This window comes from Melopsittacus undulatus, chromosome Z, assembly GCF_012275295.1.
Source record: "Melopsittacus undulatus isolate bMelUnd1 chromosome Z, bMelUnd1.mat.Z, whole genome shotgun sequence".
Classification (NCBI taxonomy): domain Eukaryota; kingdom Metazoa; phylum Chordata; class Aves; order Psittaciformes; family Psittaculidae; genus Melopsittacus; species Melopsittacus undulatus.
In genome coordinates, this window is record NC_047557.1 from 29,502,407 (window position 1) to 29,635,522 (window position 133,116).

Consider the following 133,116-nt stretch of genomic DNA (forward strand, 5'->3'; position numbering starts at 1 on the left):
AAGTGACAGTTTTAATCTCTGATTTAGTCTTTTTTTTTAATCAGTTGTTAAGCATTTTAATATTTGTGATTTATTGTCTAAGTCTTCAAACTAGAATAATCTTAAATAAATGGCACTCCTGCAAGGAATACAGAACTATATTCCTGTTCTGGATTTTAGCCAAGTGCTATGTAGAGGTAAAATTATTTCCACTGTTGATGACTAAGTCCCTTGATGTGTATATATACATTTTTATTTATAAAGTAAATGGGAAAAACTAGATATGCATAATGTTACACATATGTATGTATGTGTAAAGAAGGCGTATATATATATATATAAGTTGTGCTTATAAGATATGTTTACTACTGAATTATAATGAACATTTGTATTGAATGAATTCTCACTAAACCATTGTAATAGCTATTACTTTTCAAGACATACTCAGTTGTTCCCTAAGTGTGGCCTGCATTTTTCTTGGGTATCTAACTCTGCATTTGTATTGTTAAAATATTTCTTTGAAAAGAATATTTTATTTGAAAGGGCAGTCATTTTATCTGATTGTTGCTCTTCCAGAGCTTCTTAGTACTAGATCAGCATTGGCATGCTGGAATGTGTCCAGTGAAAGACTCGCAAAGGTGAATAGGAGTGGGGTAGTATATAAGGCTCTGAGAGAGCTGTATTTGCATTTGGAGGAGCATGAGGAAACATCTGTCTGTTGTCTTCAGCTACCTGGTTATATGCTGTAAAGAACACGGAGCTGGACTTTTTTCTGAAGGTACATGGTGTTTGGATGAGCGACAACAGACACAAGTGAGAGCATGAGAAATTTTTGTTAGTTATGCAGGAAAATTTTTCAGCAGGAGGGCAGTTAAACACTGGAACAAGCTGTTCAGAGAGGTTGTGAAATATCCATCTTTGAAGATGGTGAAAACTTCACTAAACAGGCTTTGAGCCTGGCATAATTTAACTCTGCTTTGAGCAGGGGCGTTGGTCCAAATGACATCCCTTCCAATTATATTAGCCTATGATTTCTCTTTCCTAATAAGAATTTATATCAGCCTTTGTCACTTTCACATGTAATAGTTAGGACTTCTGTTTTTGTTGCTGTATGAAAACAGTGTATTTTTTCACACCACAAATGATGTTTGCATGAATTGCACCTGTCTATGAATAATCATAACCCCAGAGTAAATAACCCTGCTCAATTTTGATTCTACGTTGATCATTATTTCAAGACTCATAATTAGTATGTATAACAACCTCTCTAAATTGTATTTCTCATTTGTTTCTTGAAGTGGAAAGTAATGGGATACTAAGTTGAAGTTGTTGCAGAAACCTGCTCAACCTGTAGGGCTGTTTTTGGTTAATTAAAGTGCCTTGCTGTGAAAAAAGTATACTCATGGCCTTTTTCCTGTATGAAATCTTTCATTTTGAGGTTTTCTTTGCATCTCTTTCTAAGGGAAAGTAAGTTTCCAGCCAGGAGCCAGCTTTTTATTAACCCTGCTTTTTTTTTGTTGTTTTTTTTTTTTTTTTTTTTAAATTAACCTTGGGTTTGCTGTTGATTTGGAGAAATTTCAGTCTTGTTTTGTTTTGTTTTGTTTTCATGGTGCATTCACTGAGGATACAGTTCCTTCTCAGTGTATGTCAAGTGCTAGACTGGGCTACCTTCCCATACTCTTCTCTGCACCTGTGCTAGCAATCCAGTGTCTGTGGAGTGAAAAAATACAGAGACCTAATCCTACTGAAAAGTTTAAAATAGTCCCAACTGAAATTGGTTTACTGAATGTTGTCACAAGTGCTGACATAAGGGAGCAAGGTGAAAGTGAGAGTGGGGCTTCAGCATTCCAGATTTTCACAGCTTTAAGCTAGTGTGAAACCACTCTTCTCCTAGGAGAAATTAGATTATTTTTTAAAGTATATTTGGGACTAGAATTAATTAAATGTCAAATAATTAGAGGGATCTTAAGTTTTGTCATAACAAAATAAGAGTGTGTCTTGTTTTGTAGGCATTCAAAAATAGTTGAGCTTCTTCTTCAACTAAAAACATATCTGTCTCTTGGAAGTATGTTTGTAAGTAAATACACTTGGTTCACTGGGGTTTTGTTTCTATGGCATGTTTATACAATAGGTATCTTTCAAAGAAGTGTGTAACTTAAACCCTTCAAACTGGGATAAAAGCTGGCTAATATGGGTCTTTCTGTCATATGTAATTTTGTTTGTGTCAGTTGTGGTTAATACCAATTCTTGGCTGCTGCGGTTTTAGATAGTTCTGTAATTTGAGATGTAAATCATGGATATCCAAAGCCAACATACACATTTCTCTTAGTGATAAAGTCCTTATGTTTAAGTATACTTGCTTCTATTTATTTAAAAGCTTTTCTGCTTTTTCATGGGGTTTAAATAATTAAATGCATCTGTTTATGTACTCAAAAGGTAGCGTGTAACAGAGTAAATCAGGATCACGTCCTGAAAGGTAAAGAATATAAGGTAAGGTTCCTTTGGACTTCATAAATTACATGCTGATCCCCCATACATTCAAAAGCTATAATTTGAAGTTGCAATAATGGCAACACTCGTCTCTCCTGTGTCTATGGATTTGCCAGCAGCTGACGATTTTAAAAACCACTTTTATGTAAGAACTTTTTCAGAACTCCAACTCTGCAGCTCCATCTGCATTTTTTGTATATGGTAGCAAGATGCATGGCATTTGTATATGAGAATTGGATCAATGTATTTGTGTGAGTTCAGTTTTCTTGTGGTCTGTAAATTCATACTTAGCACATACGCCTACCTAATATCCTTGTCTTACATGTTTAAGTGCTGCCCCTACTGCTGTTCTAGGTAGTCTGTGTTGACTAGTACCTTATTTGAGATGCACTCTTTCAAGTTCATGCAGCTCTCTCTGTTGGTCAGCCAGTCAATCACATAGTCAGATGTGCCTTGACAGAAGTACAATCAGGATTTTTCCTTTAGTGTATGCTTATCTTTTCCTATTTGAGGATAAGGAGGTGTCATTGGAGAAGATCAGTTGCCTTCCTCTTCAAGTCTCAATCTCTGAATACTTAAATTGTATAATTCTGCCTCACCCTGTATTGTATTCCATTGTGAGTCATCGTCCTTGCCAAATGAATTTGCAGTTCTGCCTAATCTTGTTGCTGTGATTTGTATCTTCTCTTGAGAGGGTAGTGGCCTGCTTGCTTTCTTTTCCTTTCTTGCCCTGTTTATCCATTTATTTCAGTGTGGAATTTTAAAAGTTTTACAAGGGCCTGCTTGTATTACATGGTGCAAGGACTGCTCATGGTAGAAATCTTTTTCATGTCTAAAAATGCCTGTCAGATTTGCTTTCATGAGTCTGATTTCATTACTTGGAATTACTTGACTTGTTGAGTGGCTGGTAATGATTCTGTGTTCTCTAAGCTAGATAAATTACTATAATTCTTTTTCTTGTTTGGATCACTGAAAAAGCAGATTGCCTAGTCATTAGGATGGGAGTTAAAAAAAAATGTAAAAGTGACAAGAAAAGATGGAGAGTGGAAAAATTGGACAAGAAAGGGGACATACTGTGGAAGTTAGGAATTATGTGGGATCTTAAAGTTAATCATTTGAGGGGTGGGAGGGAGTATCCAACTGTGCTAGAACTGTTAAGGTATTCCAGTGTGATGATTTTCATGTCTGAAGGCCAGAGGGATTTTGAGAGCTCTCAGAAATGCCTAACACCCATCAAAATCAGTATTTTTAGTGAATTTTATATTTTAATTCACCTAGGTTTGGCCTTGTAAACCTCTGAAAACATGACAGAAGATGACAAGATCATTAAGCAGCCCAAATCTGTGCCATACAATTGGCAAGACAGCCTAGTTTCCACCTGGAATATTGATCTAGTCAATAACATTGCTTGTCTGCATATTCCTACAAAACATGTTACTGAGATTTTTTGTTGTTGTTCTCACCAGCCTACCCCAGTGATGATTTCAGTACAAAGTCATCTTTATCCTGATTCTAATGCTAGTTTTGGGTGAGAAAGGAGCACTGAATTAATGTGGTGGTGGTAGCAGAGGCCTGGAGTCTTCAAAGTACAAAAATCCTTATGAATACTGTATTTTTCTCCTTTAGCCTAATACCACATATGATTTCTAAGAATCTGTTACCTTTAAAATTTCATTATTACTATAAAGGCAGATGATCAAAATCAGTTCAGTCCCATTCCATGTACCTCATTGTTCATGTTTTGTATATTTTGGTTTACTTTTATTTGAGTTACAAGTTTAGTTTGCCAAATGCTGTAATTTTTTTATATCCATAGGAAATTTTCTGTCCATAGGAAAATGGATTTTAAAAGTTGAATCTGCTTTGCAAATTACAAGTGTCCCAGTAGGAGTGTGTTAGCTCTTACTTTTCCCTTTTTCACTCTTCCTAAGCAGGAAAACGGATACATTTTGGAAACTTAGTAGTGCTCAGATTTGTATTACTGGTTTCAAAAGGCCAGTAATCATCTGCCTCAGAAACTGGAACTGAATGTTCTATGCAATTGAAATTTTTTTTTGTTTCAACAAAGAAGTTGAAACTTTTTTTCCTTTTCATGAAAAAAGGAAAAAAAGAGCATGGCTGGTAGGAAATTGAAATATTGTCAAAGTGTTGTGGAACTAAATTGCATATGGCAGTTCATACATGTTTGGAACAAAAATAAGTGTTTGTCAAATGTTCAGATATGTTCAGTTCGTATTGGTGTTTTATCACTTAGCAGAATTTTTGTAAACACAAATAATTGAGAAAGGATTGATTTATTTGTGCTTCATCCAGAGATCTGGTATAACACACTAACCTAAGACTTAATAGATATACTTACCTAGGAAAAAACAGTTAACTCTCAAGATACTGCCCTTAAGCAGTTTTATCTGGCCTACAAGACTTCCCTGAGCCTCAATAGGCTGCTTCAACTGTACAGTATTTCCCTCATAGTGTATTTTTCTAAGTACAGTTAGTGTTTGTTCAGCTTCTCAGAACCTCTAAACTTGGCTGAGGACTGCTACATAGGTGGTACACAAATGCAGAATAGGAAAATTGGCATAGATGCTACACACAAGACTGTATGCAGGTGAGGGGGAAGGGCAAGGGGCCAGTAATGGTCAAGTTGGCAGGCAGTGCTTCAACATCTTTTTAGGGTTTTGTCATTTACTTTTTTTTTTTTTAGGTAGCTGTGAGCATCTTAAGAGGAAAACAGTGCAAATGCATCATTGCTGTGGTGGATGCTTTATGGAGAGCACCTCTTGGCAAGAGAAGTAGTATGGAAGAAGTTTATTTTGAACAACAGTGGGACAGGGAGAATGGATTTCTGCATCAGTGTGGTGGGGTGGGAAATGAACAAGAAACAGATGGTGTGAAGATGGAAGAGCAGAATGAGGAAAGAATGAGCAAGGTCAGAAAATGGGGTGGAATTACTGGAAATACAGAGATAAAAGAATGGATCAGACAGATGTGGCAATTTGTGATGTCATTAAGTAGAAGAAATGTAGTGTAAGACAAAAAAAAAAGCATGAGAAGCATACAAAGGTAAGACCACTTAGCAGTTTGTTTGCCCTGAGAAGAAATCAGGACAGGAAGAAGCAGAGGCAGGAGAATGGAGTCTGAAGTGCAAGCCGAGAAGCATGGGATGCAGTTAAGGTCCTTCTGGTAAAATCACAGTGTTAGAGAAGACTCATATGTGCTGGAAGTTCAGGCTGATCAGTTGCAGAGTGGTCCTCAGCTTGAGTGGAAACAGAATCTTGAAGATACTGAAGTGAGGTGAGAGAAAGATAAGAGAGCAGGTATGAGGATGGGAAGAATGGAGGGGGGAGAAATAAAGGTATAAGCAGAAAGATGCGTTAAATATGTGAGTAGACTGAGAAAAGAACAGAAGGGAATCAAATGAGAAGTGGCCAGTGCTGATGGAAAGAAATTGTAGATTGGGTGGCAGGTAGAATTGTGGGGCTGAAGACTGTAACAAAGAGATGCGTTATCAGAGAGCGAAATGTTGTTTGATGGAGGACCTTTGGCGGACTGTGAGAATTAATACTTTCTTTGGTTCAGTGGGAGATCAGGCAAAAACACGAATGCAACAAAAGCTAGCCAGGGATCAAAGGTTAAAGTTTTCTGGGGTGTGAGGAAAGCTAGAGGCACCTGTTTGTTTAGGGATTGAGGATATTAGGATAAGGAATTGAGTGGAGGAGGAGGGATGTATATTATCATAGGTGCTAAGAGAAGGGCATTCTACAGAAGCATAAGGATCTCTTCTGTCAACAGGAGTGAGTCCAACAGAATATTAATTTGGTTTATTTATATTAACAGTTAGAAATTATGATATTAACAGTTTTGTGTAAATATTGAAATTGGAAACATTTAGCTAGTCACTGTAGTTGTGGTGTGATTAGCGACACAAAGTAATGTAAGCCATTGCCTGACATTGAGAAATGCACCAACTTTCTTGACTGTTTCAAAAATGCAATGCAGGCGTTTTTCTTAATTTAAAAGATTTTTGCATGTTATAACAGGATGATGTGTAATAATGCCAACCTGTCTCTTTTCACTCAGAAAATGAAATGCAGTGGTGGCTTTCTTCACCTTGTGCGCTACACCAACTTTTTTTTCTATTCAATTTTTTTAATTTACCAGCTGCCAGTATCTTCCTTCTGCCAAGCAGTTTCTCACAATTTAACCTCCAGTGGCAACTAAGCACCACGCAGCCACTCACTCCCCCCACAATGGGATGGAGGAGAGAATCAGAAAAGTAAAAGTGAAAAACTCTTAGTTGAGATAAAGACGGTTTAATAAGTAAAGGGAAACTCTACACATATAAGCGAAGCAAAGCAAGGAATTAACTGAGTATTGCTCATTGGCAGATGTGTTCAGCCATCTTCAGGAAAGCAGGACTTTATCACATGTAATGGTTACTTGGGAAGACAAACATCATCACTCCGAATGCCCTCCCCTTTCTTCTTCTTCCCCCTGCTCACCATGCTGAGAATGGCACTGCATGGTCTGGAATATCCAGTGGGTCAGCTGGGATCTACTGTCCCACCAGTGTCCCCTCTTAACTTCCCATGCACCCCCTACTTGAGGGTGGGGTAGTGTGAGAGGCAGAAGAGGCCCTTACATTGCGTAAGCACTGCTCAGCCCTAAATGGAATATGACTGTTTCCAGCACAAATCCAAACCAAAGCCCCTTACCTAGTTACTATGAAGAAAATTAACTTCATGCCAGCCAAGACCAGGATGCGGTTAAAGCTCTCTCCTTTTAGCATGTTGCTGGTCTTCCTCAGTGCTCAAAACACTCCTGTAGGCTTTTGGCAGTGGCATGGGAATGATGCTGTTGACAAGAGGATTAAAGATACAAGGTAATGTAGTGTTAAAGTAAGATAGATGGGAAGAGAATAACAAGTGAAACCCTCAAATAAAGCACTCTTGATATAGAAAGTTTGACTAGTCTAAAATCAGGAAAGAAGGAAAGGAATAGAAAGAATGAAAGCAATCCCTGCAAAGTATTAAATACCATTCTGTCTTAAATCACAGGTTAAAGTTTTTTGGGAAGATACAGGAATGGCAGAAGCATTTCTGGCTTGTGTTTTCATGAGAAGCATGAGCCAAACTGCCCCAAACTAGGGACAGCTTGGATGGGGCAACCTGGTGTAGTAGAAGGTGTCCGTGCCCATGGCAGTGGGGTTTGAACTGGATGATTTATAAGGTCCCTTCCAACCCAAACCATTCTGTGGTTCTGTGCATACAAGAAAGTCTTGAATGTGGTATTAACAAGGACTGCAATACTTGCACTATAAAGAGCCTGATCAACAAGCAAGTGCCTTAGTTGCTGTAGATAAATTCTCTAGAGATATTTCAAAACAGAGGTTGTATTTACAGGTGTAAGAATGGTTGTTACATAGCAGTTTGAGGAAAAGGAGAAATGAATGCTTCATCATAGCTGAAAGAAATGGAAATGATAAGCTAATGAAAAACTGTTTTATAGCTGGTGAGTGTGAAGAATTCAGCCTTTCTTTCACTGTTCATTAGATATCACAGAATATAGGTATTCCAGACATACATACTGTTACTCTTTCATTGTAGGAGTAAAAGTAGCACCTTGGACTATGAGGATCAAGAGACATTAAAGACCAGAAAATGGGGCTTATTTGGAAGGCAGCAAATATTTAGAAGTTCAACTTTTGAATCATAAGATTTTGAAATATACCTATTCTGAGTGTTCAATGAAAAGGAGTGTAAGGACTGCAGTTACGTTGTGGCTATAGTGCAGAATGCATGCAATTAGATGATTTTTAGATAAAGTGTTTGTCAAAAAAATATGGCCCATGTTTGTTACATTTATTATAGTAAATTCACATACTTGAAAATTACATGGCTTTAAGCACTAATTAATTTCTCTTATATTGTCTATGCTAGTGGAGAATATCAGTCTATTGGAGACTTTTGTCAAAAGGTGTTGTATTGTCTGGTATATGAACAGTGGCCACAGGGTTTCAAGAGACCACTGTGAGCAACATCCAGAGAAGTAATAATTAATTAGGAACTTACTAAGTATCATTCTATCAGTTTCTTTCCCTGTACAGTAGACAGCTGAATCTGGGCAGTAGTCCAGATTCACATCACAGAAATTCATATCATGTACTGGTGATGGAAGGGAAATTAAATTTTTCAAGCTTTTGTTTGAATTTGGTAGTCTAGGGAAGCCCAATAATCACAAAATCATTTGCGATGGGCTGTCTCCTGCTGTGATACCTACTGGTAGTAAAACTGATACTTGTCATTAAAAACTGCATATTATTAATTAAAAACCCTACACTAGTCTTGCAATTCAAGCAAGTGCTTGAAGTAAAAAAAAAAAAAACAAACCCAAAACATTATAATTTAATTTGAATTTTTCTCAAAGGCTGAAAAAAAACCCAAAACCCTACTTGAAAGGCAGATACCTATCTCTAATTTTCCATAAATCCATCACTTTTGATAATGGTATGTTAAGCAGCTGAGGGAAGATGTACAAGTGCATTTTAACTTTTGACAGCTGCTTGCGTGAACAGACAAAACATACACCATCCATTGTGGGAGGGGTTTTGTGTGTTTGGTATCATAAAAGACTTCTCAAAACTAAATGAATAGGGTGACTGAGGATTTGGACAGTAGAAAGAACAATGTTAACTTAGCATCAGCCAGGTAAGGATCAGCTAATTGTTTGCCCTTGCTTTTAGTACTCCTGAATTTCCAGGTTTCATTCCCCTCAGTCTGTGCTTGAATCTCCAGCCAATTTGTATGGTTGCAAAGCCTTCAGACTCATATTACAAAAACAAGGTGAGTTGTGGGGAGGAACTGTGGCAAAAAAAAACCCCAGGAAACGACAGGCTGCTTCGAAAGCTGTCTGGGAGCTGATTGTCCATCAAGACCATAGTACTGATTGCATGTCTGTTTGGCTAGAGAAGAAGCTGACTCACACTGATGTATTTTACACACCTTTTCAAAGATCTGTGCAGAATCAGTGACATAGTTGGCATACATTGCTGAAGGCTGTTTGTATTCAGGCAGGGTGTTTTGAAAGCTCTAGATATTCTTTTATGTCCATGAAGAAGCAAAACTGATTTGAGTGGAGGTTTGCATAGACTGGCCAAGAAAAAAACGAACAGCTGTGAAATCCACATATACAAGCTGGTGGACTGTGCAGAACTGTTTCTGCATTTCTGTTTTGTATGCACGTGGGAGACAGCCAGATGCTTATAATCCTTTGTAGTTTGTCTCTTTGTATGTCCCAGATGGTAAGAAAATAACACAGCTGCTTGCCTATCTCTCTGCTGCTTGAGGGTGGCAGATCAGAGGGTACCTGGTTGATGACAAGGATTAGAGCTGCTTTGTTCTTTTGGAGGAGCATTTTGCAACAAGTGTTGATTCTTCTGGTTTCTTTCAGTAGGACTAGCTGGCTCTGTAACAGGCAGTGTTTGTCAGTAGTTAGCAGACTATTCTGTCATTTGGAATGTGAGTAGCATGCCCTCTTGTGCCAGCCAGCTCAAGTTTGTTGAAGAATAAGTTAGTTTTACTGTTGTTTTTACACAATGCACAAAAAAATTAGAAAGGTCAAAAGATGATTTGGACATCTGTGTATGGCCAGGTTGGTTTTGCTCAAGTGTTCTACTGAGTGACTCCTTAAGTCTCCTTTTCTCTTTCTCCCCAGAATCAGCCCTGATGGTAGTCTTTTCCTCAGAAAGATCTGTTCTCCCACTTTCTCTTTTTTCTTCTCTGTTTAACATAACGATTTTATAGGTTTCATTTGCCTTCATCAGAAAAAAAGGTCTGCAGATGTCAGGATCAGGAGGGTGGCACTCTAATTTCGGTGCTCAAAGGCATTAGCTGCCCTTGTATTGCTCAAAGTCATTAGGTGTCTTTGAGATTTGTTTCTCCGTGTTTAAAGAGGAAGAAATTACTGAAATCCTAATCACCACCTTGAGGCTTGGCAATATGATCAAATCTTCCTCCATCAACTTTTTCCAGCATTCTAAGGGAGTAAGTTGATGTTGCTTGGAGAGTGATTAAGAACCAAAGAATCGTGAGGAAAATGAAGATAATATCTCACTCCCTGCAAAAAGGAGGGGGGAATGGAACCCAACCAACCATCTATGGTATATTTTTAGCAGCAGCTATTCATGCTTTGTATTTCTGCTTACATGTAGCTATGATTTGGACACCATAGGAATGAAAAAAATTAATGAATTTGTTATCCTGTAGTGTGGAATGTGATCCCTGCTATATGCTATACAGTATCTGATTTTGTAGCCTGGGGATGCTGGGCAGACTCACAGAACCTGTGGGAACTGTGAGAGTCTTTGATGGGGAGTCACATAAAATTGTTTACTTCTGTGAGTTTGGGACCTGATTTGGAGAGACCACATCTGCCAGAGATGGGAGGGGAAATGAAAAAAATAGTCTTGTGTACTTTTTCTTACAAGACAAGAATCTAGATGTGTAAGAGATGAACTAGAGCAGTATGTTGTCTGGATCTTCCCTTTGAAGTGAGGCTCCTGCTTTTACATCATTCCTTTCCCATCATGGAGTATCTCATGTTTCTGCTGTCTGCCACTGCCTTCCAGCAAATAAAGCTGTGAAAAGGAATTCTCAGGAGTACTTCAAACTTCTTCCCAAATTTTCATTTGTATTCAATTACATTTCCAGAGGTTAAAACAAAACAGAATGCTTTGGCAGGATGCCTTCATCTGCTTCCTCTTTTTGGATTTTTCTAGGAATCAAATGGAGTCCAGATTTCTGGTCATGTTTAGTAGTTACTATATATTTTCCTATACCTACTGATATCAAGCAGGTTAAAACATGCTAGTCTTTTTTTCGTTTGCCTATGCACAATCATCTCTTTCATCTTGCCTGTATTAAGGTTATGCCTGCCTAACAGTCCACAGACTTCTAATTAGTTTTAAGCAATCTTAATTAGTCTTTAGTTTTAAGTAAGGTGGAGAAAGTGCTAAGTGACTGAGGTTATTTCGGTTAAAATTTGAACCTGATTCTGTTCCCAGCTGTGGCTGGGAGGTGAGAGCATGATGGGCAGTAGGAATGGGAATAAGGAAAAAAGGAAAGCAACTGTCTTTTGAGACATTTGGGCTCATGCTTGGCATACTAATCTGTGCTTTTGACCTAATAATGCATTCTAAATTTGAGGACTGTTCAAGTCCTCTGTACTCTTGTACATCTAGGCTGTACAGTAAGGGATTCTCAAATTTTCTACAAGACGATCTTCCTACAAAGATCTCACATTCTGTTGTAACTAAGTCTCTGATGTCTGTCGTCCTGACTTGTTTTCTCTTCCCCCCTCAATGGTTTGCACTTTATGTCCTGTTGCCCACTTTATTTCTTATTTCTGGCAGAGACTGTGTGTAACACGTAAAAAGAGCTGAAGTCTTCAGATGTGACTCAGTTGCTGTGCATATGTTGCTTTGTCAGCTCATATATTGCTTGACAGGACATAGTCTGAGAGAATAATAATTTGGCTTCAGGATGTTTCCACATCATGTGAGGTGGAATCCTTCACCAGAGGGTTAATCCTCCCATTACCCAGTCTTGCTGTCAACAAGAGCATGTGACTGGTAAAAGGAAGTGCAAGGGAAGACTTATGCTCTGCCACTTAACATTTTAGTTTTAGGGGTGTCTAACATCCTTGATCGAGTATGAGAGTCATCTCAAACTACCTTAATTATTCTCAAGAAGAAACTTCTTTCTTGCAGTTTCCACTTCTTGCAGTTCTGTGTCTGTCAGAAGTGACTCACAGGATCTGTCCCAGCTTATACTATACTCACATGTGGTCATGGTGATGTATGCTGCTTATGCCAGTAGGTAGATGAGGCCAAGTGTTAAATGGTGATACTGTCTATGAACAGTTTTACAAGGGAATGGGAGGGGAAGCATCTGCTACATGAGATAAACTTCTCTTAGAACCCATCAGTCTTGAATGAGGACAGAAAAATAACAAGAGCTCATGTCTATGACCTTGTTTTATTTACTGCTTGGAATAGTGCAAAGACATTAAGTCTGCTTTATAATGGTATTTAGACTTGATCAATACCATAGAGCCACAAAGAGTCCTTGTTTCTTTTGAAGGCATGAGGGATATTTTGATCACCTATGAGGTGCACAATACACCCACTGTTTTTGGTAGAGATGTTCACAGTAGTGTCATATCTATTACATAATTCTCTTTTTACCGAGCTCTAAAGAGTAATTGAGAATGGAAATCTTAAACAGTTTTCAGAATCATTATATTGTGTTACTTTAAGACGTTAAATATATTGCAGTTATGGCTTTCACTATTAATGCCTTTCCCCTTCTGCTTCCTCTTCTCCTTCCCCTTCCCTTCCCCTTTTGTTTTTTTTTCTGTTTTGTTTTCCCCCTTGGTATGGTTTGTTTTTTTCCTTATACATGCCCTTTGTTTTGAACTTCTTGTGTTCAGGAGAGTTTCTTTTTCTTTCCCCTGCCTGGGGTTTCCTCTATATACTAGAACTGAGAAATGAAACTGAAACACTACTGTGCATGGAGAGAGTTATGGTAGGGGTTGAACTTTAAAATTGATTTTATTTTTCAGTGTTTGAGCAGTTTGGAGATTTCAACAGCACTTCCTTTATGGTGCTGCTTAATTTTTCAACTTCTTGCTGTTGTTGAAAGGAATTGTGTCATTCTTTACTGTTACATTTGTTTTGTTAATTATTTTGTGAAACAAAGAATTGTCTTTATATTAGATTTTCCAGTGGCTCACAGTGTGAACTTGGGCAGACACTTTAGATCTTTGTATTTGTCTTACATCTGGAAAGTAAGAAAGGTGACAAAGTTTTGTGTAAAGCACCCTGGTACTGAAGTGCAACATAAACGGAATGGAGATTACTGTGCATAGTTAAAGAGTTGTCTGTAATAGTGGAAGTAATCTGATGACACTGAGGCCAAGTTCTTTGCTGACAGAAGTATGCTCTGCCTTCTACAGCAAAGCTGTATTTTTTGGCTTAGTTTTTAAATGTGTTTGATAGCAAAGATTGTTATCAGTGGCCTAAAAAAAAAAAATAAGGCCAGAGTCTGGCTTCTCCTGATATTTGGGTGAGGATTTTTTTTTTACATTTTCTTTTTGTCTGTGTGCCTGTCAGAGGGATGTAATTGTACTGTGACCTTATTTGCTTTATCAAAATGAAAATTCAGTTATTATTTGATGAATTGGCAGACAAATACTGTGGTGTTTAGTTTGGATTTAGGTGTGGGTGGACTGTTCAGATATTAGTGGTCAAAGTCCTTATTATGGACCAATAAAAAAATAAAATCTATTTAAAAAAACATTTACTGGTAGATGAGCAGTGAGATGTGATGAATGCTTTAAGGGCAGCAGGTGGTAGAGGGTATCTATTTATAGATACTGAATGCCTGGTCAGAAGCGGTCCATTCAGACATTTTTAATTCCTACTTAGGATTTTTAATTGAATTTAGTTTGCTAATTGGAATATACATTTAACAAATCCAGTAACTAGTAGTATTTATAGTAATTTGTTAGGGTATATTTTCAGGAGCTCTAAGCACGCATAACAGAAGAGACCGGGGTTGGTTTTAAACTTACTTTGGTAGGTCTCAGCAATTTGTCTTATATGAAAATGTATGTGCAAAACCTCTTAGGGTGACTAGTTCAGCTGGAGATGTTTGATGTAGCTTGCAAGCTAAAAAAAAAAAAAAATTGCCTGTAATGCACTCCATTTCCCTTGTATTCTAGACTTAGCTCCAGCTTACCTAATTCAATGAAATACAAAGTGTCAGAGAGTCTTAACAGGCCTTTTCTGGGGACCTGGCTGGGTTTTTCATTGCATCATTGTCTTAGCTTGTTTTTTGTCATCTCTTCATTAGCAACATACTAAGTAGTGTGGAATACTTGGTCTTTTTGTGGTTTGCCTTGGGGAGTGGTTCTCAAGGTCCACAAAAGTCTACTCCTGTGTTGCAGCTTGATCCAAACCCTGGCAGAGAGGCTTGAGTTTCTTAGTTTGGCTGAGGTGAAGCTGCAAATAAGGATGTATATTATGCTGAACAGTTCTGTAGAAAACTTAAGTGGTTTGTGAGTTTGAGATTGATCGAGCAAAAAGCCTGTCTTATTGTTTAGAGAGCAGAGTATCCTAAATTTTTAACAGATCATCTTGGGTAGGTTTGAGTTTTCCATTGAAAAGTGGGTAGGAAAATACCATCTTTAGGCAGCATAGAAAGAACTGGCTGGATGGTCGCATTCAAAGAGTTGCGGTCGATGGTTCAATGGCCGGCTGGAGATCAGTAATGAGTGGTGTCCCTCAGGGATCGGTGTTGGGACCGGTCTTGTTCAACATCTTTGTCAGCAACATGGACAGTGGGATTGAGTGTGCCCTCAGCAAGTTTGCCGATGACACCAAGCTGTGTGGTTCTGTTGATACGCTAGAGGGAAGGAATGCCATCCAGAGGGACCTTGACACACTTTTGTGAGGTGGGCTGATGCCAACCTCATGAAGTTTAACCATAACAAGTGCAAGGTCCTACACCTGGGTTGGAGCAATCCCAGGCACAGCTACAGGTTGGGCAAAAAGGAAATTCATGGCAGTCCTGCAGAGAAGGACTTGGGGGTGTTGGTCAATGAGAAAATGAACATGAGCCAGCTGCAGTGTGCTCTCGCAGCCCAGAAAGCCAACCATATGCTGGGCTGCATCAAAAGGAGCATGACCAGCAGGTCGAAGGAGGTGATCCTGCCCCTCTACTCTGCTCTTGTGAGACCTCACTTGGAGCATTGTGTGCAGTTCTGGTGCCCTCAACATAAAAAGGACATGGAACTGTTAGAACAAGTCCAGAGGAGGGCCACGAGGATGATCAGGGGACTGGAGCACCTCCTGTATGAAGACAGGCTGAGAAAGTTGGGGCTGTTCAGCCTGGAGAAGAGAAAGCTGCATGGAGACCTCATAGCAGCCTTCCAGTATCTGAAGGGGGCCTACAGGGATGCTGGGGAGGGGCTATTCATTAGGGACTGTAGTGATAGGACAGCGGGTAACAGGTTGAAACTTAAACAGCAGAGGTTTAGACTGGATATAAGGACGAAATTCTTTACTGTTAGGGTGGTGAGGCACTGGAATGGGTTGCCCAGGGAGGTAGTGAATGCTCCATCCCTGGCAGTGTTCAGGACCAGGTTGGATGAAGCCTGGGGTGATATGGTTTAGTGTGAGGTGTCCCTGCCCATGGCATGGGGGTTGGAACTAGATGATCTTGAGGTCCTTTCTAGCCCTAGCTATCCTATGATTCTATAGAAACAGAAAGATTTCTGACCAGGAGTGGCATCTGGCAGGATGAACTGATGAGTCTTGGTTTGCATTACTGAGTAGATGCTTCTGCAGAACTTCCTGTGGAGTAGTGGGAACTCATCCCAAGGTTGACATGTAGATGAAAGCACCAGACTCAGGGGCTCAGCAGCAGAGTTTGTATTGGAATTGTCTTAATGTGCTGAGAGCCTTGAATGTTTTAATTTTTTTCTAGTTTTCTGTCATCAGATAAACTTTAAAGAATAGTTGAATACTTGTTCAGTGGGAAATTTGTAATGCAGCTTTCCTATAAACAACTTATTGGTTTAAAAATGCATCATTCTATAAATGTTTAATCTTTACTTTTTAATGCTTCCTCATGAGGGAACCAATAATAATACAGCCTATAGCAGCACATTTTGAAATCCAAAAAGGAACACTGTATCTTCTTGCTTGGTCTTCTTCTTATCACAGACCAGTTAGATTTCTTCTCATTCACCACCAAATTCAATAACACAGGTTTACCTCAAATGTATTTTGCATCAGTGCATCTAAAAAATCAAGAAATACACAACCTACTGCTTTCTTGACTCTTTGTTCTAGCAGTTGTTTCTGAAAGAGAAAGAAAATGCTGCACTTCAAATAGGTATTTATTCTACAGCCATTATATCTGCTATTATTTGCTTTTCTATTATGCTTTTTTTCTTAAATCCACCATCTGCTGGAGGTTTTTGATCTGTTGGGTCACAATTCATGTGCTCTTGCTTTCTGCAGTTTCCTTATGCTTTTTCAGGATATAATACCAAGAATTATGAAAAAGAAAGCTTTGTGTCATTCTTATTTCAACACTTAGGGAAATATGCAATATGAATACAGGGAGATCTTTGTAAGTGTATCATAATTGGGAGTATTTTCTTTATCTTTAAAATAAAGCAAACAATTGAATTGCATAAGCATACTAAAACCAGAGTTCTCTAAGTACTGGACACATAATGATAATTTGACTCTTTTCCAGTGGGGTAGAAGCATCAATCTCTCTCTCATTTTCTCTCTCAAAAAAACAAAAAAAAAAACAGACAAAAAAGGACAAAAATGTACAAGAGAAAGCAATTGGAAATGTTGCCTTGTGAATAGATGTGTGTCTTCTTAATGAAACTTGTTTTTTTCCCTGTCATTATCATTAGAGTTCTGCAGAATCTCTGCCAATGGTACTTTTTATGACAAACCTTTGTTTACTTTCAGAGCCCTGGGTTTTTTTTGCTTTCATTTTTTTTTTTTCTGACAATCTGTGTTTATAGAGATAACGTGATCTTGGCAAAGCATGTAGTGCTGTATCTTTGCAAAAAGATGGCTGGTATTTCAGATAGGGAGCAAGTGGAGAGCTCTCAGGCCATAGATGATTAAGGAAGCATTAAGTAACTATCAAGTAAGTACATTTTTATGAATTCTAAAGTGTCAGCATTGCTGTCATAAATTATTCAACAATAATTTCTTCAACCCTTCTATCAAAGAATAACAGAAACTGCAATATCTGTATAGTAACTGAACTTCAGATCATTTTTGGTAGACTTGTGAATACATTCCTGTAGTTTTGAGTTTAGAGTCTTAGTATTTAAATTCATTTACAGACATAACTTGATTTCAAGTATTTCTTTGGCACTGTCTCACAAGATTGTTGCTTGGATATCTCAGAGGGTCTTATTCATGTTTTGTTGTTTTGCATTATATAACTAGGCCCTGATTCTCTAAGGATTTATAAATATGATTTAGTTCATGCACAATGCCCATTAGTAGCTTTGTTGAATCTGCAGAAGATCTAAGCTGGAGGCATGGAGGGATGTGTTGTGCTTTTGGTTTTTGCAGCTGTTGTTGGTTGGTTGTTTGGTTTTGGGTTTGTTTAGGTTTTGGCCTGTTTGGGGTTTTTTGTATTTGTTTTGGTTTCTAAGGCAGGTTTATTATTACCTGTTTTAGAGCTTCAGGGTGTAATCTTGCCTAGATCTTTAGCTGCTTCTGCAATACTAAAGAAAACTTGAATGAAAATGCAAGATATCTTACATACATTGCATTGCATGGATTTACATTTTCTACAAAGAGGTAATGCAAAGTTAAGCACTTCCAAATAATATTAGTATTCCAGGTTTCTTTAACTGATGTGTCGTTGTAAAGAGCTAGCTTTGTTTCCTCTGCATAACTGTACGCTTTTCCAAGGGGAGGTGTGTGCCTCTGTTTGTGTGTGCACGTGTGTGTAAACAACATCAAAATCCCTTAGAAAATCCTGCACCTTGAGGAGGGGATTTCTAAATGAGATTTACATCAGGTCTGGCCTACTGATAAGACAATTCTTAAACTAAAGCTGAGAAAGCAGCAGAGGCTGAAGATGAAGGGGATCTTTCCGGAGTGTCCAGAACAGACACTGGCATCTTTTGCTCTTGCCTGTTTGGTAGAGATTGCTGATTCACTCTGACTTAAATGTTATCCTGTTTACATGATGTCAATTTTTTCTGTAAAGGGCTAGTTTGTTGAAGCACATGTGTTCAGATTCTGTTCAGATAGTGTAGAAGCTGGGATATGTGTAAAGGGATAGCTTAGTTGATCCAGATGTTTTAATGTTTTTGATGACTGGTAAATCTGAGGGAGAGTCTTTCCCTCCCCCATGTTTTTCACTGAAAAATGTTAGAGGAAACAAGGTAATGCATGTTTTATCATGCAGCATATTACACAATTTTATTGTCCAGGACCACTTTACGCTTTGCTTTTGTCAGGTGGTAAAAACTGGGAGAGGAAAGAAACCAAGGAGCCCACAAATGCTGGAGCAGGGGACACATCTTATAGGGAAGAACATAGTGTGTATCTTTATTTTCTATTTTGTAGGCAGAAAGTGTGGATGGGGTTATGATTATATTTTACGTGGCACTTTGTCATGTATGGTAAAGTATGAAGGTGTACTTCGAATCTCTAAAGGTAGAGATTTAGAATTTGACAGAGAAGAGTAGTCTCAGTCCTGTTACTCTGGTTATTGAAACTGGAGACGTCTTTTAATCTATAGCAATATAGCAAACAGGCATAGCGGTACTCATATGCGGGTCATTATTTCTCACTGTACATAAAGTGACTGCAAATTTTCACAATTGGTCTTTGAGGTTTGAGTCAGTTTCTTCTTGTGCTATTCTGATACTTGGCCAGTAATCAGGGTCTTTTTATACTTCATTTCCCCCCCCCCCCCCTTTATTTTTCTTTTGATGCTATGAAATTAAAGCTCTGTTGGAAGAGAATAAAACATCAAATAAGTGGCTTACCTCATGGAGGGGAAAGAAGGTTTTTAAACATTGTTTTGACACTTTTTGCATTTACTTTGGCTCTTCCTCTTTCTGCATACCTCCTACTTGCTTGCAGGAGACTGCTGGTGTCACTGCCCTTCCCCCAGCCACATAATCTTCTGGTTTTGGTTCACAGGAAGAAAATTCTAGCTCTTCAGCCCTCAAGACTTTCTGAAAAATGTAAACATATATGACAGTTACTGTAGAGGCTTTACTAACCTCTGAGGAGGGAAGTTGCCAGACTGGGGAACTGAGATAAGAGCGCAAGAAAAGGGAGATGATGGTCCAAAAGGCTTTAACTTGTTAAAATCCAGGTCTTGAGAAAGGCTTCCTGAACAGCTCTAAGCTGGGCAATTTATCCTAATAGCCAATGGCAACTGGAAAGAGTTATGTCTGGTTTTCCTCACAGAAATGTTTGCTGTGGGAAACCCTTTGTTTTCTGTGAAGGAAAAGAACCTTGTATTTTCTACCAGGATATAGCTCCATTTGATGAAAGTGTTTCATTTTTATTTGCCTAGAAGATACCTTTTTTTGTAAAGACTCAGAGCTCCAGAGCACTCCCATGGTTGGAGAGGACAACTTTGTCAGAGGTCTGATGTCCTTCAAAAGTACCAAATTGCAGCAAATGGTGGGTCTTTGCTATTCTTTTTCTTACACAGTGCAGCTGTTGAGAGCAGATATTTACACGAGAAATCCATGCCTGCCACAGAAAAAAAGGACAGGTCTTTGGTGGCTGAGAGAAGAATAGCAGTTTTGAAACGTTTACCATTGTGATATGGCTGGTGTCTGCTGCTGTTCTGCACTCTGCCTGCAACATGAAATGGCAAGCTTAGTGCAGCCTGCTTGGTTCTTGACAGCATCTGCTAAACTGGCATCTCTTTTGCAGCTGTTGATGCTATTCTTTGTCTGCACAGTACTGTAGCAATAGCTTGGTTTGTATTTTGATAAATCCTTCAGTTATGAAGAGGAAAGCTTGCTTTCTTCAAAAGTGTGTTCTAGCATCACTGCCCTGCTCTCTCACTCTTACAGTGTTTAAAAAAGCCAAGCAATCTGACAAACTACTTTGCTGCTACTGCTGTACTTTTTGCTTTTGTTTCTACTTTCAATATTTGACTTGTGATTTTAGCTGTAACTGTCATATGTGTTCTCTAGCATTGAAGTGTTTTTCCCCTAGCCAGTGTTTTCAATAAAAATGCCTTATAATAGAAAAATACTTTTTTCTGTTTCAGTGGTGAGTCAGAATATTTTTTCCACTTTGAAATGAGATTTTTTTTCTAAATCTTTCTTTATTGTTTCCTAATTTCTTGGTAATTCACTGGTAGTTTTTTTTACATTAAATATTCAAAGCACTGGCATTGGTGTATGACATTGTATTTCTTTTGTAACCAAAAGCCACTAAGCAGAATGAGACTAGTAGCGAGCAATCCTCAAAGACACTTTTTACCCTGAGTTAATTTGCATCATACACACAGGAGCACTGACAATTCCTTTTTTTCTGTCTTTTTGAAAGAAATCAATTAAGGAAGACCTATGCTGTACTAATTAACCCTTATTTCATGGTCTGAGCTATTAAACAGAATTCAGTTTTTAGTATAGCTCACAAAAAAGTGTAGGATCTTGTGGCATACTTGTGAAAGTATCAGTTAGTCCTAATTTTGCTGTCATCATCATTTATTGCATCACTTAAGAAGAATTTTAGATATGTATAAGAGAATCATGGGAAATCGGAGACATTTTGCACATCCTTCATACAGAAGGTCTTTCTGACCTACTGTGGTTACTTTTCCTATGTGCATATAAAGCTGTGCAGGTAATGGTGGCACTGAGTGGACTAAGGATCCTCAAATGTCACAGTCTTGGGAGGTAATCTTTGCCAAAACAATTAGGCAACCATTTGAATTGCTTGGAAATTTACTGATGAAATAGCCTTTTGCTGAAATTTATCATCATGGTGAAACTGAAATATTTTGCAGATATAGACTTCTGCCAAAGTTCTTATGAAAACCAAGTAGAGCTGTTACTTGTGGGCAGTTCTTTGATTTGGTTGGTTTTCTGGTAACTCACCTACTTGTCTGGTTACTGTGATGCTGGGGTATTGTTTTGTTTCTTCTAGGGTGTATTGTTCATTTTGCTTTTCTTACAGCACCCAATTTAGCTTTCTTTGTGAGTTAAGCTAGGGTGAGGACTTCATTCTGTTGTAAAGAACTGAGAAATCATGATTATTTGTCTTAATTCCTAACCAGAATGAAAATATTAAAATCTTCATACTAACAGCTTCTGTCCACTTGGTCCCTGTGTGTCATGCAGGCAGGTCAAGCCAGTATCATTACTCTTTCCTTGTGCAAAAGTTCATGGACTCTTGCTGAATTGCTGATGCATGCACTGGTTTGCCAAGTAAAAACTGTAAGCAAATGTTATCGCTGCTTCTCTGCTTTTCTTAGCATAAGTTTTGTCATTGGTATGTTAGGTTGTCTGTCATCTTCCTTCTTTTTCTGTTTGCTACCATGTGCATTCAAAGCCTGTAACATTAAAAATCCTTGTGTGGTATTAACGTACAGCTGATAAAACAGGAAAATTAATTTGGAATCACTTTGTACAGTTGTTTCTTTTATGAGCAGTTGTTCTGTTGTTCTGGACTACATCATAAGCGGGATGAGGTCAAAGGAAGTGATTCTACCCCCCTCCTCTGCTTTCATGAGACCCTACTTGAAATACTGCATACAGTTCTTGTGTCCTCAACATAAGAAGGACATGGAGCTGTTGGAGCAAGTCCAGAGGACGGCCAGAATGATAAAGGGCCTGGAACACTTCCCATATGAAGATAGGAGAAGCATCCTTTTAGCAGTCTTCCATTATCTGAAGGGGCCTACAAGGATGCCAGGGAGGGACTCTTCATCAAGGACTGTAGTAATAGGACAAAGGGTAACAGGTTTAAACTGAAACAGGGAAGGTTCAGGTTGGATATAAGGAAGAAGTTCTTCAGTATGAGAGTGGTGAGGCATTGGAACAGGCTGCTGAGGGAAGTTGTGAATGCTCCATCCTTGGCAGTGTTCAAGGGCTTGAGCAACTTGATCTAGTGGTAGGTGTCTGTGCCTGTGGCAGGGTGGTTGGAACGAGATGATCCTAAGGTCCTTTCCCATCGTAACCATTCTGTGATTGTGTCAGTGGCTTTACCTCATGGCAGGGCAACTTTTAGATCCCCCAATAGGCAAAGCATGTTGGAAAAAGGTCATGAGATCTGGAGATGTACTTTTTTTTTTATTACAAAACATCGTGAAATATACTTTAAGACAGTATCTAATATTTTTGTGAAAGCTATTTTTAAAGTCAGAATAAATATTACCTAGGAAAAGACAAAGAATTTTCTTAGTGCAGAAGATGATGCATTTAAATCACAGATTAACTTTGTGTATAAACTTGGCATCTGTTGTCTAAGCTTAGAAAAGGTTACCAGATTTTCCAGATTGTCTAGTATTTTTAAAGTGGTTGTTGAATACTTTGATAAAGTTAATCAGAAGAATGTTTTCTCATAAATATGTGGTAGGAAGATGTGAACCTGTTGCTGTAAATTTTTTGTGAAATACTGCCTGATGTAGAATGTTCTGATTGAACAAAGACTTCAGAATTTCTTGTTGGTTCCGTTAAGGAGCAGTGGCATTTCTGCACATGCTGATTTTTTTAAAATACAGTACTTTACTGGCTGTCAGAGCAGCATGTGCATTTGGTTCCTTGAATTTAGTATATTTCTTGGTTTAAAAAAACCCAAAACCTACCAAAACAAACTACATATATACAGGAAATCACCAGACCAGATACGCGAGGAATACTGCTTGTTACATGCAGAATAAAAACACTGTTGTTACCTTTTTAAGATTTTAAACTTTTCAAAGCATAACAGGTCTGCTGGGTGTACATTATGAGAAAATTTAGTTGTGGTCCATTTGTCTCTATTCAAACTGAACCAGGAAGACTATAATTAAATAGTAAGTGTACTGCTGAGTGATGCACTTTGACATCCTTGAGGGACCGGATGCCATCCAGAGGGACTTGGACAGTCTCAAGAGGTGGGCCCATGTAAACCTCATGAAATTCAACAAGGCCAAGTGCAGGGTACTGTACCTGAGTCAGGGCAGCCTCTGGTATCAGTACAGGCTGAGGGATGAAGGGATGGAGTGTACTCCTGAGGAGAAGGACTTGAGGGTACTAGTGGGTGAAGAACTGTCGTGATCCAGCGGTGTGCACTTGCAGCCCAGAAGGCCAGTTGTATCCTGGGCTGCATCCAAAGGAGAATGGCAAGCAAGTCAAGGTGGGTGATTCTGCCCCTCTGCTGTGCTCTGGTGAGACCACTCCTCGAGTGCTGCGTTCAGCTTTGGAGTCCTCAGCGTAGCAAAGACATGGACCTGCTGGAGAGGGTCCCAGAGAAGGGCCACAGAAATGACCAGAGGCCTGGAGCACCTCTTCTATGAGGAAAGGCTGAGAGAGTTGGGGTTGTTCAGCCTGGAGATGGAAAGGGTCAGGGGAGAGAGACCTTAGAGCATCTTTTAGTACTTACAAGGGGCCTATAAGAAAGATGGGGAGAGACTTTTTAGCAGGGCCTGCTGTGACAGGACAAGGGGTGATGGTTTTGAACTGAAAGGGGAGATTCAGGCTAGACATGAGGAAGAAATTGTTTACAATGAGAGTGGTAAATCACTGGCACAGGTTGCCCAGAGAGGTGGTGGATGCACCATCCCTGGAGACATTTAAGACCAGGCTGGATGGTTCTGGGCAACCTGATCTAGTTCAAGATGTCCTTGTTCATTGCAGGGGTGTTTTGTTAGATGAGTTTTGAAGGTCCCTTCCAGCCAAACTATTTTATGATTCTATGTTTCTATATTAGGTGCAAACCAGCCAAACTAACAAAAACAATTACAATTGGGAAGCTGACTGACTTTTCTTCTTAGTATAATCTTGGTCTAGAAGTGAAAAATTCATTTTGGCTGAGTTTCATTAGACTCTAGTTCATTTTGGAGTTGGGCATCCGAGTATGTTCCAGGTAACATTCTTTGCAACTCTGCTTTTAGAAGACCAAGTTGTGTGAGATAAGACTTAGTCTGAAAATATATAAACTGAATAGTTTTATAAGGTCTTGGTGTGGATCCTATAAATAGGTATGTCTGTAGAAAAAGAATATCAGAGGTATATCAGGAGAAAAAGTGGTTGACTGAAAAAATAAGAAATATGTTAGGATAACCACAGTGAGCTTGTGTGGCTTGAATTTTTAGTCTCCAAGTTTCTATGCTTTTAGACCAGACCTATACACTGCTCTTTCATAAGCAAGTGGCCATTTTTCATGTTTGTGATGTGAAGAAGAATAGACTTGGTATTATGCTGCTCTGTCCAATTTTTGTGTTTGAAAATGCAAGCTGCAGTGTCACTAAGCTTATTCAAAATGCTAGGCAGAGAGTAGAAGTGCCTTGAGTTCTTAACCTGGTTTGTTCCATCAGTTCATCAGTGTCTGTCTCATGCAGCCAGTGATGCTTTGCAGCTGATCTGGAGTTTTTGGAAAACTGCATAGTTAAATACAGTGAGGTAAATCTTCATGCAGCTTCACTCAGAGTCAAGAACCTGTTTGGGAATGATGAGTGTAAGGCAGTTCTGAACATGCAACAGTACTTCAAAAGTGGAAAATACTTTGCAGTACACAGCAATACCTCTTGATCTAAAACCTGCATGAGCAGATGGTGGCTCTTGTGTTTTGTTTGATCTCAAGCTCTCAGATCAGTGTGTATTAAGTGTGTGCTCAGTAGGTCAGTAACACCGCTCTGCTGCAGACAGTCCCCTCTTTCTCCCTCTGGCACTTTTAATACAGGGCTGGAAAATTTGCATTGATTGTACTGGACTTTGGATCAGATCTTAATTGCCTGGCTAGACAGCATTTGAAGGAGAATCCCTGGAGGTGTATACAAAATACACAGCTGCCCAAACATGGCAAAACTGCTTATCTCCAGAGCCAGCATTGCAAGGGAGAAAAGCTGATCGTTGCCATAACAGCGTAACTTCTGAGAGAAGCTGAATTTACTGCTTGTTGAGTTAGGTTCCTTTTTCTTAGAGCATTGATGATAGACTCAGTAGACACAGCATGGTGCTGGGGAAATTGTGTTGATTTCCTTCTCTTGTGTCCTGTCCAGGGAGATTTCTGTTTGAAGGGTCATCAGATACAAAACTTTCAGTTCTCCCAGTTGGAATTCTGCCCCCTTTGAACTTTAACTGTAATTTCCCCCCCCTTTATTTAGTTTTAAAATGCATTTTTGTTTCTCTGTCAGGCCCTCTTTTACACTGGGAGGGTCCCAACAGGGAGTGTATAATTTTTTTCACTGGTGCAGGAAGTTGCTGTTATGCTTAAGTGCTTTCAAGTGGTGTTTCTTGAAACCACGGAAATGTTGTGCAAGGAGAGCAAGGGGGGGCATGCCCTGCCCCTCCTGCTACAAGACAGTTGGTGTTAACTTCCACATGAATTGAAATGAGTGGTTTTCAACTAGAATGAATTGTTCTGGCTAAAGGGAGTGCTACTACAGAAACTGAACACACCATGTCTCCTTTTGTAATTACTTTTCCATTTCTCTTCATGTAATGCCATCAACAGTTTTCTTAAATGGATGCTGTATTCACAGAAAACATGTTGACTGAAGAAAAATGAATTGGTAACTGAATTTCAGGTTGGATTTCATACACTCATTTCTTGCTAGAACTGAGGAGCAGTCTCAGTACCAAAAATGCATTTAAAAAAAAGTAGGGTTTGGGTTTTTTTAAACCTTGTATTTAAAAAAACCCTAGATTTAAAAAATTCTTGGCAAAGAAGATGGGAATTTGGGCAAATGAGATAGGAGTGAATCACTCTGTACCTTAACACAGATTTAAATTCCTAAACAACAGTGCATTGTGTATTCTTCATAGCCATTAACTTTTCTAATATTAAATATGTGTTTTTACTGCAGAGACATTATGTTCCACCACTGCTCGTGCGCCTGCTTTGTCTGACCTCCTGTGGATACCAGCAGTGAGTGAGTGACTTATTAAACATTTATTTAAAGAGCTTCATCACTCTCAAGTTTCATTCAGAGATTTCTCAAGTGATAAAAGGTAATTAACAGTTGGGGATTTATCTGTGGTGCGAGATTGCTCTAATATTTGAACCTCCCAAACTAATTTTAAAAATTAGTTGTTTAATGTAAAATACAGGTGTTTGAAGTGGTATAGTTTAAGATCCCAGCCCTGCAGGTTTCTCTAGAAACTCACAAAAAAAACCCCCAAAAATGTAAGCTGCAGGGGGGGAATTAGTTGCATGAAAGAGTTTAGATTTTGCAAAACTGTAGACCCCATAGTTCAAATAAAGAAATAAAAAATACTGTTCTGAATGGGTCCATGAATGCTCTATATTATTACATCATAAAGACTATGTATGTCCTCGTGATAATTAGGATATTGTCCTCATTGTAATGAATTTCTTGCATAAATACTGGATTTCAGTCTCATTAATCAATTTCTTTCTGATACTGTAGAAAATAACTGTATGAATTAGTGCAGTCTGCTGTGGCTGGTAAAATTAATCCTCAGATGCACAAGAGGTACAGGCAGCAACAGAGGGCTGCCTGTAAACACGCTGCATTGTGGATACTGGTGATGGCAGTTAGAGCAAGACAGGGAAGGATTAATCTCATCCTTTAGAAGCTGTGACTTGAAATATTACCCAGAATAGGAACATTAAAATAATCCTATTAGATCAAATCCTCTGTTCATCAGTACCAGAGTCAGATCTTTTATAGTTAGTAGACTTGATCTCCAAATCAAGATATTTATGTTCCACCCAGATTGTTACACATTGTTGGTACATGGATAAATAGACATGCCATTTTTGTCTTCCACTGAGTCTTATGTCAGATACCACTTTCAGATACATGTGGACACAGCTCATTTTTGGCAAATAGATAAATCTGTGGCAATGTACCTTACCTGAAAAAGTCTCATTCTGGGTGCATTGAAATAGAGGAGTATTTTGCATGTTGTATTTTCTTTGTGTATTTACTTTTTTTTACAGTATTTTATTGTTATTTCACATATTAAGGTATGATCAAGCGAAATTCCCTTCTTGATTATGGAGATTTTTATATAGAAACAAGGAGGGAATGGTGAGGGTTTGTTGTTTTGTTGTTTTATTTTATAATGAATGGCAGATGTGTTTCTAAGTGCACAAACTGTATGAAGGAGGGCTCCGCACAAACGTCTGTTTAGTTCACTTTGGAAATTGGCCAAGTTTTCAGCTCTATAAACAGTATTTCTATTCAGTGCTGGGTAGACATAAGACCACATGATCTAAATTAAAAGAATCTGTCAGTTCAGGTGAAGGTTTATATTCAACAGAGTTATTATTGGGGTGTTTTAGAAAAATTTATGTGCTAATTAAATAAGCCTTCCTCTGGAGATAAAAGCTGTGAATGTTTTGTATAAGCAAATGGTAGAGCGCAAACTTTACATCTTACATACTGTTGACTTACATACGTAAGAAATGTGAATTTCCTGATGGGTTAACATAAAAGCATTTTTTTTCTTAATTGAACACTTTCTTGTTACCTGTGTGCTGCCTTTACAGCTGAAAGCACAAGTCTCTTACATTGAAAGGTTGCTGGCTGTGTGAATGAGGGTTCAGGCTACACATGGGGAAGAAATTCTTTGCAGTTAGGGTGGTAAAATACTGGTTCAGGTTGCCCAGAGAGGTCAGGGATGTGTCATCCCTGGAGACGTTCAAGACAAACCTGAATGGTTCTGGGCAACCTGATCTAGTTCAAGATGTCCTTGCTCATTGCAGGGGGCTTGGACTAGATGACGGTCCCTTCCAACACAAACTAGACTGTGTTTCTATATGCCCACTTTAGATCTGGGTCCAAGGAATATAGTGAATGACACTTGCACACAGAAATGCAGATTTAATATATCTGTGATACAGTGGCTCTTTATGTTGCTTTGTTTGGGAAATAAAATTGCGCACTTTTCTCTTGAGGATGGTGTCTTTTTTTTTCTGCTATGTTTTGTTGTTTTTTATTTTTCCCCTAGAATTACCATCATAATAGAATAATTTTGTCCTCCTGATTGTGTAATTTAATATTTTTTTCTGTCACATACTGCATGAAGTGAATGTTTTCCTCCTTAGAAGTTTTCAGTTTGGTGTTTCTGCTGATTTACCTATTGCAGTCCATTTCTGTAGCACAAATCATCTTTCACCCACATAAATATATATTTGTACACTCATCCTTCCCTCAGTAATTATAGTTGGGAGCAGAAAATTTTAAAAAAATCATGTTCCAAACAGTTCTTTTATGGTACAGCAATATAATCCAATATAAACAAAAGATGATGAAAATTGCGCATTTAAGAATGTAGCACCTGTCTAACTATCCAAAACATTAAACATATTTTAAGTGAAACAGTAACATTTTAATGTTGAATATCTTTATTAACTGTTCAGTATTTTCATTAGCAATATACAGTGAGATTGAGTGCACCCTCAGTAAGTACGGGGGTGACACCAAGCTGAGTAGTTCAGCTAGCTGATGGGCTTGAGGGAAGGGATGCTATCCAGAGATACCTGGTCAGGCTTGAGAAGTGGGCCCAAGTGAGCCTCATGAGGTTCAGCAAGACCAAGTGCAAGGTCTTCTTGAACATGGTTTGGAGTAATCCCCAGTATCAGACTGAGGTACAGATGGGTTGAGAGCAGCCCTACGGATTGGGACTTAGCGGTACTGGTAGACTTAAAATGAGACATGAGCTGGCAATGGGCACCTGTAGCCCAGAAAGCCATTTGTATTATATAAACAAAAAAAGCAGATTAAGGGATGAGATTCTCCTCCTCTGCTCTCGTCTTGTGAGGTCTTACTTGGAATCCTATGTCCAGCTGTGGGAAGACATGAAAGCAAATTAGAGCAAATCTAGAGGAGGGCCACAAAAATGATCGGAGGGCTAGAACACCTCTCTCATTAAGAAAGCCGGAGAGAGTTGAGGTTGTTCAGCCTGGAGAAGAGAAAGCCCCAGGGAGACTTTGTAGTGGGTCAGAACATTCAGTGATTATAAAAAAAACCCAAATCCCTATAACTGATGTCTTGCTTAGACCTATTCTGCATTTTGAAAATACGAAATGCTGAATTCCAGGTGATAGCTGCTTAGTATCAATTTTAATAAAAACAAGCCTTACAGACTCTGGTGAAAGCTTTACTCATGAACATGGATTAGACTGATTAAAATTATGATTTAGTCACAGAATCATTGAATGGTTTGGGTTTAGAGAGACCCTAAAGATCATCTTGTTCCAACCCTGTGCAATGGGCTGGGACACCTTCCACTAGACTAGATTGCTCAAAGCCCCATCCAAACTGGCCTTGAACACTTCAAGGGATGGAACAGCCACTTCTTTGAGCAACATGTGCCAGTGTCTCACCACCCTCACAGTAAAGAACTTTTTAATCTGAATTTCTCCTCTTCCAGTTTACAGCCATTCCCCCTTGTCCTGTCACTACAGGCCCTTGTAAGAAGTCCCTTTCCAGCTTTCCTGTAGGCCCCCTTTAAGTATTGAAAGCTGGTCCAAGGTCTCCCTGGAGCCTTCTCCAGGCTGAACAAGCCCAGCTCTCTCAGCCTGTCTCCATAGCAGAGGTGCCCCTGCCCTCTGATCATCTTTATGGCCTCCTCTAGACTCACTTGAGCAGGTCCATGTACCTCTTGCTTTGGGGGATCCAGAGAGGGACACAAAACTGCATGTGGGGTCTCACAAGAGCAGAGCAGAGGGACAGGATCACCTCCCTCAACCTGTTGGTCATGCTCCTCTTGATACAGCCCAGCACACAGTTACAGTTGGTTCCTGGGCTTTGAGCGCACACTGCTGGGTCACATTGAGCTTCCCATCAACCAACACCACCAAATCCTTCTCCTCAGGGCTGCTCTCAATCCAGTCTCTGCCCAGCCCATAGTTGTGCCTGGGATTGCCCTGACCCTAGTGCAGGACCTTGCACTTGGCCTTGTTGAACTTCATGAGGTTTGCACTGTCCCACCTCTGCAGCCTATCCAAGTCCCTCTGGATGACATTCCTTCCCTCCAGTGTATCGACCACACCACACAACTTGGTGTCTTTGGCAAACTTGCTGATGGTGCATCAATCCCACTGTCCATGTTGCTGGCAGGTGTTGAACAGTGCCGGTCCCAACACTGAGACCTAAAGAGCTGAAGAAGAGCAAAGACATTCTTCATCTGGCTTTCAAAATATGCAGTCACTCACTTTAAAAAAAACCCACAAACAATTATTATATATAGTTATATATGTGGTTGTATATCGAGTTATTAGTCTCTTATTTTCTTTGACTATATTTATCAAAGAAGACTTTAACTTGAATTACTTACAAATGAACTTCAGATCATTAGCCTGAAAGAAGGCCATGTTGGGAGTCCTCCAATTTGTATATGCAAACCAAGTCTTCTGACTTAGAGTCTCACCTCACTTAGTATATGTTTTCTTTTAGTTGTCTATTTAACATTAAAACTCAGCCAAAAGGTGCTGTTACTGCCCTTCTCTTCAACAGTGCCAGCTAATAACCTAGCTAATTGTTTCATATGTTACCAATGCAGTCTTTGTATTTAAACAGGAAATATAACGTGTTGTACATATGTCATTATAGGGATTACTTTAGCTTTCAGATTTAATTAGCATGTTTCAACTGGATAGGTAAGCATACAGTGTCTAAAATCCAGTGAGAGGTAATAAATCCTCTAGTGGGACTCCTAGTTAATATCTTTGGTTTTCCTGTTGTAGTGTCCTTTGGTTTTCACATTAGAGATACCTAGTAAATCAAAGAGAAACTTAATGTGCAGTAAACCTTCTAAGTCATTCTTGTATCCTCAGCTGTTAATGTTCTTCCCGTGTCAGAATGGTAATGTCATGAAATGGGAGTATTATAGGCAAAACCAAATACAGTTAGTCAAGAACTACACGTTACATTTCTTTTAGGCAAATGTTCTGAACAGAACGAAACCGAACAATGGCTTGTCTTACAATGACAAATATGGAAGGTACAGAAACTTCTACTGTCCATCAGAATGGTGACATCCATGGGAATAGCAATGCACCCAGGCAGACAGAACCATTGCTTCAAGTATACCTTTATCATTCTCCGGGGAAGACAGGAGGAGATTACCTTCAATTTCCAGCTGGAGAATATGTTGCAGAAGAGATCTGTGCTGTTGCCTGTAAAGCCTGTGGTAAGTACATACATAACAGTTTTCCTAATGAGGGAGTGAAATTCAGTTTAATGCAAGAAAATTTTTAATAATCCAGAGCCTCTCAAAGTGGTGGCATTTTAACTGAAATGCTAACCTCTTCGTTCTTTCAGAAGTAATTAGCACCAGACTGCAAAACTGTTCCTGTTGGAGAGCTTGTGAAACTGGGATTATAATAGGGTAACTGCTGTCTTTAAAATAATTCGAGGGTATACTGTCCTTTACCTTGAAGTCTTCTTTCACTGAACTGACATATAGTTTGGATAGTTAAATCACAGCAGAAGCTGAAAATATCTTGAATTGCTTTCTGATTCAACCCTACAAAACTGATTGGCCCTGGAAGTTACACATATATTGGATGTTATACATGTTTAACCACTTTGCAGATGGAAACTGTTCTATTAGAGATGACTACTTGTGTGTAATATTATGAAAATAAAGTGAGTAAATGACAGGAGAATATATTTGAAATAATCATGTTTATATATAAGAATGCCTTCGAATTGTTACATATACTCAGAGTTTAACACGAACATGTGCTGAGACCTGGAGCAAAAATACTTCAAGCATGCATTTTGTGCATGCATCTTTCTTGATTTTGAATTTGTGAATAAAAAAAAATAATGCCAGTAAACTTTTGATATTAAAGTGACTTTTTGCTTCTCATGCAAATGTGAACGCATAAATGTACATGCACCTTTGTATCTTCTTTTGGGCTGTCAGTGGTACAAGACTAGACATGTCTTAACTTTCCAAGTGCCACATTTCAGGTGCAAATAAATTTGAAAGAAAGGCTTGTAGTTCCAAATCTTTCTTTTATACTGGGTTACAAATACAAAGCTGCTAAGCCTGTATGTTTTGTTCTCTTGAAACACCTTACACTTTTCTGATTCCGGGGGTTTTTTTGCTATGCTGTTTTTAAATATGCTTTAAATTACTGCTTTTGGGAGGGATCTCTCAGCTTTTTCTGTGCTGTTGAACGTTTTGTACTGACTGAGTTTCATGCTGTGAGTAGGTAGTTTGACAAAGATTCTCCTGGGTTGCAGCCCCATTGTTCTTTGGGGATCTTCAGCCCTGGCAGAGTCAGGCCAAGAGCTGAGATTGTAAAGTTTCTGTGCATGTAACAGATAAGCAAAACAGTGAATTCAGTAGAAGCGCTGCCCAGAATTCCTTCTGAGAGATCATGAGGAAATAGTGTGGTATTCAGAAGTTTTAGCTTTGTGAGAATTCACTATTCTTGACTCAGACCTGAGTTTTACAGCTTGACCTAGAGTGTTCTTCAAGTTAAGGTATCTTTTTGATGGTGATTCAAATTAAGATCTTTCCGATACCTACCACTATATTCCCAAGGTTCTATAGTCTCTTTCCTCCAGTTGAAGACAAAGGGCCTGAGCCATGTATGATATTCTTCTCACCCACATCACAAACATGCAAAACCCAATTCCTGCTAATCCACAAATCCAATTAGTCTTGTTTCCCAGGAGATCGTCTGGATACTTCATACCATATTGCTTGTCTTATAGGACCTCACAAGTGCTTCTCAAGACATCTAGCTTTGTAGGGTACCAATTACTGTTTTGCTGGTATAGCTAGTACAAATGTTAAAAATAATTTGTGTGAATAGTGTAAGTTGGTTTTCTATTTTTCTATTGTTTCATCATTCTTCATCAGAGTTTCTAAAGTATATCACTAGTGTTTTATACTTGCTTGTATATATGAAATGTTTTATCATGTGAGGCCTTTGTCTTTATAGAGCTGAGGCAGACAGAGTCCTCTGAAGAGTGATTTCTGCCCAGCAGCTAGTATGGCAGTATTACGCAACCTTTTCCTCAATGGAATTTGTAGCTATATTTCTTTCTAGATTGGTGGAAAAGACTGAAAAGGCTGCAGGTTTAAATTTATGCCTTGCTCTTGAAAATCTTAATAAATTAGTATCAAAGTTTGCAGAGCTAGTGACTTTAAATTTAACATTTAAATAGCAAGCTGCAAAACGTTTTGACAAAATTAAGGGAGCATAGTTTTGATTAGCATATTGCATTTCTGCCATGGCCTGTTCTGCTGGTGTATAGGAACCCTGAAATTCTGTAGGGTATATCTGAATTTATTTGTTCTGATTTCCCCTTCTGTTAGGATCATTAAACCCCTGAGATATTAACTTATAAGGAACTAGAATCCCAAGAGGGAACCAGTTTAATAATCCTGACTGGGTTGCTAAATTACAGGCAGCTGACAGTTAAGAAAACCTTGAATTTCTAGATTTCTGTGTTTGGTTTTGTTTATTTTGTTTTATTTTGGTTTTAATGTTGATATCCTGAAATTCCACCTAGGAAGCTTTTAATTCTCCCCATCCAAGTTGCAACTAGATTGGAAGTTCCATGGTACTTCCTTGAAAACTGCTGGTGCCTCCTGGAACCCCTTAAGATAGCAGAGAATATTTGATCATGCCAAAGTAAAAATACTGTTGGAGAACATTTAATATGAATAAACACTGGCAGTGTCTGCATTCAGTTAAACTCAAGGAAGTGACTGTTACATAATGTGATGGTATGCAGTACTTTTTGCTTTTATGGCTCAGTACCTGAGATTGCTTGTTAGCTACAGAATTTTAAGCATATTTATCCTTAACATGATGAATTTCGCTAGTTCAGATATCTCAGAGTTCCCTGTGATTACAACTGCCCGTTGTGGGTTTTGGGGTCTTTTGGTTTTGGGATTTGAGGGGTGGGGTTGTTCTGTTTTTTCTGAAGTGATAGCCTTTACTGAAAATCTTCAATCACATGACACACCAGCTGCACCCTCTTGCACTCCAGCCTCCAAAGGTGAGGAATGAATTAGTCAGGACTCTGAGTCAGGAAAGGAAACTCTGTTCTGCCAAGAAACAAAACCTGGCCTTCAAGTTCAGAAAAGATTTTTCTGACATGATAGAGACAGTGAATGTGGTGCCAGAGTTTGGTAAGCCTCCAGTTTGCATGACAGATGGGGGCAAGATACTATTTTTATATAAGAAAGGCTAAGCAATTTTCCATCTGCTATGGACAAGACTTTCTAAGTCTTAGATAATTTACTGGAGAGTTGTGTGAGAACTGACTGATGTTTGTATTGGACTTTGAAAATAGGAGATTTTTTTAGAATTAGCTTTACTCATTAATTCCATGTAGCTAATTGCTTTCATCTGTATCTGTCTAGTGACTTACTATATGCTTGAATTGACAGTTTCATAAGAAGTATTTCTACTGTAGACTGCACATGCCTTCCACATTTCGTAGTGATGTCATGGCTTTTGTGATTCACAGTTTCTGGGTTTTAATTTTTCTTTACAGAAATACAATGCCTAATGAAAACGTACCGTGTGGGTGAAAGGGTACATAATGCCAACAAAGGAGAAAATACAGAAAAACTTTATTTCACTAGCTACTTACCCTAGTAAATGAAGTAGTGTGACTTGTATGAATGTGGAGATCTAAAATCATAATGAGGAAAGGAAGAAACTACTGTGCAAATAATTCTGGTTTTAGGCTTAAAGGAGAAGTTTGAGGAATAAAATTCTTCTGTGGTGCACCTGCATGATGTTACTTGACGGACTGTATAGTATCATGGGGCTCCTACACCTTGTATACAAAATAAAGTACTTGCCAAGAGATAGTCAATGTTTATATCTTTTCAATAGTCCAGAAAATTTATTTAATAGCCCTTGCTGGAGAAGTAAAGTGGAGAACAATTCTGCTTTATTATGTCACAGTCTTCTCTCCTAATTAATCACTGATTGATTTGATAGGATGGCTAATGTTGAAAATACATTTCTCAGAACTTTTCACTATGGTTGACATGTCTGGACTTCATCAGAAGACTTTGATTCCCCACCTCCACCGCCAGTCTTTTGGTTTTCATTGCTTCTGGGAAAAATGTTTGAATACTGAGATGACCATTTGCTTGAAAAGTCCCTGTAATTAATAATACTGATGAGATTTACATGAAATAAGAATTTGTAGTCCCTCTGCTTTTGTCAGATGTTTGTGGATCACTTTCAAGACTCTAGTAAGGGGGTTTGCTTTACTTGTATAATCTTTGAACTTTTTTCAAGTGCAGCAATATTCTGGCACAAATGCACAATTCTTAAGGGGAGAAAAAGAGAAGAATAAAAATATACTACTTTTCTTGAAAAACGTGTAACCTATACATCACTGAGCACTGGCAATGAAAAGTACAAGTCACCATTCAGAATAGTAGACTTTAAAGTGCGAGGGATGGATGAGTGCACAGGTTACTCTTCACACATAAGAAGATAGTGAAGCAAATTTTTTGGACTTTTTTCTTTTTTTAATGCCAAAATTTCTGATTTGTGGGGGAGTTCCAAAGTCAAGCTGTTCACTTAGTTGAAGTTTCAGAATGACAATGATATGATCTGAATTGAAAAATACGTGGGTTTCTTTCGTTTTGCTCAGGTTTTTTTTTAGAGGTTGGGCGGCTGTGTCTGTAATGTATTTTGTGAAATATGTCAGCTTAACATTTGAATTTAAGAACATGACTTGGAAATTTTTTCTTCAGTATGCTTATGTGGGATTGTTAATAGTTAGGGGAAATGAGTTAATAAGACTAGGAAAATATTTAGCATTCTCTCAAGTGGTGTTTAGTATCTGGCTAGAATCCTGAAATAGGCTGGTAATTTACATGCATCACTCTGTAATTGATCTGAAATTATTTGGGATGCAGAAACCATACAGCCTTAAGTCTGCAAAGTCAGTTGTCACTGCTTTATAGACAACTGATCTTTAATGTAATCTAGTTGATCTAGATACGATCACACATCAAATGAAAACCAGGATTGGTTGTATGGTATAGGTTTCTTTTTAACTCCCTAAAATTGAGTTAATTTAGTATGTGTCCAAACTCTGATGGATCAAATATGCTCTATTGCACCATAAATTTGCAACATCTACATTTACAGCTTCAATTACATAATCCCCCTCAGGGTTATTCCTTTGGGGGTTTTGTTTAGTTTTGGTTTCTCTTTGGTTGTTTTAATCTTTTCCATTTCTGTAGTTTCCTGTAGTCTGACTCCTTTTCATAGAAAGTCATGTGTTAGGACCTGTAGTTCTGGAATATTTTGTCAATCTTTAGCTTAAACAAGTGTCAGATGATTAGTTTGTAGATTTCAGCAGTTTAACCTGACATCTGCACAATACACCTCTTGCTCTTAGCCCTCTTAATGGCTCCCTACAGAGATAAGCCCCTTTTTGTAAAGAATTTAAGCTAATTGTTATTCAGGACTGGGTTACTTTCTGTTCCACAAGCTTATGCAGTTTTGTATGTGGAATTGATTAGTTGTTTCTAACTGACTGTCTTACATGCACTTCAGATGTGATGAAGGAAATTTGCGTCTGCCCCTTTTGGTAGGTGCTTAGAACAGAAATAAAGAAATAAGGCTGGGTTTCTTTTTTTTTTCCCTTCCTGGTTTCTTGTGTGAATTTCTGTGATTTCATTCTGAGTCTTTGGGCAGGGTCATGGGTACTTTGCATTTTCCCAGGATTGTTTTAGGATCATAAAATCACAGAATAGTTAGGGTTGGAAAGGACCATAAGATCATCTAGCTCCAACCCCCCTGCCATGGGCAGGGACACCCATGTCTCTTAATGTCTTTTAAGTTACTTTTGTTGTCTTTATCTGGGTTGGGTTTTTTTTTCAGTATTTTTTGTCTGCTTTCCCCAAAGTGTCGTGCTCCAATGTAAGCATGGTTATCTTTCATTTTGACCTACTGTGACTTTCACACTTCAATTTTCATCCTACTCTGTGACCTCTAGACCTGTATATCTTCATGTCTTCAAAATGTTTGTCAGTGGTTGAAGTCATCCTTTTGTGCTGTGAATTTTCAGGTATTTAAATGGTTTTCCAAATCATAGCAAAAACATTGCATAGTACAGTGCTGCAGCATTTGCCTTACATTGGACTATAGTTTCAGCTGGGAGCCAAAAAAGCCAAAACACAATTCTGGTGCTGCTGAAGAGTCGATTCTTAACTGATTTCCATTAGTTCGTGATTAAATAAGATCCTCATTAAAACAATCCTGAATTGTTGAGACAGAAAAAAAGATAATTTACAATTTTGTTTAATTAACAATATATATTTGGTTTTGGTCTCCTGAACTACTAAAATACAAATGGAAAGTGGTTGTCGCAGTCACAGTGACTGTCTTTGTATTGTCTTATTTCTAATTTTTCATCAGTCTAAAATCTTAAAATCAGTGCCTAGATCAGGTTTAGCAAAAAAGTAATGTGCTGCTCTTAGCTGACTAATATGTGAGGCAAGGAAGGCATTGTATTAGATGCCATACAGAGAAAATCTTGTAACCTAACAGGCATAGGATAACAGGTTAATACAGTCCGCAGTCAGAGAACATAAAGGAATAATGAGAAAATAAACCAGCAAAACCAGTCTGCAGGTAATTGGGTGATGATTACAATGCTATTGACAATGACGAAGTAGTGTACTGAGTAGCTGGAGAACATGTGCCAATCTGTATGTATGTATGTATACATATATGTGGGTTGTTGTTTTTGTTTAGTTGTTTTTTTTTTAATAAAGTTGATTCTTTTTGAAGAGAGTTTCTTATGTTTGCTTCTCTGTTTAGGTATCATGCCAGTGTATCATAACATGTTTGCACTCATGTGTGAAACAGAGAGAATGTGGTATCCTCCAAATCACATCTTCCATGTAGATGAAGCAACCAGACTCACCCTAATTTACCGTATAAGGTAATCGAAATCAAATTTTGATCAACTCGTAATTGATTTACCACTTTTCATGGTAAAACAAGACTGTGTGAGAAAACACAGCCAATAAGATATTTAGTTGAACCATAATTTCTCCAAGATGTTACACACAGATTGTTGGTGATAATGTGGATAAGAGATAAATAAAAGACTCAAAATTGTCAGAGTAGGTTTGAATAACATATTTAATTATATATATACCATATGTTTGCCATGTCAGATTGAAAAAAAATAAAAAAAGCAGAAGTAAAAATACTATTTTTCTTAATGTTACATTTCATCTCCTCTATGCTTGTCTGTTAGAAATTCTGCAATACAGAGCAATTACCCTGTGTAATCAGGGAGATGGTCTGCAATCGAATAATTTTTCTCTAACTTCTCTCTGACAACTGAAGCTACATATGCAGTTGTCCTTATGTAAAAGATTTTGTTTACTTGACGTAGCATAACATGGCCTTCAGTGTTTCTTTAGGAGCTGTCTCAGAGGAAATTAGGAGACAGTAACACAAAATTCTCTATGTTCAGATTGGTGACGATAGCTTTGGAGAGCTCCTTGTTCTTACCAGTACAGCTTATCACCCTACTTAAATGCTGTGGTACTCTAAGACACCAAGAATTGGATCCAAAGCCTTCCATTGACTAGCTTGGGTTTCATATTTGTCCTCCAAACCTGCCAGCACTAATTACATTTCTATGAAAGCGATAGTGTCTGATGGTGGTAAAGAGAAGTATCTGCTTACTGATGTTTGCGTAAATATTTCATAACAGGTTTTATTTTCCCCACTGGTATTGCAATGGCAGCAGCAGAGCATATCGATATGGCATTCTTCGAGGTGCAGAAAGCCCTGTTCTTGATGATCTTGTCATGTCTTACCTATTTGCACAGGTATGATTTGCTTGATTATTTTTTTAATGCAGGATGACTAATGATTTTAGTATTTATTCTCTTTCATGTATTCTGGTAGTAAATGTGTAGGCTGTTTTTTGACAGCTTGAAGCCCTCTCAAAATGAAAAATTCCTCGTCATGTTGAATATTTGAAGAGATGTTCAAATGGCAGTTGTGGGGAGAGCTGTGAGAGTGTATAGCTCCTTTCTTGTGCCACAGTCAAATTTTTCAGTGTGATTTCTGATTTCATTTTAGAATGACACAGTGTAGAAAAGCATCATCTCCACATTGACCTTCTCGACACTTGAAAAGATTTTGAAAAGTGTTTTTAAGCATGGTAGTAGATGGTATCCATTATGAACATGGGCAGCTTCTTGTAGATGAAGGGATTTATTGAGGAGAGTGCAGTATTAAAAAGAAACAAATCTAAACAAACTCTCCAAAACACCAAACAAACAAACAAACAAAAACCCCACAAGCAAAACAGAACTACACTCTTAAGTCCTTTTATTGATGAGCACCAGTGCTACAGTTTTAACTCGCATTCTTGCATTTGTCTTACTCAGTGGCGAGCTGATTTTTTGGACGGATGGGTACAGATGCCTGTGACTCATGAAACACAAGAAGAATGCCTTGGAATGGCTGTTCTGGATATGATGAGAGTGGCCAAAGAAAAGGACCAAACTCCTCTGGCTATTTACAATTCAGTCAGGTGACTCCATACTTCATAATTGTGTTACACACCTATCTGATATCTAAAACCAAAGTTTTTGCACATTAGCATCTGTGAGATGTTCAGTTCTTGGCAATTGCTCTATTCTAGCATACTGATTCCATAAACTTAGCTGTAGTGTAAACTAGAAATGATTATAAAGATTGTATCACAGTGGCCATTTGTGGTTTTGGGTACATGAATTTTGCTCTCTTAATGAGAGGTAAGGCAGCAGCTGCTTACGTGGGAAAGGGTGTAAGTAGAAATTTTTGTTGGGAGAGACCTATGGTCCAGATCCAGCCCCTGTTCAGATCAGGACCAACTTCAAAGTTAGGTGAAGTTAACTCCTGATGTTGTCCAGTCTAGTTCTGAAAATGTCCATGGATGGAGATTCCACCATGTCTTTGTGTAACTTTGTCCCGTGTACCAACCCTCACTGAGGAGGATTTTCTCCGTATCTAATCAGTCTTCTCTGTGATACCAGTTACCCTCTGTTGCCTCATGTCCTTTCACTGTGCATGTCTGAGAAGTCTAATTCAGGCCATTCCATATCCATCTGTTAGTTGAAGACTGTTAGTCGAATACTTTACTTGAGCCTTCTTTTCTCCATGATGGATGAACCAAGCTCTCTTATGCCTCTTCTGTCATGTCATACCCTGCAGGCTTTTAAGCATCTTGGGCTGATCTCTGCTAAGCTTGCATGAGTTTATCAGTTCCTATTGATTTATCAACCTAATTGGTTTCTACTCAGCTGAGTTAATTCTGTCCTTGCATAGTAACTAATGCTTAATGTTTGTCTTTTAATGAAACCTAGCAGAAGGAGTAAAAAAGAGAATGAGACAACAAATTATCCAGCTTAGTGCAGGTGATAAATTACACTTTTGCCCCTTGATAAAGAATATGAACTAAGATATAGGCACTTCAGTGAGAACCAACCACAGTGTTATATTTTACCACTTACAGTTTCAGCCAGAAAGTTGTTCTATATTAATGCAGTTGCCTCTGTCTGTGAAATATCCTCTTTCCAACCAAACAAAGCCTTAGCTCAAAACTTCAGTGATGACTAGAACAGTCAGGATTTCTGGAAAATGCACTAGGTAACGTACGTTGAACTGAGTGAGGGGGGAAATACGGAAAATTGAAGAAGAGACAGGGCTGTATTTGAGATAACATACTAGAGATTGAAGAAAAGGTCCTTGTTATCCTACAGTGTAAAAAATAAGGTTATTTAGAGGGTTAAGGTTATACATTTAGAGAAAAAATTATTTTCATGACGAGTTGTTTAGCACAGAACTAATCGTCTTTGCTTTAATGGATTTAATGGATAAAATGAGTAGATTTCTTGCTGGTTATTTATTCACAGCTACAAAATGTTTTTGCCTAAATGTGTGCGAGCAAAAATCCAAGACTACCACATTTTGACGCGGAAAAGAATAAGGTACAGGTTCCGCAAATTTATACAACAGTTTGGCCAATGCAAAGCTACTGCCAGAAACTTGAAACTTAAGTATCTTATAAATCTGGAAACCCTTCAGACTGCCTTCTATTCAGAGGTTTTTGAAGTAAAGGAACCTGGTGGAGATCCTTCTGGAGAGGAAAGTTTTGCAACCATTGTAATAACTGGAAATGGTGGAATTCAGTGCTCAAGAGGAAAACTTAAAGACTGTGAGACACTGGCAGAGCAGGTAATTTCTGTTATTATTTTAATAATTGTGCAGTTTATCATGTAACAGTAACTAGCTTATGTTAGAAGTTCTGATTTACCCCAGGTAAATTTGCTAGGTAAATTTTACTTCACAGTGTTCATATAATTTCTGTATAGCTGAGGCTCACAGAAGTGTATTGACTTAAACAGTTCAGAATTCTTAAATTACGTTTTTGTTGAAGTATTAGAAGAAAGCCAGCACTTGAACATGTAATACCTCTGTGTTTGAGAAATGAGAAATTCTGTGTTAGACCTTCATTACTGTAAAAAAATCAGTGTGGAAAAGTAATGATCCTGCTCGCAGTTGTAGGTAAAATGTACAAATTCCGCAGATTCCCTTTGCAGTCCTTTAAGGACTCCAAAAACCAGGTAGATTTTGCTATACTCAGACTCCTATCATTGTTGAAGCTAGCAAATTTAAAGTGACATTTCTGTGACTGCAGAGTCATGTACTCTTTGTTTGGGAATTAGACACAAAATGGTTCCAATAAGTGCTAGTAACCATGTGCTGTTGCATTTTTATTTATCAGTATTATTTCTCCTCTATGTGATTTCCCAGCATAACTCTTAGTTTTGTCAGATTTACCAGAATCTGATACAAACTTATAGCAGTATACACTGAGAATGTGGGATTTTCCAGAAGTTGAATTAAAGGTGAAGTGGAGCACGTCAGTTTTACAAAATAATTGCATTCATTAAGTTGTTACGTAGCATTCAAGACCAAACTACAAAAGGTTGTATTTTTACAGTGTGCTATAATGATTTGTAAAACTCTTTTTTTTAATACAAAAAAAAGAAAATGTGGTTCCATGCCCTGATTTTAAATGTGTTCTTAGAATATTTGTAGATTTACTTTAGATGTAGTTACCTCATTCATAATTGTCACATGTCAGCCCTCTGCCTTTCCTAGTCTGCATGCCAGTTTCTCTGGCAGGAGCTAACATAAAAAGATGTTGCAATTTCTGGGTTAGGTGTACAAAATTTGTGCACACTGTGCTTTTTGAGCCTTGCATTCAAGCCTATAGTAGTGCTTAAACTGATCATATTTCCTATAAAGATTGCCAAATTGTATTTTCATAGTAATATTATCCTACTTACTGACAGAGACATAGTGTAGGCTGCATATATTTTCACTGCTACAGAAATGGTTTATAAAATTGGTTATAAAAACTTAATAAATGTCTGTTAATGTAATCATTACTCTTGTTTCAGCAAACTCTACTGATGAATCTATATTAAGATACTGAATTGAAACAAAATTTTTTGGGGTTTTTTTTGAGGGCTGGAATTACATATGTGGGGTTAGACTATAAAGATACTTGTTTTGCCAGTTGACATTTCCAGCCACCAGATGAAAAAACAGTGCTTCAGGGACTTCAGTGCATTTCAGCTGATTTATTTTAGCTGATACCCACTTAGTCTTAAAGCCTTGATTATTACACCTGTTTATTAGGATATACATGCAGCCATATAAATGGGGTATGCTGACTTGAATAGAATATATGTGCTTTGGAAAATAGTTTTAAATAGATAAATCTACCTTTATTTAAGAATGTTACCTATCATCTGAAGTACTACTGAAAGCAAAACAAAGTATGGTTTATATGACATTGTATTTTCACTTGTGAAAGACTGAAGGAAGTAGTACAGAATAGTAGAGTATAAAACGCTATCTGAACTTGCTTGTCAATCAGAGAAAAGTATGTCTTGGATTTCACGTATAAGTAGGATCAGTGCTTCAAGTTACCTAGTCAGGAATGATCATGGCTGTATGCTTTCTTCATTCATACTACATCCATCTCTTTGGTAGCAGATTTTGCAGCTTTTATTGCTCTGAACAAAGCCATGTTTTGGATTGTTAATAGACTTTCTAAACCTTTTTAATAAGGATGCTAATAAAGTGTTCTCAATTTTAGTTGGTAACACTCACAAAATACTACAGAACAAATAGAAATATGTATAATTAAAATAACCCAAACAAAACAAACCACAAACAAGCAAAACCAACCAAACAAAAAACCCAACACCCAAACAAAACAAACCCACCCATATATGCATATTTCCATTCACAGTTCCTGGATCTTTGTGCATTTTTTAACTGATACTCCTAGTTACGGTCTTGGGAACAAAAAACTACTTTATTTATCTGTAACAGCATATTTAAGGACTTATCATTCTTTGTTGGAAGCTTACAAGTTCAGAGATGTAGGAATTTGCTGAAAATAGGTGGGATTTTTTGTTGCTATTCATGTTATGACTGACATATAACGAATATTTATTGCAGGATTTGCAAACATACTGTGATTTTCCTGATATTATTGATGTCAGCATTAAACAAGCAAGCCAAGAAGGCTCCAGTGAGAGAAGAATTGTCACTATTCACAAACAAGACAGCAAGAATCTGGTCAGTTTGCTTTTGCTTGCTGTTTTTTCAAATAGATGTTGCTTTGAGTAGGCTGTATGGTTGCTGTGATATTCATCATCATAGACCCATAAAATGTTTTGGGCTGGAAGGAACCTTTAAATATCCTCTAGGTCCAGCCCTCCTGTCACCAACAGGGATACTTTCCACTAGTCCCAGTTTCTCAAAGCCCCATCCAACCTGGCCTTGAACACTGCCAGGGATGGGGCAGCCAAAGCTTTTCTGAGCAACCTGCTTCTGTGCCTCATCACCCTAACAGCACCCTTACATCACCCTTCTTCCTAATACTAATCTAAATCTACCCTATTTCAGTTTAAAGCCATTCAACCTTGTCCTATTTCTATATGCCCTTATAAAAAGGTCCTCTTCAAATTTCTTGTAGGTACTGGTGTTTATCGTACTGTATAGTCAATTACCATGATGTAAAACTGAATGGATTTCAGCAGCATAAGAGGTTTATCAGAAGACCAGAGGTCATTTGCTTTCAAAGCTCTTTTGAATGATACAGAAGTAGATTTTTTTAGGTGTGGGTAATTTATGATACATAGATCGGTTCTTTATTGAAGTCTTAAGCCTAAGTCTTGGGTTTTGTATCAGATAAGCTGCTTCCATTCTGTCAGGGTAAGCTGTGTGCTGATGGCCCACATATTGAAAAAGGCTTTGAAGTGGTCTCAAGGAGTGATGATACACAGACAATGAGCACTGAAACCAAATAAATGACATTTTTACTGTTTAAATTCTTTAAAGAATCATGGAATCACAGATTGTCGGAAGGCACCACCGTACATCATCTAGTCTAACCTCCCAGCTGAGGCAGAGTCACCTGGAGCACATTGCACAAGGTTGTGTCCAGATGGCTCTTGAGTATCTCCAGGGAAGGAGACTCCACAACCTCTCTGGGCAATGTATTCCAATGCTCAGACACCCTCACAGTAAAGAAGTTCTTCCTCATGTTCAAAGGAGAACTTCCTGTGCTTTAGTTTACGTTTGTTGCTTCTTGTCCTATTGTCTGGCACCACAGAGAAGAGTCTGGACTCATCCTCTTGACACCCTCCCTTCAGGCACTTATATAAATTGACCAGACTCCCCCTGAGCCTTTTCTTCTTTGGGCTGAACAGGCCTATCAGCCTTTCCTCATATGAGAGGTGCTCCAGACCCTTAATCATTCTAGTATCCCTTTGCTGGACTTGCTCTAGGAGCTCTATGTCTCTCTTGTACCGCGGAACTCAAAACTGGACACAGTTCTCCAGGTGAGGCCTCGCCAGAGCTGAGCAGAGAGGGAGGGTTGCCTCCCTTGAGCTGCTGGCAATGCTCTTCATGATGCAGCCCAGGATACCATTGGCCTTCTTGGCCACAAGGAGACATTGCATGCTCATGGAGAACTAGTTGTCCACCAGGACCCCCAGCTACTTCCCAGCAGGTCGGCCCCCAGCCTGTACTGGCGCATGGGGTTTATTCCTGCCCAGGTGCAGGAGCCTGCACTTGCATGTGTTGAATTTCCAAAGGTTTCTCCCTGCTCATCTCTCCAGCCTGTCCAGATCCTTCTGAATGACAGTGCAGCACTCTGGGGTGTGAGCCTCTCTTCCCAGATTTGTATTGCCTTTCTAGGGATGGAGGTGAGGCTGACTGGCTCGTGGTTCAAAGGGTCCTCCTTGCCCATTTGAAATCTGGGGTGACATTTGTTTTCTTAAGTCCTCAGGCACCTCTCTTGATTGCAGTGAGTTTTCAAAGATGATCAAGAGTAGCCTAGCAGGAATATCTGTCAGCTCCCTCACTGTTCATGGAAGCATCCTGTGAGGGCCTGTGGACTTCTGATGTCAAATTTGTCTCATTAATCTCTAGTCCAGTCTTCTTCAACCAAGGGAAATAATTCCTTTCTTCAGACCTTCTCCCTGATCTCATGGACAAGGATTCTTGAGGGCTGACCTTAGATTTAAGCATTTAATTAATTTAGATTGAAGCAAAGAAAGCATTGAATATCCCTGCCTCCTCTGTGACCCTCACAAGCAAAACAGATTCAGGCAAACCAGAGTAGGTTGCAGAATTAAACCCAAATCTTCAAGACATTTTCCTCCACCTCTCCCTTCTTCCCAGGCTCAGCTTCACTCCTGAGTTTCTCTGCCTCCTCTCCCTGAGCAGCACAGTGGAACAAGGAATGCAGGCTGACATCAGTTCATCACACATTGTCTCTGATGTTCTTTCTCCTCACATTTTCACCGTGCTCCTGCATGGGATCTTTTCCAAGGGGCACAGTCATCCACAAACTTCTACAGTGCGGGTTGTTCCCATAGGCTGCAGTTCTTCACAAACCTGCTCCAGTGTAGACTCTCCACAGGGTCAGTCTCCTTCAGGCATCCTCCTGCGTCAGTGTGGGATCATCCCCAGACTGCAGGTGGAATCGGCTCCACCGTGGGTCTGCATGGGCTGCAGGGGCACAGCTGCCTCACCACTGGCTGCACCATAGGCTGCAGAGTAATCTCTGCTCCTATGCCTGGAGCACCTCCTGCCCTCCTTCACTGACCTAGGTGTACATAGAGTTGTTACTCTCAAATATTCTTACTCCATTCTTTGGCTTCTGTTGCACAGCAGTTTTTCCCCTGCTTCTTAAATGGTTATCACAGAGGTGGTACTACCATCCTTGATGAGTTCAGCCTTGGCAGCAGTGGGTCTTGTTTTGGAGCTGGCTGGCATTGGCTGTGTTGGACACAAGAAAGGTTCTATCAGCTTCTGACAGAAGCCACAGCTGGACCTCCTCTGCACTAAAACCTTGGCATTCAAACCCAGTACAAGCTGTTTCTTCCCTTATGTCTGTGACTGATATGTGGGTTTTCAGGGCTCCCTATCTTTGCATCTATGTTACTAGAGAGTTTCCTTCTCTCTTGAGTTTGTGAAAAAGCTTTGTACAACTTATGTCCTACTTCTCTGTAAAGACGTATTTTTAAAATTCAAAAAATATTTCAGTAAGAATTAACTAGTTTTATTGTCTCTCTGGTGTTGCTTTTATAAAGAAAAGAATACAGTTTGCTTTCATTTATAGTAGAATTATGATTCACATTCATTTCCTGGATTAATGGCACAGAATTAGCATGTTAAGAATTTGAAAAATTGCAAGGCTTTTTGTTGAAACAGAAGAGTAGCTGAAATATCTGTGCTTCTGAGAGCTTAATAGCTTTCCACATTGGTGGAAGAGGCTCCCTTAATCTTGAGCCATTAGATTTTTCTTTAAAAATTCTCAATAGTGGTAATTGACTACATATGCTTGTGAGGGTAAAAGTGACTAAGAGCTTGTCTAAAAAGGCTCGTGAAGAGGAAGGCAGAGCAGCAAAAGTGGAGTAGCTGCTCTTTTGGTAATGCTTTTTGTGAGGACACTTTACATACCAAAACTAGCTGATGTAAATTAAAATTTGTGAATTTAGTTTAACCTGTTACAAGGCTAATAGAATTCATTACAGAGGTTTAGAATGCATGGATTCATTAAAATGACTGGATTTCTAGGGTGTTGTTTGTCTGGATTTTCTGATTGTAGTATAAAAAAATGGAAGGATAGTTGTTTCCAAGCCCTCTTTTAATAAAACAATTCTTGGCATATGATCATGAGCCTTAGCTTTTTTATTGCTGTCTAGCAAAGAACTCGCCAAGGGATTGTGTTCAGCTACTAAGTGTGTCTCCAGCAACTTGTGCAGCAACTTGTACTAAAGCCTGTTCTGTTGGGCTATGCTGCTGAATGAAATCCAGCGTGGCTCTGTAGATGGTAGGGTAACACTTCTCTGTTGAAGTAGAGACAGCCTTTAATGCTCTCATACAACTGTCAGTATATTAAGATAACATAGATAGTTGCATAGACTCTATTTTCCCTTATTGGCAGTAATAAATATATTGTTACAGATGGATTTAATTTTGCCCTGCTCTTACCAGTTCATTGTCTTCTGCGTAAACCTTTTCCACACCCTGTTTTTCTTTAACCAGATTATTCTTCCTCTGGCTTCCATCCATTGTACCTCTCTTCATAGTAGTAAACAGTTAGCTTCTATTGTGATCTAGTTCAGGAATCCAGTTTCTGCTTACTAGCAGTTAAATTTTCAGGCAGGTACTTTTCTAGAGATTTTAATTTGCTACTTGAAGGCACCCCCATTGATAAGAAGAGCCTTTCCTTTAGGGAAAAAAAAAACCAACACCATTTTGCCAGTGTGGTAGGTGTCTGCCATGCTGAGTTGTATCTATTCAGTTTTTCCCTTTCAAATATTCCCTCTTGTAACCATTCCTCTGCTGTTTCATATGTAGAGCAAGGGTTTTGTTATGGCAGATTTTTTCGGGTTTTATTTTGAACACTGAAGATTGCTAACAAGCTTTGGGTGGCACTGGGAAAGTACAACTGTATGAACAGTAGTTAAAAACTACTTCTATATCTTTAATGCGTCTTTAAACCATTACTGTATCCAGTAATTTCGTGTTGCCTATTTAAAATTGAATGTCTCTTTCCCTCTCTTTCTCCCCCTCTCCCCCGCTCTCCGTCTTGATCTCTCTCTCTCTCATTCTCTCTACCCTTAATTCTCCCCTGGCAACTTAACAGGAGGCTGAATTCCAGTCATTGAGAGAAGCTCTCTCCTTTGTATCATTAATTGATGGATATTACAGATTAACTGCAGATGCCCACCATTATCTCTGTAAAGAAGTAGCACCACCATCAGTTCTTGAAAATATCCAAAGCAACTGCCATGGACCAATTTTGTAAGCAATTTTTAGCAATGAAACAAGGTTATATTGTTTTTGAAAGGTTAACTTCAGTTGACTGTGAACTGTGATGGACATCTTGAAATGTGTACTTATTAAACTTATGTAACATAAATGCTTTAAATTTTTTCCTCTTAGTTTTCACTTTGAAAAATACAAAACCTTCTTCATGTATTAAACGTAAATGGAAAGATTCTGGTTTTAATTTTTTTCCATTAGAATTCATTTTATCTTCAAGTGATACAGTCAGGAAAGTCATGATGCTGATTTTACAGAATTATAGTTACTACCCTGGCAGTGAGAGACAGTGTCATAGGCAGAGGATCTCATGTTTTCACTGCAGCCTCTTGCAGTTTTATTATCTGAGTTACCAAGGGAAAAAGGCAAATTCAGATAACATTTTCCTCAATATTTGAGCAAGTTAATAGTTCATATAGTATTGTTGTTTACATAAACACACATGGGAGCTTAGAAATGTTTTGTTATGCAGAATAAAGTGGGTATTTGCTTTAGCTACAGAAAGCTTTAAACTGATATATGCAGGATATGTTTACATGAAACTAGCACTGTCTACTCATCTAATACAGAATAGTTCTGTGAATTTCTCAGTGGCAGAAAGAGGGTAGATGCTGTAACCTTCAGAAGAGATGGAGGAGAGGCATAGAGACCTATACAGTTCTAACCACCTTTCTTGCAGCAGTGACTACTGCTATGTATTTATTTAGGGTGTTTATAAGGATGTGCAATGATTCTAGATCTTTCCAAGCCATTTTATTTATCATGAGATGGATAGAAATAGTCAGTTAGCAAGCCTAAAGGGGAATTATTCTTGTAGTAATAAATTGTTTTATTTCAGCTCCTCTTTGATGTTAGTCCTTTCCAGGTTAAACCCACCTTTTTCACCCATGCAAGTATTTTGCTATTTATTAGCCAGCTTTATTACAACTTCTTCCATAATGGATGTTGAAAGTCATATCATAAGACATGGGATATATATTTTTTAGACTGTAAGATTTCTCATCAAAGAAATAATTGCAATGTTTTCAGTGTAAAAAAAAATAATATACTGCTCTCTAAATATATATATATGTCTCTGAATATTGGAAAGCAGAGGGACAAAAAGATTAACTTGAAGCTGTAAAAAATAAAGACCTTGAATTGCTGTTGTATTAGGTATCTGATAGTAGTGCTTATTGGCCAGTCTCTGATGTTCCTCCATTTTGAAATTATGCAATATTAAACTTTTTTTTTTTTTACTGTAGCATGGACTTTGCTATCAGTAAACTGAAGAAAGCAGGTAATCAGACTGGCTTCTACGTTCTTCGTTGCAGTCCTAAAGATTTTAAAAAATACTTCCTCACCTTTGCTATAGAGGTTTGTATTCTGCCTTGCATAGTACCTGTATCATCTTTTTTGTGTTATAATAATGAGCTGAGGATGTTAAGTGAATGATACTGAATTTTCTCTTCAGAATGTGTATATTCTATAGCTACTTTGGTCAGATTGGCCAGGTTTCAGGGTCTTGTGAGAAACATCAAAATACATGTATGGTAAATAATTGCTAATGACACATACCATGTGCCTAGGAGAGTAAGACAGGTGGAGGGGAGAGCTTGAGAGTCCTGGAGATGGTGACATAGCTCTTGGAAATGTAGTACTTGTTTAGGTGGTAGAGCAGTTTGTTGGTTTTTGTTTTATTTTTTAAAGTTTGGGCTTTTTAGTGGATTTTTTTCACTAGGATTTCCACTGGCCTTTCTTTTTTTTTTCCTCTTTTGAATAGGGCTTAGATAGACTTGAGTATACAGCCTGTGGTGATGTGAGAGTCTCTCTCCTTCACAGGTTCTTCTGGGTTTGGGTCCTATCCCTGTCCTCAGTGCTGGGCCAGCTGGATTATTTTGCAGCTTTTATGTAAACACAGATCTCCTGCTGGGTATCTTGTGTTAGCTAGAGTGGCAGCCACCCTTGAGATGCCTGCAATTTTCATGCAGCTGAAGAACCAGAAGTACCTCTTCTCTGAGATTGCACTTAGCAATAATACAGTACCTTAATATTACTGTTACATAATTGCATTATCTTGTTTGAAGGATGTGCTTGTCTTTAATTAAAGTAATAGAGCTAAAGTAATAGAGGTAATACATGAGCTTTTCTTCTGATTTATAGCAAGCTAGCAAGGTCACTAAATACTGTCAGAGGTATGTACATCTCTGAAAATGATAAAACAATCTTGATGTGTGGATGCAGAAGTAAACAGCCATTTTAAGATCAGTGTCACAAAATCTTTATGTCCAGTCAGTGAAGTGTGTTTGGTAGTGAATTTTTTAGGCTAAGAGGTCAGTCCCTGAACAGACTTCAGGAGTCTTGCATGTCAAGCTTCTGAGTTAAGCCTGCCATTAAATGACCTAGCCATGTTGGTTTGGTTTATTTTTTTCCCGTTCTGAGTCGCTCTCTGCAAGCCCTTAGCAGGCTTCTGATATTCAGAATTTGTTGGAAGCACTGTTAAGGGCTCCTCTTGTTTAAAAATGTTTAGTGGTATCTTTCAAGGCTCATTGTAAAAATAACTCAGTGCATATTGAAAATATGTGCTGAAAACAAATTGCTTAAAAGTGTACTGTAGATGACAGAAAACAAGAAATACATCTGAGGTCTAGAAATGCTTGCCAGAAGGACATAGAGTACGAATATCTGGGATGTTATTTCCAACAAAATCTTGTTTTGGTATTACCTCATGTAAGGGTGAAGAAGCTGTCATTGCTCGCTCTAAAGGATTTTTCCTAGGATTTGTTATCTGTTTTCTCAGCCCCATCTTTGCACATTTTGTAACATTTGTTTTTTTTAACATCAGTATACTAATTCCGGTGATGGGAGTAGAATCATGTTTTCTCAGAATCAGTATTATGGAGTGAGAACAAAATAACAAATTATAGTAATATTTTGCGGAAGCATTCTTTCTTTAGTTAGCAGAGTACTATACATTTAAATAAGCTTTCAAATACTGAATATTGATTGATTTTCATGGAAATAATCTCTGCAGCGAGAGAATACCACTGATTATAAGCACTGCTTAATTACGAAGAATGAGAATGGAGAGTATAATCTTAGTGGAACCAAGAGAAGTTTCAGTAATCTTAAAGATCTGTTGACCTGTTACCAGACAGAAACTGTCCGTTCAGACAGTATAATTTTCCAGTTTGTCAAATGCTGTCCTCCAAAACCAAAAGGTAAGAGATCATTTGTAGCCATTTTCGAAAATTTAAAAATAAATTAAAACTAAATGATTCTCAGGTGGGTAGATAGATAGGTTTGTATGGGTTTTTTAAGATTTTGCTGATCTATTTGTTCATCACAGTTTTCATTTCTATTGTCTGCTAGATTTTACTTTGTTATAAGATGGTATTCCATCAGAATCAGAGCAGCCAGTTCCATTAATTACAAGGAAAACTGGTGTCTTGACTGCAGTGGATTGTGTATAGCAGCATTTCTTCTTTAGTAATGTGTTTTCATGCCTTGAGAAGGAAAGACCTACTTAATATATAATTTCTTTCTGAGGACAGTTTGTAAGCAATGGAACCAGCAATGCCAGTGATTTTCTTGATGATAGCTGAATTACACAAAGGCTGCACTGTGATTTCAACTTCTTTTAACACTGAAAATTATGTATGGGCTAGAGCTCCTGTTTTAGTAGTGGATTTTTCTTTAATGTAAATAAAAGGGTTTTGACTAGCTTTGATTTTCATAGCGTTTTTATTTACGAATTCTGGTAATATCTGCCCTTTTTGCTTATTAGTAATAGTACCATTTACGTTAATATAGTCTTTGTTTCTATCCAAGTTCTTATTAATGAAAAACGTGAGAGAACAGACTATTTGATACCACTCTACTCTCTCTCACATTTGATTGAAATTAGCCAGTAGATTAAAAAGCTTAGAAAAGATTTGACAAGTAAATACATACGCACATTACAGAGGATAATAGTGTAACCATATTTCCATCAATACCAAAAGTGTATATGCATCATAATTTTAAATTATTGCATAAATATGATTGCATGTGCGTGCATGCATCTACCCACAAATATGTGTCTGTTGGCTAGTTATACTAACAGACCTGCTTTACTTCATGGAGAGTCTTTTTTTCAAGATCACTCAAAGAATAATTACTCTGGCAGGCATAAGGCAATGAGAACCAATAAAGTACTCCCAGGGCAAAAATATGTAAAAGTTTTAAAGAGGCATCAGAAAAATAGGCACATCCAAAACTTTGTAATATGAAAGAAGGTGACTTACCTCCCCTTTTTCTGTCCCATATTGTTATTACAAATACAGCAGAGGTTAAAATATGAAAGGCAGGAATGATTTCAGAATGTTTGTCAAAAGTAGGAGTATTTAGGAAACTTAAAATAGCTTCATAAACCTATATGCTTTTGCTGACTAGAAAAAAACAGATCTTAAATTTGTTTATAAAATACGGTGTGGCTTTTTGAATAAACTGATTTCAATGTGATATCTTTTTTGTTGCATTAACAGCTTCTCATTAATAAACCCTCTGAAATAATATTGGTTTAGTTTTACGTTTCATAAATTTACTTTGGTTTCCTTCTCCCCATCCTCTTCTCCCAGATAAATCAAATCTCCTAGTCTTCAGAAGCAATAGTGTTGCTGATGTACCTTCATCACCTACACTACAGAGACACAATAATGTCAACCAGATGGTCTTTCACAAAATCCGGAATGAGGACTTGATATTTGTAAGTCCATTAGTTACTTCTTCCACTGGTAGGTTTAATGCACACTAAGTTTTAAAAAACTCAGTGTAAGTTTAAAAGAGCCTTATCTGAGCTAGATTTACTGAGCTAGGAGATTTTGCTGTAATCTTCCCTTAGTTAAAATTGTGAGAGAAAAGGTTTTTTTTTCCCCCCTCCCTTTAATTTTCCATTAGTTTTCTTTACTTCTAGGGATGTCTAAATACATCTTTTACAGAACTTCTTCCTCTCTGATTCTTGCAGTAAGTTATTTCCTGGGATCATTGTTGTCAGTAAAAAATAAGCGAAGATTTAAGCCGTTTCTCATGTAGTTGCTTCCTTGTCCTCTCAGTTTGAACCTAGAGATGTGCTAGCTGTAAAAATTTGCGTATACATTATTTAGGGTGTTTGGTTAAGAGGTCTTCTGCAAAACAGGCAGAGATTTCTGATTTTTTTTTCCCATCTGGTTTCTACCCTTCTTTTAGGAGGAGAGTCTTGGACAGGGAACTTTTACAAAGATTTTCAAAGGTGTAAGGAAAGAAGTGGGAGACTATGGCCAGCTCCATCAAACTGAAGTTCTTTTAAAGGTTCTGGATAAAGTGCATAGAAACTACTCTGAGGTTGGTGTGGTTGTTGGCTGCTGTGTAATGTGTGTGCATGCGATGCTAAGCATTACTGCAGTTACAATAAGTGAGTGTTTTCTATATAGTAGAGGGTTGTATGTTGAACCAAGCAGTGTAGGCATACACTCTGGACAGTTGAAAACAATAAATAAACTACAACGCATTTTAATTTTAATAAGATGGGTAATACATTCTAAAGGTAAGTGAAAACTAGCTGTTAAAGAGGGCAGGAGTGCAGAAATGCAAATATACTTCCTGAAGGAAAATGTGCTAATTTTAATCTTGTTTTGTTGGGTGAATAATCAGTACACAAGCAAACGCAGTTGGAGATGGCGCTAACGAGAGTTTAAAAAATGGCTAAAGAAGTAAAAGCATCAAAACCTTTCTGACAGGGGTAGGCAAGGTCTGGTAGTAGATTAATGGTAGAATACTTCTTGTCTTTTAACTTAATAGTGTGCAATGAAGAAATAAATTTGAAACTACATAGTGCATTATGAAAGTATGAATTGGAAACTGAATAGTGTGTCATGAATTTGTCTACAGTTCTGCCTGCAGAAAAAGAGATTGCTAACCTCTCTGAAACGTGGATTATCAGTTATTTAAAAAAAAAACAACAAAAAACAAAAATAAACCAGACAACCCTAAACCAACCGCAAATATAAAATATATTACGCAGGGTCTTTGCAGTGAGATGGAAGATAAAATGTTTGAAAAAATGCACATGGCTTTAATAAACTACTAGAAATTATCTAATTTTGGGTGGGGGTGTTTTCAGTGATGTTTATTCTCTCTAAATCTCTCCCCTTCCTCAAAGTCCTTTTTTGAGGCAGCAAGTATGATGAGCCAGCTTTCTTACAAACATTTGGTGTTAAACTATGGAGTCTGCGTGTGTGGAGAAGAGAGTAAGTAAAAATTAATTCTCTTTTGTATTAATTTTATACAGCTGTCATCAGACTTTGCCATTGGTTCGGGGTAAAAGCAGGGGAAAAGAAACAAAAGAACTTGTCACACCAGCTGGTTACCCAGTACATGTTCACATTGCATTATTAGTCTTGGTGTCAGAACTAATTAGTACAGTGATAAAGAAAACCAATAAATTGTGTAAATACAATCTGTGTGAATAGTAACCTCTGTACATTACCCACAATCATATCTGTTCCATCTGAAAATTTCACTTCTGGAAAGTTTTAGCCAAGAACTTACTTCACCAGTTTCTTTGCAAAAATGCCCATGAGTGTTTTCTCTAGTTTATTTATTGTACCATGCACAGGAACTGTATGTGAAATTTCAGGTAGATAAGTATATAATTAAAAAATATATTTAAAGATGTATATGGCTACTTATTTCTCCCTGTATTACAGCTGACCTCCATAGACAGTTCTGTTTGTGAAGGCAAGAGAATTGTTAGTTTGGCAAGACACAGTTACTAAGAAATAGGAAGAGAGGCTTAGTGTTATTTTTTCTGTGGCTTACACACTTCATGTACAGATTTGATAAAAATTGCTTCACATAATTATAAATAAAAGTTTGCACTCTATAAAATGAATGTTTGTGGCCATTCTCAGATGTCATGTAGCTTCTAATTTATAATTAGTTCACCAATGAGGCATCAAAGAAAAAGGTAATACTAGAGTAATGAATCTATCCTGAAATTCCTTTATTTATTCTTGATTTTAATTGTTACTCTTTTTACTATTTTAAATCAGACATCCTTGTACAAGAATATGTCAAGTTTGGATCTTTGGACACTTACTTGAAAAAGAACAAAAATGTTATCAATATCTTATGGAAGCTGGAAGTAGCCAAACAGTTGGCATTAGCCATGCATTTTCTGGTAAGTAGTTTATTCTTCAGTTTTGTTAATGGCTGAATTCAAGCATTTCAGGCTAATAAATACAGAATAGCTGAGCTATTGCCCTACTTCTTGAAACTCCGGAGGGTGTTTTAAAACAGGCTGGCTGTATACTATATAGCCAAGGACAGATCTTTGTTATCTTGTACAGAGTGTGATTGAATTTCCCATTAATTTTTAATGGTTTAGCATGAAATAAAAACATGCTTCCAGTAAAATTCTTTTTCTTTTTTCCAGGAATCAGTCCTTCCTGCTTTTCCCACCTCAGCTCACAATGTTGAACCATAACTGTTTCCTGGTAGTGTTAGTAGTTAACCACTGGGTGGGGAAAACATTGTGCTGTTCAGACTGCTAGTACATCTTTTTGTGCATTAGGTCCCAAACTTACAGCCTGTTTAGTTCAACAAAAAGGCCATTATTCAAGACAGAATATGTGATTAGATGAATCTTCCCTTTAATAAAGTTTAAATATTAAGTTAGAATCATAGAATAGTTAGGGTTGGAAAGGACCATCTAGTTCCAACTCCCCTGCCGTGGCCAGGGACACCTCACACTAAACTCTGTCACCCAAGGCTCACTCCAGCCTGGCCTTGAACACTGCCAGGGATGGAGCATTCACAGGTTCCTTGGCAACCCATTCCAGTGCCTCACCACCCTTACAGTAAAGAACTTCCTCCTTAAATTCAATCTAAACTTCCTCTGTTTAAGTTTTAACCCGCTACTCCTTGTCCTATCGCTACAGTCCCTAATGAAGAGTCCCTCCCCAGCATCTTTATAGGCTCCCTTCAGATACTGGAAGGCTGCTATGAGGTCTCCATGTTTTCTTCTCCACGCGGAATAGCCCCAGTTTAGATTTATTAGTTCTTAGATTTATTTTAAATTAATCAGGCTGATGGATCAGTATCCTTCTGAGTTACTGTACATCAAATAATTTTAAACCAGAAACTGCAGGTAGATAATTAAAATGAATGAAAATTAACTAGAAACTGTAACTGAGAGAAACTGATGAAATGGCTGAGATTTGATCAGCTTAATCTATGGTCATTGTTTTGTTTCTTGATGTTTCCCTCATGCTGTAAAGTACTGGTTCAAATACCTCTTCAACCATAAGATTTTTCTAAGTGTAAAAGATGTTTTTCTGTTTGTAGGAGGATAAAGGCCTTGTTCATGGGAATGTCTGTGCAAAAAACATCTTGCTTATCAGAGAAGAAGACAGAAAGTCTGGAAATCTTCCATTTATAAAACTAAGTGATCCTGGCATCAGTATTACAGTCTTGCCAAGAGATAGTAAGTCTTCGTGTCAGCTTTCTTTTTTAATGCTTTTGACTTGAAAAATAAGTTTGGGGTGAGTTTATTTTTTTGACCACTGTCTGAGGTACTTCTGTTACAAAAAGTTCCTTCATCCATATGTTATTTTGAAGTAATCTCTGCAGTCTTAGTGAGCAGTTTTGAGTGTATCTTCTGTATCAGCAAATAGGTACAGGAAATAAAGCCACAGTTCTCCATTGTGAGGTTTCTTCCTTACTATTTTCATTTTCAACTTTTTTTTTTCCACTGTTAGTACTATCAGGATGCTGTAAGATACCATGAATAAGTCTTTTGCGTCTGCAGGTAGCTGCTGGAGTTAGTATCCTGTTACTGATCAAGATTAAATTGTTGTATTTTATAGCTTGGTGAATGTCATGGTTTAAGCCCAGCCAGTAACCACGCAGCCCACTTCACTTCTCCCCTTCTCCCCACCCATTTCTGGAGGGATGGGGAGGAGAATCGAAAGAATGTAGACCCCACAGGCTGAGATAAGAACATTCCAGTAACTAAGGTAGAACACAAACCACTGCTGCTACCAACAATAATAATAATGATAAGGGAAGTAACAAGGCGAGAGAGTATAAAACTAAAAAGGGAAAAGGAAAATAAAACAATAAACACAAGTAATACACAGTACAACCATTCACCACCCACTGACTGATACCCAGCAGTACCTGAGCAGCGATCTGGGCCTTTGAGATAATTCCACCAGTTTCTGTACTGGCATGATGTGTTGTGGAATGGAATATGCCTTTGGCTAGTTTGGGTCAGGTGTCCTGTCTCTGCTTCCTTCTGGCTTCCCATGCTCCTCCTCACAGGCAGAGCATGAGACTGAAAAGTCCTTGATCGGAGTAAGCATTTCTTAGCAACAACTGAAAACATTGGTGTTACCAATGTTGTTCTCAGAGTAGAGTATAAAACACAGCACTGCACCAGCTACTAAGGAGTAAAATGGCTGCTACTGCTGAACCCAGAACAATGAAGCTTTCAGAGCTGAAACTAAAGAGAAAAAAATTCCTTGTTATGGAGTCTTTGCTGTGCCATAATGTGCCAACCTCTAGCAAAGTACTTTTTACTCTTTGCCATCTAGTTTCTTTGCAGTAGCTAGTAGGTCTCAGTAATACTGGGGGAAATGCAGAAGTTGTATCAAAAATAATGGAAATGCTGTCCAAAAAAAGCAGTTTTATAACATTATTACAATAAAACTGTCCAAAAAAGCAATTTTATAACCAAATGCTGTCCAAAAAAGCAGTTTTATAACATTATTACAATAAAACTAATGGTCTTCCACTCTCATTCATAAATATTTTTTTTGTAGGTATTCTGTAGTTTGAGGTTATTTTAGGCAGAAACAAAAACTTGTAAAGTTGTTAGAAGCACATTACAGAATGATATACCTAAGTATTCTAATGCAATTTTAAAGAAATCAAATGTGTTAAGAGAATTTTCTGGTTGTATTATTCATCTTAACATGATGTTTCCTTTGCATGATTACACAGTTCTTCTTGAGAGGATACCATGGGTGCCACCTGAATGCATTGAGAATCCCAAACAATTAAGCCTGGCCACAGACAAATGGAGCTTTGGTACTACTTTGTGGGAAATCTGTAGTGGAGGAGACAAACCTTTGAGTGCATTGGATTCTTCAAGAGTAAGCATTACTGATTTGCAGCCATAACAGTTCTTTGAACACTTCTAATTTAAAACATCTGCTGTTGTAACTATGTCAGCTTGTAAAGTGTTTTACCACAGTAGGAGAGGAGCACTCTTACTGGTAGTTAATCATCAGAAGTGATGATTGAGGTTTGTTTTTATGCTGTTTGTTTTTATTTTCATGGGAACAGCAGTGCAGTGTTGCCTTGTTCATGTTTCTGTTGCTTTGTTACAGCAGCATATGACTTCAGACAAAAAGTATTCCTAACAATGTACATGGATTTTAATTAATATTGTTTTAGTAATAAAACATCTTGGAGTATTTAAGACTGTGTGTGTTGCAGAAAATTCTGCTGCTTTAGCTAAACCAGAAATGTTAACTTTATTTCAGATAGGGGCAGGGCATGGAAGGGAAACACATTCCATAAACATATTCTTTCTTATGTATTTGCTTCCTCAATTGAAAGCAAAAATATTATTGCCTTTACTACACTACAAAAAGATTTTGTAGTATTATATTTAAAATGGCTGTTACCTTCTCACAAAGCCTGTTCTGATTTCTCAGGTGTTGTAATCAGCTCTTACAATAAGCTCCAATGTCTACCTAAATCTAGTTTATAGATATCTAGGTATTTCAAAAGTTGCCCTCCTCTCCTCTACTAATACACATTCTTTAATAATACTCAGAAAGCCTTTTACAGCTGGAGGAACTCAGCAAGCTCACAGGTGGATAGAATTTTCTAACGGATCTATCCCATTGAGGTTTTATGGAATCACCAGTAAAGGAGACACCATCTTTCTCAGTATAATTCTCTGTTTTCTTATCTTCCACCAGTAACTGACTTGGAATTTCTGAGCTAATTACTCTAAATTATGCCAGCATTGCTGTTTTGTCATCCTTGGCTTTTCGCGTAAATTGGTCAAATGTACATTTAATGAGATATAACAAGTCTAGGTTGAGAGCTGTATCTTTTGCCTTTTACCTTTTTCATTCCAGAAACTACAGTTTTATGAAGATAGACACCAGCTTCCTGCTCCCAACTGGACGGAACTAGCAAACCTTATAAACAACTGTATGGATTATGAGCCAGATTTCAGGCCTTCATTTAGAGCAATTATACGTGACTTGAATAGTTTGTTCACTCCAGGTGAGTCTGTGCTACAAGAAGAATACACTAGACGAAAAAAACCCCAATTCCCACTGGTTCATTTTTGTGTGGTGCCTTGCTTTTTGGTATGTTGACCCACAACCACTCTCCAGAGCATTCCCAGAAATCTACATTTGTAAGGACAGTGTGTGACTGTTTTAAACACTATGTTTAGACACTATGAACTTTTTTATTTTCTTCTAAAGGTGAACACATTAAAAGTCAGCATTATCATTCAAAGCAGTTTTCTGTTTTGGTTATTGCCTGTCCCAAGCATTTTAGTCTCTGAACCAAGTTTATTATGCTTCTGTCTTTTTTCTCTTAATAAAATACTTTTTTTTTTTTCCAAATGGAAGATGCATGTTATTACAAGCTCATTTCTGCCCTCTGCAGCAGTGGAATTGTTGCATAATAGTTGCTAAATTTGAAATGCAATAGGCCTGCAAAAAGAGAAAATTGGGAAATTAAAGCAAGACTTGATGTGAGTTAGGACAAGTCATTTGGCTTTTTTGTAATTCATCTTTGACTCCAAATTACTACATAGACATTTGTTATTAATTCTCTACTGAGCTTGGGGTATGCCAGGCAAAGGTATAACATGCAAAGATTAAAACGTTTCTCCACCTCTATTAACTTCTCTGTCCCTCCTGTTCCCTTTCTCTCTTCCTTTCTTCCTTCTATCACTCAGATTATGAGCTTTTAACAGAAAGTGATATGTTGCCAAATATGAGAATTGGAGCACTTGGATTTTCTGGTGCTTTTGAAGATCGTGACCCCACACAATTTGAAGAGAGACATCTTAAGTTTTTACAGCAGCTTGGCAAGGTAGGATATTTTGAAACTCTCTAATTGCTTAGCAAAGAACTGTCTTTTTACCATGACCCCATATATATTATTTACATTGAAACTTTTGCTACAGAAATCAATAATTTCAGTTACATCTGACCATAATGTGCAGTTTCTGAAAGGAGGTTGTAGTGAAGTGGGGGTCAATCTCTTCTCCCAAGTAACAAGTGACAGGACAAGAGGTAATGGCCTTAAGCTGCACCAGGGAAGATTTAGATAGGATATTAGGAAAAATTTCTTCACAGAGAGGTTAATCAGGCATCGGAACAGGCTGCCCAGGAAAGTGGTGGAATCACCGTCCCTGGAAGTGTTCAAAAACCATGTATATGTGGTGATATGGTTTAATGTTGGTCTTGGCAGTCCTGGGGTAATGGTTGGTCTTGATGATATTGAAGGTCTTAAAAGTCTTCCAGCCCAGCTGATTTTATGATTCCTTTTAGATCTTTTTCATTTTCACAGTATCAGTAGCTAGAATAAAGGATTGGTGGTATCCACAATGAATCAAGTCATACTGAAACGCTAAAATTTTTTTCAGTAGTGCAGAGCTGCATGTGACGGATTTTTTATTTCTTTTTTAAATACATGGTATTCATTTTAAAAGGTTCCAGAACAGTCTTGCGTAGAACTGGTAGAGTTCAGGGGGTTTTATGCACCCGTATTCAGGGAAGTCTGAATACACAGCCCCTAAATTCAGTAATGTTTCTGAGATATATGTAGGCCTTGAATATTTTAGGTGTTAGAAATCTGCATTTGGTTACTACTTTTGCAAGTCACTGCAGCCTGTCTGTGTGATGCCTAGAGAGATGATCAGGTGCAGGTGGTAGGTCTTCACCAAGTAGTATTTTCTCAGAGTCACTCCTTGCTGTTTTATGGTTTTTATTGGCGTGATAGCTATATATTCCTTTGACTCCAGCTACTAGCAAAAGCAAGCATGAAGGTGAAATGGCAGAACTACTTGCGTTTGCAGATGGTTTGGTTTTAACTGTAAATGGTAGTGTAGCATAGGGAAAGGAACAGAGTGGTAGGTGATGACTGCACAAAGGAAGATGGAAAAAAACACAGAATCATCATAGAATAGTTTGGGTTGGAAGAGACCTTGTGATCATCTAGTTCCAACCCCCATGCTGCAGGCAGAGACAGCTTCCATTGGACTAGGTTGCTCAAAGACTCATACAGCCTGGCCTCAAACACTTCCAGGCATGAAGCAGCCACAGCTGCTCTGCGCAACTTGTTCCAGTGTTGCACCATGCTTATAGTGAAGAACTTCTTCCTAACGCCTAATCTAAATCTTTCTTCTTTCAGCTTAAAGCCATTCCCCCTTGTCCTGTCACTACAGGCCCTTGTAAACACAAGTCCCTCTCCAGCTTTCTTGTAGGCACCCTTTAGGTACTGGAAGACTATCAACCTATCTTCATAGCAGAGGTGCTCCAGCCCATGATCATCTTTCTGGCGTCCTGTAAAACTCACTTGAATAGGTCCACATCCTTCTTGTGCTAGCCACACTCCTTTTTAAACTCCAACCAGCATATGGTTGGCTTTCTGGGCTGCAGGTGCACACTAAGCTTCCCATCAACAAATACCCCCAAGTCCTTCTCAGGGCTGCTCTCAGTCCAGTCTCTGCCCAGCCTATAGTTGTGCCTGGGATTGCTCTGACCCTGGTGCAGGACCTTGCACGTGGTCTTGTTGAACTTCATGATGCTGGCACTGGCTGCCTCTCCAGCCTGTCAAGGTCCTTCTGGATGACATCCTTTCCCTCCAGCATGCTGACTGCAGCACGCACCTTGGTATCATCAGCAAATTTGCTGAGGGTTCATCGGTCCCCCTGTCCGTGTTGCCAGCAAAGATGTTGAGCAGCACCAGTCCCAGAACTGACCCTGGAGGAGCACCACTTTTTGCAAGTCTCCACTCACACTCTTTGAGTGCTACCATCTAGCCAGTTCCTTATCCAGCAAGTCAGTCTATCAGATCCATGCCTCTCCAATTTAGAGACAAGGATGTTGTGAGGGACATCAAATGCGTAAGTCCAGGTAGATGATGTCAGTCATTCTTATCTACTAATGCCATGGCCTCAACATAGAAGGCCACCAAATTTGTCAGGCATGATTTGCCATTAGTGAAGCATGTTGGCTGTCACCAATCACCCCCTTATTGACATAAACAAAGAAAAGGGAAAAGGTAGAACTTTGAAACAAATGAGGGAAGAACCACCAAGAACTGGGGAAGAGTTAAGAGCTGAAAGGAACCTAAATGAAGGGATTTTTGCAGGTGCAGCAGAAGTAGTGTGCCAGCTAACAATTGGGAAGTGCAAATGGAAACCTTTGAAGAAGGAGGGGAAAATAAATGGACCTCAGCCCCTTGTTTCCTTCCATGCTGTTCGCTTCCTTTCATTGAACATGTTTCTTAACAGGAATGTTACCTGTGATCTGTATTCCTTTGTCTCAGGGAGGTTTTATGACATTTCACATAATTAATTGTGGTCACCTGAATGCTCATCCAGTGAGGACTGAGGCAGCATGCACAAAGACTAAGAAAGACTAAGAAAGTGGGCTTGTTTTTAATTCAAGTATCTCCATTTGTGATCTAGGGAAATTTCGGCAGTGTTGAGATGTGCCGGTACGACCCACTGCAGGATAATACTGGGGAGGTGGTGGCTGTAAAGAAGCTTCAGCATAGCACAGAAGAGCACCTTAGGGACTTTGAAAGAGAAATTGAAATTCTTAAATCTCTGCAGCATGATAACATTGTTAAATACAAAGGAGTATGCTACAGTGCAGGTATGTACTATATTAAATACACCTTCAGGTCTACACTTAAGTATCGATACTTAGAAGTTCAGAGAGGCAAGTGTTTATGAAAGTCACTAAGTTGTTACAACTTTACCAAGACTTACAGAATACAAATTAAAGTAATAACTCTTGTGTACTACTACTCAGTACAAGATGGATATTTTATTCAGTCAGCTCATTGCATAATTTGATTGATTTAGAGAAAGTAGCATTTTGACTAATTACACCATTGCTTTATCTTAGGGTGAAACTTGTCCTAGAAAATAATATAAGGTTAAGTGCAGAAAATGCAGCCATTTTGTAACTGTTCTTGTTTTTTACACCATGTAATGTCCTGGAGTGGATTCTCCTACCAATTCTCCTACAGCCTATATGGTAAAAGACTAGACAGAAAGTTTTAGAAGCGGATGTGTTTGAGTAAATTGTTGATGCTCTTGAAGTTGATGAATGAAGGCATGGGTTCTGCCCTGGCTCTTAATGTAAATATTAAAATCTTGGGTTAAGAATCAGACTGTTTTTAAAGATGGTATAATTGCTGACCAGTTGATGTCAGTTGCCATTCTGAGTTTCATCTCAGCAATGAGGAGGAATTACATAAACACAGATACACACGTGGCACTTCTGCTTTGCTTTGGCAGTAGTAGCTAAAGTACTGATGAAACGATCTTGATTAGTGACGTGGTGTATATCAAGCATATCCCAATTACTGTGTTTAAGTAACTGTCACTTCCTCAACAAATACAGTTAACTAATACATGAAAGATTGCATCATAATGTACATATAATTATTTTTTGGTATTAAGACTATTTTCTATTTTATTCATAGACATTTATAAGTACATTTCAAAACTTGTAATTGGAAAATGACAGGAAAATAAAGTGTATTTTTTGTTGTTGCTATAAAAGGTCGTAGGAATCTAAGATTAATTATGGAATATTTACCATATGGAAGTTTACGAGATTATCTGCAGAAACACAAGGAGAGGCTGGACCATAAGAAGCTTTTGCTGTATGCATCTCAGATATGCAAGGTAGGAGATTTCAGATGACTGACATTTTTTAACAAATTTTTGTCTTTTTGGTCTTGTCTCATTTGTCTCAAAACAACCTTGGTGTATCTTTTGTGTCACTGTTGGGCTACTGGTACCACATAACCCTAAAAAAAGTAGCAGTATACATTCCTGTACTCAAAAACTGGACAAACTTCCGAGTATCTTTAATACAGGATGCCAGGACTGGCCTATCTGCTGACTAAGGAAGAATATACTTCCTTTATTTCTGTTTATTTCGTCATTTGTTTAGCTTATATTTTGCCCAGAAGAATTAAAGCCTATTTTCTCCCTAGCGAGAGCTGAAATAAAGTTTTGCAGGAGTTAATATGGTCATCCAGGCAAACTCTTCATGACATAGTATAACTGATATTGAAGTGCTCAGAACTGTAATAAATTATTTGCTAGTATCTTTGGTTGGTACTGAAGATCCTTAAAATTGTGAAAAGGTAGGCAAACATCTGGTCTTTACTGTGATATCTCATTTCCTCAGAAAGAGGACTTAATGACCATCCTAGTATTACTCTGTTATTTTTCTTTAGATACAAGAAACTACAGACACTTTAGATTTCATTCCATGGTCAGTTGTTTGAGGAAAGAAAAACAGAAAGTGGGGAAGCAGGGAAAAGAGAGAAAAGGCAGCAGTGGAAAGACATTCACACCTTCAAGACATGTACCAGAAATATTTTTAAATTCCTTTCCCCAGTCCCCACATCAAAGACATGGAAACAGTAGCTGACTTAAAGAGTATTCTTCAGTGTGTGCAGCCCATAGATATTCTGATGGCTGGTAATTCTGCTATGCGACATTCAGAGCAGAAGCTTTCCTTCTGCAGATCTGCAGAAAAGGCCTGACAAGAATCAGGCAGCAGTGTCTTTGCCAGAGCTAAGATCTTCTCCAGGAATTCAGACTTCCTTTGAAGTGAATAGAGTTTGATAGTTCCCTGCTTGAAACTGGACTGATTCAGTAAACATTTTGGCTACTGAACCTGGAGCATGTACAGAAGGATGCCACAGGCAACTTCAGCCGCTGATCTCACCTATTTATGTGTTTTACTGAAGCAAGGCTGTCGAAGCTCAGAGTAGACTTGCTTGCTTTCTAAAGTGATGGAGCCTAGGTGTGGCTGGGTCTAGTCTTAGTTGCAGACAAGGTTACAAGTGAATTAATTCACCACAGATGGCTTTTACCTAACACCAATCTGAAGTTTTAAGGTGGATCTTAACATTTACAAAGTGGGTAAATATAATTTACTACACTTGCTATGTCAGTTTATATACACATGCATGCACTTCCAGTCACAAAGATGTGTAAGGATGCTGGTTAAAAACTGCCCTAGAATTCAGTTAAATATTCATATCAAATGTCTTGACATTCCTCAGCAGGTGAGGATTGAGCCTCAAGGAGTGGGGTGACTTCAGCCCAGATGTCTTTGTCAGCTTTTGATGACAGGTTCTGATTATTGCAGAAGTGGAGAGTCCATGAGCTCTGAGAGGTGTCCCATCCAGAAGGAGATGCTGGTTGCAGCCTGCTGCAGTCTGGAAGAGCTCAGGGGCACTCACTTACACCACTGTTCATAGGGTTGGAAGATGATTCGCTTTGAGCATTAGTAAATTTCAGACCTAGACACAGCCTGGGTCAGTAACTTCAGTAACAATGCTACCATTCCACTCAAGCTATGATCAAAGGAAGGAGTGTTCCAAGGATGTCAGAAGGATGACTAATTATCCCCAGTCTCTCACCTTAGCCAGGGAACAGGAGTCCCTGGCACAATCAGTGCCTCCTTTCTTAGCCATTCAAGAGTTCCTGTTACAGTCAAGAGGTGCTTCACTGCCCAACTCATTACACAAAAGCTAAGGTCTGATGAGAATTCTTGAGGTTGTAGAGCAGCCCAGAGGGTGAGCAGGGAGATGCACCAGCACATGAGGTTGGGGAACAGAAAATGTTAACAAGTCTTCGACAAGTGTTAGTCTTTAAACAGAGAGGAAGGATTGCACATGAGTGTGCCCTCAGCAAGTTTGCCGATGACACCAAGCTGTATGGTTTGGTTGATGCACTGGAGGGAAGGAATGCCATCCAGAGGGATCTTGACACACTTGTGAGGTGGGCTGATGCCAACCTCATGAAGTTTAACCATAACAAGTGCAAGGTCCTACACCTGGGTCAGAGCAATCCCAGGCACAGCTACAGGTTGGGCAAAAAGGAAATTCAGTGCAGCCCTGCAGAGAAGGACTTGGGGGTGTTTGTCAATGAGAAACTGAACATGAGCCAGCTTCAGTGTGTGCTTGCAGCCCAGAAAGCCAACCGTATCCTGGGCTGCATCGAAAGGAGCGTGACCAGCAGGTCGAAGGAGGTGATCCTGCCCCTCTACTCTGCTCTTGTGCGACCCCACTTGGAGCATTGTGTGCAGTTCTGGTGTCCTCAATATAAAAGGGACATGGAACTGTTGGCACAAGTCCAGAGGAGGGCCACGAGGATGATCAGGGGACTGGAGCACCTCCCATATGAAGACAGGCTGAGAAAGTTGGGGCTGTTCAGCCTGAAGAAGAGAAGGCTGCAAGGAGACCTCATAGCAGCCTTCCAGTATCTGAAGGGAGCCTATAGGGATGCTGGGGAGGGACTATTCATTAGGGACTGTAGTGACAGAACAAGGGGTAACAGGTTGAAACTTAAGCAGCAGAGGTTTAGATTGGATATAAGGAAGAAATTCTTTACTGTTAGGGTGGTGAGGTACTGGAATGGGTTGCCCGGGGAGGTAGTGAATGCTCCATCCCTGGCAGTGTTCAAGGCCAGGTTGGATGAAGCCTGGGGTGATATGGTTTAGTGTGAGGTGTCCCTGCCCATGGCAGAGGGGTTGGAAGTAGATGATCTTAAGGTCCTTTCCAAACCTAGCTATTCTATGATTCTATGTGACCATCTCCTCAGAGGATTAAAAAGTCCCCTAACGTGTGTCTCAAAGTCATTCTCCAGTAACAGACGTAAGAAATTCTCAGTACTACTTCAGCAACAAAACAGCTGTTACTATCAGTGCTGATAAGTCACTGAAAACAGCTTTCCTTCAAGCAAACAGCACCAGCCAGGATAACAGTGAGAGTGCATCAATCTATTGTAGAATAAAGATGCAACGGTGGTTTTTTAGCACACAAATTCAGCCACTTACCTGTTTCATTCTGTGATCTTCTTAGCCTGTGATAGGAGGGCTGGATTTTCACTTTTGCAGCAGTGCAAGGATAACAGGACACTATGGGAAAGGACCTGAATGCAAAGGGTACAAAGAAAAAGATTTTAATGTATGTGTGCACCTACACACATATAAAAGAAGCATCCAAATATTACTAGACTTAAGGATGATAATGAAAAATCAAAATAGCAGTTGAGACGACTGTTTCCTAAGTACCACGCACCAACCAAGAGAGAGATAGAATACACCATCTGCAGATACATAAATGTGAAGACACTCTGCTTAGTGCATAGTGTGGAAATGTGGGAAGTTCGTAATGGACTTGATCTTAAAGAAGTATCTTCACTTCTAATGGAAGCAGTCTAAGAATTAGTGTTTGTGTCCTGCTTTTGATTATTGTTGCTGTACAACCTGCAAAGCAATACATAGTATTCTGTTACTTCAGAACAATTTAATTAAAAACATGAATACCTAATATTACGAAAATGAGATATGAATGTTTTTCCTTCTTCTTTTAGCTGATCATATTTCTCGCTTTCCTTTAGCTGTTTTTGCTTCTACCGCAATGTTTGCTCTTTCAGCATCTCATATTTCTTCCTGCTGTGCATTTCTGTCACTCTGTTATTTTTGGTTATTAAATCAAAAATCTTTCTCCTTCTGCCTTGCAGCTTTTCTCTCAAACGTATGAGAGAAAATACCTGAGGGTTAAGATGTGTTTGCTTGCTTGCTCTGTTTTGGTTCCTTGCTACTATACTAGGAAACAGTTCTTGACCTAAAGGTGTAATTTTTTTTGTGCATATCTTGTAGTGTGAAAAGCAGCATTTTCAAAAACAGTGTTTGCTAGTGGTGATGTTTCTGTAGGTGTAAATCTGTGTAGCTGTGACCTGGTGCAGCTTGTGCCACTAGTACAAGCTTGTCTGGTGGCAAGCAATTGGACTCTGTCTTTAACTTCAAAGAATCTTGACAATAGAATGGTAAGTTACTTCTCTGTGCATCTGGCAGTTAACTGCCTTTCAAAACTTCAGTAACAATGCTGCTGTTCCACTCAGGCTGTGCTCAAGGGAAGGAGTGTTCCAAGGCTTTCAGGGGGATGACTCATTATCCTCACTCTAGCTTCTCACCTCAGCCATGGAACAGGAGTCCCTGGTACGATCAGTGCCTCTCTCCTTAGCCATGCAAGAGTTCCTGTTACAGTCAAGAGGCACTTCACTGCCAAACCTGTTACGCCTTCAATAGGCAGTTAACTTCTCTGTGCACCTAGATTTTGGGATATTCTTTTTTTATCTTTTGATCCTGCATTTTGTTCGTGCTGGCTGATAGGAGAAGATAGGAATTAAGAAAGAAACCTGTAATCAAGAAGAAAAAAAGACACTTTTTCATCTCTTAGTGCTTAAACTGCTTCATGTGTTCTTGCTGCAGAGTCCAACTTTAATCACAATTAAACTGAATTCCATGGAATTATGATCTCCACTTACAATTTGCATGTTTTCATAAATATCTCTCTTAGAACAGGTATTTTCAGGCTAACAGAAAGATTACTGTCATTGAAGGAACTTTAGGACTGTTTGTTTTCAGTACAGCATGTAGTAGCAAGAAAAAGTTGCAGCATTTACATAGACCGGTTATATCAGAAACCCAGGAGTCTCACTTTGAAAAAGCTATGTGTGGTGTTTTTTAGGATAGCAGTGGATAAGCAGGTAATGAAAAATCAGTGTCATTTTTGAACGGGTTTGGAATGGGATGTGAGTAGTCAGCGATGCCACCTAGCGGGGCCACGAGGTAGCGAGAGTCTGAGGGGAAGGTCAGGCTTTGGAGTCAACGATTTCTGAGGCTTCTCACTTTAAAGGAAAGAGAGAGAAAAATCTTTAAGTATTAATAGTATAACGTTAATGTTCGTAAATTTCAGTTCAACAATACTCTTATTTTATTTTATTACTTTTCAGTTGTATTGTCACAGTGAGATACTTTCTTCTGAAACTGACAGCTTGCTTTTTATTTCCTCTCTCATATGATTTGAGTGTCTCAACATTGTGCAGGGTCTACTTCTGTGCACCATTTATTGCTGTGTAAGCAAGACGTTATGATTTGTAGTAATACCACTACACACACTGGCTTCTTCCACGTTTAGTTGTTATCAAAAAGGATTGCATACGTTGGTAAAAAGGGATCAGCAGCAGCAAGAGAACACATGCCTTCAGACTAATGCTTTGTTACAGCAACCCATGGAAATACAACAATAAGCATAACTTTGTTGGTAAATAATGGCCCACATGGAAGAGAAACAGGTGGGAATTCTGTCAGAGAATAGTTTCCAAATTTGGGAAATCATAATGTAAAATTTCAGAAAGCAGAACTACAGACTGAAGAAAAGATTAAATAAAATGGGTAAATAGGACAGTCTTCTCATCTGCCCTGGATTGTGTAGTTTAGCCCAAATTTTGGTTTTCCTTCTGTCACCAGCAAACTGCATTTGGCTACAGAAAGGAGCTGTAACAGCTGTCCAGCTATGTAATGAAAAAGCACTTGCCTCTGGCAGGTGTTTAGTCTATCTTCCTTCAGGTAAGAGAAATCCCTGCACTTGGAAAAAGTAACTCCTCAGAGAAAACTACTGTTCAAGCATGCCAATTTTGGTAACAGTTGTTACCAAATGACTTTGAGTTTTATTCACCCCTTAAAGGAAAGTGCAACTACGTAATGGTAAAAGTAACTCTTTTCCTGTTGTGTTTGTGAACTTTCTGTTAGGGCATGGAGTATCTGGGTACAAAAAGATACGTTCACCGGGATTTAGCAACAAGGAATATCTTAGTGGAGAATGAGAACAGAGTTAAAATTGGAGATTTTGGATTGACAAAAGTCTTGCCACAAGACAAAGAATACTACAAAGTAAAGGAACCTGGTGAAAGCCCTATATTTTGGTAAGTCTTGTTTTGGTGTATGAAATTGTGACATGTTTTCAGTTTTTACTATTGCAGCCAATTGTTTTGCATATTGTGGAATTTTTAAGTACAAACTCAGGCCAGTTGCCCAGCGTTGTAAAAGTCACTTGCATGGGGCTTTTCAACATACTTAAACAAACAAGCCAACAAAAAAAATACCCAAATGTTGAAAGGAAATAGATGCAACATGAAAGGTAGTCAAAGATAAAAGAAATCTTAAAGGGCATGTTTCCCAGGATGCTTTAAAATTATGGACCTTTTGGTTCCCTGAACACTATCCATTGATATTCTCTAGCTGAGATCTGTTGGATAGGCCCTCTGTTGACCAAGTGGAGTTAAATCCCTGTTGTGGCTTATACTCAGCCAGTAACTCAGCAAGATGCAGTCACTCAGTTGCTCTTCCCCAGGGCAGAATGGGGAGGAGAATCAGAAGACTATAAACCCCCACAGGTTGAGATAAGAAGAGTCCAATACCTGAAATAAAGTAAAATATAGTGATAATAGAAGGAGTACCAATAATAATAGGAAACAGCAAGAGAAGAAGTGAAAGCTCAGAAAACACAAGTGAAGTGACTGATACCCAGCCTGACCTGAGCAGTGATCTAGCCCTTCCAGGTAACTCCCCCCAGTTTATATACTGGGCATAACATAGAATCTCAGAATCATAGAATAGTTAGGGTTGGAAAGGACCTTAAGATCATCTACTTCCAACCCTTCTGCCATGGGCAGAGACACCTCACACTAAACCATATCACCCAAGGCTTCATCCAGCCTGGCCTTGAACACTGCCAGGGATGGAGCTTTCACAACCTCCCTGGGCAACCCATTCCAGTACCTCACCACCCGAACAGTGAAGAATTTCTTCCTTATATCCAATCTCAACCTCTGTTGCTTAAGTTTCAACCCATTACCCCTTGTCCTATCATTACAGTCCCTAATGAATAGTCCCTTACCAGCAACCCTGTAGGCCCCCTTTAAATACTGGAAGGCTGCTATGGTATGGAATACTTCTTTGGCTAGTCTGGATCAGGTGTCCTGTCTCTGCTTTCTCCTGGCTTCTTGTGCCGTTCCTTACTGGCAGAGCACAAGAAACTGAAAAGTCCTTGATCAGGGTAAGTGCTACTGAGCACAACTGAAACATTGGTGTTTTATCAGCATTATTCTCTGACTAAATCTAAAACACAGGATAGCACCAGCTATTAGGCAGAAAAATAACTGCTACAGGTGAACTCAGGACAATTCCTGTAATTAGCAAGGACAAGATGCTGGGTTGAATATTCAGGTAGATGTCTGTATTTGAGCATGAAGCTTCCAGAGAAGGCCTGAGTTACTCCAAAATGCAGTAATGCTCCAATGAGCTCTGCTGTGCTTGGAAAAGAACATTCTGCGTAGCTTCTGAAAATTATGAAAGGATGTTTACAGTCTGTGATTGACTTTCTTTCCAGGCCTTATCACATCAAAATCTTGTTTACATGCACTACGGATAAAAAAAAATATCTGCAGCTTTGTTGGAAGAAAAGCGAATTTGGATACAGTTATCACTAACTGTGTGTGTTTAAGGTGGTTTATGTTTTCAATGCCAGTTAACTATTACTAAAAGAACAGTTACTTATGAACGTAGTGGAATAAAATGAGAATGTGCTAATGTCTGTGAACAAAGAACAGTTTTTCATGAAAAAAAAGAAATACCTTCAAAACCGAGAAGAAACATGTTGTATAGAACAGTCAATATTTCCATGTGTTGTAGGTATGCTCCAGAATCTCTGACAGAAAGCAAATTTTCTGTGGCCTCAGATGTGTGGAGTTTTGGTGTCGTATTGTATGAACTCTTCACATACATTGACAAGAGCAAGAGCCCACCAGCTGTAAGTACTTAGTTAATGGTTCTCAGAAGTTTTTTGTCTGTTTATTTTTAAAAAAATATATAGATTGTTCCTATACCTAAATAGGTTGATATTTACTGATCATTTTCTGGAGATACCTTAATGTTTATGAAGCATCATCCAACCAGAAGCAACAACATGCTAAAATGTATTAGTATCAAGCCATAAGAGGGAAAGGAGATTGAAAATTATTCGATTATCTATGCAGAACTTATCCATCCTGTAAATGCTGACTATTTGGAAAAAAAAATCTTTATAGACTTCTCTTATTTTTTGTGGAGAGTAGTCCCAGATGCAACTGTTTCATTGCAACATGACATGTATTCCTAATGCTACTCCAAACCTAAGGCTAAGCCAAACAAATATGTAAACATTATGGTGATTTAAATAAGATAACTTAAAGTTGTTTTGTTTTGTTACCAGAACCCAAAGTTAGCAAGTTATTGAAGTTCAAGAAAGAGAGTGGCTTTTTGCAATCTGTTGGCAGGCACCTTTAAAGACAAATTTGCAGTTGATGGAGAAAAATGCTAGTTGTACACCAAACAACAGTTCTCCAAATTGAAAACCAGATTCACAATTTTATATCTAGCAGACACAACAGAGGATATTGAGGCTTATATACATGCCTGAGCTGTCCTTACCCTTGGCCAGTGTCTCAGTCCTGGCAGGTGTAGTTTTAAGAGCTGAAGAGTGACGACAGGCAAAAATACATTTGGAAGATCTCTTAATTGATCTCACTGGACCTCGCAATAATTCAGTTCAATAACTAAGCTATCAAGAAGAATTCCCAAGGTAGGGGCAGCTCCTCCTGCATAATAATGTAAACACTGCAGATACCTGAAGTGGTAAAATGAAAAAAAAAAAACAAAAAACCAAATGGTAGAGTAAGTCACGGGCTTGGGTGAAATATACTTTGAATAAATCAATTCTGCATGTGCATCCACCACTTCATCAGGTTGGTTATCTTGCTGGTATGTATCAAGAAAAATTAATTCTGCCGATTAGCAGTGACACTCTCTTAGCTTTTGTAGTCTTCATAATTATACATCGTTTCCCTAACTTTAGCCATTTGCACATTCTAACCACATCCGTTTCACATTTTCATGCAAAGGATCGTTAAAGACATTTATTTAGCATTGGAGGAAAAATAATTCCTGTGTGTCCTGCTTAGAAATTATTTTCAGTTAATAGTACTTCTAATGTCTGGCAATCTGAGATTTTAATCTACTTTTTGGGTTATGTTGATTTTTGGATAGCAAAATTTTATCTCTGTTTTAATTATGTTATTGTTTCTGGCCTCTAGTTACTGGTTAATCTTTTTTAATATATCAGTATGGTATGACTTGTTTTCTGTTTCACTGTGATTTTTCCAAGGATCAAGATCTTGGTTTAATACTTCAGGAAGCTCTTCAGGATTAGCTGTGAGGTTTATCCTGTTAAAACTGGTTAATCATCAGGTGATGATCAACATTTTTTAAAATTTTTTACTTACAGGTTCATACTGTATATGTATCATCCTATTTTTATCCACATGCACACAAAATACATTCTCTGGACTTGAAATCCAAAATTTTGTCATTGTTATATACGACTCCACTATTAGAAACTCTTCTTATAAAGAATTTTTGCTCAGTAAGAGTATAGCAGCATCTTTTTTTTTCCTTAAAAATTATTTATTTTTAAAACCTTGTGTTTCAGGAATTCATGCGCATGATTGGCAATGATAAACAAGGGCAGATGATTGTATTTCATTTGATAGAGCTTTTGAAGAATAATGGACGACTACCAAGACCAGATGGATGCCCTGATGAGGTGAAGTATTATTGTATTAATATGTTACAGTAGCCTGAAATGTGTTCACTCAGGGTGAGTACCCCAAAAGTGCAAACTCTATTGTGAGTTCTGCTTAGATTACTGAAGTATTTATGCAAGCAGAATGACTGTGCTATTACTTTATCAGTTGCACGATTACTATAATTACATTTTTCTCCTGATCCTTCAGATTGCATTCCTTCAGGAGCCTAGAATGTAATCTTTCTAAATATATGAAGTAGGACTATTATGACTGCTGTACTGAAGCACTTGGGCTTTTATTTTATAAATACAAATTTATTGTGGCAATGAGATTTGTGTACAGAACTTGTTTCGTTAAGTTCTTGCTCAAAGCTGTGAACTATGGATTCTGCAGAAGTCTGTAACATTTACCAGAATTGTCTTAATATCTACATAAGTTTCTCCATATCTAATTCCAACATTTAAATAACTCCCTATCTTGATTATTTTTGTCATCTTGCTCTTCCTTCCTCAAGCACAGGAATACCCATGTTTATCATGTGTCTTAGACACTGGCAAGCATTCTCAGCCAAGAGCAATTTTCTGTGTTCAGGACCTTCAGATCTGTATTCATGTTCATCACAGATACAGAACTGTATATGTATGCAAAGCCATCCTCGGAGCACACAAATTAATTAAGTGTTCTTTTGGTTTTGCTATCACTCCAAATGTTCTAAAAAACACTTTTCATGCTACTTCTAAGTCAGAACAGGTGCACTTCAGATGGACTTAAACCTTTTAGGGCTGGGCAGGTGAATCAGTACAGAAAGAATGTAATTAAAATAGTTACGCTTTTTAACATGTGCAACTTCCATCTCAGATCTGTTGCTGCATCCCTTTGGAATCAAGCACACTGGACAAGAAATAACCCATGCAAAACTAGAGACAGAGGAGAGATCAGGGCAAGTGGTCTAGCAGAGAAGAGAGTAGTACAGATGAAGCAGGGAAGCCACAGGGGAAGAAATCTCTGAAGTAACCTTTCTTGCATTATGAGTACCAGAGTTGTTGAACTGTAAAGGTCTGGCTTTTTGTAGATAACCTGAATGTCATATATAAAAGATAATACATAATCTGTGTTACGGAAACTAAGCAAACTAATGCAAAGGTTCCAATATCTGACATTTCTTCATATACCAAAGCAAGATGGAAATTTCTCTTTTGTTAGAAACCGCTCTTCCAAATTCATTCTGAAAGGCCAGTCATCACAGATACTAAATCTTCCAGATGTCTGTAGTTTACAAGCTGCTTGAGACTTGGATCTAAAGCAGCTTGGTCAATGCAGAAGTTTCAGATCTGCTGGGGAAAAAAAAAAAAGGAACTGATGCTACCTTTTTTTGCAGTGAGCTGTGCAGATTGCTCTTAAGCAACGCGTAAAAAGTTGTTGGAAATATAAGAAGTTTTCTGGCTTCTTTCCAATTATACATGAAGAGTAATTGAGAATTTAATATTCTGACTCAAAGAAGTGTATGTTATTGTTGCAGGGGAAGCTTAACTTCTAACTGCTGTCTTTGTTAATTTGATTTTCGGTCAGACTGGTAAAGCGTTTGTAATTTTAAACATTCTTGAGCTTTCCAAAAAATAAGAGCAAGCAAGAAGGTAAAGACTCATCAAAATAACAGATGTCTTAAAAATTTCAGAATCTAGCTGAGTGAATTTCCATACTTTTTTTTTTAAAATCTCCTGTTATAATAAAGGCTTTTGCAGAGCTTGCTATCCTCACTTCTTGCTGTCATTGGGATCAAGCAGGTAAACTGAGAGGTGTAGCAAGACTTCAGGCACACTCTTGTGCTACCTTGTTGCTTGGAAGCATAAAGTTAAGTTGTATGGTATTTGGACCAGTTCAGAGTAACAACTATTTGTAGCATCTGTTTACCTACTACTGATTTTCTTTGTTTTTTCTCCAGATTTATGCCATCATGAAAGAATGCTGGAACAACAATGTTACCCAGCGACCCACCTTTAGGGATCTTGCTCAACGAGTGGATCACATAAGGGACAGCATGGGTGGATGAGAAGACTGTCCCTCCTTCAGATGATGTGTTGGAATGCAGAACAAAACATATTTGGTCTGCTGTGTATAATTGGCATATGCATGACGTGTATCTCATCTTAGGTGAATGTAAAATCTGTGTGGCAAAGTTCCTATCTTAATCTGCATAGTGAGGAATCCTGCTGGTTTTCTTTATCAGGATGTTACTATGAGAACATGTTGAAATTCTCAATGGGGAGAGAGAAATTATTTTTCTAAGTAAAAGAATCTAATATATGGTCAGTCTAAAATACCATTATTTGCCTTACTTGGCAATGAAAAAAAAAGAGGTGACTTAAAATATGGTGAGATTACAAGGTGAAGAGCCCATTATATTTCCTTGCTGAAATGGAGATGCACAGAAAAGACTACTAGAAAAGTCTTTTCAGACTGGATGTATAGTGACTTGGTACCCTGTTTTGTGTGTTGCACAAGGTCTTGTGTACCCTGTTTTGTGTGTTGCACAAGGTCTTGTGTTTGTTAATACAGTTTTACTATTTTTTTCATTTTTGATGCAGAAATGGCTTCTCTATATAATAAAACAGAAGTGGTTGTGTAACCCACAAACTTTTAATGTGCATGTCTGAATGAGTTATCAGCCAGCAATATATGCAAGAGATACACTAGGCTGGGTGATGTACTGTAAGTATTTTGAGGGGAACGGAATAAATTATTCCTAATTTGGAGAGCCAGAAATTCTGTTCACTCGTGAAAATTTTAATTTAAAATGAAAAAAACTAAACATGTTATCCAGTTTTTCTTAGTGTTCTTTTCCTCAGTTGAGTATTAGATTCCCTTCGTAAAACTGGACATACAGTGATGACAAATAGAAATGAAGCCATTTTATACAAGGCAGTATCTTCAGTTTCTGAAAAAGCTAGATACTGTTTTTAAATGCTGCTCTTTCATTCTTCCCAGTCTTGTAATTTTCATGCAGTTGTAAACGTATCTGTAAATTGGGACCTTTTTTACAGCAGAATGAAAAATCTAGAAAATGCCCTCAATTTCACAGTTGTCACTTTGCTGTTAGTCAGTCACACCTTCCCTCCAGTACAAAAAACTAGAATGCTTAAGGCTCAGTATCTGAACGGCCAGTCACAACCACATCAAGTCTATTTTGTAATGAAGTGGCCCAAGTCACCTCCTTTTTCTTTCCCTGGTAATACCCAAAATGCAAGTATTTGAAATTACAAGTGCAATTTCTTCATACTCGGAGGAAGGCAAGGACATGAGCCCAGTTAGTGAGAACTGGAAGGAGATCAGAGCTACCTTGAACAGATTACTTATGCTGTGTAATACAGCTTTTGAAATAAGTCTAACAAAAATTTGTGGACAACTGTTTGGTTTTGCCTCCAGGCATAAAATTTGGGGATAATCTCATATCTCAGAGCAGTGAAGTTGCAGGTTTTATTTTTAATTCAAGTAATCTCGTTGTTGTTGTTGCTGTTAGTTTTACTTATTCTCAAGCATAATTGTTTGCAAAGTACAGTGCTTGTTTTTCTTGGACTTTTGCCAAAAGAAGTTCAATTAAGGGGATATGCAACTTAGCAAAGCAAACTGACCTGATACCTAGATTTGTATTTAAAAATGAAGTGTTCACTTATACGATTTGTGGCAGTTAACCAGTGAAACATAGTAACTTTCACTGTGGGTCCTCCTTAAGATGTGTGATTAACTACATCCGTCTTGTCAGAAATTTAAGTACCTCAACTTTAAAAAAAATTAATAAAAATCCGTACTAGTGTAACACAGTGCCAGTATAGCAATGTTTTGTACCACTATGATGTTTCTTTCCCACAATTACTCATACAAAATTACTATTTTATAATATGGGAGATTACTAAATACAGAATGCTGCCCATTCTGTTTAACAATATTTCTGTTCGTTTTCTTGCCAGCAAGCACTTGCATAGACAATTTTAAAAACTAATTTAGTGATTAGTTTTTAAGCTGCAAAGAACTTTGAAGTGCTTTCTTCAGTGTAACATCTGTTTTCTCCATTTCTGTATATTGCTTTGAGGATTTTAAATTTTGTGCAAAAAATGTCTTTGCATTTGTAGTCTCAGTTGTAAGTACATGTTTTTTGTAACAAAAGAAGATGAAGCTTTAAAGCATTGAAACAGCATTTTAGCTGGATAATATATGCAGGAATTATGTAAAATTCGCAGTGTATGACACTCAGTAGCTAACTGGTTTCCAATATATAGTAGACTAAATATAATTTATGTAAAAATCTCAGGGAAGCTCATGTAATCCAATGAAGAAATCTTCCAGTCTGCTATTTTTAAAGTGAATAAAAAGTCCTTTTCTTGTTCTACTATAGTAAGACTGATTACATAGTTTATTTGATTGTATAAATATAGTGATGAACTCAAGGATCATTTTAAAGTGTTTTGTGGAATTTTTTTTTTTTGCTTTAATACTTTATATTTTTTAGAGAAAGCCATATTTTCACACTGCATTATAATTTCTTGCTGTTGGTCAGGAGCATACAGTCTTTTATTACAAGCCTGTTAGTGCAAAGGGCTTGATTCATTTGGTATGAGTATTTTTAGCTGGGTAAATAGGACCAAGTAGTGCTTAGGACACTGGGGAGATGTGTGATCATCTGCAGGGTCAATTTTAGGTCCTGGAGGAGACAAAATGGTGTTCTCAAAAAACTCTTTGGGATGTTAATGCAGTGATTTTGCTGAATTTGCTATTGCAAATTGTAGTAACCCTTGTTAAAAAAAAAAAAAAAAAACAAAAAAAAACCAACCCAAAGAAACCCCACACCACCAAAAAGCACTGCATTTTGAAAGCTCTCAGATAGATCTGCAGTAGTGTTGAATAATGTTGTATCTTTATATAGTCTTTGTATTAACAGACTCAGATCTTTCTTTTAAATACTTTCTTCATTTGGCATTGCATTTGTCATACTTTAGTGTAATCATGCTTCTCAAAGTGCTGTGATTTTTTTTTTGGTAAAATGTGCTGGTTTATGCATACATGGCTGCTGCTATGATGTAGAATTAAAATATGAACTACCGCTTTGCACTTGTATTTGAAGTGAAAGAATTTTTCTCTAAGTGCACAATATATCCTGTATTATTCTAGATCTCACAAAATATCTGCAAACAAGTATTGTTTAGTGTAACATTGGTTTGTTCTCTATCAATATAAATACATGAAGCTTAAAAATGTGTTTTAAAATAGATTGTACAATCTTGCAACAGTCATGTGATAAGCCAGACAAAGAATGAATTTTCAGGAAGAGAATCCCACATTCTTGTTGTCAAGTCCTAGTATTGATTAAAAGCTTCCAGTTGAGATAATTGTTACTAAATGTACAGATGAATGTAACTGTAAAAATATAGGGTTCTCCTCCCTCACTCCCCTCTCCGCACCCTGCTTCCCACCCACCCTCCAGCCTGAAATTAAGTTTTTAGTTGTTGCATTTACTTGAGATGTTGACCAACTGCCTTGAAATCTATGGGAAGAAGTGGTACCATATGAAGTAATGTAACTCTTGTGTAAAGAAGGCAAGATTCTAAGGAATGTGTGATCACAGGTACCTGGAGGATAAGTGTTCTGTGAGCAAAAGTAGAAGCATAGAAGAATAAGAAGAATGATGGAAAAAGGCTGATGTTCAACATTGAAGAGCTTTCTGGAATGTAAAATGCACAGTGAATTATGAAAAACTGATGTCTACTGGAAATGCCATACCATGCAAAATGTGCACTAACGTATTTCTGAATTGTGTATTGTCTGCCTTAAAGATATAATGCTAACAGAGACCTAACCCAAGTGAAAAATACAATAATTACTATACCAAAAAAAACTGCTTAAGGTTGTGCCATGCCAGACAGCAATTCTGAAAAGTTGTTTGGCTAAGAAATGTTCTTCTGAATTTTGCTTTTTGATTCAGACGTTTACAATACATTATATATAAGTAGGAAGTCCTTTTAGGGAGGGGGGTGCGGGGAAAGAAGAAACCCTCTACTACTTATGGTTGCGCTGCGAAAGTTTAAGCACAGTGTTTATGGAAGAGAACATGAAAAGGGTGGTTTTTTAGGAAACTGTGTATTGATACCTGAAACTTAACTGTGCATTTGTTTTGAGTTTGGATAGTGAAAATAAAATAACTAAACACAATGAATGGCAAATGCCTGCCAAGATGTTCTTTTACATCATACCTAAAAATAGTTACTGGTGTTTAAATCTCTACTGAAGACAGCTGGTTTGTTTAAAGGGGTAGAATACATGACATACAAATACATGACCTTCCCAAAACAACCGTATGTGGGGTTTATCTTTTGAAAGGAACTTCCATGTACCAAAGTGAAGGCAGTATATTGGGTGCTACAGAACAGTAGGACTGGGGTATTTCCGAGTTTTTGTCTTTAAGATAATTACTTTGGAAAGAAGAAGCACATCCTTTTACTGTCCATATTTAGAGAGTAGCAGGTCTGTAAGACAGGGACCACTAGCAGATCACCTGTTACAGACTACAGTTCTTGAGCATTTCTAACACAAACTTATGAAACCAGTTCTTGATTTGCATTCCTTCATTGTCTTTTCATGTGTCTTCCCTGTAATTTTACATTAAAATTATCACCACTTACCTTGAGCAGAGTTGAATGATGTCACTAAATCTTGAGAAGTACAATGGTAAAATGGAAAACAGGCATATAAATACAAGCATGCAAATATATACTTAAGCTACTGTACTGTGGTGGCAATAAAAATTAAGCTACTGTTTTCCCCACTTCCCACACATGAAAGACAACTAATTGTCAGAATGTGTCATCTGAAGATTATTTTACGTGACAAAATGCCATCCAACGGAGTTTAACAGTTGTTAGAGGTAGTGTTCTGCTATTCCTCCTAATCCCATTATCCTGATATAATTTGGGATTTTTAATTATTCTAGAGAACATATTTCTGGGAAAAGGAGGAAGTTTGAAGATGAAAATAGTGCAGGGGGTGTAATAATGTCATGAAGGATGTTGGCCCTGTATTGTAAAGTGCGGGACAATGGAGTCTTCATTCTCATGTTATGCAGTGGTGTTGTGGTCTTCTTGTACTTTCTGTAAATAAATAATCATAGTGGTTTTAATGAATTCTGAAATTAAGGTTTAGAAACCTGTCAAACTGCAGTCAGACCAAGTGAAACGTTCTGTGTGGATAGTAATAAAGAAATAAAAATGTCCAGTGTTTGCAAAGATTACTCCAAACTGTTAGGTTAGGGAGGCATTAAAAGAAAAAACAAGTGGGATATAATTATGTTAATTGTATAAGGCAACCAAAGCAGCAGAAACTATTCAGATATTTATCTGTCCCAGAATTGCAGACGAATGAGTAGATAACTCTCATAATGCAAATCACTGGGGCCAAGCGCATAAACATTAAATATTAATGTTATAGCTAAATAATAACTAATATAAGCAGAAGGACAAGGTAAAACTAAAATGCTTCAAGTTTTCTGTGGTTAATTATTTTAGGCAATGCAGATACCTCCAGAAATGGGGAGTTCAAGAGTTTTTAGCTAAATGAATACTGTAGCACAGCAAGTATTGAGTTCTGATGAACTGTATTGTGTTGGGTTTGAACTTGGATTTGGGTTCCATGGGGTTTTTTTCAGGGAATGGGAAAGATGGAATAACATACTAAATTGAGCTATTACATGAAACTTCTGCGAGACTTTTGCTGTGTACCTGTATTTCTGTGTATCCAGTTGCATTTTCCATGTGGAGCTGTGCCAAACATCAGCTCATTGAGGTATGTAGATCAAAAAAAAAACAAAAGAACGCATGTAGAAGCACCCATATGCCACTTACCTTTGCTTTTATGTTACAAAGATTTGAAACTCTTAGAGAACTTATAAAAAGTTCACATCCATGTAGGCTTACTAAGAAGTCAAATAGCATCTCTGCAACTGAGAAACATCACTACTGATGTGTGTGCACACATTGAGTTGCCGTGTATTTTCCAGAGTGCCTCATCTGAAATGTATAAATGGATTGTGTAGCACATGAGTACCAGGGTTGGTGCTACAGGAGCAAGTGATTTCTGCCTGTGCTGGTTCCTGTGTTTGTAAGAGGGGGTAGCTGCTCTCAGAAAGCCGTGCAACCGGTTTGTGACTGCACTGCACATCCGACGTGCACTCATGTGAAGCATGTGTTACACTACACAGTATTAATTCTAGAAAATAGGAATTTGAGGGCAAACAGCAGCCAAAGAAGCAAAATTTCTCAGATTAAAGCTAAATGAAATTGGTCTAAATGGTAAAACTGGGGGAAATCCAGGTGTTTAATAACCTCATGCATGCAATTCAGAGAGCCAGATGCTGCTGATGTGAACAAGTCAAAAGAAATGGGACTGGAAGAATAAAATCTGGAAAATGTTGCAGTAAGCAGTAAGATCTGAAAGATGTGACCAGACATAAACCAGTCAGCTTTTTAACTCCTCCTCCCTAGAATACCTGGAAGGCTGTAGTGCTACTTAAATGCCTTCAAAGAAAGCGTGTCAGCTATATTTGAAGTAGTGCTAACTCAGAAGCTTTACAGCACTGCACAGAAGAAACATGAGCAACAGTGGTCTGGCAGTTCAGTGCTTGCTGGCACTGCCTTCTTGTTCCCAGGTGCCTGCCGCAGCATGGAGGAGGAGGAAGGCTGGTGCCCAGAATCTCTGCCCCTACCCTGCCTCTGCACAAGAGCTGTCAGGATGCACTCTATGGGGCAGACGTGCTGGTTGTCACAGCAGCCAAAACCAAAAGCTGCATGCTTCAAGGGGTCTGGGAGGGAGTTGTGTGGGGGCCTTTCTGTGAGGCCTTTGCAAGCCCTGGGCTCATCTTTAGGAGTTCAACCTTTTGCACCGTGGCTGCAGTGAAGATTGTGGCAGGTGTCACATAATTCATTTTGAGTAATGCTGTCATTAAGAAAAATGAACTGATGTGTGCTGAATTGCACTAGCTAGGAAGCATCAGCAAAAGCTATGGAAAGCATAGCTGATCTTCTAACCACAAACTGTAAATGACTGGAGCATGAACTAAATGTCAGGACCTCGAGGCTGTATTTAGAACATGAACACAGTTTTATAAATGAATCCCCTGCTTTTTGCATCCATGCTCTTGACTAATACTCTTCTCTTAGCAGAAGAAATGAATGTTAAATGGAAAGCAGAATAGTGTCTAATACTGAGTGGTCTCTATGAGATGCAACTCCAATTTCAAATCTACGGAGAAGATCTAAATGAAGAATACTTACAAGGTACTGGATATGCCCTTCATTTCTCAGACTTAAGCAAAATTTTATTACCTCGCTGTACAGTCTGTAATTCAAAAGCTACAATGAAATTGATATGGGGCTACCACAGCCTCTCTATGGAGCTTTTTGGGACATCCCATGTTGCAAGTGCCTGGGCAACCATGCTGTTACAGGAACAATATGATATGGAGAAAAACTGCCGTGGAAGAACTGCAGCCCCGTGTATGGGACTGTTGGGCCCTTCAGAACATGTGGCTCCAGAGCTGGTCAGTCAGCATCTCCCACTAGTGCATTCAGTTGGCGAGCTTACAGAGATTTGGAGCAGACCAGCCAGCACTGTTACTGTGCTAGCAAAGGTGGAGCCTTGCTTTAGGATAGGAGGGGAGCAGTGTAGGAGCACCCTGTGCTGTGATCCAGCCCAGAGGCATATGAAAGAGGATGTGGCAGTCCAGGTCCAGGTCCACACAAGGGCAGGATGTGGCTGAGGTGCAGCTGTTCTATGTTAAAACTGAGCTCTTCCTTAGAAGCCTTGCAGTGAGGCAGGAGGGAAGTGGGGTAGTCCTCTGGGCTTAAGTCTGCTTTTAGCTGGGATTAATAACTGGGGCTGGTCTCAGGTGATCGTGGGTGGTTGAGATGGCTCTGAGTCAAAAGCCTGTTCTACGCTTGGTTTGCTTAATACGTCAAGCTTAGCAATGTCAAGTGGCTTGACATTGAATAGAAATGTACTGTTATTTTGGTGTGCATTTTCCATTACTAACCTCAGTCACCAGAATGAAGGCCTACTAAGGCAGGCCTATCAGATGCTGTGTAGAAAAACACTCCTGGCATTCAACTGGGCTTTGTCATCTAAGATTGCCAGCAAGCCTCTCACAAAGAAAAGGTTTGGGGCAGCAACAAAAGCTTTAGGCCCTGAAGAAGTAAGAATGTCTATGAAACTGAGTTGGTTTTAAACTTCAGATACAACTAAGATCCAGTTTTAAGGATTTTAAGTTTATAATGAAAGCCTAATGGTCTTTCCCTTAAGCAAAAAGTTTGAAACTCCCCAAAACACCTGTTTATTCAAATTATCATCTTTACCTTGCTTTCTTTTGTCTGTAGTATCAGATCTTCAGATTGGTGGCTGAACAGAGGGAGATGTCAAACATACCCTGCTTGCATTACAAATGATGGAATGGAAAACAAAATTTCCTATCAATCTTGGATCTCAAACCAGCGCATCTGTGGAGGTAAATCTGATGTTATAGACAAGAGATCTCAAAGAATTTGTTTCTTTGTAATAATAAGCAATAATAAAAACAAAATTATGCCAGATAACTTCTAAAGATACACCTGCCAACTTGTAAAAGATTCACAGAAGAACTGGAAATGTGAGAAGAACCAAAAAATGGATTAAATATGCCAGGAGAGAAAAAGATATTATTGTACAGTTATAGCAGAATTGATGCAAATCAGACCATCTAAACAAGGACAGCAAGAAAATCCTGTTCAAGATCAAATTGCGTGGTCAGTACATATTTTAGGCACATCTGATCAATTTTAGCTGGGTGGTGTGTGATTGATTGATCCTGCATGGTGGGAGAAAATTAACAGCGTATTTCATTCCCTCTGTAATACAGCTGCTATCATATTACTGTTTTCTTAGAAAGAAAGAAAAAAAGTCCTGCAAAAGTAGTTACTATTCCTGTTGGTTTGCTTCTATAATCTTACCTACAGTTCTACTGAACCTAGACAGCTCATTTCAACTTTAGTCTTTATATATATATATAACAATTATTACAGAGCTTTTGTAAAACTTTAATAAGAAATTAAATATTAACAAACCAGAGATTTATGTTAGTTAAACATAACTGAGTATATGTCTCAAGTGTACTGCAAGTCATTTAAAATTGCAGTGACTTCCCCCCACCAAGAGCTCTAGTTAGCAATCATCTAGTGTATTATTGAGTTTATCTAAGCTGAACAATGAAAAAACGAAAGCTAAAAAATTACACCAAGAGGAGTTGAAAAGAACTGCTAAATGTGGATGCTAGTTGTGTTGCCTGAGCTACAGCTGACTGAGCTGTAATCAGATCCATGGGCTTTTCTACCTTGGTCATTAAAACCTCTCAGACAGGTCACTGTTAAAAGTGGCTTCTCCTCAGAAATACTGATCTATCAATTAAAAACTTAAACTAAACATCTAACCCCTCTAGTCCATGCACAGCAGCTTCTATGTGGGCAGAGTGAAGCTTACAAACATACGCATGCAGGATCTTGTCTGTTACCTCTGGAAATACCTCGCATTCCACTCATCTACGACATTAGCCTAGTCTCAGTTCTCAGTGCTAGATGGCTGGTGCAGTTGGGTTAGTCAATGGCACCTAGTAGTTTCAGTAGATGCTGGAGAATGGGGAGACCCATAAGGTAGATAGATATACTGGTTTTGTTTCTTTATGTCATGATTTGTCTTAATGCTCCTTTCTTTTCTAAAAATGATGACTATACCATTGTCATTCTTTCTTATGATGGCTACCATGCCCACATTCTTAGTCAGATCTTTTCTAGTAGTTGTAATTAAATAGTACATTCCCCTCCAGCTGTTTTCTCCATCTTCTTCTAAGTGCTACAAGGCATTTCCAGAATTTTCTGGGTAGTCTGTGCCCTTCTGTATCACTTTCTTATCAAAATGATAATTGAAATTTCCCATTATTATGAAGTTCTCATGCTTTTGATAAGTCATTTAGTCACCCAGAGAAAGACTGATCTCTATTATCTTCTTAATTTACAGCCTACAATAGTCCCCTCCATTACATCAATATTGTTTTTACTGAGAAATGTTTAGTCACTCTAGCATCTGGTAGCCCTTCTGGACTAAGAATAAACATGCGCATCCTTGAAATAACCTTTTGGTCTTAGCTATCTTTCCTGAACAGACCATATTTGTCTGTATGAACTATCCAACCAAACCCCTATCATGCCAATTAAGACATTATTTTGAGTATGATTTAAGACATGTAGCCATTCCTGTTTCCTATCTTCTTGCACCTGTGTAAAAAAATATTTCTAGTGTGTATGTGTGTATATATATATGATAGTATATAATGTTCAGTATACATGTTCAGTATATAATGAACAATAGCATATAATGAATGTATATTTGTATATGATGAACTAAAATGCTTCTGCTTATCTCTCTCAATACTGCATTAAGAAAATAAAACTGCCCAAGGCTGGAGGCAGCACAACTTCCATGTGCTCTGGCCCCATTGCTGGGCTTCCCTTGTGAGCAAAAGGCTCCTTTGTATCTCCTGCCTGAGCCTCTGGTGTCCCACCTATCAATCACCTTTATTTCTCATCCTCTTCCTCTGTAATGCTGTGAAAAGCCTGCCTCCTTGATGATATCTTCATAGATAGCAGGGGGCTGTGTCATGGGGCATTGATGTTTCAGTTACCTATTCAGGTCAACTAATGTAGTTCAGCTGTGTTCTAAGTTTATGGTTAAATATAGGCTCAAAGGAAAAAATCTAGAAATGTTTAGATGCTTCAGTTCTGAAAGAATAATTAAACCAAGTTGGGAACACTGGTAAATGTTCACTTGTGTATACTTCCATGCAAAAGGATTATGCTATGAGTAGGACAGGTGCTTTTTTGAAGCCCAAATCACTGTGATTAGCAAGCTTTGAATCTGGAATAGGTACACAGCTGTGACCATAGCTGGAGTCAGTATTTTAGCATACTCTCTCCTGACTGATAATGACTTTTAGCTTCAAATATGGCCTGTCTGTGTGGCCTGGGACCCTGTGCAAGCTCAAACCCAGCTCACTGACAAATCTTGAGATGGATGCTGTCTCCTGAGTAAAGTTTTGGACAAGCATGAAACCACAATAAGAGAAAAAGCTTGTGCGTGCTTGAATACGCATTGACAAACCTATGTCTGCTACGGGTCTGCCGAAAGGAGAGTTTGAGGGGGAGAGCAAGAAAGTGGAACCTGTGTTTCCTCCTATGAATTTTGGAAAGATTCCCAGGAATTGTAGGGTAGTCTAAAAAATCCTTGAAAAGTGGACATGTAGACCTTAAACAATGAGGTTGCAATGAATAAAAAGTCCTCTCCAGGATGAGTCTATCTCTTTGAAGGTGTTTCTCCATTCTACACCTCTAAGAGGCAACACAGACAAAGGGCTGAGGGATAGAGAGGAAGGTGTATCTATACACTCTTCAGTGTCTGAAAGTTTTCAAAAGCAAAGCTGCAAATGATTCTCTTTAAACCTTGGTTTATCTTTTGCAGGCTCATCAAGCTGGTGTAAAAGAGATACACACACAGACATGGTTCTTCCTCTCTCATGCAGCATTCAGTGAGTGTGGAAGAGACCCAGGAGACCTAGTCCTGGGACACGCAAAATAAATTTGGTAATGTAGGAAGTCTGACAAGGTATGAAAAGTACCAGACTTCTGTGAAATAGAAGTGGAGCAACACTGCTACAAACCCTAAGAGGCTGAGAAAAGTGGTTGTTCAGGTAACTTGGCACACGTTGTTCCTGGTATCAGGGCTAGAAAGATCTGAAGCATGTATCTTCCCAGCCCCCAAAACCGGCAATGTGTCCTTGCCATCATCAACTCAGGGAACACACCAGCCTCTTACTTACATTACTGAAAGACTTCAAGACCAAGACATTTGAGCAGGACAGGACAGTTCTGCAGCTGCTTAGCTAGAAGATGAGAGCATAGTGTTCAAGGTGAGGTTGGATGGGGCTTTGAGCAGCCTGGCCTGGTGGAAGGTGTCCAGGCACATGGCAAGGGGGTTAGAACTAGATGAGCTTCAAGGTCCCTTCCAACCCAAACTATTCTGTGATTCTATGACAGTGAACACTCACTCTGCCCAGTCTCCACTGAATAAAACTGACACTGCTTCTTTTAATTTAAAAAGAAAAGGATTGTTAGATACCCGGTTATTGGAATAACAGTAGTGTCTTAGGAAAACAAATAAAGTGATGCAATAATTTCACTAAGCAGTATTTCAATCAAAGAGGAGTATGAAAAGGCAACCTGAAGAATTAATCCAAAGGTAACAACTGTGCTATTAGCAACTTAGGAATACATCTAAAGTAGAAAAGACCAGCACACCGTAAGAGGACACAAGAAGATGTCCGAGTGTCTGTAGAACAAATTACTTTAAGCACACCCAATGCTCTTGCTCTGCAGTGATAGGGAAAAAAGCAGGAAGTAAGATACAGGAGTAATTGTGTTAATAATTCACCTGCTAAGCACATTTGCAAGTGGGAGAGGAAATACTTTGGCTGTAAGTGCTGTATTGTGGTAAAGTTTCTAGAAAGACAATATTGCATAAAATGATTCTGCAATTACAAGGGAATTAGAAAAGGGTGTTCAAAAATAATCAGTAAACTCAGTAAGAAAGGGGTGGAATTTCAACTGGTGAAATATTCTTTCTGAACAGCTTTGCACAATGAATCTCATTTCAAGAACATATCTGGATGTTCTTCAGTTGACAGAGAAGGAAAAATTTTGTAACAGTGTATATGAAATATTGAAGTTCTTCCTAAAATGCTACAAATATATAATATACTTGTAATAAGTGTAATGGCTCAACCTTAAAATGAAAAGACTTAGTAAAAAACATTGATTAAAAGTTACTGCAGCAAACCAAAGTCACTACAATCACACTTAAATTTTTTTTTATTACTTTTAAAGACAACCAGCAGTATTGACAGGCACACAGACACAAACACAAACAAAATACAGCGAGAGCTTTCTTCCTCCGTACATTATTCAATAAAGTAGCACTGCAACAAACATTGATTTCATGCAAAAATGTGGAGAGGATTTTAAACTCTGCATATGGCACTAATTTCAGCTTTTGTACAGCCCCATTTGCAACAAATTCCTGCCAAACCCAGAGAGTCACGTTTTCTTCTGGGATATTTGGCCCAAAGGTAATTGTTTGACCCCATGGGGTTTGCAATTCCTGTTCTCCCCCTCTCCTTCTTAACAGCCTCCTCTACCTTTCGAACAAGTTCTTTAAAGTCATCTGCCACAGGTGCATACTCATCATTGTCATTCAAATTATACAAGTCATTAATCATCTCCCATCCAAGAGATTGGCTGCTTCTCTGTGGCTGCTCCACTTCAGGACCGGAAACTGATCGCAGCTTCAAGTTTCCCAGTAGTTTGTTACTTGCTGTTCGCACAGAATCTGTTTAAAGAGAAGATTTTTTTCAAGTTCAGACTGTAGGAGTACCAAAAGGAGCATGTAGCCCTAAAACAGCAATAAACCCCCTTCCATTAATAATAAGCAAAGTATCTAGGAGACCTGTCAGGATTGCAGTCTCCACTCCATCATTTACTTACAGCTTACTTTTATGGGAATCTTATGTTTTAAAGACTATGCTGCCTGTTAGACACAGAGAGTGCACAGCTAGAGCCATGCATGAGGTACAATTATCTTTTCAACTGCAGTGTTACTGACTAGAAGTCTCAATACTTCTATAGAAACTAAATTTTTTGGTAAAAACATGTTCCCAGGAACCACACAGTACTGTCATGTGGCCCGTGAATTAGATCAGGCCACTCCTGTACCATGCATAACTGCACAAACTAGCATCATATGAAGAACAAATGTAGGGAGGACTAAATATTGGATGAAGTATGTAAACTGTTTCTTATAGATTGTGTTTTTCCATAGCTATTTTCAGCCTACGCTTTCCACTCATTCCTTTATCCAGGGCAGAGGCTTGCAGAATCTACTCTGAAACACACTTTGTCTCACTGACTGAGGTGTTCTCAAAAATCCAGCTCTACCTCCTTTCACTTCATACTGTTTCTCTTGGCTTTACTTCTGCAAGGCAAGTGGCACTGCTTACTTCAGTTAATACAAAGAAAAGCAGCTCTTTAAGTAAAAAAGAAAATCCAAAATATTTGTCTTGTGGTCTTAATGCTGTTGGTATGTTTTTTGTTTCAGAAAGCTGGAAGAATATGAGAACACCCAGAGAATGTTATATTTACATTAATGCTACTAATTAATATGTGGAAGCTAACTTTCAGATAGAACAGCTGCCTGAATATGTACAAGAAAAGTGGCTGTAGCTACTTGACCAGTTAGATGGTAACTGTTATTTAGTAATCTTTTTGGGCAGGGATGACTTAGCATGCAGCACAGTGCAGACTCCTTACTGACTGATGCTCTCAGAAGCTACTGTTAATAAAAACAAAGTTTGCTGGGAAAGAGCACAACCCCAGTAGAGGCTGCATAGATGTAACTTGTAATTACAAAGGTAAATTTGATCTTCTACTTCATTGGAAAAAAGGAAAAAAAACCCAAACAAACAAAGAGAAACCCAAGTAAAACATTCCCAAGACATCCAAAATGCTGGCTGCATTAACTGCCTGAGGTCCAATGTTATTTTATTAACACTATGCTCAAGCAAGAAAAAAGAAGCTCTTCTGTGGAACATTTTAGCCGTAATTCCAATTTTCTTAAAAACGGTATAGTCACTATTTAAAAATATCAGTATCAATGAGGTTCAAAATTACCCTGTTACACTGCTGTAATTTCAGAACACGAAACCCCATCAGCTTACATGATATTATATCTTAAATATATATTTCTTAATATATTTGACTTGGAAAATGAGACCGCAAAGTTACCTGAGGCACATTTTACCCATTATCTGTTCCACCACAGATTCCTAAAGCAGTTCTTGCCGTTTAAACTGAAGCACTAGAGTCCCATCCGCCCTCCAACGTGCAAACTCTTCTGTACAAAGCAGCACAAACGACCGATAAAAGCACAGGATGACCCCATGTCCAGCAGCGCCCCTCGCACACCCCGGGAAGGCGAGGAGCACAGCTTACAGCTCCTACCAGGGAGAGGAGACTGAGCCAGGTCTCCCCGGACCGAAGAGTTACGAGCTTCGGCAAGGGAGCGAAGCCACAGCGAGAGGCACTCCCTATGGCTTCCTGGGGCACATCACACTTACCTGCATGCCCAAGAAGTGCTATTTATCGTGTGCGTTTGGCTTTTTTAAGTAAAGAGCGCCCAGGGAGACTGCCGCCGGCAGGGGTGCTCATCCCCGTGCACAGCAATGTCCCTGAACAGACCCAAACTTCGCGAGTTAGCCCGACTAATACCGACCCAGGGAGTGCCCCGTCTCCTCCTCTAGATCTGAGGGCTCCTTTCCTAAGTCACGGGAACCGCTGAACAGCGCTAGGAGCGAGAGCGCTGAGGACACTCCGACCGCGGCTGGGGCGGGAGGAGCGCGGAGCGCCGCGAAGCGATAGCCCTTGTCCGCTCCGTCCCATTGTCCCGTGTCTCCTCACAGAGCCTCCCCCGACAGAGGAGCCCCGAGAGCTACCTCCATCCAAGGGGCTGCCACGCCGCCGTCCGCCCATTGGTAGCGGCCGCTAACCTCGCCCCTACCGCTCCTCAGACACTCACCGGCCGCGGGCGTCGGCTCCATGGCCAGCGCGGAGAGGCGCTTCCAGCGGGACCCGCCGCAGGTGAAGATGACGGCGCGGATGAACTCCCTCCCGCACAGCTTCATCCCGTACCCATCGCCCTCGCCCACGGGGGGCACGGCGGGCGCCGCGCCCCGAGCGCGGTGCGGACCCGGTGCCGCGGCGCACAGCAGCGCTGCCACCGCGCACAGCAGCTGCAGCCTGGTCCGCATGGCTCCGCTTCCTGCCCTGCCTGCACGCTCGCCCCGCGCCAGCTGCCCGCGGCCTCGCGCCTACCGGCTGCCTTCCCCGCGTGCCGAGCGCGCTGCCACTGCCCGCCCGCCTCCCGCCTTTTATAGGCTGAGGGAGGCGCTGAGTCACCGCCCGGCCCCGCCCCTCTCCCCGCTCCCGCCGGGCGGGACTTGCGCTCGGAAGCGGCCGGCGGGCGGCCCCCGGCAGCTCCCGTGGCATCGCCGACCCGGTGCGTGCTGCTGCGGCGGAGGGAGCCTCACCCGCAGCCTCCCGGCTCGGAGCGGGACGTGCTCCATTCCCGGAGCTCCGGCTCCGTCCCCGGTTTACCCGTCTGTGGTCAAGTACCAGTTGCCGGTACCCTCCCCAGTGGCCCTTAAAATGGGAAAAACTGGTGCTCATCAGTGTTTCCCTATGCAGAACTTGCCTAACTACTCCTACATCCAGCTTCCTTGAAGCAAAAATACAGGGCAAGTAAAGTAAAATAAACTCTCTTCCACTGTTTAAGCTGTGGACGGCTGAGGTGGGACTTAAAAGTCTGAATTCCTCTTAGGCTCGTCACTACCAAGACCCATGCTCAGTGGCACACGTGCTGGGATGTGGAGCTCTGCGCCCGTGTTTCATCAGCAGCCCCCAGCAGGCGCTCACCGACAAGGGTGGCATTCGTCAGTCTCACCAGAGACTCCCAAAGAATACTTCGGCTCTGTTTCGGTTTGGGTTTGTTTGGGTTTTTTTTTTTCAGCACAAGACAAGAACTGGCTGCTCTCCTCTCAGACAGTGAAAACCAGGGAAGTTCATCTACCCAAAAATACAATGAAGCTCATGTCTGTACATCCTTCTGCATGAGGGCTGTGCTTTCCATCTGAGTACTGTCAGTGTCTGCCCTCAAAACCCAGTCTAGAGGGAGAGCACAGACCAGAGTCCACAGCCTAGGGTACAAAGGTGAGTGATTTGCCTAAGTGGGCAGAGAAAGTGTACTCTGGTTACTTTCTTAAGGAGGACTTACGTGTTTTACACTGAGCTGGATCTAGAAGCAAGCCATGGAGGGCTAAAATAGTGAGCAACTTGCAAAGCTGTTTACGCTTGGGCTTTCTTCTTGGTCCAGTCTTACATGTTTCAGGCATTGGTACCACTTCAACAGTAGACAGTGACAGTAACCATCACCCAGGCTGTTAGTAGTCCTCGGAAGTGCATGCTGCTAATCTGCAATTCCTGAGGAACAAAACCTCGATCTGCTTCTCCCTCAGCTGAGGTCTTAACTGGTGCTCTGTTACAGACACACTGTTCGGGGTTAACCACAACTTGCATTTTTAACAAGAGCAGCTGCTTGAACTTGGTGTCATGGGGTTTTTCTGAAAACACCCATCACATCAGGTGAACCTACTCATGCACTGCAACTCCTCTTCCAGGCAAGAGAATTGTTTCCAGTGGTGGGAGGGCTCTAGTCATGTGGGAGGGCTCTAATCATGTGTGAGAGCACTACCGGGACTTTCAGGGCAAAGGAAGTGACTCGCCTGGTGAGTCATTTAGGTTGTAAATGTAATTTATTTCATACCCTCCTTTGATGCCCTCCATTGATGCCCATGCCCAATATTGGATCCACTCTTTAAAAGCAGTAAAATGTTGGATATGTCCTTCTCAGGGTTTTACCAGAGATTTTCAAGAGAGGTCCTCAGCAAGCTGATTTGTTAGTCTAGCCGGGAAACTCTTTGACTATCCTCATGCTTTAGCTTCAGTTTTAACCGGACCACCAGTTACTGTGGCACCACATCTAACTCTCCCTAAGCAAAAGCAGGCATTATGATGGCCCCCTTTAGGGTTTTTTTGTAAGATCCTGATTTTTGCAGCTGTCTGAAGCACATAACTTCTGACTACAGCTGCTAAATACAAACCATCAAGACACTGGAAAACAAATAGTTCAAACTGTTTTTACTGGCCTCCCCTGCTTTTGCATCAGGGCTAGTGAATGTGCAAAGCAAGACTTTCTGTGCTTCCCATCGTGCTTGTTGGTAGGTGATAGAGCACAAGCTGTCAAAGGGGCCTCAGAAGGAATCCCTTCTCAAGACATTCCTAATTCCTCAGGGAAGCCCACAGTGCAGCACTCTTCATCACTCTTCTTGCTGAAAAGCATCAGCTATGAGTGCTCCATTGCTAGGATTTAAGACTGCAGCAACAGGCAGTGAGTTAATGAGTTTTATTAACGATCATATCTGAATGAGCTGGCAGTAGTTTGACATTGCTTATGTTACTATGCCTAGTGTGGTTTCACTAGTAGGGTGTATTGCTCGGTATTTTTTCTTCAGCTGTATTTTATTAACACTGCCTTTGCATCTAGGGCTTTCAACTACATCTGCTGTGATTTGTCATAAAGAAACTATGTTGGTCATATAACTTTAAATCATACAAGGTGTTATACAGAAAAGCCTAAGTGTCAATCTCTCAGTAATTTGTGGTGAATTTAAATCAAGCCACAGGCTAGGTTTGTTTATCTGTTCCTCATAGCTAGAAAAACTACTTCTATGAAAAAAAAATGCATGCAGAAGAAAATAATTTAAATACTTTTAAATTATACTTCTAAATAATTTACTTACTTTTAAATAATTTAAAGTAACTGTACACCTTTGTATTATAAAAACCAGACAACAGCAGAACACAGAAATGAAATTCCATTCATCACCTGTAGGATCTTCCAGTATGGTGTGGTGTTTCTCAGGGGTCAGTGTTGGGACCAATCCTGTTCAGCATCTTTGTTGGCCACATGGACAGTGGGATTGATGCACCGTCAGCAAGTTTGCTGATGACACCAAGCTGTGTGGTGTGGTCGACACACTGGAGGGAAGGAATGTCATCCAGAGGGACTTGGATAGGCTGGAGAGGTGGGACAGTGCAAACCTCATGAAGTTCAACAAGGCCAAGTGCAAGGTCCTGCACTAGGGTCAGGGCAATCCCAGGCACAACTATGGGCTGGGCAGAGACTGGATTGAGAGCAGCCCTGAGGAGAAGGATTTGGTGGTGTTGGTTGATGGGAAGCTCAATGTGACCCAGCAGTGTGCGCTCAAAGCCCAGGAACCAACTGTAACTGTGTGCTGGGCTGTATCAAAAGGAACATGACCAACAGGTTGAGGGAGGTGATCCTGTCCCTCTGCTCTGCTCTTGTGAGACCCCACCTTGCAGTGCTGCATCCAGCTCTGTGGCCCCCAACACAAGAGGGACATGGACCTGCTTGAATGAGTCCAGAGGAGGCCACAAAGGTAATCCAAGGGCTGGAGCACCTCTGCTATGGAGACAGGCTGAGAGAGCTAGGCTTGTTCAGCCTGGAGAAGGCTCTTGGGAGACCCTGGAGCAGCTTCCAGTGCCTAGAGGGGCCTATGAGAAATGTGGAGAGGGTCTTTTTACAAGGGCCTGTAGTGACAGGACAAGGGGAATGGCTTTAAACTGAAAGATGGGAGATTTAGATTAGATATGAGGAAGAAATTCTTCATTATGAAGATGCTGAGGCACTGGCACAGGTTACCCAGAGAAGCTGTGGCTGCCCCATCCCTGGAAGTGTTTGAGACCAGGTTGGATGGGGCTTTGAGCAACCTGGTCTAGTGGAAAGTGTTCCTGCCCATGGCAGGAAGGTTGGAACTAGGTGATCACTAAGGTCCTTTCCAACCCAAACCATTCTGTGATTCTCTGGGTACATCCATAGTACTGTCTCAAGGCAAATATTTCGAAGTTTTTAGTTTCCTAAAGTAAGGCAAGAATGACTTAAAGATGATTCTCTCCCTTGCACTTAATTTTGTATCTGTTGGCCAATAGTAGTGAAAGTTTATAGAAGGTACAAGATGTTTCATAAAAACAGGTGGCTAAACAGATACCCTTTAACAGCAACTTGATAGCCTTGAATTCCTTCAGTGAAAGGCTTACTCACATGTTAAATGTCAGACAATCTACACGGAAGATCAGAGGTAGAACAGAAACGAACAGACTTAATTTGTCTTCTTTTTTCTCAAAGACTTCATTTCAAATTCATGCAAGTCAGTGCTGCAAGAACAATTTAGTTTTTAAAGGCTTCCCAAACATGAATTTAAAATATTTCTTAAGTTTGTATTGTACCAGACAGGATTCTGCAATAAATGTGAAATGCCACTGTATGTATGCAATTGGTAACTAACTACCAATGTTATCCAACTATCTGCTTTATATGACAATGGGTTTTAGGAAGCAATTCAACTTCAGAAAGTTTATAGGTAAAAAACGAAGAAATCCTAGAATTTTTACATAATGAATTCCAAGACTGGTTAATCAATTAAATAATAATGCAGAAATTATTTTGTTGGAACTACATGATCCTAAGGTCCTTTGCAATCATACCCATTCTTTAATTCTGTAATGTTCAGTCCAGATAAGTGCTTTCCTCTTCTACTTTTAAAAGCTGTGATACGCAGTCATTAAGTAAGTTCGAAACATTTAAGCAGGGTCTGTTAATATCCACCTTTCCCTATTGTAAGGAAGGGTTCACAAAAGTTATATAATTCAGTCAAGGAATGAGGAAGGGCCCAAACTGGATCCCTGTCCCCTCCCCCCCCAAAAAAAAAGAGACCTTTCTTGTTTCTCTACAACACTCATGTATCCTATCAAAACCAACTAACAAGAGAGGTGTGGGATGGGCAGTTGTGGTTCACAAGTAGCATGCACTTTCTTGGATTCAGTAAGACATATCCATAATGAGAACACAGATAGATTAATTCCAACATCTTCATCATGACTTCTCACTTTCCTGGAAGAGTCCTGCTCTGGCTGACACTGATTCAGGATACATGGTTATCAGATACTACGACCAGAAAACGCAACAGGATTATGATGGCAAGAGTAGTGCCCTCAGGTCAGAACAAGTTTCCCCTGCAGTTATTCTCCATCTCTTCCCCCATGATTCATAAAAACAAAGACAGTTGCTGTGATATATTCAAGTAAGTCTTAGAGATGCAGCCAGTTAGGCTTCAATGACAGGAGGGAGAAGGATGTTTTAGGTGTTTTATTTATTTCTATTAGTACAATGGCTATGATTGTTACAGGCAACTTGTGTTGTAAACATTGATTTCCCTGAAATAGACTCTGTTATAGGTAAGCTTTCCTGCTTTCTTTCCCTGTTCTCTAAAGGAAATCATAGAGTTCAACCATGCTGTAGCTTGATTATCAGATGTGGCCAAGCTTGGCACATGCAAGCATTTCAATACACTGGCAGTAAAATAAATACTGCATAACAAAGAACAAGCATCTTCAAAACAAAAGTATGTATCTATCAAGGAAAACGCAGAGCTAACAGTAAAAAATAAAGACAGTAAAGGCGACTAACTGTTAACTTCCTGATGATCTTTGGTTTATTCTATGTAGCCTGTTCAAATCAACTTCTGGGCTTGACAATTAGATTGTCCTACTTAGAATCTGTTGCTTTTCACTAAATTTGGTAACTTTCATTGATACTGACTGTGTAACACTGAAATAAACTTGCTCCATTTCTGTCACTTTTTAGTGTGGAGTCTTGCAATGGATTAACATTATTGATTGATTTTTAACCTTTGGGAGAAGAAAGTTTCAAATTCAGCTAGGATGGAGTAATAAACAGCTATCCTATTATCTCCTAAAACTGCTATCTGGGTCATATTTGGCTTAGCCTGCTTGCTTCCTTTAACACCACTTTTTGATTCAACACCATAGCCAGCAATCAATCACAAACACTCAGATATTAATTCTGAATTCACAGTAGATAGGTTTAGGGTATTTCCTGGGATTGGTGAATAAAACGGCTGTACAGACTACTAAAACTGCTCTCTTGTAAAAATCTCTTTCGTAAGATTAAAAGGAGGGTTAAAGGCACACATGGAGACAAATAGCAAAACAAGCTGGTTTACTCGCTTTTCTTTATTGGAAGAAACAGTATCAATAGATGACAGAGATCAAATGTAAAAGGCTGTCGTAACTTCTTCAAAATTGAAGCAAGGTAGAGTTCAGAACTTTGAGGAGAGGTAGTCAATAATCTGTAATTCAAAGCAAACCAAAGCAGGGATACATATGTCCCAGGAAGAGTACATAAGGTAGTACCAAGTAGTGATGGATTATGTTATAGGACAGGCAGAAAATGTGAGGTAGTCCTGCGCTGCATTTTGTGAGCTAAGGGAACATGAGGAGCACCATAGGCTGATTTGAGACACGCTTCCCAAGACAATTAAAATCACTGCCTTAAATACTGAACAGCCAAAGTGCAGACCAAGGTACTATAACCACACAAGCTATAATAACCCATTTTATCACTCTGCACATTAAAATACATAACATTTGCAATCTGTTACAGATTTTTTGTTGCGTCATTCACATGCAGATGACAGAAACAATTATTGAATGAAGAAGTGAGGGTTCTTTCAGAAATCAGTCATACACAGCTATGGAAACTGTGCTATTAATTTCTTCTATGTTTAGAAGCTTTTGACTCATTATCCATACCTGTCTTTCTGTAACAATATTCTAATTTTAGTCAACTAGTTTTCAAAACCAGAATCAGGTCATTAACTCCATCTGGAATTTCATTTTTAACTCAAGAAATTGTTAATACAGACTTAAGCTTAATTCATTATTGGATGCTTTTTGAGCATTTGTGTTTCATTCCACCATTAGGCTAATGCTAGAAGTTTCCATCTGAAACACAAAGTCAACCGGATTTAAACAAGATTTCCAATACAGAAAAAAATGCATTTTTGCCAAGTGTAACATCAGAACATTCAAATATACTAAAATCATATTCTCGATATACACCATTCTAAAGGCTTGCAAAAAATGCCTCAGATTTCACTACTTGTAAGGCTTCTTGGATCTACCCATTACAAGAACACAGATCAATAATTTTGCTTGCTGTTAGCCTAAGTTAATATTCATCTTAGTAGTGAAACTCTTGATTTCATATGAACAAATTATCCTGAGTTTCAGAATGTCAAAAAAGCGCGAAAAAAGATTCAGGAAATGGCTACATATTTTTTTTCTCTTTTTGAGAAATTATCTCTGCTTATACTTCAATACATTTTTTTTTCTAAGAGGAAAACACACAGCAAATGATGCTTACTTCTGAATCTACTCCTGATAAAGGCTATTTATTCCAGAATTTGAAGGACAGATGGTAGTTTACTGCCTAAAGAACAGCAAATAAAAAGCATCTTATTTGTCAAAGAAATTGACTGTCTATTGACTTCAAATTGAGCTCTGTATCCTTAAATACATTTGAAAATTATGGTCATATATATACAAATTTGTAACTTCCAATTAACTTATTTTTGTTGATTATAGTGAGTTTGCTCAGTACCAGACATTTCTACTACAGGTAAAAGTTATTTCCAGACTCTAAATAGACATTATAAATTCAACTATTTCATTCTAAACAAGAAAAATATACTACAGCAACAATGGATATTTTCAAGATACACACAATATGAAATATTATGCTTTAGAAATATGCTTTAGAAAGCACTGATTAAAAAATACAGATTTTGACTTTATAAAAGCTCATAATTTTCTCACAATTTCAATGACTTATGTCCAAAACCAGTATTTCAATCACATTTCAGACATTAAGCTTTAATATTATCTTCCTATTTTTCTATGAAGAACTTGTCCTGAGATCTTCCAATTTTCTCCAGTTCTTTGTAAGTCAGCACTCCTTCTGGCAATTGTAGCAAAGTGCTCTGTGTGTCCAGCGTTCTCTGTCTTACCTTGAAAAAAGAGAAATTAAATAAATTTCCTCACCCTTATGGTGAGAAAGCAGTGGAAGTAACAACAACAAAAAATCACAGCTATGTATTTTACAAATAAGCTGATGTCAGTGTAGCATTAAAGTTGTCTTCAAAGAAGTTGGATAACTGCACACGATGTGTTTGGTCTGACTCAAGTACTTGCCTTAGTCTGCATTTGTCTCAAAGTAGTTCAGCCAAAAAACCCAAGTGTGCTGTTATTGTTGCTGTTCCTGCAGCCCCTTTCTTCTAAAAAGCACAGTGAGTTATAGTAGAGGAGGTTTATGGAGAAGGGCCACAAGGATGATCAGGGGACTGGAGCACCTCCCGTATGAAGACAGGCTGAGAAAGTTGGGGCTGTTCAGCCTGGAGAAGGCTGCGTGGAGACCTCATCGCAGCCTTCCAGTGTCTGAAGGGGGCCTGCAGGGATGCTCGAGAGGGACTCTTCACTAGGGACTGTAGTGACAGGACAAGGGGTAACAGGTTGGAACTTAAACAGGGGAAGTTTAGATTAAATATAAGGCGGAAGTTCTTTACTGTGAGGGTGGTGAGGCACTGGAATGGGTTGCCCTGGAATGGGCTGCCCAAGGAAGTTGTGCATGCTGCATTCCTGGCAGTGTTCAAGGCCAGGATAGATGGAATCTTGGGTGACAGTTTAGTGTCAGGTGTCCCTGCCCATGGCAGGGGGGTTGGAGCTAGATGATCTCTAAGGTCCTTTCCAACCCTAAGTATTCTATGATTTTATGATTTATTATCCACGCGCATTGGACCGGAGGCATGAGGTACAGCAAGGACTTTGCATCACCATGTACTATATACCAGCACCATACTGCATTTGCCCTTTTATGAACCTGAGGGTGGATCAGACATACACATGAAAATACGCACAAGCTCTAAGAAGTATCTTAGACACGCCATATTTGGGCACAATTTTTCCTCTTGTCTTAGTCCTAGGCTAAAAGACAGCAGGCTACAGGCAGAAAGTAGGTAGCACAGGACTTGAAGAAGCATTTGTCAAAGAATACAGCTCACTAAAAGATTTGCTAAGGCAGTTACTTAAATATGCAGTCTTAACAGCACAGCAGGCAAAAACTGTAAGGTGCATAATGCTCTGGGTAAGGCTGGAATGAAAACATCTGGGACAGAGAATATAAAAAACAAAGATACAGGCTGAACATCACACATAAGTTGTGGTCTTCTGGCTGTGATACAAGAAAGGACAAAGATTAGGCAAAGAATGTGCTTGTTTTGGCTGATACTATTTGCTGTAATACCAACAGTCTTGTTTAGCTATGCCTTAACTCCTAGCTTTATGATCATTACAACAGTGATTTGAAGTTGCATTTGTGTGTAATAAACCTGACTGAATGTTGTAACACAGTGAAGACATCCTTTAAACCAGGTCTGAATGCTGAAATCTCTAACTGCAATTTTTGTCATATTGCAGTGCTTGGGATCTCCACACATCAGTAATATTCAGCAGGATGACACTGATTACCACTCCCAGTAACAGATAATAACACAATGTCAGTCAGTTGTATGTGGCATCTGATTATGGAGTAGCAAGAGATGTTAGGTGACAGAGATGTCAATTCTATATGCCTGTCACACATGTGCTAGAGCAGACGGCACAGTCACCATCCTTCTCACATGTCTTAGGATACAGGATGTAAGCTACCTAATCATAGAAAAGGTAGCTGCAATCTCACTGCTGAATGAAAAAGTTCTGTGCAGTTGCAGGCTGGCTAAATAATTGTCCCCTCCTCTAATCATTTATCTGAATAACACCAGCTCTATGTACTCAGGCTAGGAGGAAAAGCAAAACAGCAAGGCCAAGAACATAGGTCCATACGGATTCTCAGTGTCCTCAGCCATTCAGAAAAAATAGTGCACCTGAGGGCTGTTTTGTAACCCTGTAATCCCCAAAAGACACAGTTCTGATACATGACCCTGGCATATTTACGGATTTTCAACAGCAGAAGCAGAACTCAACCCAGGTATTTGCCTTCTTGTGCTCAGTTTTTGCCTTGTGTTCAGTTTTTGCTTTACCTAGCCCAAGCTATAGAGAAGGAGAAAACCTCCTCCAATTTCAGTGTGGAAGAATAAGCAAATCATGAGAAAATGTTTGGACAAGCAGGCTAAAGACAGAGTGAAAAAAATAACTGTAAGCAAGATCAGAGATGAAGTGCCTAATGAAGGAGAAATACAGAAACCTTCCAATTTAAACTGATTCCAAAGAATGGAGGACAGCAGATGAAAGGCTGTTTGATCGAGGTGGTTCAGACACAGGGAAGACCATGCAGCAGGGATATAATTGCAAATTAGTTCAGGAGAAGCAGTTGACTACAAGGCTGAAGATAGAGGAGGAAAAGAGACCAGTTAAAAAGAAATAATAAAGGGAATGGTGCATACATTCATTATTTCATCCAGAGATGAAGCATGGCTTGCACCAAGAGAATACATGGGCAAGCAAAGAAGTGGCTGAGAAAGCAGTATGGGAATGGACACAATTATCAGCTAAGTAATAAGAACAAGCATTGTGGCTGCAGGTCAATTGTGTCATAAAACCTTCTCTTCAACTACTTAATTTTAATCTTAAAATACAAATGAACTCCTGAACCTAATTTCCTAGTAATTATAATCCTTCCTTAGATTTCACGCTGAGATTCACCCAGGCTAGTTCACTTGATTTTATTCTAGTGCTGACACTAGTAATCCATTTAATTTCCTTCTCTTACTTTCCTTTATCCTATCCTGTAAGTTGGACCTGTAGACCCAAATACCTCATGCCTTTTTACAAGGCTAAACCAACTAATCACTTTGTCTTCTCTTGAAAGGGAGCTTGGCATTCTCTCGTAATTTTAGCTCTTCAGTAATTTTACATTTCTCATATAGAAATGATCCAAATTATGTATAAACTTTCAAGGAATGTATTACCGTTTTCCTGCATCAAGACCTTCCTACCTGTAATCTGTATGTGTACTAAGGCTGTGGAATATCCATCCCTGGAGATATTCAAAAGCTGTCTGGACATTTTCCTGGGCAATTTGCTCTGGGTGATCCTGCTAGAACAGGTGGGTTGAACAGACAACCTCCCGAGATCCCTTCCAACCTCAACCATGCCATGATACTAAGAAATCTCACTTGATTTTTCTAGACTTTGCTTGGCTTTCACAATTTCATCACAAGACTGGATTATACTCATTCCATAATCACCTAATACATCATTTTTGTCCCCTTTTTCTGTCATTTCCATCTGGAGAACTCTGATAGCAGAAATCCCTGTTAGTCTTTAGCTTCTCACTGACCTTTTTATCGAATTGAATCCTATTTTGTTATCTCTGTTCTTCAGGTCATCAGTTCTTGTACTACAGTTTGTTTCTTCTTTGTTGATGACACCAATCAAGTCTCCCAGCCACAAATTTGATTAGTATAACCTACTCAATTTCAAATACGGACCAAAGCAGATCCAGGCCAAACCCTGATAAAGCCAAGCCTTCCTGTTTGAACACAAACCTTTGACATCTTCTCTTCACTCCAGTGTTTATGTGTCTACTAATTTCCATGTCTCTCATGCTAACTTAATATACATATGATGCCACACAAACTGCTTTCTTGAGCTTATAGTAGATCTACCACATTTCTTTCACAAAGAGAAATGATTTTCCTGAAAAAGACAGAGTTAGCTTAGCACATTTTATTTTATTTTATTGTCCATTTGGCTCCATAGCTTCTTTTCTCCAAAACATTTTCACAAGCCTTTGCTGAAGTTGCCCTAGTGGCTCTGAAGTCATGAAGATGATTTTCCGTATTTGGAAAGCAGTAGGATACACATTATGCCCTTCAAACTATACAGGCTGATCCTCATTAAACATATTACATACTTTTGCTATGGGGTTTGCATTAAGATATGCTCACACTTTCTGTAATAAAAATGACCTCACTTAAAAGAAAATGTCAACAAACCCTAAATTCTAGGATTTCCTTCTGCATTGTATGTACTAATCTCCTTTTCAATACTCTGATTTCCAAGATCCACCTGGTTTTATTCCCTGTGCTTTACGTATTTAGTGGGGTTTAGGAAATGTTCAGAGATATATATTGCTGCATCACCTAAATATATTTGCACCTGTATGCATCAGGAGGTATCTCAGTTTGTCTAATTAATTTACCATCATTTTCAATTAAGTTCTTAGAGCTGGTGGCTCAGACCAAGACCTGAAACAAATTCTGATTTTGTTTTAGTATGTTTGTGTCAGTGGCAGACAGGAAAATCAAGCTAACTAAGATGACTTGTGAAGGTAACAAGCCATGGCCCAGTGCTGTCTTCATTTAAAGCTAATACTCTCTTAGCATGTCTCCTTCACTATGAATCAGAGCTGACATAAATGCATCTCCATAATCCTCAATACCCACCACTTAATGAGATCTGCCACTGACAACTGTGAGGCAAGACACAACTTTCTATGGCTCACCTTTCTTTTTTTCCATCTCAGCAGGGCACTGTGGCAAGATGATCTGTTGACAACCGTGTTTGGTTAGGATGGAATAAGGGCATGATTTCTGTCTGTATTCCTGTCTGCTCTTATCATCCCTACCCCTTGCCAAAACAGCAGCATCAGAGTAGAATATGGAAGGAAATCACTGTCATTTCCCCCAAATATGCAGTGCTTACCTTAGCTGTATTTATAGCCTTAGAATTCATGTATCTTGAAATAAGAGAGCAGAAATTAACATTTTTTTTCTGGAGGAAAGGCCATGGCAGTAGAGTGAGTACTCTTTGACTGGGAAAGTATCTGATCGTAACAGACAAGAAAAATAATATGACTTTGTCAAAATCAAGGTGAGAAAATCTATTGCAAGTTTTCTTGCAGACATTCTAAACAGAGGTTATCTGAAATATTCAGCTTGGTTCCATGTGTGAACCACACTGACTTATACACACATAGTTTTACCCTTTTCAACAGTGTCCCATAGCCCATATAAATAACATAAGGCAAATATAAAGCTTGAAGAAGCTGTTGGCAGCAAAGCTCCTGGGTTCTTCTTTTTTATTGCTCTGTTAAAAAAAAATAAATTTATTTAGAACATTCAGCACATCAGCACTGTTAGTTTAGGTTGACCTTGACTGTCTAGAACTTGTGTATCCTTCTGCAATCTCTAATCAAAGAAGAACAAGTCTTAATTTTCTTAGAAGCATTTATTTTCTGGTTGCTTTCTTGCTCCACTCTCAACTCAAAGGTATGAAAAAAATTGCTTCAAGTGAGTTTTGAACATACCCTACAAAATGGGATTATCCAACTTGTGTATCATACATGCATTCATATATCAATCCAGCCACATGCAACATGTAGCAATCATGATATGTTTTGTTCCAAATGCATCTGAGTCCACAAAAAATGCAAAATGCATAAGGTGCATTTACGTACACAAGCCACAAATATTTCCTACGTTCCACCTAATCGTATTATAGTACAAGAAGAACATGCTACCAAACTTAAGTCGGGTAAGACAGATTCTTCCCCATGCAATACAGCTTTATTAGCCAGGTTTTTCCCCCTGGGCGAGTTTCTTGATTCAAATTTTAAGTGAACAGATTTCAGAATATGTCCACTTGTTCACTGACATATTAAAAAACCCAGGTGATGTGCTTGTTCCTCATTAACAGTTCATTAAAAATCACAATACAGACAGGAATACAGCATGGCTTTTAAGCAACCCCTCCTGTTCCACACACAACTTTTATTTTACACTAAACTTTTTGTACCTCAGCTGCATAATTTTATTGTCAGCTCACGTCTCTGCTTTTATGTAAGTCCACAGCACAGACATAACCAAAACACATGTGGAAGCAGACAGAAATCAGTCACTTCATCATGTGATCAACTTCTGAGGAGTTACTCAGAGGACAAAAGTATCTACCTGTTGTAATGCAAAATGAAGATTCAGCAATATAGAAATATAAATGTAATGTATTTATCTTTTCTGTTAGGAAATTAACTTCATACCCAGCTATTAAACCTACAGCAGCAAGTCCAAAAAACTTCCCCAAATATTTGGAAAATTCCTATGTCCAAGCAATCTGCATTGCAGGTTGGCTGTCTCCCATCTGGTTCTGAAACAGTAGCTGCCTTTACAGCTAAAGAAGGGAGGGAGGTTAAACAAAATTAAGTTATCCATTTATTTTAAAGGCTGTGTCAATCTCTCATTAGCCTATAAATCCAAAAGGCTAACTGAGAAAGTTTATTTTTTTTTGTTCTTTTACTTCAGCTATTCATAGCTTTTGATTGAAAATGGTCTTTTTCAGTAGTAACTCAGAATAGTTTATACCAAGAAAGCATTTAAGTCAGTTAGCAAATGCCTTAATAAACAATCATTCTAATGCAGCTTTTCAAGAGCAAGAAAACCAGAATATCAGTGTTAGGTTTTGAGAGCTCCCCAAGTCTCAGCAGCACTCCCTAAGTGAAGGCTCTCCTACCTCTGCATTTCCACAGTGATTCCAAGAGTACCATCTAGCTGCTTTCCAATTTATTTTGTTTCATTTTAATTTAGCTGATAGTAATGTTACAGTCAATCTTCAAATTTCTTTGCCCTTTGAGGATTTCCCTGTGATGCATCATAATGACAACAACTCTTTGGAAACACCATAGTTTACAAAAAATGCTGTGAAGATACCATATCTTTTGGAGATACTGGAATACATATCAAAAGTCCATGAAAAATACTTCTGTAACTAGACTTGATAACAATAATTTAAAAAGTATAATCTAGACTGTATAGTCACACATCAATGTAGAACTTTCTATGGTGTGTCATAATACAAAAGAGACTATCAGATTTTTTTTTTTTAATTACATGCCTCATCTAAGAATACTGGTACATTTCCATTAAGTAAAGGCAAATTTGGTATTTCTTAGAAGTTCCCTTCTATAGAACACCAAAAAGAACAATGGTCTTTCCTCCTTAGAGTGATGCAAAAAATAAAAATTGTGCCAAAAATGAGTAGTCTGAAACCAAAGTACAGAAGTTAGTTAACACAGTAAGAAGTCCATTTCTTCCCACTAATGTTTGTAACTTATTCTGGGGGAAAAAACCTGGATACCTGAGTTGGTGTGTCTAGCATATGAAGTCCAACAAGGCAGAGGACAGAATACCAGCTGCCTAAAAAAATGGGTATTCTAGAAAAGAAAGAACAAAGAGCAAATTCAGAAAGTTCTCTTCTCATGCATCTATAAAAGTAATTGAATATGTTCTTTTTTTCCTGCTTTCTAATTCAAGAATAATATAAGGATTTGTAATTACTTAAGGTTTCCACCCATTTATTCATCTCTGTTATTATTGATTTAGCCTGAACAGAACAATTTCTGCTAAATTGTTACTAATTATTTCTTCAGACTGTGTTGATCTTGCCATCTTATTTACAAACTCATTCAGTACCTAGATAGGCAGAATTAATTTTTTTAGACAGCATAATAAAAAAAGGACAGATCTAATTACCTATAATTGTACACAATAGGAAAAACAACATTCACTGTAGTCTCACAATACTTTTTCATCTGTTTCACTCTCCTCAAGACTTATATTGCAATAGTTGTTCTCCCAAAAAGAAAAAAAAAATATCAACAGGCTCTACCTTCCTGATACCCGTAATTTTCAGATCTATTTTTTCAGATGAAGTAATTACATAATGGTTGACAAGCCAGTTAATAAAATATCAAAATAATTAGATTTTATTTTGTCACCTATGAGACACTTGGAAATTCTAAAGTAAACAAGCCCCATTTCTAAAGTAAATTAGCTCCATTGTGGCCCCCAATATCCTAAGCCTGGTAAATTGCTGAGGGTTGACGTGACAAGATAAAATAATGACATGTAATATCAATTTAATGACCTCTATTTTCCCGTTCAATTTGATTATGTATGTAGTTCGCACATGTGTGAAAAGTATTAAGGGATCTTTTGTTTGCCTGTCAGCACAAATAAGCAGTCTACCTTTTAAGAGGCACAGTATTATGCTAAATGAGCTTCAATTTGAAGAAGTACATGGAGAGGAAGTGGGACAAGGATGTGCTGAGGAAATATAGGTCTTGCTAAAACAAAACTTAATGGAGAAGAAGTAAAACAGATAGTTTAATATGTATAGAGTGTAAAAGGAAGCATGGAATAAAGACAAGCTGTACGTTTAAATCTGCAAAAGAAAACTAAAGGATCCTAATCTGATATTTTTAAAAACAACAATAACAAAAGAAAAAAAAAGAGAAATTGCCCTCAGACAAGCTATACTTTCACAGCTCTTTAAAACCCAAGTACTAAAAGAAAAAGGTATTACTAAGTTACAGACACTGAAGTCAAACAAACTGCTTTCTGTAGGAGCCTCTCATATCAAATTTCAGAAGCCCAAGGATACTTACATGTACATCTACAAGTAGTTTATATAAGTAACTTAATATGAATGAAAACAACATCTTATGTATATTATAAACAGCAACCAGATAACGTAATCAATTTTTCATATTCTTTTCTAACCTGAAGGATCTTGCTTTTTTCTTCCACTTAACCTTCAACTTTCTATGTGGTAAGTCACTCAAAAATGGGACATACACACATGCACACAGAGAAAAATGCTCATTATTCCTTTCCTCTGAGCAAAATTCTGCAATGTGCTTGTAAAATCTTACCTGGATGAAACACAATACTGTATTTCATTTATTAAAAAAGATGTGTTGGAGGGAAGCTTTAGACTGATTAATCTTAGAAATAAGCATTTTATGTGTATATAGGGAAATACAGCATAGCCAAGATGAGAAGGTTTCAGATGCACACAAGGCAGTAAAAAGTATATCTAGAGACATTTAGCTAAGAGTCATTTCATTCTTGCTGTTACTGAAGTTGCATGACATTACAATGACCAGTTTACTATACAAGATGTATTTTGTCCATAAACTTACAATGTAGCACCAAGAACGCACCACAATGCTAAGTAATCTACAGTACTGATGCAGACTTTTGTTTTTAATTTGAATTTTATTTATACATAAGTTATATGGAGAAAATCTAATAACACACAAATATCACTAAATGTGCTCCGAAGTGTCTTATGCAATCTTACGCCAAACACAGAAATACTTCTCCCAAACACCAGAAATTACCTCTGTTCTGTTCTCTTTAGTTCTGAAAAGATCTTAATTCTTGCTTTACATTTCCAAGATCAGTTTTGTCACTTGGCATAGTTTCACCTTGCCAAAACAAAAGACTATAGTGCTGTAGCAGTAGGACTGCAAGGGGAATCTGCATAACAAAGACATTTACTTAAAATTTTCTAAGGCAATTCCATACTGACTTTACCGGGTTTCAATCTTTCCTTAATAAAAAGGAAAGAGAAAACTGAGCAACCACTATGGCCAAAGTCATCCCAGAACATACTGTTTCATCGCACAACTTAAACTTACTGGAATAATTGTGGGAAAACGAGTTTGGAATATGCCTGAGCTCTCATCTGAGAGTCACTGAGCTGCTAAGTGATGTGGGTCAATACTGCCATCACGTTCCATGTGTTGGCTCCATCAAGGTGTCTCTTCAGTGCAGCAGAGAACACACCTCTGGCAGACTATGACAAAGCAGACATAAGGCAGGGCACCTATCTACCCTGTGTCATCAAAGACAGATTTAAAATGTCCAGACCTAACATTTGATCAGCTAAATAGGTTTATAAGCCATGTTTGTTGCTAAAAGAGTATCTGCATTTTAATGGATTTTGGATGCTCTTAAATTGCAAAATTAAGCACCTACATGGGGAGTCAAGTAACTCCTACAAACCTCAATCTTTCTGAATTTATAAAAATCAGAGGCAATATCCTTGTTCCTACCCACTTAACATGCCAATCTAAATTGAACATCTTGAGCTCCAACCATTTTGAATGACCAGGGTACTCGGATATGCTGACTTTACACCATAACTATTGGTAGATTATAAAGCGAAACTATTATATTAAGATTACATTAACCCAAAGCAAGTCAGGATTTGAAAGCAGATCTATATAGAGAAGGACTCAAGAGTCCACCACAACAGATTATTCCAAATTAGATGAAAGATAGAAAACCACATCATGTTTGACTGTAGTTCAAATCAATATCCCATTTTCAGCTGTTAATTTCTTAGTAATTGTGTCTTATTTTCCTCCACATGTGTTCTGTTGAAAATACCAGCCACACTGGGGTATTGAAAGGGTGGAGGACACTTTGACCTGTTAACATGCAGGTTTTATGACAAAGGCCAAGTCCTGCTCCTTTGGGACTTTGCAATGACAGTTAAGATGACTTCCCATTATGGCATATCAGAAGCAAGAATTAAGAAGAGTGTACATTTTACTGCAAACCATAACTTCCCACATAGGACTTTATAGGTGATAAGAAAACACAAATGTGCATAATCCAAACCTAGCAGAGACGTGCTGTAGTTTATTTAGAATAATTTCACTGATAGGAGAAGCTGATTATTGAGGAAAGAAGCCACAGATGCACATATCAGGTGAACAAAAGTTCACCATCCAAGTATCATGTTTTAGGGAATGAATTCATTTCAAGTACCTAAGCCTCTGGTCTATATACTCATAAAAACTAGTTTACAACTGTGCATGCATAAAAATTACAGATAAAAGGTCACAACTGTACATTTACCATGAGAGGAAAAGTGATGCTGTAGTTTTCCCAGCCAGGTTGCTGTGTATGGCATCAAAAAGCTGAAGCTGTGATGTGGGTGCACAAGTACACATCTGAGCACGCTTTTCCATTACTAAGAAAATACACTTACAACAATGAGACCATGTATTTAAGACACATATAAAAGTACACTTAATTTAGTATTCTAAAAAACCCTAATCAAACTGATGTGAATTTCTGTTATTTTAATTCTATAATGAACAAAAGCAACTTCTTTACTGGTAATAAATACTGATTGCATAATTTTAAATTACATTTAGCTTTTCAAAATAAAAAGGGTACTAGCAGCTAGTAACATTTTCTATTTTATAACATTTTCAGGAGGACCCAATCAAAAATAACTTTCCAATTTTTCTTTAAATACAGTTAGTAGTTTCTCAGGACTGTGTGAGAAACCATAAGGGCTGATTAGCATTTGAAGTCTGACACATACAAACTGCTATAGTAAAAGGAAATCAATCTGACAAAATGAAACATGATAGATGAAGAGAGGTGAGACGGTGAGGGAAAAGGTCAGTTACTGTGAAACTGATAATGCTAATAAACTAGTCAGTGGTAACCATCCTTATCATTTCTATTGATTAATCTTCAGACTGTCACAATGATGTCAAACCACAGAAAAGATAATTTATACCATCATTTCATTGATTAACATCCAGTGAGAGAAAATTCTCATCTGAAATAATTTAATCAACTTCAGTAACTTGTAAAAAAAATGAACAGTCCTCTCTGGATTACAAGCCACATCAGCACTGGTAGACAGACTGGAAATTTCTAGTACTCTTAGCTTATTTTCCCTGTTTCTACCTTTTTGTTTCATGTTCAGATGCTGTAGGAAGGAACAGATGCTACTTTGGTTTTCTATTAAGGTAAGGAACAAAGCAAAACAAGTGGGATGCAAGGTGGTGTACAAAGGCTCAACAAAAATGAAAAGCAGAGCCAGTGCAAAATGCTCTCTCTTCACTGCCCATGTGTATTAAATACAATTTCTTTTTGTGCAGGTCAAGATGTATCTGGGAACTGGAAGACATAGTAATCACCTCCGGATAAAGCCTCTATTTTTAACCTAGTATATTTAATGGCTCTCCAGGCAGATAATGCTGTTTTCTCCAACCCCTCTGAACTGGTGGACAAGAGAAAAAAACCTAGCTTGAGAGTAGTTGTAGCAGTAAACCTATTTAGAGAACTGCATTTCATGTTACTATCATTAAGACAATTATGCTGACAGCCTGGTAAACAGATATTCAGACAGAAAAGGAATTAATTTATCTCAGAAGGAACTACCAGTCAGATAAACATACATAAATCTCTGCTTAAGTTCTGAAACTCACTAAATCTAAGAGAAACATGAAGAAACCTCATAGCAGCCTTCCAGTATCTGAAGGGGGCCTATAAGGACACCAGAGAGGGTCCATTCACCAGGGACTGTAGTGACAGGACAAGGGATAATGGATTTAAACTTAAACAGGGGAAGTTCAGGTTAGATACAAGGAAGAAGTTCTTTACTGTGAGGGTGGTGAGGCACTGACTGGCACAGGCTGCCCAGAGAAGCTGTGGCTGCCCTGTCCCTGGCAATGTACAAGGTCAGGCTGCAAGTGGCTTGCAGCAACATAGTCTAGGGTGAGACACCCAGTTTAGTGGTTGGAACTTGATGATCTTAAGGTCCTTTCCAACCCAGACCATCCTGTGATCCTGTGACTGTATTTCATGGAAATTAAACTGATGGCAAATCCTTAGACTCATGTTAAAAGAACTTCCAGTTTTGTCACAGGTTAATCTTTTATACATTTGTTAACACGTCATGGCTACTGTACCTGTAACAGAAGTTTATTTTCACTTACAGTTTTTTAGCGATCAGAGATACTCTTGAACAACTAGTGACTTCTGAGTACTCAGAGGCACAATGAAAAGAAGGCTTAATTTTTAAAATATGTGTCAGTCACGAACACAAAACTTGCAAATGACTTACAAAACATATACAAAAGTTGGTGTGCAGGTAATATAGCTAAGTAACAAACACCTTGCAGTAGAATGTACCTGGCATTTCATAAGATCATGAAAGATTAAAGGCTTATGTGACTTGTCCTAGATGTCATCCTTCCTAATCTATGTGCAAATCCAGAAGCTGTTGGAAATGGTGGTTTAGTGAAAATAAATGGAAAGTAGAATAGTTTACAGCTCCCTTTTAAGCCACCAGAGTGCAATACAGAGATGACAACTTGTAATAATTACAAGTGCCTGCTTGGTTCTATGACCAACATGTACACAAAAGTGTCACATAATGGGCCTCTAGATTAAACAGTTAAAATAAATCAGACTTAAATGTTTTATCCTGCCGCTTCAAAGCTTGTTTCCAAATATTTTTTACATCAAGTACACAGAGCAATTAAAATTATCAGAACTGCAAGAAACTATACTCCCTAAAATGAAAGCTCAATTTTTAATGCTTCCAAATGCAAAAACACATTACAAAATATTTACAGGTTAAGAGCTATCACTGAAAGGAAGGGATCACACAGTATCTGCTACAAGCCTGAAGGTAAATTGCACTGAAAAACCATAAAAATCCTTTACATTCCTGTTGTCAATAAGTTACTGGAATTACATGCCATTTAAAAGGAAAACAATGTCAAACCCCCCTAAATCCATTTTACATTTTAAGCTGTGCAAAGGAGATGCTCAACCCAATGGACTTTAGTACGAAAGTAAGATTTCTTGGCAGCAGACTCGCTTTTCCATGCTTCTGCCATGTGGCCTTTGAGCAACCCACATGCAGAAGAGTGAAGACCTGCATTTAATAATCTTAACAACAGAGTAACTAAAGTTTTAAGGTACTATTATCAGTGTTTAAAATTCTCAGGATTTTTATACAAGCTCTATAAAGACGTACCATGTCATTTGATAGTGATGTAAAAAAACAGATATGCAAGCTGTAGGAACAGTAAAATAGATCAGGCCATGTAAGATGAAGAGCTGACATTCCAGTTATCAAGTAATTTTGAGATCTGACTAATAACAGCATAAGTAAGTACTATTCGTTATTTCTGTCCCCCAATAATGCCTCTAGATAATGTGCCTTGTGTGCCTCATAAACCTGTTTTTAGAAAAGAAATACTCAGAACATTGAATCACAAAAACCAGAAAAACTGGCTGTAAAACACTGCAGTATGAAAGGATTTTATAATATCAACAAAACCTGCAAATATTATGATTCTTCCTATCCACTTCAGATTCTGACTTGCAAGATTACTGTGGCTCTCTTTACATAACTTTTCTCATGGAATTAAAATACCTTTTTATTCTCTTTAAGATCTCTTTCATTTTACTTTCTGGGCTCTTATGAATTCTTCCCTACATAGGCTCCTTTCCATTCCTCCTTTTTTTTTTAATTTAGCATTCAAGAAATAATATTTCATAGAAAACAAGTAAAAGGTCAGATTTTAGCTCAGTGGACTTAACAGCAGAAGACTAAAATGGTAGATTTGTTCTACTAAGAAGGAAGAAACTATGGAAAAGTCATAGCATGAAAGGAGGCAGCTTCTGAAGGCATTTTTTTCTTTGAAGTCAGTTAAATCCCCCAGCAAACTACATCTACACATGTAAGGATTAGCTGCAGGTGCACTTCCAAGCAAGACAAAAGTTTTACCTAAGCAAGCTGCATTCACAATGATATGTACGAGTCACACATAATCACCAGCAGAAAGACTGACAGAATTGATCCCACTGAACAGATTCGATTAACATTTGTCTCATTACTGGTGGAGTAATCAGTCTGGTTTGCCTCTTTTGCTGGTAGTGCTTGCACGTTAGAAATAGCTATTAAAATCTGGTCTTCATAAACCACTGCATTTACTTCTTTACAGTGATCAGGCATTGTACACAATCTCTCAGCTAATATCAACCAAACTCTCTTCTTTCTTGCAAGACAGATTGTTCTAATCTCCCTCAGTACAGGTATCATTCATCTTGTTCTGTTCCACTCGACTCACGCAAACTAATAAGGATATAGAATTGTTACCAGAGAGCATTTATTTCCTGAATTAAGCCCAGATCACCTAAGGGGCAAAACAATTTTTCTAATGCTTCAAGACAAATGCATCAGAGATGCCGTAAGCACTACTAGTATCTTGTCAATAAAAACAAATCTAGCTGTTTCCCACCCCAAAGGAAAAAGGATGGTAGTAGTCAAGAAAGGGAAAGCTTGCTTACATTTTACTTCACATAAAAGAAAGGAAACAATAGTTTTCAGTGTTATAGAACATAAAAATCCAAATGCTTTTGACCAAGTCTCAGTGAAAACTTTTGAGAGGAAAAGGTTAAGGGCTTAGAAAGTTACTCAGTGTCTAAGACATTTGGAAAAATTAAATTTTTCAGGTACATCATGGAGAAGGCTCATCTTTTACTAACAAAGATAAACTGGAAAATCTGTAGATGGAAAGTATGTCATCACACAAAGTTTTACTAGGCACAGGAAGGACTCCATAGAAAGCAGCCTATGCAAAAGCATGTGCCAGTTCTCTTTCTTTTTCGATCAATGAAAGTGATAAAGCACAAAAAGAAGCTTTATTGTTCAGAAATTAATTGGCATTTTAAGTATTCTTCCTACCAACAGCCAACACACAGTATACATATACCTTCCAACAGCCACCTCATTTTATGATCAACTGATAAATCATCAATAGTATATAGACTAATGAGTTAACTGAATTTATTAAGAAAAAAACCCTCAGAATCCCACAACACTGTTTGCAAATATACTTAATCTTCAAAGAAAACAGAGATCATCTCCCTCTACCCTTACTTATACTTTCTTATACTCTTTTCTATTCCTAATTTTAGCTCATTACTCAAAAAGCACCTTAGGATAAGGACAGGAACATGTAAAAGATCAGGTCCCTATCAAGAACAAAATGAGAGGCTTATTAGGTCAATTTATCTTACCTGTGTAAGATGGAATACTCTTAAGTCTACTAATATTTTCTCTTTTCAAAAGTTTTGTTTTCTTCTCCTCTGGTTTTCATTAACATTTTGTGTTTTGTCTTTAAGTTGAATTACTAAAACAGAATGTGGCCCAATGTCTACCTTCTCATAAAACTCCTAATGACCTATCTTGTAATAGCATCTTTACATTCTTAGTACAATTTTCATTTAATTGAAATAAAATCTATGCATAGAAAACCTTCACCTCAAATATAAATTCTTTCCCAGTTTAAAACTATCTGGGGAAAGGAAGGCAGAGGAGATTATCAAACTGCCTGATAAATAAATCCTCATCTCTCCCTCACAAAATTCTCAGCATTTGCAGTAATGAAGGAAGTTCAGCAAAATGTTATGCAGTAATATATCCTAAGGACAGTACAATCTATTATCCAATTCAAATCTCACACTAAGAGTAATCTAAGGAAAGTGTACATATTTATATAAAAAACATGTATCTTCTTAACTATGCAGGTAACAATACTGCTTGTACTTTATACTGAGTAATCTCATTTTTCATTTGAACAAATGTTTCAAATGCTTCAGCTCTCTCTTTCATTATATCCTCCCACATATATTACCACAGAAACTTCTGTTTCTTGAAAAGACCTTCAAAAACCACTAAGAGGATAACTAGATATGATATCAGATACTTCTCAATAAGAAACAAACTCATAACTCCTATTGAAAGGCTTGAAGTTCTTTCTCACTTACATAAAACTTATGGTTGTTACCTACATTGAGGTGAAAACCAAACACCAATAAAAAAAGCTGCATAACTGAAATTACAACATCTTGCAATCTTTGCTAGACAAAAATCTCACTGGTAACATAACAGCATTCACAAAAAAGTCAGGGTTAAGTCCTGAAAAACAGGCAATTACTGTATTTAAAAAAAAGTCATGTTTTCTTACGTGTTTTAGCTGCTTAGAAATTGTAAGGCTGGAAAAATGATGTTGCTAAGGGAGAAACAGTATTATGTATAAAATAAACCTAGAAGAGTCATAACGTATTTAGTCAGTCCTCGGTTAAATGGACCTGCATTCTGTTCAGGTACTTCAGCTTCTGTGTTTGCGTAATCATGAGGATAAGGCTAGAAAGTATATTCAGAGGTCCTTCAAAGTTAGCCTGAAAGCAGGGAGCATTAATACACATTTATTTATCCCAATCAAGACCACCAGTGACAGATTTCATTGCTCCTATAATGACAGGAACTCAAAGTCTCTTAATATTTATTCTAATTCTTGCTTGCTTTCACAATGGAAAAGGCTTAATAACTGTAGGAGAATGTGTAAGAAAAGTGAGTGGATTAAAAAACCATCAACACACACAGAATTCATAACAAACACATTTATATAATTAAAAATACATTTTTTTCCTCCTTTCCTCATAGGTTCTGCCTTTATTATTCTTACTACCATGCTCGGAACTTCTCACAGGTTGTCTGCTTATTAGAAGAAGTATCAAAATACTTTTTCCCAGTAAAGTCATCAGTAGTGCAAATTGAGTAATTTTATTCTTTTGTGTAATTGCAGTTAGAGCTGAAAGAACAGATGAAAGCACATAACTCTTACGAGGTATCTTCAGAAGTAGAAATGTTGTGGTTTATAACTTGGATCCATTAGGTATTTTATTTCTAGAGATAGAGAATCTGCAAGAGTCAAGTATGGTTTTGCCATTTCTGTGCTGTGTCCAAAAGAACTTTTACCTTATAGAAGAAACTGCTGTGTTATTTTTAAACAGTCAGGGTAAGCATGACTGCACTGGAGGATGAGTTTACCTAGCAACGTTTTATATTATCTATCCATCTATTCAACTTACCAATTTTTACTAACTGGGGAAAAAAATGCCTCTAGTTTTTTATTTCCCTTATTATGTTGCATCACTGCTAAAGCTTCAAAAGGAGCTGTTAAAGAGGTGGGGGGGGGGAGGTTAGGGGGAACCAAACCAACACAACAAAATCCCAAAACAACCCAAAACATATCACCAAGGGGCAGCAGAGCATGGGGGGGGGGGGGGGGGGGGGGGTGGGGGTGTGTGCAAAGAGATGAACACAGCATAAACATATCCAATTAGGTGCAGCTGTGCAGAGCAGCTTCAATACCACAGTCTGGCCCTCATTAGAACAGGATAATGTGGTGGGCCCATGGCTCAAAATCTATATGAAGCTGAGAGAAAAGGTTTGAAAAGCAAAGAGAGGCTGGCATGGGTTTTCAGAAAAGAAGATGTAATTGCACTGTGTTGTCAGAATAGAAAAATCAACCACTTACTTTTCCATCTTTCCTTTATACTGGCATTTTTTTTCCACCAAGGAGTATGGAACCTTTCCCACAACCAGATAGGGAACATACAGGGAGCAAGTCTATAAACTCCCAAAGACTACCCACTGTGAAAGCAGATCTATGGCTGTTTCCTGGCTATCCGATATTACCTGAGGAGAAGAATGCACTTTACAGTCTGACATAATAAAACAGGGAGAGAGAAGGGATGGCAGAAGAAGGGGAGTGAGACTATCCAGAGATTCATATTGCAGACAGGAGGTTATAATCAAAACATTTTTATTATGGGTAATAGAAGATTTGTCAGAAGTATATTATTTCTCTAGCCTGTTTATTTTCTCAAACATTATGTGGTTCCCATCAAAGATTAATTTGGAGGATTATCTCTGACTCCTGAATGCAATTATGCTTTCCCACAGAGAAGACTACCTGGTGTCTGATAAGGAATTCTCTTGCTGGAGAAAAATACCCAAAACTCAACTGTTCAGTTGTATAGTATGTACAATACTTTTTCAAGTAAATCACTCCCATAGACAACCAGAGTTTTCCTTAGTTTTTGCAATCTGATATGCAGGGCACATGGAGAGTTTAATTCTGAATTCCCTTCCTTGTGATGTTACTTCCATCATCAGTATCATTTACAGATACCTGAGGTCTATCTAACAACTGTTAGTTAAAGAGCAAGTCACAGCTTCTTTCAATAGATCGCTGCTGTGCATATAGTGTTCAAAAGGCATGCAGATGTCAAGCGGTAACTTGTTGTAATTCTCAATCTAGGAAGAAGCAGATTTGAGGAAATTCTAGCTTATAGCATCCACAAAATACAGTGGGCCAGTCTGCCACTGCTTCCATGGTGATAAGAACACCATACAATAACTCAGGTTAGAGGTCAGCAGGCCCTCCTCAAAACAGGGTCAGCTATATGGTTGGATCAAATTCCACAGGTTCACTGGGCCCCTGCTCCTCTGCTGGTCTATCCTTGTGGGAGAAAAAGTTTCTCCCTCCATCCTGTTTCAATGTATATCTACTCCCTCTCAACCCCCCTGCAATCCACCACTGTCAGCATTCTGGCTCTGCTTTCTTGACAAACCCCTCACAGGTCCTGGGGGTCTGCTGTTGGATCCTGCCCTCCCAGAAGGCACCCCTCTCCAGGCTGAGTAATTCCAGCTTATCTGGCCTGTTCTCTAGAAGTGCTCCAACCCTTGACCATCTTTATGTTCTACTGCTAAACATGCTGCTTTTCATCTGCATTTTTCTTGGGGTGAGGGAGAATGGGGCCAAAACCCAGAAGCAGTGAATAAATGAGTTTAACAAAGCACTGAACACAAGGTGAGAGTCAACTACTGGCTGTATTATAAAGCCATCGTTGCTGGTCCTTTTGCCTAGGGCACACTGCTGGTTTATGCTCTGGTTGCTGTCTTCCAGGGCCTGCCCCCATTCTTTGCAGAATTCCCCAGCTGTTCTTTACATTCTTTACAGCTGTTCCCCTGCTGTCAGCCCTCAGCTTGCACTCTTGCCAGGGGCTCTGTCTTGCCAGGGGCACTAGAAGGAGGCTGTCCGTAACCACAGCAGCTTTTCTCAGCTCCTTAATGCTTCAAAACTGTCTCCTATGGCATCACACCTACCAGTTCCCTGAATAAGACAAAATCTGCTCTTCCAATGTCCAGGGTGTGCACTGTGCTACTTGCCTTTCTCAGTCCCCTCAGGACCCTATCTTTCCACCACAACTGAGACTGCCCAAATCAGTTCTCCCCTATTTGTAAGTAACAAATGCAGGTGCACTGAAGCTCTGTATGACTCATCCAGCACATATTGTATCAAACAGTTATGTACTGTATTTCTGTATAGCACAGAACTGTTCTCCTGTAGTACAAAGTGAATTCAGTAAGCTTTACTCTTTCTGTTCCTAGAATCAAATTCACTAACAGCAAAAAACTGAATTTAAAATTGTAGTCTTTAGTGTGCCATGACCTTCTACCATGATTTTGCTTAGCACCCTAAATAACACCAAGTATAGAGTATACAAGGTTGTTTTAATATCTTATTATTTAAGATGACGTTATATTATGCATTAATCATACTTCAGCTGTCTCATCACAGTAAAGTCTTTAGCAAGCTCCAAAGTATTCTTTGAAACTGAATTTAGTCAGTTTCCTATGAAGAGAATTACCTGTTGGTCAAAGGAATGTCACTGTCTAGAAATAGCAAGTATGAGAAAGTTATATTTAAAATGTTCTAATCCATACTTACGAATGAACGATGAGCCACAAATATTGCTGCATTCCTAGTTGCCAGTTTCAAAAGGTGTACCATTTTCTAGGTTGTTTTGTACATCTTGAACTGGCTTTCTTAGTAAATAGTCACTGAAATAGCTTTTTCAAGGTATACATTTGGGTTGTTCAAAAAAATGGCAAGGGAGGAAGGTCTAACCAGAATAGAAAGTACAGAAGAACATAGCACTTCAACAAAAAATACATTAAATTATTCCTTTTAATTTTATTAAGAGCACCTACGTAGCTCATGAAATAAATGAGCTATAAATAAATCTGCTACAAATGCTCTGGAACCTCCTCTTACTCATTCAGCCATGCTAAAAGCACTTAACAAGGCCATATGCTAGGCATGAGCTGTAGATCTGATATATTAAGTGTTTGGAAAGAATTTTGCAAGTTACACTTTGAGAAGCAGGCTCATGATAAAAACGAAGCCTCAACAAACTTCTACCATAAACAGTCTGCACTTGATACAGACTGGTATTTCATTCTGGAGCCATACCAAGACAATACAAACAACTGGCAAGTCCTTCAACATCAGGGCAAACTGACAGTTGAGTTTTTATTATTTTTCCAAACAGCATTAAGACACAATCTGCAAGGCCACAATCCTATCTTCTCAGAGTTATCCAAAGGCTATAGAGAAAAAAACCCCATGCACACAACTTCACAGTATCTTTTAACATTCTCTTATTCTGAAGTAGTCAAGCTAGTTCGGGTGCGTAGCACACATCACAGTAACACAAACTGACAGAGGTTCAGCATACACCAAGGCTTGTGACCTGGAGGGGTCTTTATCAACTCCTGTCATGTTACTCACTTCCTTTCACCTTCCTATTTTTGGAATGACCTCCTTCCAACCTACCATGTTCCACAGAGCATAGTCAGTAACTGAATAGCTATGCATTGTTTCCCCATTCAGAGGACAACATATACCCCTTTTTCTTTTTTTTTTTTTTTTCAAGATGGGGGAGTGTGTGGGGGTGGGACAGAAGGAAAGTGTTCTGTTCTGGAAACTGACAGCACAAAAATCCTGTTCCAAACTATAGGAACTTTATGACTTCTCAGGAGAAGCCTTCATAGATTCTGACTGTGTCACCAACACCTGCTGTGTTTTGTTCCAGATGAACCCAAAGATTTAGAATCATACAATCATAGAATCACAGAATAGTTATGGTTGGAAAGGACCTTAAGATCATCTAGTTCCAACCCCCCTGCAGTGGACTGGGACACCTCCCACTAAACCATGCCACCCAAGGCTTCCTTTAGGCTTACTTCCTAGTTTGTTTCTGAGCAAACAAACATCATCATTGCTAGCAAAGAGGACATTCTAAGAGAAGCAATTTTCTTGGTCTGCACATTCGGCTTGGAGTAACAACAGTACCCATTCCCTGAACACTGCCAACATGAGGCACTCCAAAATACATTCAGAAGCTATGAAATGTTCCAAGAGGTTTCAATCCCACATGTTGTTTTGGGATTGATGTACATTTGAAACAAACCAGCAGTTTTGACTCTCCTATAAATGCATCATACTGCTTGAAGTGGAAGCTACTATTTTATTAATAAATATGACAGTTTTCAGAGGAAGATGGAAGAACTGACAGCATGCACATCTCACTATCCCACCATATGTGAATATCTAATGCTTTAAGTAAAGCTATTTCATTCTGGCCCTAGCATGACCTAGCTTCTCCAGGTACTTCTAGCTACAATTTCTGTCTAAAACCAAATAAATCAGGCTATACTATTTTCCACAAATAGCCTTAAAGTAGTTTTTCTAACACTAGGCTCCAGACACACCACAGGTTTTACTCGGATATGGAAAAAGACAACTGATAGTCTTTTCCTCTTCCCTACACTTCTCCTAAGCTCAGAGCAGAGCCATTTTCTTCCATTGCCTTCTGACACAAAATTTAGCCCTCCCCTTTCATTCACAGCACCTGACACAACTGCATACTTTATGCATGTTAAACAGATGCAGGTTTTCTAACATGGTTGGTATGTCTGTAAATGTAATACAAATCAGATATGACCAGGCATTTGTAGTGTTAGAAAAAAAACTACTGATTATTACAAGTGACAGAAGACATTTAAGGAGAGTCCTAAGAGCAACTTGCAAAAATCCTGCATGCAAACTTGAAAGGGCTTTTTGGTAACTGTCCGCAAAGAAGTTTTTTTTATATTATCCTGAGCATTTGAGCTAGAATTAGGGTTGTTAGGCACCTGGGGTCAAGATGTTTGCCATACAAAGCCTACGCCTACAAATGCTAGTCTGAATTCAAGCTCTCTCCTCAACTCTTTCATCCTGCACAGCAGAGAAGCAGATAATGACAAAAGCTTTAATTTTAATTTCATTATCATTCCCTCAAACTGAAAATCTTCCCATCATTTCGATTTTCAAAAATTTTGGGGCAGAAGTAGCATGTCTGCATAGGGGGAAAAAATAAATACAAATTAACTGCACATAAACCTTGTGGCTGCATCTGAGAAACATACAACCTTGCACAGACAAAACCAAAAGTTTTTTAAAACTTGAAAAAGTTGCTTTTCTAAAAAAAAAATTAAGACCTATTATACTATTTTATCGTATCATCTTCCCTCATGCTATTTTCCTTTCTCCAGGGTCACCTCCTCAGTTCAGTTTACCCCCTCCACCATCTGCACACTGCTTTGAAAACTAGAATATTGCCATCTACTGGCAATATAATAAATTGGAGGTTCATCCATCATTAAACACTTTAAATTTACCTGGATTCAATTTAACTGAAAAACTAAAGGGACAAACCCCATGAGTCCTTCAGACTGCATTCCAGCATTTAGTACATAAACAAGTTACAGATCATAAGACACCTAAGAAATCAGAAGGCTGTAATTAGTGCTACACTGCAAGCTCTGTGCGGCACAGATTTCTGAACTTTAGTTCACCTGGTTTTCCTTTTCTTTCTTTGCTACTATTCTGTGATTTATGAGCGGGAACAAGCAATCCCCTTATGCCCCATTTAGTTTGAGATTCCTGTAACAATGGGCGGCTGTGTACTGCTAGGTGGAAATAAAGTTACGTGGAATAACTGCAGTTCGTAACTGAACCTAAAGGAAGAGTTGACTAAGATTTTGTGTAGTGCAAAAGCTGAAGCATGTTTAAGTCGTACATTTTATGATAGCAGCATACATGTTTTAGTAACCATGCTGTTATTGATTCACTTCAACATACACATGTTGCTTAACACTGGAGCAGCCCAGCTGTGCTTTGGTGGACTGTTCAAGGCGAGTTTCCAAACTTGTATTTTTAGGGCTGGCTACCATAACAGCTTGGACAATACAAGATAACACTAACTGCTAGTTTCCACGCCTGCAGCTCGTTACCAGAGAGTTCTGCGGAAGTGGTTCTACCCGGAGGAGAGGTGCTTCACACACCTGCACCAGCTGTGTCAGAGGGCCTCACCAGCCTTCATCCGGGATGGGAGCGCACCTCAGCAGCTGAGGCCTCGCAGGCGGAGTGACGCTGCTCCAGGCCACCGCCGGACAGTGCGTTACCTCACCTCCTACCGCCCTTCCACGCTACCATCCACCAACTTCAACAACACGTACCCCGTGGCGCACTGGAGCACAGCAGTGACGTCACCGCGACAGGCAGGGCGGGCCCGCCCGGCCCGGAGAAGAGCCTGCCCGGCGGCCTGCTCCGCCTTAGGACCGGCCCTTCACACCGGGCACAGGGCAGAGCCCGATTGGCCGGCGCCGGCGGAGGCGGCAGGGCTTAAAGACCCGGCCCTGCCCCCCTGGTGTCTAATGCGGCGAGAGCGTCAAGTCTGTGGGTGCTTACTGTGGCAGGGCTGGGTTGTACCCTTTTTTCCTATCTGTGCCTCGTGAGACGGGAGCGGGTCTGTGTGTGCCTGGGTACAGGCTGCTCTCTTTGTTCTCTGAGGAGGTTTTAGGTAAACCCCCTGAACGCTGCAGCAGTCTGGAAGCAGTGCCGTTTCACCCCAGTGGCACTGCTGCCACCTGTGTTTGTAACCGGGGAGAACCGTGGCCTTGAAACGACACAACGGGTTTCAGGCAACTGAGCATAAGAACATAAACGTTCTGCGAGGAAGTGATGGGTTTCCTGCTGGTTCTTGCAGTTTGGGTGAGTTTTAACAATGAACAAGGATGGGAAGAGCCAGTCCTGCAGTGGGATGTGCATCATCTTCATCTCCCTTTGCTTTTCCTACAGAAACCGTCTCAAGAAATGTTCAGGAACTCCTCTCCACATTAAATGCATACACAGGTTCACAACTTGGGCATGATGCAACCAGATACCCAGTAGAAACTGGCAAATAAAGGAATGAAATGGCTTTGACACTTAGGCTTCTTGTCTTACTTTGCCTTTCATCATGTGTTGGAATGTTTGCATGGCACCATCATCCATAATGAAAGGCTGATCTTGAAACCCAAAGAAATTAAATTTTCATAATTAAAAGAGCATTGACACAAAAATTATGCTTTGTCAGTTGGTTTTTTTAAACAATGATACAAATGTTGGATAGGATTCCCAGGATCCTTTTGAGACTGAAGAATGACTCATTAAAATTTCCAGCTCCAGCCCATGACAACATATGTCATGTCAAACACCACCTCATAGTGGAACTTGTCATCTCACCTTAAAATAAGAATTATTAACCTTTTTCCAGAAAGAGTCTTACAGCCCGAGATTCAGATGTTGTGAGTGTCATTTTCAAGTCCTTGCCTCTGCTCATGTCTTGGCCTGCAAGGGATTCTTGTTGTTAGTATTAATTCATTTTCTAAATGCAAATGTTTTTGCAAAGGTTGTGGCTCTGGGGAAAAGAAGCCTGAGAAAGCTATCTTACCATTTTTTCCTCCTTGCATTTTTGTTACTGATGCAGCACAATTAGGAGAAACATAAAGGGAAAATCACCTTTTTTTTTCTATAGTGGATAACTGCTGAGCATTCTTACTTTAAGTCTTTTCAAGACCTTGATTTTTCATTTTTTGTGACATTTTGAAAATGCTCGTGACTCTTAAAAATGTTTAATCTCTTGATCACACATAGTTTTAGTTTGTAAGGAGATACAGACTTCAAATACATGATGTAGTTGTACTGATGTATTGATGTAGGATGCATTTTCAGCTCCAGAGCTTTGACAGAATGTTCCATGTCAAACTTGTATTGTCAATTTACAGTATAAAGTAAATGTTGATTTAACTGCTTATAGGTGTAAGCACTTGCAAGGATGAAGACATCTGGCTCAAGATTCTGTATGCACCTGTGAAAGAGCAGGTTTTGCCCTTCAGTTCTGCTGAAGGTATATATATTGCTCACTTGAATAAAAATCCTTATATAAATTCTGGTTTCTCTAGAATACCTAGCTGTCAACCATAGGAAAAGGACATTGAAAAGCCCTGTTTTGTCAGACTTCTCAGGAAGTTGTGCATAAGGTTTTACCTAGGGTCAAAACACTATCTGACATAAAGACACAGTGACTGACAGCAACAATCAACGGAGGGGGAAACAAGGGAGCTGACTCACAAAGTTACAATCCTGTGTAGACAACTGGAGGATGCATTGGACTATGTGTACTTAATTCTAATTGCTTGCAGTCCAAGACGGTAGCAAGGTTTTGTGGAAGGATAAATACATGGGAGTATGTTAGATACACAGCTGATGGGTGGTTGTGTAAAAATGTTATGAAAAATGCAGAAGCACATAATTGTGGGGAAGATCTGGGAAAAAAATAAAGTAATAAAAGGTGAAGGAGGAAAATACTGCAAGAAAGGGTCAGGGAATGAGAAGGCAGGGGAGGACAGAAAAAATTATAGCTGATAGATGAAATGACACACTGCAGATAACAGGCCTGTCCACACGTGAGCAGAAGAATCCATCTTCCAAATGCGCTGGGGCAATGGCTTGTGTGATGAACGCAAAGGCGGCTCTCAGCGCCCTGAGGTCTTGCCTGCTGTAACTGGTGCCGCAGAGATCCCGGAGTGAAATTTCCTACTATACTCCAGCATTCCGTAAGATGGCAGTGCTGCACTAGCAGTCACAGGCATACCTGTCGTTAGGTTTCACCGGAGAAAATAGTGATTGATGGGTCTCTTACAGGTAAATTGGAAAGAATCTAACTTTTCTTCCAAGCAGGTTACCAGAGGTGTTGTTCACCCCCCCCACCGAGCCCCTTTCAGCCAAACAAACTGTTCTGGTCTGTCCAAATTTCTTCTTTCCTTGAGCAGAAAGTTATTGCAGGGTGGAGAAGACCTGTGTATTGCACAGGTCTGGTTTCTGTGGAGGGGCTAACATGATGGGGCAGCAGATTTCAATAATATAAGCATAGAGAACAGGGGGTTGGAACTGGCTGATTGCTAGGAGAATTGTACTAGTTTAGAAAGGATTAAGGATTTAAGATGTAGCAGAGAGAATGTAGGCTAGTTTTGCTTAGGGTGTAAAGAGCTGCTGTGGTTTGTGCATGTGGAGGGGAAGCTGGTTTGAGCTACACCAGATGCAGACACTGGGAAAGAGCACATCTGCAACAGCAGCTGCAGCTATTGCCTCTCTTTGCTGATACCTGCTTGTGGCTCCAGGCATAAGCTGAGCAGTCTGATTTCACTGATACTGTGAATATTCATAGCACCACACTGCGGGATATTGCCTGTCCTGTTCCAGTTCCCATGCCCCCATTGCTGTTCTTCATCTGAGTAGCTGCCATAGGAAATCAGAAACACCTCAGAAGAGCCACAAACAAGTCCAGAATCTCTGTCCTGCTTGGCTGATTGATATATTGTTTATGTTTTACCCCTCCATCAGTGTCTTGCTACACCTGTGTTTCAAATGCATAATGAACAAAAAGAGCTGGGTTAAGGTGTTGCTAGGCACTGCAGTACAGTGCCCGATTTATGATGAGCTGGCACATCAACATTGCTCTGTGTACAACATTGCCCTATATACTGTGTACAGCAGTGTAAAACCTGGGCTTTGGCACAGGCTCTTGTTCCAATACTCCAGGCCATGGCCTGTTGACCACCAACCTGTGAGGTCATGATACGGAGTTAACACAAAAATATTAGAACACTTTGTATATTGCATGGTGTCAATGCAGATATTTATTGAATAAGCTAAATATGGTTTTTACAAGACAAGAAATAAAAAGGAGGGTAGAAAAATGGAATGTTTGAGAGAAAACAAGCATTCTTCCTCTTACCTTTGAATCTAGTGCATTTCGATTAATCAGTTTGAATTTTACCATAATTTGGTAAAAATTGGGCATAAACCAATTCATTATCCACTTAAGTTTCATAATTCAGATTAACAAGGACTCAAATCATGTGAGAGATAGCCTCTACAATTAATATTTGGAAAGCAGGTTATATATGTATCATTCTGCCTGATTGATTCCATTGAACTGGAAAGATTATCTGCAAAATTAAATTCTAAAATTTATCCATATTTTCCAAAATGGATAAGCAAATGCTGATGACACCTTATAATATTAAAGCTGCTGGATCAAAGTAGTTAAATAGATTGAAAGAGATAAAAATCAATGCCTTAAGTTCTCAATCTCTATCAAGCTGATTTACCAGTTTTATTATAGCATATTTATGTGAGTACATGCTGTGGTTTAAGCCCAGCTGGTAATTCAGCACCACACACCCTTTTCCCCCACCCTGGATGTGGCAGGGAGGAGAACTGAAAGAGTGTACTGACTAAACATGAATGACTGTAAGACTTTTTCAATCCCATGATAATTATCTGATTTGTGACAATTACTTAATTTCATTTTCACAGTGAATGTTCAGCAAAAATTGTATTTCTACTATCTTACATTAATGACAAAAAAGTAATTTTTGGTTGATTTGACCTTGAAGATTTTGGTTTCTGTTTTCTTCTTACTATTTGACTTTTGAAAAAAGGAAGTGTGTTTACATATTAGCATCTTTGAAAACCCAAGCACAAACACAGACCAAACACAAACCTTCAGCTTTGACACAGCATCTTTTGTTTGCAATAAGGGAAGTCCCGATGTTATCTAATCCTCTCAGACAACTAAAGCATTTATCATAAGCTAGAAGCTTCCTCTTTGTTCTGGGAATGCTTTAATAGTTGTTGTTCTTACTGGAAAGAGAATGCTGAAACTGGTTTGTGAGTGTTTTTTCTGGTTTTGTGACTGTTTTATAGCTTTATTTTTGTGTATACTACCTAGCTGAATAAGTAAATTTACCATTTATAAATAGCATGTGTATTACTAAATAATTTAAAGCTTTTGAAAATATGAGCTGAATTAATAGTACTAGTTACTTTCATGTCTGGCACCAGTTCCCATGACCTGTGTGCCTCTTTTCTGAACTGCAAGGACAAAACTGTATGGGTAATTTTGATCCCTACTCATCAAATTCCTGATTTTTAAAAAATAAAAATCCAAGTTCTATTGTTAATTTAGGTGGTGAAATCAGCAACTGGCGAGGAGATTTGTTTCACACTATGACTTCAGAGTAAGGAAGTTACTAAAATTATGTGCCGCTGCTTAATAATTCCCAGGAATGACTGCTCAGCTCATATTTGCTCAGTGTGGCTCTCTATCTGTAAAGGATTCTTGCTTCACAACCATTCCCATGATCTCTTCTTCTTTTCTAGAGGGATTTGATTTAGAGTTTACTAGAAAGCATTTTCTTCACTGTAGTAAGAATAGAGAATGTTGAACATTTAAATTTTTGTTTGTACCATCCCTCTCATGTTGTCAGATTTTCTTAGTTTTAACAGAGCCCTTCAGTATCTGATCAAACTTGATACCTTTCAAGAGGTTCCCTAGTGCTTTTGGATTATTGTTATGGAGTTCATAGAGGTTGCTGTCCCCTCCCGTATGATATAACCAGAGGTCACAGACACTGCTGCTGGTATTGCAGTGGGCTCTGATTATGGTCTATGGCAGTCCCTGACATATAAATGTCAGGACTTCCAGAGAATCAGATATGCACTGAGGCATGGTCTAGTAGGTATTGGTTGGCTACAGCTCTTAGTGCTTCTGGTGATGAAGGCAGCTTCAGGTTAACTGTAGTCACCAATCTGCTGTTCGATCTGCAGTCTTTAGATCCACAGAATGATTTTACACATATGTAACAGTGCATATTAAATACCAAATGTGACCAGTTCACAAACTACATGTAGTAGGTATGCTACAGTACAATGTAACTACAAAACTAATCCTTGTAGTCCCAGGGAACTGTTGTTACCATACAGCCCTATAATGTTATCTCTCCAGTCCAAGTAGCAGGCCACAAGCTTTGTACTGAGTTTGCAAGGCCTCCATGCTGGGGTTTTTCAGCTTGCTCTATTTGAACTTTTCTTGACCTACCTGCAGCCTGGTGTTACTTGACTTGTCTCTGATAGCAGTTTTGCTAAGTTTTCTATGGCTCTTTTCTTCTACTTCTGTTACCTTTTGATGAGGCTCAGAGCAACATGGTCTATGGAAGATGTCCCCCGCCTGTGGCAGAGGGGTTGGAACTGGGTGATCTTTAAGATTCTTCCCAGACTAAGCCATTCTATGATTTTATGATTTTATAATTAATACAATTATGTGATGTAGACACATGCAGGCTTGTTATGATTGACAGCATTCTTAGTTTTATATATAAGCTCTGTTTCCCCTTTGGCCATAAACAGCACTTTAAGTGTCTATGTCATTAAGCATAGTTTAATTTCTCCTTCAGCATACTGAGGGTAAATGCACCTATTTATACAGTTCTATTGAGGTAGCTGTTTAAAACAGGTGAGATGTGCGGCAAAGTCAGATATGGCTATCCAAAGCTGCTTTGCTGTGCTCCAGAAGCCTCAGGAAGGATGCAGTTGTACTTTGTGCAAGCTGCATTTAGTTTCCAATACGGAAAATATTTCCATATTCCATTTCCATATGGAAAATGGAACTAGTGTCAGTAAGTCATGCATTGCAGATACTCAGACTTGTCTCTAATGTCAGATTCAGCAATAAAGTGCAACTAAAACTCTATACCAGTAACAGAGCAGTGTGTATTAATGTTGATATAGACATCAATCATGAAGTCAGCAGGCCAACAACAGGAACAAAGGTGAGAAGATGAATTTATGCACAGAAAATAATACATAATTTTCAACTACAACTAATAGTTTCACATGTGTAAATTCAGTCGTAAATTTGCAGGTAAGTGTATAAATGATGTTCAGATCACATAGCAGAACACAGTAAAGCATTCCAGTTAGTGCATTCCAAATTTAGCTCTGTCTTTTGTTTTGAAAGGTACTCAGCACTCAGAGAACTGGAATAGCAGTTGGTGCTGTCATTCTGACTGAATGGAACAGTTCTGTGTATCAGGGGCATCAGGCAGATTTGAAAACTCAAGGGAAGTGAGGCTGCCACAGCCTCTTGCCCACAGATCCAAGATGTATAAGCTGAGCATGTATTCCCCTTAGGCACACACACACAGAGAACTCATGTATACATCACATTGCATACATACATATATATATGACACCAACCAAACAGATGACACAGACAGATGCATGGAGTACTTGCCCAAACAGTACCAACAGTTTCATCCTGTTTCTCTGGCTGAGCAGGACAGAAGTCTGCTGGTGGCAATGTATTTACCCTTGTACATGGTGGATTCCTCCTGCCACTATGCTCAGCCATTCAGACTGTGCAGCAGCTGCACCTGCATCTGTCTCTTAGCCTAGCTTGCAGACACGTGAGCCTATGAGATCTGCAGCCCCTCTCCAGCTGCTGTACTCACACCTGCCTTGTGTGCATAAACATCCCCTCCTCCACCAAAACTCTCTTGCTCTCCAGGTACCAAACCCTCGTGGTCTCTGCCTTAGAGAATATGCACACCCACAGCTCCAAGGGGTCTCTCCCCTAGAGACTCCCCAGGTTCCATGATCTCTCCAGCAACTGCCTGTGACTCCCTTGATCTATGCAATAGAGTTCCATCTCCTCTTGTGTTCTTGCCTACAGAGACCAGCATCACCATATATACCAGCTATATATCCCAGACCACCACACACATGTACCAGCTCATCCAGCTGGATCTCTGCTCACACTCACATACCCTCTTGATCCAGACTTTGAGAATAAAGGCCTTTGATCCCCATGCCCCACATACCAGGGGCTGGTGCTTGGTGTCATTCAGGTCTCCATAGCTGCCAGCATCAGGCACAGGGTCCCTCTGGCCCGTGCTCCCACTCCACCTGCTGCCACTGCAGACATAGGGGCTTTTACAGCTGAGGTTTTGCGTCAGTTGCTGGCACTGAAGTCCACTCACTTCAGTGTCTAGTTGCTGCACCATGGACAAATGGGTCCTGTGACCCATGGCTTAATCCCAGCTTCTGGCAGAAGCCAGTATACCTCCCCCCCCAAAACAATAAAAGAAGAAAAAAGAGTCACTCACCCATGAAAACAGTCAGAAAGCAATTTAACAAGAAGAGAGGATAGATTGCACTAACTGGCACAGGGCATGGCCACGTGTGTCAACCAGCAACTATTTATCTACAAATGGTCATTTTATCCACTTATCCCTCTATTGCCTCAAACTTGTTACTCCAAAAATTACTTAGATCTGTCTCTTTCCCTTTGGAACCTTTGGTTCCTCCCCTATGCATCTCAGGTTTCCAGGCTTTTGACACACATCTTCCTCCACTAAAGCAGATCTCATCATGCAGTCCGAGGGTAGAACATGTTTTCGCACATGACGCAAGCTTTCTTTAAAAAACAAAAGTGAAACAAAAATTCCTGAGAAGGAAAGCAGTATTAAGCTTCGGTTTTGTTTCCCGAAAGTCAACGTCTTTCGGGAGTAGTGTCCCTGGAGAGCTGCCTGCTCTGCCGGGCTCAACCGTCGGTGACAGCAAGGCCGGGAGCACGTCGCCGCAGCAGTTCCCGGCGCTGCAGCAGCCTACAGATCCGCAGAGGAGGCTGTGGCGGAAAGCTCTGCTTGGCGTTCACTGCACAGGGCAAAGGTGGCCGCGGAACGAGCTGAGGCGGGGCCGCCGCTCCACGGGCCCCATCGGCCGCGGCCGGGACCCGCCGCTGGGAGCAGCCGCCAGGAGCCACGGTTGGCAGCGCTCCGGGGGTCCGTCAGGTAGGGGGGGAGCAGGGCTGGGGTCCAGCCGGGAGGGTCTCTGCCCACCACCCCCTGAGTCTCCGTCTGTGGGAGCGAGTGCTTTTCCCCCGGGGACGGGGAGGCGACCGTTACCGGGCTCACCTGGCGAGGTGCTGCCGGCGGCAGCAGCCGGTCCCGGTTCCGCACGCAGGTCCTTCGCCCGTGAGGGCCGGCGGCTCAGGCAGCGGCCGGAGCCCCTCCGGGAGCCTGCTCCCTGAGCGCTGCTGCAAACATTTTGCTTAAGAGCAGCAGGTGACAGGCTGGACCGTTTTTGGCTGGGAAATCCGTTGCAGAAGAGAGGTAAAACAAACAACACGTATGCACAGACGTGTGTGTGTACACATAGAAGAGCCCCCCAAGAACAGAAGAAAACCAACCAAATCAATAATCTGTCCTGGTCTTTTATTTTCTACTGAATGCTTACATGTAAAGAGTAACACTGTGACCTCAGGCAAGCAATTAAAAAGAGGAAACTAAATTCACGGCATTGAAAGCTAGCTACATCAGTGGCTTCTGTGGTCTCACAGTCACTGTTTTACGAATTTATTTCAATTTCCTTTTTTTTTTTTTTTTCCGAGGAAAATATCACTAAACCT

The 133,116-nt window shown here is 39.0% G+C and overlaps 3 protein-coding genes across 3 annotated transcripts; 1 reads left to right on the plus strand and 2 right to left on the minus strand.

The window, feature by feature from the left end:
• Positions 1-26,129: 26,129 nt before the first annotated feature.
• Positions 26,130-81,087, plus strand: JAK2 (Janus kinase 2). The gene is made up of 24 exons (XM_031054217.2): positions 26,130-26,220; positions 31,124-31,374; positions 38,018-38,141; positions 38,928-39,045; positions 39,613-39,758; positions 41,122-41,443; positions 43,748-43,867; positions 48,456-48,613; positions 49,879-49,990; positions 51,648-51,834; positions 53,233-53,360; positions 53,840-53,974; positions 54,792-54,879; positions 55,684-55,811; positions 56,978-57,116; positions 58,637-58,788; positions 59,788-59,938; positions 60,627-60,763; positions 63,369-63,558; positions 64,477-64,601; positions 70,540-70,712; positions 72,481-72,598; positions 74,315-74,428; positions 76,354-81,087. Exons 2-24 carry the CDS (start codon positions 31,155-31,157, stop codon positions 76,459-76,461), a joined length of 3,393 nt encoding a protein of 1,130 aa, XP_030910077.1. The 5' UTR covers positions 26,130-26,220; positions 31,124-31,154; the 3' UTR covers positions 76,462-81,087.
• An 8,457-nt stretch (positions 81,088-89,544) lies between these two features.
• LOC101869405 (relaxin-3-like) lies at positions 89,545-92,385 on the minus strand. Its single transcript, XM_034073276.1, has 2 exons — positions 92,154-92,385; positions 89,545-89,912 (listed from the first exon to the last, which is right to left on the minus strand). The coding sequence occupies exons 1-2, from the start codon at positions 92,383-92,385 to the stop codon at positions 89,545-89,547; spliced, it is 600 nt and encodes a 199-aa protein (XP_033929167.1).
• Positions 92,386-99,902: 7,517 nt separating this feature from the next.
• PLGRKT (plasminogen receptor with a C-terminal lysine) lies at positions 99,903-114,751 on the minus strand. Its single transcript, XM_031054201.1, is given in 5 exon segments — positions 99,903-100,135; positions 105,100-105,152; positions 105,154-105,217; positions 106,167-106,289; positions 114,588-114,751. Coding segments are annotated over 5 exon segments (519 nt in total). The 3' UTR covers positions 99,903-100,020.
• Between the last annotated feature and the right edge of the window lie 18,365 nt (positions 114,752-133,116).

Coding starts and splice junctions, on each gene's coding strand:
- JAK2 (XM_031054217.2), top strand. CDS start 31,155: ATGGCTTGTCTTACAATGACAAATATGGAAGGTACAGAAACTTCTACT. Junction 38,142..38,927: donor ACCCTAATTTACCGTATAAG/GTAATCGAAATC, acceptor ATTTCATAACAG/GTTTTATTTTCCCCACTGGT. Junction 60,764..63,368: donor TTTTACAGCAGCTTGGCAAG/GTAGGATATTTT, acceptor TTTGTGATCTAG/GGAAATTTCGGCAGTGTTGA.
- LOC101869405 (XM_034073276.1), bottom strand. CDS start 92,385: ATGCGGACCAGGCTGCAGCTGCTGTGCGCGGTGGCAGCGCTGCTGTGC. Junction 89,913..92,153: donor GGAGCCGACGCCCGCGGCCG/GTGAGTGTCTGA, acceptor CTCTTTAAACAG/ATTCTGTGCGAACAGCAAGT.